A 144,179-nucleotide genomic window follows, 5' to 3' on the forward strand; every position below is an offset into this window, starting at 1 on the left:
TGGGATTTAATTACTAACACCTAACACGGTTTGCATAATTTAAATGTTAGCCACATTAAAAATCAAATTAGCGCGAGACACCCCATATGGAACGTCTCCACACTTCAAGCACAGAGCCAAGAAGCGGTCGTTCGTTTTTGTTGGCCATGAATGTATAATTAATGAAACTGTACAAGAATGAGCGATTTTGTTTCATCAAAAACTCTTTATTAGGCGTTTATGGGATAAAACTAATTTTAAGAGGCAATTTACAATATCGTCAAATCTCGGCAAATTAATTCTACCAAACGGAAATGGAGGAAAGAGAATTCCCGCTCTTGGCCGTATTTTCATATTTTAACTGGCACCATATTCGATAAAACTATCGGAAAACTTATGCAGGCGTGTATAATTACATTTAAGTTTACGAGGGTTTAAATAATGCAGCCTGACTTTCAATGCAAACGAACCAATAGTTCCACCAAAAATTTACAAACGATAAATCTTCAATCAAATTAAAAAAACAGGATTTAAGTTTTGCAAGCTTCTGAAGTTATTGCCGGTTACACTTAGTTGTGATCTCTGTAGTATATAAATTCATTTTCTTCCTATCTGCGTCGTGTTTACTCTTCCAGTAGCTTCTTACAAACGAGTCTCAAAATCCAGTTATAGCGACTTTGAGAACTTGTTATAGAAGTGTTTATCATTTTGCACACATATTTCCCATTTATATGTCAGGCCAGTCGATTCCCCTGGCGCTATTTGATTTCTGCCAACGTCTAACGGTTAATAACTCACCATCTTGCTATCAAAAAGAGAAAAGCTGCTGTCAGATAAGTGGCAAACAAAAGCCACTGATTGCTTTTTAACCTCCTTCTTGGTCGCTTGCGCCCCGGATTCACTCATTGCCATGCTACCTCGCTGCCGCCACATATTGTGATATACGGCGACTGAAGCCTCTGCTAATTTTTATGTTTTCTTCGTTAGACCTGCTAGTTTGAAATTGGATTTGCGCCGAATTAGTTTATTTATGTGGAAATTTGTGTTTCCACAAGTCGCATTTATAGTTTCCCAAAGTTAGAGTGAAAACCAGTTTCATGTCACATCGGTTGTGGGGCGCATTTTCACCTCGCCAGATGGAGCGAACTTGCTGTCAATTATGTGGTATCGCACGTTGCATCTGGATGATGATGTTTTCTTCGTCTGTACTGTTTGTTCAGTTCAAATATGCTCAAAGCTCAAGAGACTGGCACATCTTAAATTAGAACGGCGACATGAAAAGAAAAACTGAAGGCATGGCTACAGTCTAATTGAACAGGGACTTCAGATGAGATCTAGTTGTTTTCAAAGCGACATCGTTTCAAATATTTTATTGCTCATTTTTTTGCTAAATTAATTCGGAAGCAACGTTTTTATATTCCTGAGGTTTGTACGGAACGTCTCCGGAGTCACTTAAATCTTTCACAACTTTTTAAAATGGGGAAGACTTAATTTAATATACCTAAGCTTTCACTAGAAATATTTAGGTAAAAAACCAAATAATGGTTATTGCGGACTTTGAATTAATAAATGATTGTTGCAGTTGCAGACAATTATTACTATTCACCTACTATCGCGCCCTAATTTAATATATTACCAAGTTTGCCCCCTTTTAACAAAGTTTTATTTTATTAGTGATTTAAACATTTCTTAATCACCCGTTAGACTGGCGTCAAATGGTAAAAGTGACGTTTTTATGCTGATTACGGAATATAAAGTTAGCAGGAGAAGACTCTAATCAGTGATTTCTAAGTTCTTCTTATATTAACTTTTCCACTACGTAAGTACTTACCTTTTATTAGACTTCTTTTTTTAGCCATTCAGCAAAACATAACTTTCTGTGAAGCCTGTGGATGTTTATTCACTTTGGATCCTGCTTTATTAGAGAGTTCAATGCCTGGCTGTTGGTGCGTCAGAAGTAGCTGAGCTTGGTCATTTGTGAAACATTTGTGTTCACTTGATACAAAGTCATAAACTAGGCCGAAAAGTTATCGGCGAGTTTGCAGGAAATTGACCGAAATTTTATTTATGCTTGCTAATAAAGACGAAAAAGTGTCCAGTTTATTCAGTTTGATTGCCCTCCGGTAGAACAATGCCGGAGAGGCACACATAACAGAAAGATAATTTAATCTCGTGTATTTTACTGTACAAGTTAACGTATTTAAACATTATTAGCGTTAGTCCCTTCCACTGAGAGTACTTTTAATACGTTCTCTCAAATCTCGGTAGACTTTACAATTTTAAATGAATTGTCCACATTTGCGATGGTGTTTAACTAGGATTACTTAATTTTCCCAATCAGGAGAAAATTATGCTCTTTGTTTAAGTTGTTAGAGCTAGGGACTTGTTAGGAAAAAGCTCCTCTATCGAAATGCGAATAAAAGCATAATTGTTTAAAAACGAAACCATCTGGGATTCAAACAGGAGACGGAAACGTATCTTTTCGTAGTAATCGCGGCGAATCCTGTATTCAAAGAAATCAAAGAAATCATCGAGGATCTATTGAATATTCATTCCTGTGAGAGCTTTTTATTTGCATTGTGGGCCTTTGTTCCGGGCCATAATCGGGTTAGTTTCCTGAAAAAGCCGTAATTAATCGTCTCTGCTTTATTCCTGTAAAGTTGCGGCTAATAGCTCAAACCGTGGCGATTGAAAATATGCGTTACAAGATATTTCAACAGCTCACAGTAACATATCGTCCCCGCAAGAGCTACTATTTACTGTAACGAGAAAAACAGGTAGAAAAGCTCGCGATGTGAAAAACCTTCCGAAAACCCATGGAGGCGACGCATGCGTTACGTGAAGGAAAATCTGCATCGCTCAGTTTCCCAGGCAGTCCCGGACCGACGCCGACGACGTCGACTGTGCTTTCGTGCTCCAAGGCGTCGTGACGTGCTTCTGCATAATAACGGCGGAAAGTCCATGAGGAAACTCGCCGGTTTTTTCTCAATTAGCAGCATTGCTTTACACTCCCTTTCATGTAACACGAACATGCTGGGAAGTTTTCGCTTTTTCAGGTAGGTTGTGAAGATGTTTACATTTTCTTTTCTGTGTGCTTGCTCAAGACGGTGCTTGTTGCACACTCAGCAGGTTTTTATTTCCCGGGGCAAAAACCACAAATTTTGAAAAATTGCTATTGGCCCTTTGAATTTGCAACAACGATCGCTCATTAATCTTTTCTTTTGGTGATCGATACCGGATGGTCACGGTGTTTGGCTATAAACTATCCAAGTCTGATAAGCAAATATTAGGGAACAAATAAACGGTTAACTCGGCCTGAAATTTATATTTATTGTCTGGATGACGTAAACAGGTTAAATGATGAATCTCTCGTTGACCGTGCTCAAAACTTGTCGCTGGTGAGGATTTTCATAAATGACTGTAAAGCACTTCCACGCGCATTTGATCTGTCAAAAGCCGAATAAATTCCGAGGTTTGCATAGAGAGATGATGGAATCAATAGAGGATGCAGTGTCGCGATGAAAGGGTTCAGCCCGAAATAGTGACCGGCACAAAGGGTAATTAGAACGGAAAATTAGTTATTTAAATTTAAATTAGTGGAGAAAGAGCTCGCTAATGATTCCGCTGGTAAGGGAATTAGTGAACAATCAAGGAGATTTGAATTCATTGGGTCAAAAATCTGCACAAAAGCCCACTTAGCTTTGCATAATAGAAACGATCGAGATAAATACCGCGCTGCGATTTCGAGCATTTTTTCTAAAAATAAATGTTTATGTGTCTTGTTAAAATGCAAAGAAATGAGAGTGTTCGGTTCCAAAAGAAACTTCATGCTCGTGTGACTGTGAAAAATCGTCGCATTATGACCGCTGAACTGGAGGTGGAAAATTTAGCCACCTACTATTAGGAAAACTGTTCTAAAACTCCAATAAAGAGAAAAGCCGGGTAATAACATTTAAGTAAACAAATCCCGATTCACAAATCGGCGAAACAAATTTAGAAACTTGGCAGGATATCTGCTCTAGTGTAATTTATTTTTTAAATCTTAATGGGCCAATTCTGCTGACTATATTAACCCGTGACGTTGAGAACTAACGATGCATTCATTACGTAGTCGAATTTTCCCCATACAATGTGCTACCTGCAGCTTCTATTGTAAGTTGAGATATTGTAAGACAGACGTGGAACAAAATGGAATAAGACAGGTGTCACAGGATGTAAAAGTAATAAATATATCCCTGTTTTTCTCGAGCGTTTGCAATGGATATTTTTTAGAAAACAACTATAGAACCCATCCGTGCTGTATAATGATATGAAATCCTTCATGAAGCAAGTGTTTCCGTGATTTATTTCGGCGCGCGATGCCAACCAAATCACACGCTATGCACTTTTCACAAAATTAAAGAATTTATTCGGCTTAAAACGTTCCAGCAGTCTCATAAAAGCAAATTGTCCTCAATAGTCCTGGGTCTTAAAAATTAATTAAGAAATCATTTGTCCAGGCCAAGAAATTAGGAGACATTGAGCTGCTGGTTAGCGTGTTATGTAAGTACGTGTCTGGAATAATTGCAATGAATAAGCTGGAGAATTCCGTTCGGTTAATTCTTTGCACGAAGGTAGTCTTCATAATGCTCAGCCAACGAAAAATTGCAATAACATTTATATTTGTTCGTATTTATGCTTCAATAACATAAAAATGTGGCCGGAAATTCATTTTCTCGGTGGCAAGCCGAATAAATTTCCAAAATATGTGACAACGTGGATAAAATGCAAATATTTGTATCTCTAATAGTATATGTATCTCTTTGTCATCGTAAAACCGAAAGGTCACAAGGGAAATATCTTCGTTTTAAAACATCTATCTCGAATTATTTTACGTTGATACATACATTTGGCGCCGTCCCAAAATTCCTGTTTGAACGTTAAGTAATTGAATGAGTTTCTTCCTCAATACGCGATGAATTTTTGAATCAAGTTAATCTTTACTCCGATAACTGTATCTCTTTAGATGCGAATGAAATTAATTCGCATTCAGTTGGTTTTCAACAAAAGTTTAAATTTAAAAAGTAATTTAAATGCAAGTGAAACAAAAGCTAACCAAAAATATGCAGAGGGATGGAGCAGTATTTAATTAATATCGTGTAAAATTTTACTTCATGAATATTAAAAAGTTTTCAAAAGACGGACTGAACGTAAATCACTGTTTAAATTTTACTTTGGTTTGGGCTCGCATTGGTTTTGGACGTAATTTTGATAAAAGGCCGTGGTTAATGACAGTTGGTAACTCTGTCGTGTTGGAAATCCTGAATGGCTATTTTTCAGCAACTTTTTCATGCATCGCAGGACTCGAAGGAGAGGAGCGCGATATCAAATATTCCGTGTCAAACTGAGCTCTCAGATGAGTGTTCTAGCAGAATAAATTTTAAAGCTTCGCTAATGTGAATTTTTCATTTTGGCTACAACGCCCCTATTATCCGACGGGATTAAGAATGGTAATAAATTTAAATGAGGCGAAATCCACGTGCATTTTTAATGGACCTCTCTTTTGATGCTCCTCATAATGCAGATTGTACTCGATATGGCTGGTCCATTAAAATAACACCATAACATTCCGCATTCCGTGTTTACACGTTTCGGCGTAAACAAACCTCAGTTTTAAACAGAACATCCCGACTTCAATTAGTCTGATAAGCTAGCCTTTGATACTAGCCCAACTGTTTATTTGTTTAACTCCTTCATTACATTTTGTAGAACCTGATTGCCATCACCCGCCACAAAAATGCTCACTCCTGTTAATGAAATAATTGCTATTTCGGAGCGTTGGCAGATAACCAGAAATTTGCAAGTCGTCTTGCTTGATTTTGCATTTTGATTAAATCTGTTTTTTTTGGAAAACAGGTAACTGACAAGAGTCATTTGAAATGGGTCGTTGCGCAACAACACGAATTTAGACAGTTCTAAAATACATTTAGCCCCATTGCACGAAAGCGGGAAAGTTTCGCTACGGTTTTACATACAGATACATATTTAAATATAAACTGCTTGTATTTATGTTCACTCCAGACAAGAGCATTTCAGGAAAATTCGCCGGATAAATGCGCTCAAATTTTACACTCTCAATTTCAACCGAACTGAAAACACTACGTGCACCTAGAGCATTCCGAGCCAGTGCCAATACACAATCATAAATATTGAAGTTTCAAAACATGTAAAAGTCTTGTTTAAAAGTACTTTACTCCAGATTGTTGGGCTTAATGAGCCAAACAATATAAAACACAACGGAAAATCCGATTTTTGCAATTTGTGCACTGTTTTGCATTAAAGCCTGTTGCATTTTTAATTTGGCTGCTTGTAAAGTCATTTACTTTGTAACACTAACATTTTAAATAAGAGTATCAACAAGGATAATAAATAAAGGTCGTTGGTTTTTAAATACTAAGTGGTAATGAATTAATAACTAATAAGATTTGCTACGCAAAAAAATGCTACTGTACGAATAATCAAAATAATAAAATCCCAATAATGTTCGGTTGCATATTTAAAATACCCGATATACCTGATCATTTTTGATGATGGATTTTTGATGTGGAAATGCCATTTTTGTGTTTTTTAAATATGAATATATGGAATTATATTGTGTTTGCAAAAACACATTTGCTCTGATAAAATTAGGTAAAGTGCGTTCATATTTTTTAATTTTTTGTTTAAATGTATGTTTAAATTGGTTTCTTTTTATTCATAACTATATTATTTACATTTATTGGTTTCGTCTAGCGTTTACTCTTCTCACCTAGCATTTATTATTTTCACCTGCCATTTTCTCTATGTGGTTTGTAGACATTTATGGCGTTTAATTTAAGATTTACTTTCATAATCTCACGTTTAGTTTGTTCTTTTTTAAATCTGCCTTTGTTTTATAGCAAAATTTTTACATAATTCGTGTCAGACACACTATATTTATAACGAAGTTTCTTGCGAAATATTAAGAACTTCCACTTATAGAAAAATTCCGCATCTAGAAAATACTCGTAGAGAGGCTATAAACTGTAATTATGTGAGATAAAATTGCAGCTTTAGCTTCGAAAATAGAAAATTAAAGTCTATTGTAAATGCAGTAAATATTTCTTACTTTCCTGCTGAGTCGTACTTTATATACCTTTTAATTTTGGAATTAACTGGGAAGTCCTAGGAAATCATAGAGGTAAGTCAAGGAACGACAAGAGATATTTCGTAAGCGTGATGTTCCTGATTAAAATTGGGCCTTCCTGCAGGATGTAGGCACAAGTTTGTTGGATGTAGCGAAGTCAAAAATGTATTTAAAGTTAGTCTGGATGTTTCCCTTTTCTATCCATTAGCGTGTAACCATCGTATCTATTTAGAGATGTCTAATGTGAGACTCTTGTTCCAGAACCTGAGGCAAACAAGCTCGTTGGACCATGCTGTAAACTACATCCAATAGGGCAAGCACATACATACACCGTCTTCTCTCGAGACAGCCGTCTAATTGTGAAGTTGACACTGGTTTTATTGAGCTGCAGACTGTAAAAACTTGTTGCTAGAACGGTGTCATCAGCAAAATATCGTATCATTTGTCATGTCGTAAAAACTTTACAACCCTTCGTTTCAAAAAGAACAGCAAAGGTGCTTGCCCCTGTTGATTAGGGGCGCGAGTAATTTTTGAGCTGTCACTGTGGAGTGGTCGGGGAGTGAACCTATGGACTGTGATTCTGGTGAGGGAATTATGAAATCAGACGAGGAGATGGGTCGTGACAAGCCGTCTGGTGGAAGCTCCGCCAACCACAATCATTACTCCAGTAAGTAGCACTTCTTGCTTAATTGTCCGTTTGGTCCTTATCAATTCTTTGGGGATAATTTGGCTCTATCTGAACGCGATTTTATTCCGCGGAGCGCGACGGGATTTGGATGTTTGTAGCCCAAGTATCGATTCGCAGTAAAGTTGGTTTATGTCAGGTGTTGGGAGCGATTTGGGGAAAATTTGTCAAAAATCTGCCCCGGCATTCATACATAACACACTCACATAATGCTATTATAGTCACAATAAAAACTGCCATTGAAGATTGAAATAATTGTTACGAGCTTTGGCAGCATCTGCACTGTATAAACCCAAATTTAATTTCGAGATATACATCTTGGATAATAAAATCATGACGGCTGCGTAGGGACGACACGTTTCGTATTAGTTACTATACGGCGCATACAGAGTGGCACAATAAAATTAACATTCTCACGTTACTTCACAGATGGTTACGAAAACATATCTGTGATACAATAGACCTTTGGTGGGTTTTGGAGGCACCCAAGGAGGTACCGACCCTACATGACATTAATCTATACCTTTATTATTTCAGGACCAAGCGGTAATAAATACCACTTAATCGTCATGTTAATTAATTATCTTCCTCCTTGCAATTTATTCCTTTTGCGGTGTACTATAACCCAAATTTCAGCCCCACCAGCAAAACAATGCTATGAAGTATAAAGGGAGAACACTAGTCAGTAATAAATTAAATTCTCGACTTCTAAATTAGTTAGATGCAATAAACATATTTAGGTGTTTATTCATCTAGTTCCCCCACCCATGCAAGATTTATTGTCAATCTACTAGCTGATTTCCGGCCTAGACCTCACTGTTTTTACAGAATTGTCGTCAAACTGTAACTGAATGAAATGTGGCGACAAGTGAAGGAAATTAGGAACATCATTAAACACCCCATAAATTACGAAACAATATTTATTCAGAAATACGCGTTCAGATTTGCTTGAATATTTCATCGAGTTTTGATGGAAGATTATAATTAATCATGTTTGAAAGCAAAGTTGAAAGTTCAGTAAAAATCGATATTGTATTTAATAGTTTAATAACTAAATTTTTCCCCGACACAATTTCAAGATTTTATTAATCAACGATTTGTAAAGCGAGGTAATATTGGTCGGTCGGCGTTATTGGGAAAACACATTTTAATCAACGAGAAACAATTACATTCTGCCTCATTCTTCCAGTTTAAAATTCTTGTCACACTTAAATAATTAAAAAAAAAATTGGGCCAAAATATGTTTTATTTAGGTATTTCTAGTTATTATTATGCATTTAACTGCATAAAAGTTTTATTCATCAGAAAGTTTATTTTGAAACTAGCTCAATTAGCACCTGAAATATTCACAAAACCGCGTCCTATTTTCAGCTTTTGCAAAATTTTATTCATTAAATGCACATTGCAAAAATATTGAAAACACAACCGGAAAATGTTGTCATCAGATTATGAGTAAGCTCTATTAGAATTTGCTTTTGGTGAGTTTAAAATTCATATATAGTAGGTAAAATAAAAAAAACATTTTTATAATTTGGATGTACCACCAGGTCATTAACGTATTCGATACTGAATTGCCCTGATAACTGATATAAGGGGGTGCTCATCGCTTATTAAAAGGCTGGTGTCTCCACCTGCCCCAGATCCGAGTTTCCCGGAAGAAGGAGCGCGACTGCACAGGTGGCAAGGAGTTTTCTAAATTAAAACTGGGATTTGTCTGGGTCAGGCGTGACACCGACGTCGGTTTCAATGGAGTGCCATTTTTAATTCGCCACCAGCTATATTCTTAATGATGAAAAATCGACTGGCTTCTTTGCGTATTCTGCGAACGAAGTCATTTAAGACCGTTTAACCTTTAGCACGAGTTTAAATTCCATCCCATCATTATCGTCAACGATTAACGTTCCTTTTTTCGTCCTGTATAAATGATCGGGAAAAATCGTCGACAAGCTGATTTTTTAATCCTGCTACCTCTACAACTTCATTTCCGTTCTCCCCTTCTCCGAGAGAAATTAAAATTGGGAAATGTACATTCATAATCCTTGCAGGAGTGTGGAATCTGCACGTATCCGACATAAAATTCAGTTTTCTCGCCCGAAGTTAATTGCGGGGTTAAGGTTCTTGGATAATTATTTCCCTCAACATGAGTTATGGGTTTAAAATTGGTCTAATTTAATGCGGTCCTGACAACACGTTTGGCGAATCTGATACTGTTTCAAATGTCCGATCTGATTCTGTCGCTGAACGCAAACATGTGTTCTGTAACGCATATTAATGAGTGCGCTCGAAAATAAATACACTTGCTTCATTTATAAATTTATCTCCCGATGAGAAAACCATTTCCAACAACCAATCAACAAGAGAAAAACTGGTTCTGTTCATAAAATCATCCACACATCGTCTCGGTTCAGTTTTTCTCTGCTGCCGCATGCCATTAAATAATCATAAACACAAAGGCGGCAAACCTCCTCTTGATATGAATTACATACCGCTTTCAAAGAAAAATGTTCTCGCCACCCTCTGACAATAAATTCGTGTTAGGAATCCAAACAAAGGACCACTGCAGTCAGAATGCACTAAAGAAACCCAATAGAAATTTCGAGGGCGGCGATTGTCACAATAACAGTCATTTTATTTCGATCGATGACCAGTAAAAATGAGAAAGACAGCTGAAACAAAACATCCGGAAAGCCTGAAAGCTTTGCTGGGTAAAGTCCACAAGATCATGGTAGGTGTCGATGACGCCAAATAAAAGCAATAAGACGACTCGGTTTCTCACACGGATTTCGGATTCTATTTTACTAGCTTTTTGGCAATTTTTAAACGTGATTTTGTCCAGTTCTGGCTAAAACTTTCAGCCCTGTTTGCTTTTATTGAATTAAGCTGCGGATTATCTTTGATATCAACACTCACGTTAGCATTATCTGTAATGCAACCAATGGATTAGTGGCTCTGAATAAATTATAACTTTCAAAACGGCGTAATCAATATAATGCAAATCAATTAAAACTCCACGCTATGATTATTATTATTATTAAATTACTTGTTGCATAAAACATGTTCGAAAGTTGGGGTGTAATAATTTTAAAACATTTGTGCAGGAAAAAGGTTACAGGCGTACCCTGATGAAAATATCTCGTTCTCCTGCCGCAGGATATTCATTCACTTCATTGATAGCTGAAGTTTTATTCCAAAATTCTTTATCCGGCCTTTGTTATTAGAAAGCTTTGTGTTAAATGTTTTCTTCACGATAGAGTTTAACCAAAATGGAGTGAGTTTTCGGTAGAGCGTTCATTGTAACGAAAGATAACACGCATTATGATGATAATAACAATGCTAATCCACATAAGATTCGAGAGTGACGTTATCAGTTTTGATGATGTGCCTCTTTGATCTTAATAGAATACCGTTTCCGAGTATTTGGTTGGGAACACGTATTATAACAGCATAAAATAATTTTTGGGGTTGTAGGAAGTGCCAACGACTTTGCGGGGTGATTATTAGACCTAGTAATGGGTGGAATTAAATACAGGAGCAAACATAATTAACTTTGTCTTTCTGCGCTGAAATCATATCCTGTTTTTGTTTATAAACGAGCAAAACACATTTATACTCTATCAAGGCTTCCTAGCAAAAATAGAAAGTTAATTAAGCCGATGAAATGCCAGAATAATAGTCCTGAATTAATTTCCGAGCTTTCTGTCGACAAAGGATCATCATTTCTTTATGTACCTATTACGTGTGTAACGGTATAATTTATATCACACTATAATGACGTAGCTATTAATAGGCGAGATGTGTTAATATAAATCAATATTTAAACACGTAGAGTGAAAGATTCATTTTCTTGCTTAAATATTTAACAGTTTCTATGACAAGAAAAGCTTTTCAAACTTTGAGGTAGTTACCAAGGATAATATTTTATAGACTTGACGACTTCGCATACAATTTTTTAAATATGAGGCTCTCTCGCGGAAAACCTTAACGGGCGACATTAAACGAAACCCATGATTGAGAAAAGTTAGAAACCATAAAAATTTATATTAAAACTCGCGCCATATTCCGGCTTAATTTACATTTTTTGATGGAGCAAACACAGCCAACAACACGCATTTATTGAATTTCCGCCCTACTTTTAATATGACAGTTTTTGTTTTTCCGAATTGAGATCGCATGTGATATTGTATTTCGTAATTCTTGTCGTGTGATGTAAGTTTCGGGTTTTATAAACGTCAAGAAGGGAAACAACGGCGTAAAAAGCTCATGTTGTAATTCCATTTTGAATATTTCAGCTTAAATAATCACTTTTGGGAATTACGCGCCATTTCCATTATTCTGTATGGAGCTTTTTTCAAATAAACGTTAAATTGTACCAAGTCAATGTAATAAAATTTTCGCGTTATTCAATTTGGCGCAACTTTTAATGCAATCAGTAACATTAAAGTATTTGGAAACTAGTAACTACACAAATTATTTTGGTTAAGTTTAGTTGCGAAGTTTTAGATAATTCGATCTGAATGAGAAACTATTTTGTGTCGAGTAGGGAGCAAAGTGCAGCAAAGAGTTTGCATTAAGATAATTACAACTTGTCTATGATCAACATTAATTTCCTAATGGATTGATTCACTGTTTCTTATCGTCCAAAAACAAAACTTGTTGCAAACATTTTTTAAAACTAATTTACTTCCCTTATTTTTCATATTCGCTAAACCACCGCTCAACAACACGTCTCCATTATATTAAATGAAACTTTATCACACACTGTTTACAACTTATTCTATTAAAAGGGAACCAATATAACGTAGTGCATTGTAGATGTCGGTAATCTAAATATTTACTTCCAGAAAGTGCAGAAGTGTTGACAAAAAACCGATGACTTATATTTTTCTTTACTAAATTGTTGTTTTATAGTTGTTATGCTTGGATTTTAATTTTCTGCATTGGTTAAAAATGTACATATGATAACTACCTTACTTTGTAACACCGGATTCAATGAAAAGCTTTTTCATGTCAGGAATGGAAAGCTCTTGAAATTACTGATTTTGCACTGCTTCCCGATGGATTTTGCTTATTGCTTGTGCATCCGCCGGAGCAAATAAATTAAATTATTATTTATTACAGCCGCCAAACTAAATATTTATTTAAAGCCGATCCGCGAAACTGCGTATTTTTCTAATCCGTAGTAATTAATTGGAATTATTGAAGAGCTCGAAATCCCTCGGCTCAATCTATTTGTACTTCAGAATCCTCGTTCCTCACTCTTTAAGATAACGAACGTAGGTAATATTTTAATTGTCTCGAGAGCGTAGCAGAACCGCCCTAGCACTCCAGTGGAATAGATCGCCAGGATTGATTACTATTTGCTTGAAATTGATTAACTTTGTTGTATAAGATACGTTTCTCTGGAGTAACTTGACCATGAATGCTTCAGTGGCCACATATAAAATATCTTTGATCTAGCTTCGTGCTCATCCTTGATTGGGGTCTGACCATCTTCAGTCAAAGCCCACCGATAGGTTATGGCCACACCTGCTGTGATTCGTAATCGCTGTCACTAAACATCACAAGGGTTCAGGACGGCTTTCATATGAAACGACAACACATCCTGGCTCATATTACTAAGATGCTGCTCGTTGAGATGATGTGGCTTGGAACAAAGGCGATAAATCGCCTCACTTTGTGGTCTTTTAAGGAAACATTTGGCTAGTTGTTGAGCTAATTTTATTTTCAAATATTTGTCGTAGGCAGCAGAGTGGTCTTAAATTTTCTCCTGCAGGAGGAGCGCTCGGTGATTTACGGGAGGTACTCCATCCTGCATGCTGCAATTCCACGAAAAGAGAATCTAACGAGGACATTAACATAAATACATGTATTTTGCTGTCCATTATTAAAACTTTCAGCCTTTTCAAGAGTTCTTATCCCAGTTTTCAGTTTGCCCTCCAATTTGTTGTTTATTGCTATTTTTGTAGCAAAATTCACTCTCGTTATTGTTTGGCGTCATCTCAGAAAAAATAAAACGGCGTTTTGCAAAAAAACGAGCATTTAACTTTTCACCGAAACACGAATTTTGCATTTGCCAGAAGAAAAGCACCAGCCACAATTGCAGAATAAGTTTAGTCGTATTTTTGATTTTATATTTATAATTGTGTACATGAAAACCCCACCCACGATGATTTGCCAATAAACACCCTCATTATTCATTTCATACTTTTTGTGTTTCGGTTCTTTGATGCTTTATCCTGTTTATGTCTGTGCTTTTTATTAAAGTACAAATAATTCCAATCCGTCAGTAACACTGTTGATTTTTTTCAAAAGCAAAGATCAAACGAAATATTTTTAAATCTTTTTATTTGAATTTAAAGACTGATGCTTTTGTCATTCCGATTTTAATTATTACGTCAAACTAGTTTCGGCTTCTACTAAGCTTCATACTCACACCAGCGTTAATAAAATTAGTCTGTGAGTGACGAAAGGATTTTAATTTGAATGGGTTTCTAAAAAAGAAAACAAAATAGGGCTTTAAAATTTTATTCACACATTTCTCGAATAATTTTTCAGCTTACTGTTTGATATTTTGTCGAATAAAATATCGTTATAGATATTTTAAAACACACATTGTTTGAGCAATTAAATGGGTTTTTATTATTTTATACAAATATGTATTAATCAATGAAAAATTGTAAGGTCAGCTATTTGATCACTAAATTTAGTCACATTTCTAAAATCTAGGTGTACTATTTGTTTTGTAAACTTTTGCATTAACTGTGGATTTTCCACTGTACTTCGTTGTTTATTTTGCATAATTTACACCGACGAACGTTCAATCCCCTCACTCGCTTCATTATGCCTACCTAGCATTGTTGCGAGTCGTAAGTTTAAATTTTTAAATTTAATCCTGCAACTAACCTTACTGGTGCAAATGTATCATCATTTTCGAACGCCACATTATGTATTTTCCCGATTTTTAATAGCGGTTTAAAATGCAAATCTGTAAAAAGTGGTATATTTTTGTTACTGCAAAATGTTGTAGTAAAAATAAATGTTTCTCGCTCTAAACGTGCCTCATGCAAGTCACTTTTCGTTTCATGACGTTTCGAAATCGCTATTTAACTTTATGTTGGCATCATAAAAGTGCACAAAACTTTATTAGGTTTCGGACTGCACATATATTGCACGTTTCTCGTGCTACTAAGTAACAGCAGTCTTGTGATTTGACTGTAATTACGTTACTAGAGCGCAGTATAGTTTACTTCGACAATGAAAGCAGTTTTTCCGAGCTTTTCAGCTCCGGCAACATAACCGCTTCCTCAATTTTGTAATGCCAATGCATGAAATCGTAAAATACGATACGTAGTCTCAGACGCTCCCACAAAATAATAAAAGTAACAATAATTAGACAGATAAATTTCCTCCGGGGTATAAAAATCGCAAATTTACGACTCATCCTTATTTCTGTTTTTATATTCGTTCTTAGAAATTTACGAAATCTCGGATGTAACTATAAATTTTGGGCTATCTGAACGGGGGCTTAAAATAGGTTTGTAATTGGCTATGAAGTTTCAGACGTGGCCGAACGGAGTGAAAATAACTTGCAATCTTTTTGATTTGCGGTCAAACAACTCAATAACATTACATGCTGGCAACCACTTTTGGACCATTTAAAATTCCTACAGGTAAAAACTTGACTGTAACTGAATACTTAATTAGAGGAGGAAAGCTTCGCTGTACAATAATTTCAGCTAAATGCATACTTGTGCTGCAAATGATAGAACTTCTTTGATGAGTGAAGTGTAAAATTTTAATTAATTTAAAATTTCCACCGATGTTTTGACAGTTTATTAAAGTTTAATTTGTCAAATTTACGAAGGCTGCTTCAAAAACGTCTACTTCTAAGACGTCTATATCCTCCTTTATTATTTACTGATCTCCAGTTTTATGCCTTGTCATATCGAAACGAGTTTTTGTTAAAACGCAGCTTGTGGTTTTAGGACTATACCAAAACAATGAGTCGGGGCGTGGAAAATTTTCACTTCGCTAAGTAAAGGGGGCAATGTCAGGATTAATTATAGACCCTCAGAACGATTTACTTTGATGTGAAACTTTAATGCTTAAGGTATATGGAAACATTTATTGTTTACCTGCTGCCGTAACACCCTAATCTGATACGCACAGTAAGTGCTCTTTGAACCGATTTTGTTCCTGAATAATTTATTTCAGTTTAAACAAACAGGAAAAATGGATTCTTATTGCTTCCTGTGGTGAGTCCTGGAAAAGCAATTTTTGAGGAAAATTTTTATATGGGTATTAATTTTCAAAGCAAAGGCTGAAGTGGAATAAAACGCACACTTTTATTGAACTTTCTCCGACATAAAACCTTTATAAAAGAACGGGTTTTATACTTTTTCTTATAATCTTCAATAAAGAAATTAAAAAGCGTTTCTTATTGGCCTTGCCGGAAAATAGAGCAATAATAATAATAATAATAATAATATGTAATTGTCCCTCAAGTCGTCAGTCATGGAGCATGCCATGCACCGTCTTATCGGACTCGTCAATATACGAAATACTACAAATTTGCAGGGAATTTGGAATAATTGAGGTATTCCTCAACACTATAGAAAGCTTTGTCTTGTAGGAATAATGACAGGCGACTGCGAAATATATTAAAAGACTTAGATTCCTTAATTTTTTGTTCCAAGTTGTTGTACAATTTGATTCCAGCATATGTAGGATCATGTTGACCAATAGCCAACCTAGAATGTGGCAGCTCAATGTGGTTTCTTGTCCTTGTACCGTACGCGTGAATATCGCTTCGTTTATTAAGAGTGCTTACATGTTGTCGAATAAACAAAAGTAAGTGAAATATATATAAAGATGGGAGGGTCATAATACCAAGTTTTCGAAAGATAGGACGACAGTGAGCTACTGCCTCCGAACTATCCATACATCTTAGAATACGTTTTTGTACTACAAATAGATTATTCAAAAAGCTGCTGGACCCCCAAAAAATAATTCCATAAGTAAGTACAGACTGGACAAGCCCAAAATATAACATTTTAAGAATGTCACCAGACACAGTGGGCTTTAAATTTCTTATTAAAAAACAAATCCCACTTAACTTATTACACAATTTATTTATATGACTTTCCCATGTTAATTTAGAGTCCACCGTTATTCCAAGAAAATTAATTTCATTTACATTTTTTATTGACATTCCACATAGTTTAATTAGAACACTGTAATCAGGCGTCACATTTTTAGGCAAAAATTTAACCAAATAGGTTTTCTTCAGATTTAATACCAGCCCATTTGTCAAACACCAGTTATTTATAGTTGTAGACACGTAATTTCCACATTCAACCAAGTCTTCATGATTCTTGTTAGTTAATATTGCATTTGTGTCATCTGCATAAATAATTAATTTATTAGATTTTGGATTTGTAACTAACAAAGGTGGTAAATCATTAATAAAAATTAAAAAAAGAATGGGACCCAAAACCGATCCCTGCGGCACACCCAATTCAACATACGCTGGTTCGGACATATGATCATTCAGAGCAACAACCTGTCTTCTTTTATGTAAATAAGTTTTAATCCAATTATTTGAAATTCCACGAATACCACAATGGTGCAGCTTTTCTAACAAAATACCGTGATTCACAGAGTCAAAAGCTTTCATCAGATCATAAAAAAGCCCAACTGTTTGTTGCTTATTATTTAATGAATCATATAACGCAGAAACTGTTTCATTTATAGCAGTTATTGTAGATTTACCTTTTCTAAAACCATGCTGACTAGAAGAGATCAAATTTGTACATTCCAAAAACCTTACCAAGCGATCAGAGAATATTCTTTCAAAGATTTTATGAAATTGATTTTGTACTGCAATTGGTCTATAGCATGAGACGTCACTTTTGGAACCTTTATTTTTATATATTGGGACAACTTTTGAAGTTTTTAAAGCTTCAGGAAAAACACCTTTTGAAAGGGACTCATTGATTAAATGGGATAATGGGGAAGATATTAGATCTCTGACAGCAATTAGTAAGGTCCCAGGTATTTCATCAATGCCAGGTGTTTTTTTGTTACATGTTTTATTTATGATTGTAATCACTTCCTCCGGTGATGAAGGTGCCAAATAGAAACTTTTTACAACAGTTGAAGTAGATTTGGAGTAATTTTGTGATAAAACTGACTCACTTCTTTGGGTATATTGGACACCATCAGCAAAATAATCTTTAAAGAAGTTACAGACATCCAACGGTTCACTGATCACTTTATTGTTTTTATCGACTAATTCAATGTTGTTGGTTTTAAGATTTTTTCGATGGCTGTTAATTATATTCCAGCTTTCACGCACAAGGTTATCTGAATTAGCCAATCGGTTGTCATTATATGTGTACTTTCTACACTTTAAAGACTGAAAATAAATTTGCCTAAGTTCTAAAAATTTTTTATGGTACGCCGGATTGTTAATACTTTTACTTAATTTTGACATGTCACAAAGTTGGTCATGTAATGTTTTCAGAGAATGGGTGTACCATGTTGGTTTGCCTTTTATTTTGCTTTTAATCTTTATCGACTTAATTGGGAAACATTTATCAAAATAACGCAAAAATGTATTGTAAAAGTTATTAAACCCTAAGTTAAAGTCTGAAGCGGCAAATGTATCCTGCCAATCTTCGGTCTGAAGACATTCTTTAAAATGAGAAATACTTACATCGCTAAAAACACGTTTCTTAATCATATATGAACAATTGTCATCACAATTGCCTAAGCCTAGTTTAATACTGTCAAAAACAACTAATTGATATGTATGATCTGAATAGAAAATGTCCCCCACATAAGAAGTTATTGCTGAAAGATTTGAAATTATATTGTCAATACAAGTTGCACAAGTATTTGTAGCTCGCGTGTTTTGCCAAATATGAATTTTTAAACCAAATTCAAGGAACAAATTATTCAAGAGTTGCTGTTCTTTAGAAGAACCTAAAAAATTTACATTAAAATCACCACATAAAATGTAATAGTTTTTTGCATTATATATACGAGATAAAAGATTGTATAATGAATTCAGAAAATTTTGAAACGATGAAATATTATTACACGGACTTCTATATATTCCAATAATATAAACTCTTTCCTTTGTAGTCTGTTAGGTTGGCAACTCTCACGTGGGCGACACGGGAGTTGGAGGGGGGTTTTTTGGCAGAGTGAGTTAGTTAGGTTATGTCGCAAAAGGGGCCTGGACGCACCCTCAATGCTCCGGGATATTAGTCAATAAACAGTTATAAGGTTGAATGGTCTAATTACAACTAACCTAACATGGTGTCAGTGTTTTAAAATCCGAATCCCGCTCGTGTTACAAATTGTGAGTGTAAAAAACCACCACAACTATCACGATGGATGCACTTCAGGCACAAGTGGCCGAGTTGGAGCAAAAATATGCGGATCTCGTGGCACAAGCACAGGCCCGGGCTCAGGCGAGTGACACACCGTCAAAGCAGGCTCCAACGAGTAGCATCGTCTTCAGCAACTCCATTCCGATTCCGGAGAAATTTTCATTCGAAAAAGAAGATTGGCAAGTGTGGATTACACATTATGAACGTTTTAGAACAGCAACAAAACTAGACAAAAGCACACAAGCAGAGCAAATTAATAGTTTATTGTTGCATATGGGGGCGAAAGTTACAAAGTTTATGGAGGCTAAGCAGAAACAGGAAACCGATTTTCCTAGTTACAAAGCGCTGAAAGAATTCTTTGATAACGAGTTCAAAGACACTCCTAATACAATCTACGCACGAGCTAAGTTTAACAGACGTGACCAAAGGGAAGGTGAGGACGCCCAAACGTACATCGCTGACGTCATAAGCTTGGCCAAAACATGCAATTACAGAGATTTGGAGGAGGAACTCATAAGAGATCGATTAGTTGTTGGAATTCGTGATGAAAAATTGTCGGAAAATCTACAAATGAATGACAAATTGACACTTAAAACAGCAATTGACAAAATAACTCAAGTGGAGAGGATTAGAACCGAAAACAGAGAACTAAGAGTGAGAGAGGAAACGGTAAACAGAGTAGCTAGAGACAAAGCCAAGAAATTTAACCATAAATCCGTGAAATATGAAGGAAAACAGCGCAGGAGCAAAGATGGAAAGCAACAAAGTGAACATAAATTTAAAGGTTGTATAAGGTGTGGAAATTCGAACACACACAACAGGATGGAATGCCCAGCCAATGGACAAACGTGCTATAAATGTAACTTTAAAGGCCATTTTGCATCCAGATGTAAAACAAAGAACGTAAACGCAGTGGAATCTGAAACCTCAATATCAGATGATACTGATGATAGCTATGATTCGAGCTATGATTGTAGGGAGATTATCAATATTAATCGAGTAAAGTTGGACAAACCTTGGGAAGCGGTAGCGGAAATTTTTAATACAAACATTGTATTCAAAATAGATACCGGAGCCGATGAAACCATAATATCTAGCAAAGAATTCAAAGATAAACTTCAGGGGAAAGTAAAGTTACAAAGAACAAAAACAACACTGTTGGGACCCGGAAAAGGAAACCAGAGAAAATTGGAAATAAAGGGAGAGATAGTAGTTCCTCTTAAATGGGAAAATAAAATAGAAAATGTTAGATGTTTCGTCGTTGATACACCAGATAACTTACTGGGAAGACCAGCCTTACAAAAACTAGACATGATCAAATGGACTGGCAAAGAACTCGTTGCGAGTGACAGTGTTATTAGACATGTAACTAGCAGAAAAGCTGATGAAAAATTCCAACATAAAATGATGGTGAAATATCCAGAGGTGTTCAAAGGCTTGGGAACTCTTAAGAATTTTGAGTACACAATTGAAGTAAAATCAGACGCACAACCTTGGACCTTAAACACGCCTAGAAGAATTCCACTCCCCATGATGGATGTAGTAAAAAAGGAGCTGGACAAGATGATTCGCGAAGACGTTATAGAAGCCATTAATGAACCTACTGAGTGGTGTGCACCTATGGTTATTGCAGCGAAAAAGAACGGAAAAATTCGCGTGTGTTCAGACTACACCGAGCTAAACAAGTGCGTTAATCGCGAACTGTACCAATTACCGTCGGTCGATGAGACAATTTCGAAACTGAAAGACGCGAAGTGGTTTACCAAGTTAGACTTTTCCAATGGCTTTTGGCAGCTTAAACTTTCACCGCAATCGCGCAAATATACCTGTTTTCTCACACCATTTGGCAGGTATGTCTACAAACGCATTCCATTTGGGATCACCTCAGCACCAGAAGTTTTCCAAAAAACCATCAGCGGCGTAATCGGCAAATTAAAAATGGAACACGTCCATGTTCATGCTGATGACATCCTCATCACAGGCCGCAACGAAGCTGAACATGACACAAACGTGAACAAAGTGTTAACACTCTTATCGGATCACGGCTTGACTTTAAACAAATCCAAATGTGAATTTAAAACGAACAAGACCTTATATTTAGGATACTTAATATCCGAAAATGGTGTTCAAGCCGATCCCAAAAGCGTTGAAGCCATTAATAATTATCCCGCGCCATCGTCGGTAACCGAAGTTAGAACTTTCCTCGGCATGGTTAACTATGTCTCAAAATTTATCGTTAATACTTCGGAAAAAACCCAATCATTACGTGAACTACTGCACAAGGATAAACAGTTTGTATGGACAGATAAACATCAAGCGGATTTTGAAAAACTTAAAAGTGAAATCGCATCATCGCGCGTGTTAGCCAAGTTTAGCACGGACAAAAAATCGCGAGTGTCGGCAGACGCATCGTCTTTTGGTTTAGGTGCCGTTTTAGAACAGTTACAAAGTGACGGAAATTGGAAACCTACTTATTTTTGTTCGCGTACCCTCGAACCATGCGAGCAAGCCTATGCTCAAATTGAAAAGGAAGCTCTCGCCATTACATGGGCGTGTGAAAGACTCGAAAATTTCTTACTGGGCGCTCATTTTGAAATTCATACCGACCATAAACCGTTAACAGTAATTTTGGCCACCAAAGAGCTCAACAAACTATCCAACAGGCTACAAAGATTTCGCATGCGGTTATTGAAATTTAACTATACTATAGAATACGTTCCAGGTAAAACGTTTTTCGTTCCCGATGCATTATCCAGAGCACCAATCCAAGGCAGAATTCGACACCAAGACCCACTTCTAGAAGACGTTCAAAATCTCTACATCAATTTCGTGATGCGTGAGGTCGTTACAGAAATTTGTTCAACGGAAGAAATCAAGTCTTACCAAAACAAGGACCCAACGTACAGCAAACTCAAAGAATACGTCAAAAATGGTTGGCCACAGAAACACAAAAGCGACCCGTTAGTCAGTAAATTCTTCTCTCATCAACAAGACTTAAGCATCGCTCATGACATTGTTTGCTACAAAGACCGAGTCGTCATTCCTGGTCCTCTTCAGAAGAAGTGCCTCTATGTGCTCCATGACGGACACTTCGGTATTAATAAATGTTTGGACCGGGCCAAAGCTACCGTGTGGTGGCCAGGTATCACAAGAGAGCTTAAAGAAGTCGTCGGGAAATGTGAAATTTGCATCAAACTACGCAGACCAACGGTAGATCCCATGTTACCATCCGAAGTTCCATCTAGACCGTGGCAAACAATTGGTGCCGACCTCGCAGAATATCATGAGTCAACTTACTTAGTGGTACAGGACTATTATTCCAAGTATCCTGAAATCAGAAAACTTCGCACCACCAAAGCCAAAGTTGTTATCGAGACCTTCAAAGAAATGTTTGCTAGACATGGTATACCCGAAGTTGTCCGCTCCGACAATGGCAAACAATTTGATTGTCACGAATACAGAACTTTCAGCAGAAAATATGGATTTAAGTTAATTACCAGTAGTCCCCATTACCAACAGCCAAATGGACAAGCCGAAAGTGCTGTGAAGCTGCTCAAAACGATATTGAGGAAAAATGAAGATCCATATCTTGCACTTCTTACCTACCGCAATACACCTACTAAATGTGGATTGTCACCTGCCCAACTGCTCTTTGGCAGAAACCTTCGAGACAGACTGCCAAGGTTACCTTCAGGGTTAAAACCTGCAACTATCGACCATGACACTGTCAGACAAACGTTAATCAACAATCAAGCAGAACAGAAGACCAACTACGACAAACGACACCGAGTAACAAAAGAAGAGAAAAATCTAAAAGAAGGTGATCGCGTATGGATCATAAATATGCAAAAGGAGGGAGAAGTACAACGCAGATGTGAAGAACCAAGGTCATATTTGATCGAGACTGACGGCGGTTGCGTCAGACGAAATCGAAGACATCTTCAGCCCTTACCAGACAGAAATAATGAACCCGAACATGACCCAGAACAACCAGACGAATCAGAGGAACCAAAGAAAAGACCAATCAGAAGACCCAAAAGATACCAAGATTATTATTGTTATTGAAATATGTATATTTTGATACCTCAGGTAGTTAGTTTCATATTTAGCTTAGTTTTGTATTTAAAAGGGGGGATGTTAGGTTGGCAACTCTCACGTGGGCGACACGGGAGTTGGAGGGGGGTTTTTTGGCAGAGTGAGTTAGTTAGGTTATGTCGCAAAAGGGGCCTGGACGCACCCTCAATGCTCCGGGATATTAGTCAATAAACAGTTATAAGGTTGAATGGTCTAATTACAACTAACCTAACATAGTCAAATGAATGACACCCAAAGATACCTCAAAAGTTTTTTCAACATTGTTTTTCCATAGCAGTGGTTTTACATTAAGTGATTTTTTTGCAAACATACATACTCCACCACGTTGGTATGATGTGCGGCAGAAACTAGTTACTAATTCAAAACCATGGAGCTGCACTAAATCCAATGATTAACACTACAGACGTTCTACGATTGGATTATCATAACGCATCCCTAGGCTAGAAATTCAATCTTGTTCTCGTCCGTGCAACAACAGCTTCCCCATATTGTGTATTCTTGGGGTATGAAGGATTACCATTAGTCACAACACTTACGCAACTCAAGTTAGAGCAATTATTGTTCTCTAATGGGCCTTTCCTTCCCGCACCTAATGTACTACAATTTGAATTCTCGAAAACTAACTTTTGTTCTGTTGTCTAATATGAGGGCCCTAAATAATATTAATTCCAAATGTAGGTAAATGTCCCAAATTGAGTTTCAGCATGGACAAACTACATTTGGCTTCCCCACAATTAATCACAAAGTGAAAAAAAGTTAAGTGCATTTTGCTACAGCCGTGAGTATATTAGCGGTTGTGTGACCGGACTTCTTCTGAACCATAAATGCGAGCAGCAGACAAGTCAGAAAGCAATTACAAAGTCGGAGTATTTATTATCTGCAATTCATACTTCAAAACTTTGCGTATAAACACCACGAAAAAGTTCAACGGAAATTTATGGTTTAGCGGATATTTCCGACCGACCACATTATTCGAGTGTTTCCTGCTGCACACTTGCAGTCAAATAAACAAAGTGCTCACTTCTAGATTTAATTAAATTGATTTTGATTTAAGCCCTCTATTAAGTAAGCAAACGCAAGTAAAGTGTAAGTAGTTGGTCTCAAGGAACGATACAATATCTGATAAATATGTGGGTGGTTTTTCTGCATTTGCGACACATTTTATCTCAAGCATTGTTATCTCCTGCAGACAGCAGGTGAAATTTATTTCGCAAAACATTGCTTTTGCGGAAATGATGACCAAAAATGTAACATAATTAAGACTTCATATGTCAAAAGTGTCTTTCTAATTTAGGGCCCTGAATTACCAATTAGTGGCTCTTTTATTAAATTTTTCCTGTGTGAGAATAGCTAGGTACAAACGTTGTTTTCAAAATGACGCGATGTGAACTAAAACTAAATAAAAAATCGTTGCAATATTTCTGCACGTCGTAATAATTCAGCTCTAGTTTCGACTCTAATAGAAATATAACACAATTATATTTCGCGCCTCGTCCTCTAGATCACTATGTAGTATACCCATTTCCGTTAGATGGTAGCACACACTTCAAAGCAAATAAATTTGCGCGCCCTGTCACCTGATACTCCCTCTCGCGGCGCTTTGTCATTACTCATTTGTGTGTCGGATGGTGCACATCGTTTTCGGAAAATGGGTAGTAAAAAACGGAAACGCAGTTCGTCTTCGAGCTCATCGGACTCGTCGGAGGGCTCTGACCTGGTCGTCATTCGCAAACAACTCAAGAAGGCCCTAAAAGACGTCAAACGCCTTACCGGTAAGAAAAGGTTGAAAGAAAATCGCCGCCATTATAGTACACGTAACCAACCACGTGGAAGCGATACCAGCTCAAATCGCTCCTCAAGCAGCAAGGGGGAACGTTCCACATCTCCGGACTCGGAGAAATCAGTGCAGGGTGAGTCTCAGAAATTATTTTGAAGGTTACAGTGCCTGTTGCACGACTTTTCATTACGTAACTCAACGAGTTTTGAGTAACCTACAGAATGGAATCACATCACACTCAACGAGTTTTTGAGTGTTCAATGCGACTGTAAGTTGGACTCAACGAGTTTTGAGTACCCAATGCAATGCAAATAACTCAACGAGTTTTGAGTCTCCAATGCTATGCAATTGTCTCAACGAGACTTGAGTAACTTGCATTGACGCAGACGGGCGGGAGCCTCACTCAACGAGTTTTGAGGAGGGCGCGAATATTACCCAGTCTTGGACTCTTCCGTCCTTGTTTCAAATCCAGTCAACGAGTTTTGATTGGCAACTTGTGCCCAACGAGTGTTTCCTTGGTTTTTCCCGTTATTTTTGCCCTTGGGATAACGAGAGCTAACCTTAAACCTTGTTGTCCTCTTCCAGGGAATGAGGAGGATAAAACCCTCAAGAAATTGCCGCCAGAGATCCGGAAAATGCTGGGATCTCAAAGCCCCCCATCGGAAATGATGGGAAAACCCATTCACGAAGAAGTGGCGCAAGTTTGGGAGCAAACCTTGCAGAAAGGCCTGGACACGGAAGAAATCAAAGATTTGTTACAAAAATATCCTCCAATCGCAAATTGTAAGTTGGTCCAAGCCCCAAAATTGAATGCGGAAGTGAAAAGGGCCATAACGCAGCAGCATTCCGAACGGGACGAGAGACTTGCCCACGTGCAAGCTCAATTGGGCGCCGCAATGGGGGCGGTTGGTACTGCCCTTACTTTCTGTCTTCAAGAAGAAGGAGGGACCACCTCACAGCTAATCGAGTTACTGGGTGACGCGGGGAAACTCCTGGCCTCCGTCCACTTTGCTGAGTCCCAATCCCGTAGAATCCTGGCTTCAGCAGGCATTAATAAAACCTTTAAATCAACACTGACGGAAACACCGGTCGACGGGTGGCTTTTCGGTGATAACCTTAGCGAGCGTATGAAGACGACTCGCGCCCTCGAAAAGACATCCGAGGAATTAAAGATACCTAAAGCAAAGATCAACACCGGAAAGACTCAATATAATTTAAACTCGAAGAGTCTGCCTCGCCAATACTCCCAGAGCCGAGGCAGACACAATCAATCGCGGAGCAAACGACAACCGAAGACGGGGAGAGAAGACCAAACGCGACGCAATCCTTATTATCGGCCTCGAACGTCGAGAACCGAACCTCCGAGGAGGAAACATTAAAGGTAGGGTCGTACTGCGGTCGCTTAAAGTTTTTCACCGATCAATGGCGTCAAATAACTTCGGACCCTACCATTTTATCATGGACACAGGGGTACGCCATACCCTTTCACCAAAAACCGTATCAAGAAAGACCTCCAAAAGAACGCGACTGGTCTTTCAAGGAGAAATCTATCCTTCAAGTTCAGCTAAACAAATTACTAGATTGTGGAGCAATTCGGCAGTGCACGGCCGAGCCAAAGCAGTTTGTATCAAATGTTTTTCTTGTGCCCAAGAAAAACGGTGCTAGTAGGTTAATTCTTAACCTAAAACAGCTCAATCACTTTGTAGAAACCACCCACTTTAAAATAGAAGACCACAAGGTGGTTTGCAAATTGCTTTCTCGAAACTGCTTTATGGCGGTGATAGATCTTAAAGATGCTTATCATCTCATTCCCATCCAAAAGTGCCACAGAAAATATCTTCGCTTTACCTTCCTAGGTAGACTTTATGAATATACCTGTATGCCGTTCGGCCTCAGCACAGCACCGTATGTCTTCACCAAATTAATGAAACCCCTAGTAGCGTATTTAAGATCTCACAATCTTCTGTCGGTCTTATACCTCGACGATTTCTTGCTAATGGATAACTCATATTTGCAAAGCTTACACAACATATCAATGACCTGCAAAATGTTGGAAGGACTGGGTTTTCTTATTAACTATGAAAAGAGTCAATTGACTCCCAATCAGACAGTTCGTTATCTCGGTTTCATCTACGACAGTTCCAATATGACGGTGAGACTTCCGCTAGACAAACAACAATGTATCACTAAGCTTGCAAAGAAGGTTAAAAGACAGTCGCAATGCTCAGTTAGGGAGTTCGCAAAAATGATTGGTACGTTAGTAGCTGCATGTCCGGCTATTAGCTATGGTCAGTTGTATACAAAGTCATTAGAACGAGCTAAATATTTAGCGTTGAAGAACACTCACGGCAATTACAGTCAAATTATGTTCATTCCGCAATATGTTAGGGAGGATCTTAACTGGTGGGAGGTCCATATTTCTTCCCGCAAGTCTCTTTTGCCCCCAAAATTTGTACTAGAAATTTTTAGTGACGCCTCGCTCTCAGGCTGGGGGATCTTTTGTGGAGGGGAGTCCACACATGGTCATTGGAATGAAAAAGAAAGATCAAAACATATTAATTTTCTGGAGCTGTTGGCAGCAAGCTTTGGTCTCAAATGTTTTGCTAAAAACCTATCGGGGTGTTGCGTTCTTCTGCGGATTGACAATACTACAGCAGTCGCCTATATTAACAGAATGGGGGGTGTTAAACACCCACATCTTCATGCGTTGGCCAAAGAAATTTGGCAGTGGTGTGAAGAACGAAAATTGTGGATATTTGCATCCTATATCAAATCCTCTCATAACACCGAAGCCGATTGGGAGTCTCGGCGGTTATCTCCGGAAACAGAATTTGAATTGGCACCATACGCCTTCAGAAAGATTTGCACATTTTTCCAAATTCCCGAAGTCGATTTATTCGCGTCTCGCAATAATACTAAGTGTAGAAGATTCTTTTCCTGGTTCCGAGACCCAGAGGCAGAAGTAGTGGATGCCTTTACGGTCCCCTGGACAGACTTAAAATTTTATGCTTTTCCCCCCTTCTCCTTGGTAGCTCATTGTCTACAAAAAATTGTTTCTGACCGAGCACGAGGCATTCTAGTGGTGCCATACTGGCCAACACAGCCTTGGTTTCCAATTTTTACATCACTTCTCAGAAAAGAGCCAATTTTCTTTGAACCCGATACTAACTTACTCCTTACTTCACACAGAGTACCTCACCCTCTGCATCAGAAGCTTTCCCTGGTGGCAGGACTCTTGTCGAAAAAGGTTTAAGGAAACAAGGCGTCCCTCGCGAAGCTACGAAGGTAACCCTGTCTTCCCTCGCCAAAGGCTCTCTGAAACAATACACCTGCGAGCTAAAAGTTATGGTGGGAGTTCTGCCAAAGGAATGGTCACAACTGCTTGGACTTCACGGTTCAAAACATTTTAACGTTCCTATCCTGTCGTTTTCATCAAGGAGCTTCGTACAATACGCTAAACACGTGCCGCTCTGCACTGGCCTTGCTGTTATCACCCGAAGTGGGGAAGGATCATCGTATAAAGCGTTTTCTGAGAGGGGTCTACAGAATAAAACCCTCGAAACCCAAATATGACGTAACGTGGGACCCCGCAGTGGTCTTAGATTATTTCGAACGCTTGGGGGCCAACCAAGAGTTGAGTTTGGAGCTCATAACACGGAAATTGGCTACTCTTATGGCGCTTGTCACTGCCCACCGAGTACAAACATTGGCTGCTATCAGAATTAATAATATCCTTTTCTCTGCGGAGGGAGTAGAAATTAGAATTCCTGATGTCATTAAAACATCTGGTCCCCACAAATTTCAACCACTGCTAAGACTCCCGAAATTTAAGAAAAAACCGCTGCTCTGTGTCGTTAGTACTCTTTCATGTTATCTCGAAAGAACCGAGCTGCTCCGGTCGTCTGGTGAGACTCGACTGTTTTTGACCCACCGGAAGCCATTTCATCCAGCATCAACGCAGTCTCTGAGTCGATGGATTAAAATGGTGCTAGCAGAAAGTGGAGTGGATACCTCAATATACACGGCGCACAGCACCAGACACGCAGCCACTTCAGCTGCTGCGCGAAAAGGGATAAGCCTCGATTTAATTAGGAAAACAGCCGGGTGGTCAGCAACCTCGAGAGTTTTTGCGACATTTTATAATAAGCCTCTCATTCATAAAGAGATTTTCGCCAATGCAGTTCTCACGTGAACCCTATGAATATTCCTTTACATTTTATACTTAAGGATTGTTCTTTTGTTGTAATGCTACCTTTACCAATCTTGTAATTTCTTGTAACAATATAGAAAATTATTGAGAAAACGAGATGTGCTTGTTGCAACAGCTTTAAACATCTACATAGTGATCTAGAGGACGAGGCGCGAAATATAATTATAAAATTAAACGAACTTACCCAAGTGAAGTTCAATTTTAATTATATGAAGCGCCTCGTCCGAATAGATCACTCCCTCCCGATCTATACAGACCCAATTTTTTCCCGTGATCTATTCAGTGTTGCAACATCACCGACAGCTTTGAAATAATGACAAAGCGCCGCGAGAGGGAGTATCAGGTGACAGGGCGCGCAAATTTATTTGCTTTGAAGTGTGTGCTACCATCTAACGGAAATGGGTATACTACATAGTGATCTATTCGGACGAGGCGCTTCATATAATTAAAATTGAACTTCACTTGGGTAAGTTCGTTTAATTTTATAATTAAAATATCTCACTGGGGACATTTTTGCCTCTTCATGTCACATTTTACGTTGAGATTATGATTAATGTTACAAATGGTTTCTCGGTTGGTTTGCGCTGTTTTAACAGCAGAATCGATTATTTGTTATTGTTGTATTTAAATTAGGCTCTCTGGTAATGGTGGCAATAAATTATACCTAAATGAACTATCAGACGCCGTATTAAATTAATTGAAATAGACATTTATACTAGCTACATTTTGCCTGCATTTACTTAATGGAAGTAATGCAACAAGACGCAAGCTGGAGGTGATAAGTTAAAGTGAAGTTAGTGCAACTTCTCAACTTCCATACATTAGTTGAGGCAACAATAATAGGGGTGCAACACGCTTGCCATTTCAGTAACATTTTATTAAACTCATAAAAGACGCAATCGTAAACTGTGATCACCAGGGGCGAGAACTCTGTTTGTGGGTTGAGTACGTTATCTGTTGACCGATTTGTTCGGAAGCCACTTTGCTTCTTGGGTTCAAAGCCTTTGGTTCTAATGTTCCCAGATAGTGCCGAAGACATTGTTTACAGTTTTGGCCAAAAAATGGGTCAACAACTTTCAATTTCTTCCCCAAAATTGAATTTCCACAAACACAAAATAAGACGTGTGCAACTAATTGATTCAGCAGAAACTACACTTTGTCTAAAAGTGTGGCACTTTTTGTGTTAGGTTCGCCACTAGATTACAGGACCTTCTCACATTGCAATTAAAATAAATTTGCAGCGTCTTTCCGAACCAACTTTTCTTTCTTTGAAAAGTTCTGTCATTAATTTTAATGATAAAGATAACGGTGTATTTTAAATAAAAATATATCCGGGTGCTGTTCAGAACTATCAGACCTGAAAGCCTGCATTCGTGCTAGAACTTGTGAATCGTTCTATGCTGGTGTAATATGAGCATTGTTTCTGCAAACAATTCCGATTCAAATTTTATCGCCTGTTCGACAATCGCTGCGAAATTATTTTATAAATTCTAATAATTTTAATCATGTGTGTGACAGGTAATCACTTCGTACGTATTCATGAAATTCATAATGTCCAGATTAAAATTAATATAAATCGCTTTGTCGCAATAAATAAATTGGAAAAGTCTAGCGACGACTGTAAACGAAATTATTTAATGAAATAGTCGTAATCAATTGTATGCACATTGCACACGTAGCAGGCAATTTTTACTCGCATTGTACCTTAAATGTGCAATTTATGAAATAAATAACTGAGCCGGAAATGAACTTGCTTGAAACATGCGAATTAGAGGAAATTTTACCTTGTTTGCTTGTTAAGCAAAACAATTAGTAGCTCCGGTAATATCAAGCAACCACAGAACGCACTGAACTAATTTCCAAATTTTACGTTATTACGACTTAGAATATTATAAAGAACAGCGTTTAATAATTACAGTCAGAGCTCCACGAGATGAAATTCCTAGATGCACAGAAACTTGTTATCTTGACATCCTTCAGAGCTATTCAAGGTACTGAAAAGCAAAGGAATCATTATTTCAGTCTTCAATGAGTCTTGTATGGGGTTCGGGTAAATTGATTTCTCGATAGTTCCATGCAGAGATGCACTGCCCATCAAACAACTTTGGAAATGATACGAGCTTAGTTGTACGCGTAGGTTTATTATTTATTTAAAAGTGAGCATTACTTCTTGAACATTTGGCTGAATCCAAGAACAATACACAAGTTTGCTTGTAATTTGGAATGATAACCAAAATTTCCATCCGCCTATTGAATAAAACCGTCAAGCCCCACAAGACCTGGACTCATTATTATTTCAGGCTTCGCTCTTTCGTAATTATTTGAAAATTGCGCATCCCTGGAAAAACAATAATTATTACGATTATTACTTCCCTGCCATTAGATATTAAATCAAGGCATTACATTAACGAGGCGTAATTAAATTCCTTTCGTCTAACACAAAAGTGTGCTCATGGATTAAAATAAAAGTCTAATTTCTCTCTAATCATTGTTGACTGTTCTGAACAGATTTTGAATTTTAATGAGTTGAAACAAATGGTATTTGTTGTAAAAATAGGAAAAGTAATGGAAAATATTCACAATTAATCTTTTTCTAAGTGCTCAAATGTTGACAGTTGTGAACTAAACAAATTGCTCACTTTATTATATTTAAAATTCACAAGGCGGTTTTAATTTAATTCGTTCTTATTATAGTTTTGACAGGTAAATACTTTTAGGCGGTAATTACTCAACATGTGTTTGGCAAGGCGTCCAGTACCACCGGAAGTGATAATAAATTATTTCGTCAGTGTGAACATATTTCGTCTCAAGGATGTGTTACTTTTTTTCGTTTTGCTACTGTCGTGTGCTTTACGAGAGCTTTGAGTCTTTAAATTATTACTGCGTTTTTATTTTTAAATTAAAAATTAAATTGCTGATCTGATATTCGCCCAAATTAATGAAAATAACTGTTATTTTTATGGATATTTCGAACATGACATGCTGATCAAGCGCATTAAGAGCAGCCAGTGAATGTCTTTTATTTGTGTTGTCTTTCGGGTAATGCGCTTTCAATGTAGCAAACACGTAATCAATTTGCTAATGTTATTTTATAATTAAATGTTAAAGTAGCCCACTTTGTAGTGGTTGAAGCATTGTTTCGAGACTCCAGGAGGTAGGAAATTGACCAAAAAGTGTCCTAAAATAAACTATCAATAGCAGATGTGATTGTAAAGGCCCCATTATTATAGAAAATCAATGTAACTAATGGGGGAATTTAACCCAAGTAAAGACTGGACGTGCCGAATATTCCGTTATCTCTTAAAGCCGTATCGGCATTAATGGCTGCTGAAGCAACAAGAGCATTAAGAGTAAATCCTCCGTGATCTTCTCGTTTTAATTGTTGATATGCAGCAAAAGCGGGTTTTAATTTTATTTTCTGTTTGGACTAGAAAGTTTTAATTAAAATAATTTCCGATAGGTTATTACGCGTCCGGATTAACAATCGATGACAGGTAATCTTTCGACTCATCTCGTAATGATTAAAGCACGATAACAACTTTCATGACTCGAGCTAATAAAGTGTGAAGTTGTAATGGAAGAAGTATCACGATCCTGCAGCACAATACACAGGTAATCAGGATAACAACAAAAGTTTCCAATAATAAGTTCCATTCAAATTGAAATTCAATTTCTCCCGTGGTTAGGTATAAATTAAAGATAATATAAAAAGTTTGTTATGATACGTGCGCAAGTATTTTGCGATCGAATCTGGAAATTAAGCGGAAAATAAACTTGACGAGATCGCGCAAAAATTATTTAACGGAATAAATTTACATGAGAAGTCAATGTGTAGCAGGTACTAGACGACGTGGAGGGAAACAAAAGTTTCCTCATAAATCACAAAAACACTTAAACATTTATTATGAAAGCGGAATGGCTGTTTTATCATTGTTTCACGTTTCTCTTGTTGTGATTTAACTCATCGCAGGCCAGAAGAGAGACAAAGAAATTTTCTAGCACCTCTTGCATGTCTTAGCTCGAATGGAAGCAGAATCTCTGAGTAAAACCGGGTCAGTATCATTCACTTGTAAATATTCTTGAATTCGGATTTAATACGCAGCTTGAATGTCTGAGAATTATGGACGCGCTTTAAGCAGGAAAAAAACTCGAGGGGCGTCGTTTTTGTTTCTTTAATTTTCGTGCATAGAGGGAAATGAGAAGTTGCAAATAAATTTTCATAATAAATGCCCCATATAAACTGCAGGAAAAAGCTGAGATGAAACGAGCTGCGAAAATGAAGATGTCGCTTAGCTTAGACGTAAATAGGGACCTAATTCGACTGGCACAAAAGGTGGAGATTAGTTCTTATGCCGAGAATGTTGCTCCGGGGGCTATATCCATATCCACGAATGTTGTCAAGACGTGATGCGCTCAGGCGCAGTGTTGGCACAGATTGTTTTGTGTTTTGTTAACAGAAACGAAGTGCTTCCGATGGCTGCTACAGCCGGAATAGAAGCACAACGGCAATCACTTGCTTTAGAAATTTCAAAAAAACAAGGACTTTTATTATACAATTTTTAATATCTCGTCTTTTATCTAATTTGCATGATGCTCTAGATAGAAGTGCAAAGATGTTTTAATCGAGTCAGAATTAAAATGATCATTTATTTTAACGAGCTCCTGATTTCTGGAACAAGAGGAAAGAAAGCTTCTTTGTTCAAGTATTAATTCTGATTTGTTTGATCTTTTTTTAATGAAATTAGACTGCCAGTTAGAAATATCAAAATTTTAAATTAGAATTTAATAAGTTAATGTTGTAATGCGAGGACTTAAATAAAAAGCAAGTCTGGTGTTTCCCTAAACCCCTTTTCTGTTTTACGGAAAGGGTTCATCATAATGTAATCATTGGAAGTTACAACCAAATAAATTATATGTGGACTCCAGATATTAAAATCAAACTAGCTGTTTATTAAATTAATTTTCATCCGGTAATCTTTTATGGCTGTCAGAAACAAGCTTCGTATATCAATTATTATAGATCAAATTAAAATTTTATTACTTTAAAGCGAGCCTGTTGTTTTCCAGTGACAAAATAAATTGCGCATTTGATGAAAATTTCAAAATTTAATAACGTTTTATTGCATCATTTGAGGTAGATTTTGCGTCCGAATTTAAAAGGTTTAGATTTTTGGTTCTTATCACGTCACGCTATTTACTTATTGAAGAGAGCTTACCCTCATCTAACATTTTACCGTGTTAGGGTATCGCATTTTGGTGGAGGCGCCGGGTAGTGTTTATAGAGTTGAAGTCTTCTTAAAATTTTCACGACCTTAGTAATATACAGTTTGCTCATCATTTTTATTATTCTTTCAACCGTAAAGCAAACAAGATAAGATAGCTCAAAGTTCGAGTTTAAGAAAAACAAAGCTCGTTTTTCGAAAATTATTTAAAACAAATATTTAAGATGAATCGAAAGGGCTCGAGCGTATTTTCTAACATCTCGCCTTTGCGTCTCCGATCGTTTATTTTCTTGTATGAGTTATGTTGCTAGGGGAAATTCCCATCACTATCAGTGGCCGGTGAGCGCAGCAGTATCGCAACATAAATACAAGATCATCGAAACCAAACTAGATTTATTTACAGACGTCTCTAATACGGTGCATTGTAGTCTTATCTCCCCTTTTCAACCTATACCCAAATAAAAATGGAGTAGAGAATATTTAATAGCGTTGTCAAAAAAGAAAAATCTTACTCGCACGTGATTTATGACCCTTGGACAGAATTTTAGGAGGTACAAATGGCCTCATAACATTACCAAGACAAATTTTATTGATGGCTTCAATGATCAGCTTATTATTGTGACTGCGGCCAGCAATTTCCAACGCAAAGAGCGGAATGCTCTACAATTTTTCTTTTCGAAATCAAGGATCGCCGCTTACAACAGAGACATTTTCATTTGTGAGTCACGCAGGAATATTACTGGAGCAATCTAGAAAACGACGTTGCATGAATTTGACGTTTCTATTCAGCCGGGCTGGATATGTATTTTTTGAAGAATCTATAAGGTGAAAATGTAAAGCGCATATCAATCAGCCGCTTACTGCTGAATTTTGACGCAGCTTTTTCTATTTTTTCAATTGGCAACTTGTGTTTATTCAGCACACGCTTTCATGCAATTTAATTGTTTTATGGATACAAATATTTTGTTTACCGTTATGCTATTCATTATTTTTTAAACATAAACATCCAATTAAATATCCAATTAAATCTACTATTTGTCTGAAAAACCACTATTTGCATCAAACAATAACACAGTATTTTAGCTACTTTGTTAGTACGACCGAAAACATTTATCGGAGCCGATTTTGTTTTATTAATTGACATACATAATTTGCATGAAACACGAACGAGCATTGGAACAATTTTACGTTATTTTATTTTTGAGAACATCTTTGAAACTTCTGATACAGAATGTTTTTGAACAGGTGACCCACTTTTAGTTGAACAATTTATATGACAGTTAATATTTGTCTCAATGAATCAATCGATATAGCTACTGTGTGCTACCTCTAGTTCAAAATATTTACGAAAACAGAGTCAGAAAGTTTCGACGATAAAAAAACATTCCCACATAGAGACGTTTCTAGATTTTATGGCATCAGTTGGTGAAAAAACATAGGGTAGAAGGTTGTACAAAATATGTGCATAATTTAGAATATTTCCTTCTATTGCATTTCTTAAAGCAGCTGCAAGTGAATAATGCACCTTCTGTAGATACTTCCAGTTTGCAGAGTCACTTTTATAGCTGCACTTTCATAAATTATCGGAATTATACATACGTTATGAACTGTTACTTGCACTTGAAGCTTTTCCAATGATAGAAACATTATTCAGCATTTAGCTAGAACAGTTAAATTATGTCTGTATGTTTTTGTGCTTTTATAAACTCATTTCGTAAATTAATTATTTGTTGATTTTCCTTGATTTAATAAAACTGAAATAAATAATAATTTTAGGAGACCTTTATGTTTTTGTTTAATTTTGTTTTTAATCTATTCTTCTGAAACGCAATTCTCGTAATGTCATTTAAAGAGATGCTTAATTTTATTGTTGCGATGCGCTTGAAAGCTACAATCATTATTATGAATACTGTAATTTAAATTGAAACTTTTGCAGTTTAATTTTGATTTTAAAATAAATATTTCATGTTGTAATTAAACTGTAGATTACAGAGCGCAGGGAATTGAAAATTTTAGGCATATTTGCACGTGAATTTGTACGTGTAATAGACAAACTAATTGAAAATGTCAGCCGTTTATAATTCAGCAGCTTTCTCAGCAACTTTTTGTGTATCGATTGGTTGAAATAATTATTAGCGTTTGAAGTTTGGCAAATCGGGTCAGAACTTGCCAGTGACCTACATCCAAAGTGAAAGTCTGGAAATTAATTAATCGGTTAATTGGAAATACCTTCTTAGGTGTTGTTATGGGGAATTAAAGCTCATCGATCAAAGGTTGTCCGAAAGTTGCTGTTAAGGACAACACATTGGCCTTGCAGCAGTCCCGATGTATCGAATTACACGAGCCATTTGGCAAAAGCGTATTTTTTAGTATGTGCTTGTCTTTATCTTGACAGTTCAATCATATTGAAGACGGGCAAATATAGAGAAATGGAAGCCGTATTATGAGGTTTTCCGTCAGTTTCGGTCACTGCTGGCCGCCCGTTTTTTCCGGGCAAAGTGATAAAGATGATACAGCGATATTACCGATGATTTCTTCGAATTCAATTCAACTTCTTTGCGAACGTGTACTGCTGAACGTAGATTTTCGTTCCGCGGAATCAGAATGGAAAGCGGCTTCGTGGAGAATGCTGGAAACCATGCAGTAAATCCGGGTCCTGCAGGGAATCCGGGATCGAATCCCGACAACTTGAGACTATTGTGTTATGTGAGATAGATAGTCCTAGCCTCATGTTCGGCAGTTACGGTGCACCTCTGCGAAAACAACGAAATTTATCGAGTCTGGCGAATAGAAAGCCGTTACAGTGAATGGCAAAAGTGCGATATTCATAAGTTTTCCTGTTTTTGTTTCAAACTGCGGAACGCTTTAAAATTATTTCGGTGGGACAGGATCTATTGTACGGGGATATAAATGGTCGTGGGTTTTTCGGGCCGTTTCTAATCGAGATGATTTTTCAAGCGGACGCCTCTCAACTAGGGATGAAGTAAATTCAATTTCCCCCAAAATTCGGGCAGGTGGTTAAATAGCATTCTACAATAAATAACTAAAGAAGTACGAGAGCGGATTGTGTAAAGTCAGGTGGGACGAAAGTGCTCGCTTTATATAAATTACTTCCTAAACTAGAAACATAAAATAGCAAGAGCATGAAACTAAATGCAGCTCGGGAAAAACGGCTCAAATTAATTGATCTGCCTGTCATTTTACAAATCTTGCTTTTTCTTTACGGAATTCTTCCAGTAATACAATTGTGGTTCATATTTTCAGCCATTTGTCATCGCCGATTAGTGACGAGGAACAAAAAAGTCTCAAAAATGATTGATGACCCAGTTGTATTTTAATAAAAAGCTGTGGTGGCCAAGAATAACTTTCACTATTATTTTGACGATTGTTCAAGGCGATATTAAAAAAGATAAGTAAATAGAGAGTAGAAGCGGAAAAGCTGCACCTGTTTTCACTTTTAACATGAATAAACAGACGCTGTTTGACGTTTTCGTGCCACAAATAACATGGGCACTTTTGGTGGTACTGGATCTAAATAAAAATAAAAAACGGTGATTGCCTAGCTATTCGCCTATCAATAATCGAATGATCCTGTTTTTTAATGTAGTTTATGTTAATTTAATGCTCCCATATCCGCACTACTAAACTGTAATTTGCAATTATAACAACCACACAGCTGAGGAAATTAATAATTTAATGTCATGCTGCAATAATTGCAGTAATGAGTTGTATAATGTCATTATATTTGCGACAATCAAAGGAAAAATGATAAATTTGTAACTGTAAGTGGGTATTTTTATGCACTTTGTGTCGGGCTTTATTGGCAGAAATTTCTGGCAGCTGCTCTTCATTGTGATGGTTCACAATTTTAGTTTGTCGTCTTTTATAAATAATATAATTTTAGCAGTTTGGCTATTAGATACATGTTTCGGTGAATATATTGCGCTGATGAAAAATTGGATTGTGTAACTTTAGGCAGCGCCAGGTGGCGATTTAATCAAAAATGAGGGCTGGAAATTTTGAAATGAGACAAAAGTTTGTTTCAAGTAAGTCGAGAGCGCTGCATTTCAGCCCTGCTGTATATTCTTCGACAAGCTCATCCGTTGTGAAACATTGATTTTATTAGGGAATCCTTGTAGTGGGCATCTCGTTTCAATAGAGCCGTAAGAAAAGTCAGTCTGTGTAAAAATTGCATGAGAACGATTCACGTACAAGAGTAAATATCTCCCAATACCATACAAGCCTGTAAACTTCTCTCCGAAGCCGTAAATTTAAAAGTGCCAACTGTGAAGCATAAGTGGCTGTAGCGAAGTTTATGGCGTGGCCACACTTCATTTTATAGTCAATCTAGCGTCGCATGCGTTGTAAAATGCTCAGATATATACATCTGCCCAGACCATGGTCGTGGGATATTGAAAATGTCTCGCACCTGCCGCTGTTGCCTATGAATAATGCGGATATGCCAGCATACATATGTAAACACCGTGTTCCGGACGTAGCAGGGAGTCCGGGGACTGATCCGGTGATGGGGCGAAAATAAGCTCCGCCATCGAGACTGGTTTACCGGTAAAATATTTTGCTGCGAGACCGAAATGACCGCTGCTCTCTTATCACACTTCAGGGACCGGTGCGTTTTACATATTACACTCAATTGTGTACAGTGTGTATTTAGAGGACGAGATAAGTTTTCAAAGCGAATCGAAAAAAGGATGCCTTTGGTGACCATTCCGATCGAATTCACGCAACAAACACAGACAATCAAAGATTATTTCAAGCTTAACAGAATCCATAAAAGTGAAAAAGCATCCAGAATGCTCCATCTCTTGAAGAGGTTTATAATGCCAAGAGTCGCCAAAGTGCTCTCTTTAAATTTAGAAAAAACAAACTATAAAAAAAAGATCAAAGATTTTATTCGTAGACGTTCACTGAATGTATAGTTGAGCACATAACCCCTACGGCTATATCTGACAGAAAGGATTTACGAGAGTTGTAACACTGCAGGAGGTGTAAAAAACTAATTGCAGCCAGCATTAGTCTGAAACAATGCTTCTTTTAATATGCATTCTTGTCCCGTGAAAGCAAATTGGTTAATTTTGAGTTTTCAGATTAAAGTCCAACCGATTTTGCTCGAGACACCGGATATTATTGTGCAGTGTTTTAGAATTTATATTTTCAGTTATTTACACCCGATATTTTCTACGAAAAGTTATTGTAACTGCGGGACAAAATTAATTACAATGTTGTTTGCAGCAGTGCAACTGCTGCAGAAAATAGGGGTTACGAAACTTTCTTGGCTGAAAGAGAAATGGAATAACAAAGTCAATTTCAGGAGAAAAGTTTTAACTGTTGATTCAAACCTAGAGTAGTAAGAAAATTAGTTGAGTTGGAACCCTACATTAACATTTTAGGACACGCAAAAAAATAATGGTCATTGTAAAATAGCGTAGCCTGACTTTTAATTTAGTTAACTGCGCTCCTTGATTTAATCTGTATGAAGCTAAATGCAGATGGAAACTATCTCATCTATTTTGGAAATCTGCATTCTTCATTAATTCTTAATCTCTTGTGTCTACTTTACTATTTCAGTTTATGGACACGAATTTGCATATGAAATTGTAGTACCCATTGTGTCGTTTTTCAAACAAAATTTTTAGAATTATTAAAAATGCAGACAAGAAACTGGATACGAGATCATAATTTACAACAAATAAGAGTGTTTTTTAATAAACAACAAACGAGTTTGTACTTAATAACATTAGTTTTAAATATTTAATGATAAAGGCTTAATAATGGACGAAATTTACAATAGATGTTTATTGTCAACCTGTTTGCCCTAATGTTCGCCAATAAGATTTATTGCCTAATTAATTAAACGCATTAAATTCTAATAATTGAATAATGCATTGTAAAGCCACATAATTATGCAGGTTATCAGTGGTGGTTATTTTTTATCGACAGTTATTGGATTATAAAAGTTAATGCCAACTGTTTCACTGTGTAAACATAATGGTACTGGTAGTATTTATTTTGCTACAATACATAAATTAAAATGCGCAAATATTTCCGCGAATTAACTAACATTCGCGGTTTTGGGAGGATTTATGAGGTAGAAAAATTCTAGTGTAAACCAAAAAACTGATCAATAAAAATAGCAGTTGGTACATACAATTTTGGTTATATTGTAAAATGCAACACTTTATGGCCAATAATAATTCAAACATTATAGCCGTTTCAATATTCGCAAAAGCTATTAAAGGCAATCAAAATATGTGGAAAAGCTATGAAAAATATCTATGCATGTCGTTGACTAATTCAAGTGCCATCCTTGCGACTTTATGTGGTGTTTTATTTGATGTTTCTTTTAAACTCTTGCACAAATATAGAAAATGAAATGGTGGAATAAATCATCGTGTGGGAATATAAACGACATGATTTCCTGCAGATGCATAATAAAGCCATTTATTTCCAACTTCTGCTGCTAGAAAAATTAATATTCCATTAATTAAAGTCAACTGCATTCAGTTTTTGAGTAAACATTTAATTTCCAAAGGGAAATAAAACATTTGACGTTGGTTAAATCTGTCAAGTCATTTCTCAAAATTGCAGTTCTTTATTAAATCCTTAAAAAAATTGCATTCGTTATCCACGCAGTCGGAAACTTACCAAGATAAGTTGACATGTAGTAATTAAAAGAGCACAGACTCAGAGAAGAAATTAAGGTTTTTAAACTACTAGCAAACGTTTTAAGTAATTGAACGAGATAAATTCTATGCAGGTTCTTTAAATATTTTCCAAGCTTTTAATTTCCGGAAAGAATATCAAATAAACTACCGCAATTCCAATTTTGTGCTTACAATGGCAAAAATTGCATTTACATAATGCTGTCATTCATAATTTTGGCGGAACGTGCATTTTGCATCGATCCATGAAAGATTAATTACGTGCAAGGATCTGGTTAAATATTACTCCCTCAGGAATCGATGTCAAAATATTTTGGTTTATAAATCTAGACAATCTAAAAATTCAATTAACGAGCAAAATAAACTTCGTTTACCGGTAGGTAATCAGTGTAAATATTCACTTCACTATTTATGCTACATACTCGTATGTGTATGTAGCGGTGGAGGTATTTATTTTGCATGAAGCGTTTCTATCAATAAAACAAGCCTTTTCTGAATTAGAATGTAGATTTTATTATGCAATCTCAGCGGCATCAACCGTTGAAGCCCTTTGTCCATTGGGACACTGTGTATAATTACGCAGACTGAAATTACGTAGGTATCAACTTGATAACAAGAGGTTCAAGTTTGTTTTGGAATTTATTATGGGGCAAAGCAAACATAAAATTTTGCGCTTTATGCCTTGTTGATTTAAGCGAATCTCTCTACTTTATTTCAATAGTAACGAAATGTTTAGCTACATGAAGTATTGAACCTTACTTCTGGAAGAGCAACAGTCAAAGATTTAATTAAAACATGTAACTTTTAAAACCATAATTTAAGTAGTCTAGACGAGACTATCAGATAGACTCATGAAATTAACTCGAGAAAATACGAAACGTTCTCTGCAAAAATATATAGCCCGTTTTTACCGATGCTGGGAGAACATAATATTCGCATATTTTGTGCATTATTTGCCAGAACCATTTTAAATTCCACTTGTAAAACCAAAAATTATATCCCCTTAACCATAAAAATGCCCTCATAAATAACGAGTTAATTTAGAAAGTTCATCTGAATGCGATAATAAATTTGGTGCAGGAGTTCCTTTGAAAGGCTTTTTTCGCGAAAGGTTAATAGACTGCTATACAGCTACAGGAAACATCTTCAGAATGCTGTAGACGAAATGTAGGCAGACGCGATAACAATCCGGAACCCAAGGGCTGTATCGCTACAACGTCCGTGAAACCCCCGATCCATCTTAATTTTGTTCGCAACGACTGCAGGTTGCTGGTAAAAAATGCGTCCCATCGACGTTCATGGCAACCCACAGAAGGGAGATTTGCGGTTATAAATATTGATTTTCTTAATTGCAAATAACGAAACAGTGGCAACAGTAAATTAGTTTGACTAGTGTTGATTCGCCGGTTTGCCAACTTGCCACGTTTTATTTGATTTTCCGTCCTGTTTGATTCGGGGAGCGCTAAACTAATCATTTTCAGCGTAATTGTCTCGATGGTGCGCGTCCACATGGGCCGTACAATAAATAATAAACATTATCCACCCGAATGCACTACGACAGTGCGTAAAAATTCAGCGCTTAATTAAAATGAGACCGTTGCACCGATACGTTGAAAAAACTAATTAGGAGACATACTAAATGTGCTCGCTGAGCACGCTCGGAATTATGCCTTTAATGTCTTTTATAAATTCCACTGTTATAATTATTTTGCTGGCGTTTTATTTTTGTTTGCTCCGGTGCAACCACACATGTACGAGTTTAACAGTTGAAGTAACTCACTGTGATCACATAAAATGAATGGATCTCCGTTAAAACAAACTTTACGACTTGCTCGGAATTTCAGCTTTTTGCAAACTTTTGGCACGCTGATAATTAGAGCGATTGTGAGGTCACACCTCGCATGACTGATTAAAATTAATATCAGTGGCTCTTATTTGGCTAATAAAGGTGGATTCCTAATTTATAGGAATGTAGTCACCTCAAGCTTGTGGGAGTTCCGGTGCTCATGAGCTGCAGCTGAAATAGACGCATTACTAACAAGAAGCAACGAAATCAGCAGGCAGCGAAGAGAGAAAATGTGAAAGCTCACTAGCTGACGGCAGGAGATGGAGTCTCGTTTAACGAGGCGAGAGTCTGTAAGGAAAAGCACGTCTGCATTTATCCCTAAGAGCTAACGGAAGTTACCGAATTATTTCTTACTACCCTTGATAAACGTAACATTATTTCCAAAAAGCCTATTTAGCCGGTTGGAAAAACCCGATCCGTTTGAAAAGCTATCAGTTTAATTTGAGAAAAAAATTCACGTCTTGGGAACAGACACTCCATCCCTCTTGGATGAATCAATACGAAAATAAACGATTTTTTCGCGTCGCTTTGTGGGGGAGATCAAAGAGACATCAGTTTGAAATTGCAAATGAGGTAAAAATATAGTCTGCAGTTTAGCAAAGGGAAGCGCGACTAAGTGATGGCTGCTGTTATTACCAGCAACAATAGGAGCGAATCCATTGCAAGTTATGAAAAATGAGTTTAATGTGTCACAACCTGATGACAACGGTAAACAGAGAAATTGAATAGAGCCATTTACAAATTGATACTCTTCGTACATACGTTATTTACAGACGAGTTTGAAAAATATTACCTCATTTATTCCAGAGTCGGCTCTATAGATTTATTCCAGGAAATGACGTAGTTGTAGAGGCGGAAATCAAACGGAATTAAAAGTGGACTTGTTGAATCGCTATTCGAAATAGCGTTTTCGTTCAAATTTCTGTACAAGCCCAATGGAGCGTTACTACGGCATTAATGGCATATGTAGCAAGAGTTTCCGCTGTAACTACCTTTGCAACATTTACTTAGAGCCGGCTGCAATCGTTGATTGCACATGTTACCAACTTGTTTGCTGAGTGTCCGACAAAGCGTGGGCTTTTGCCAACATTTGTCTTTGGAACTAACAGAAAAATTGATCAGTAATTGTGTTTCATTTGGACAGAATCCCCAATTATTCCACTATCAGAAATGCCAGATGGAAGGGTAAAAGTGTAGTTGCGCCTCGTTTAGTTAATCGAATTACTTGACCCGACAACGCCGCACTATGGGCCTTCATTCCTGGCGAGTTGAAACGAATTTTATTTCATTCGTTTCGTCCCGATCGATACAACCTGGTTCAGATTTTGTTATATCGTCTACGAAAAACCCATGTGACAGTTTTGAGATGTTTAGATATTGTATCATGTCGTTACGCTTCTCTTAAGCTTGAAGCTTAGCAGAGGTAAGCCTCCCATGTCATAAGAGCTATGATAGCAATAAAACCCCAAATGACATAAACCCTGCCAATCATTCCGAGATCTCGCAAGAAAGTGGTAATTCGGGCGACACCAACACCGTATTAATCCAATAAAAATTAAAGCGCGCTCCAGATTCCGATGCAAATTTATGTATTTGATAAAATTAATAACTGACTTAATAAGATTTAATTACTTAAAGTTGAAACAAGGAACAGATGTTCCCTAGTTTTTGTTTTATTTAGCCCTTCACCCGCGCAATTATCCCGCAAAATGAAAAGACTTAAACTTCGGCAAAAGTAAAAGCTCGTTCGTAACCCAAGTTTCTCGTGAAACCGCACAACTTGCTCGCCGGCAAAACAACAGAGGGTCATTTGCTTGACATCGCCCAACTCGCGACTGTTCCACCGACTGCTGCTTGAATGCTCTCCGGAGATTTCACCCAAAGACGCTTATGTTATATTCATTCAGTTGGCTTCTAAGTGCATACGCGATGCCGAGGCGTTGTTTGTCTCATCAGCTCACAATGACCCATTTCTAATTAACACAGCGCGAAACAGCGCAACTTTTAATACGTGGTGGTTTCCACGAGTTGACGTCTCCCACACCGCATACTAATGAAACTAGTTTTGTTCCAACGATCATCAATTTTGAGGAAGCACTTTTGAAATAACTTCCTCTGAATCAACAAAAAATTCTGGCAGAAGCGGAATGCAAAGGAGCTATTTTTTAAGTTTCTAACTTGCCAGTCTATTGAAACTTTTCTACAGCTTTTAATTCCTAGCACCTCTTTCATTAAGCATTACCCTGTGTCAGATTCACTTCAACCACCGACTTAATGATTTAATTGACCAGTCACTATCGATAGATCTGAGCGATGAAAGGGAGCAAACGCCAAAGGCCATAATTGCAGATATTTAAATGCGAGCAACCCCACACATCACCGTTCATTTGAATAATTCATTTACCACTTTTGTCTCCTATTGACTGTGCTTTTTGTAAATTATTGCCGAAAAGACTCACTCCACGATAAAAAGCGATTGTTAATTTGGCAATTAACTGATCGAGTCGTGGTACCGGCTAATCTTTTAACAGATTTTTTAAACTAAAGTTGAATTTTTCATGAACGCTGTTTCGATTTCCACAACAGGTGTTTCAGTTTATTTTTACTTAGATAGATCCTTACACAATGCAGGTGCTGGGTTTTATTACAACCCAATGTCCAAACAAAATAGAAAATTTGCTTCGCTGGGTTTACAAACTAATTTAATCAGATCTTGAATCTTTAATAGAGTAATGACCATCAAATGGCAACAGTTTTTATGGTACAACGGCCGTTTAAGTTAACTGTGAACACTCGTTAAATTTTATTGACATACAATTTCGCAAAACGTGCTGTAAGGAGCCATTTCATTGGATTTTGGATACGTATCTTTTATGGGCCGGAATAATTAGAAATCAAAAAACATTTTACCAAACCCTCCAAACGTTATGTTTACAAAACTACGCGAACTTAAGTGTTTTTTAAGGCCTAGCATCTGTTGCCAATTATGTTTGCGAAATTTACAGATTATGATATTGTGCAATTTGGTTTTATTGTTATGAGCAGAAAAATGAAAATACGTCACTAATATTTTCGAAACAATAAGTACCTACTTTGCTTTAAACAACGCGTTATATTCTGAGCAATTTTGGAGAATATCCAACTTTTGAATTACAATATAATCTCTTATTTGCTGCTTAAACCTTTTCATCAAACTTTAAACCATCTTTTGTCCTTGTAATTAAAAATGTTAAATTTGAAGCCGTTGTTCGGATTGAAGCGTTCGGAAAAATGCGGATATCCTAAAAGTAGAAATTGAATACATTTGAATACAAAGTGGAAACTAATATTTGCATCTACTTCGAAACAATAAGTTATAATTGGATTCGCGTTGGCTAACCCGTATTGCGAAGTTGTTTTTGGCTATTGTTTAAATTTTTCTGGAGTATTTACAAACCAGATGTTGCAGACAGAAAACCAGCTGCCACTTTTTTACAAAGCGGAACAGGTAACTGTTTTGAAAAAGGAAAAAAAGCGAATTTGGAAACAAATTTGTAGAAGCGTATATATTATCGAGGTGTTCTGCGCCTCCCCCGCAAATTTAACTGACAGCAAAGGATATAAATTTCTTCACCACATTCTGCATTCGCTTTTTATCGCCTTCTCTATCAATTTAATTCCGCAGCATAAAAATGATTTCCGAGCGTCATTAAATTGATTCATCAATAATTCAACAAGTTTATAAATGAAACAATAGCTCGATCTAATTGTTACTGACAACTGCCTTAATGCTACGTTGACCTTTCGAGTAGCGATTTTAATTGGAAATTGGATATGTGGCAAAAATTCGTTGAACGAAGTCAACTTTTGACAAGGTCTGGAATACGTTCTTATTGCTTTGACAAAAAGTTCCACACTCGTTTAATGACATATGCAAAATCATTCTCGCAAATGAGGCAGAAGTGGCACCAATGCCAGCTGGAAAGGTCAAAGTGCAAGCCCAGATTCTGGAATAATTCGTTTAAAAATTGCATTGTTTGAACAGGATGCATTTTACGACCTGATTAACAAAATAACGAAATACAGAATAATGCAGGAAACGATTCTCTCTGTAATCGGAAAGCGTCAGTATTAACTAGCAATTAAGCTGAGGGCGCTGGAATAATAACGAATATGGCGTGTATGGGAGGAGCAATAATTGATGGCTGTATGGGGGCATACGCAAAAGCATGATTTACTAATCACAAGGGTGGGATTTTTCTCTCTGCATCCACAATAAGTGAAACACAGTCATTAGGAGATTACGGAATTGTAATTGTTTAGAAAAAAACGCAATACACGTACACTTTTCCAATAAATTTTGTTGGCTAACTGAATTGAAGCTGAAAATTCTTCTGTACTCGTTTGACAAACCGGCGGCCTTTGTGCCCACTTGTTCTATTTAAGCCGTCTCATTAATCATAAATGAAAGAATAAGCAAATTACGCGGTCCATTTTGCGACAGGAAATTATGGTAGTGGTTCTGATCTCGAAACCCTCAAAACGATACAGCCACGCAATATTGTTGGTTTAGGTTGATTTAGCGTACAAATTTAGTGCTGAGCCGTTACAGTCCACTGAATGTGAATTATAAATGCTTCTGGTTACCCCATATTTGTAAGAGAACCCTGTTAAACTAATATTAGAACAAGTCACTCTCTGGTTACACCGCGGGTAACGATTCACTTTTCCTGCTAAATTTATAACAAACTAAAGTTTTCTTGCTCGATTTTAATTAATCAAATCCATTCAAAATTTCCCGAAATATTAGCGCCGGTTTTTAAGCTAGTCATACAATATGAATACAAAGGGTCCGTTCCCGGTCGTGAAAAGGGTCAACATTTTGCGTCGAATAGTTACATTTTATAATCCACTATCCCCGTCCTACGGCTAACATCTCCGATGTCAAATTATATTATTTTGCCTCTGTATATTCCAGGTTGTTAGGCTGGTAAATTATGAATTATGTAGCTAATTTCAGGTTTTAGTTGGTTGTAAGCGTAACTTTCCTTTGTGAAAATTTGTCTAAAGTGTGCTAATGATGTAGCCATTTGGGAAATTAATGGTCGAAAATGATGTGGATGTCAAATGTCGTGCTTGCTGGCTGAAGAAAGTCTCAGATCACATATTAGGGACATAGTAAATGCTGCTCCTGCTCTATTACTTACCGTAAAAATATTTCGGCTAACCGATAGCGACTTTATGCTCGTATTTTTCACAGTTCATTTTAGGGAACACAAAGCCATATAAAATTTATACCTTTTTTATTCAGCATCCGTTTCATTAACTAGACCATCTTATTTTTCAGTTTAGAACCACATTATAGCAACTTGATTCGGAGTTTTGGAAAAATGTTGGATAATAGGCATTGAACATGATCCATTAGCAGTAATAGCAGGTCAATAGTGCAACTCGATAAAATCAAATGTGGCATTAATAATCCCAGTAAAGTTCGACAGTTTCAGCTCGAGGCCTTTAATGCTTGATCATTAATGCTACATTTGCTAAACTGCAAAGTAGGTTGTAAAGAAAAATTGAAACAAGGATTTCCGAGAAGTGTACTCTGCTGCATTAAATCACTTGGCATTTTGAATCGATGCAAATATGCGATTTCTGCTTATGATAATGTTCATGGTTAATCGCGTTTTAAATTTTCGCCCCTTTCGGGGATCGATAAGGCAAGTCACGTACAGATTAACACACTCGTTAAATATTGGCACGTAGAATTATATTTTTCCACGTTCATCAGATTCAGTTCCATTTATTCGGGTTTTATGGCTGTTTGTTCGTTATCAATTTTGTACACAGTGAGAAAAATACGCAAAACCGAAGAGTGGATTTCGTAATTCCAAAATCTCGTTTGATTTATGGAACCGCTCGGCTGTGAAATAAAATTATAAAATCTTGATCGGTTAAGAAATTGAAAATTGCGAGACAATGCGTAGAGCGCATTTGCTACCCTCAAGTAACAGGTTGCAGGGTGTTTGCCTGCTTTAGAGCTTTCTCGAGATCGATCTGATGCAATCATGGAGCAGTCTCAAAGTACTTGTAAAATCGCATTGAGCGCATTTGTTTTGTATTGTTTGTACACTTCGGACGCTTTTAGTCATTAAAGCTAATTTGGAGCTTCATGTGGAGGTTCCTACAAAGTTAGATTAAATTCAGTCCCAAGTGAAAATGCATAATACGATTTACCATAATATAATGCTTCGATTTAATTAAATATGGGAAAAGGGATCAAGTCAAACAACAAGAAATTTCACTGACGGTGAACATAAAAGATCGGTTCTAGTGTCGAGGTTAACTGAGCTTTTAGAATTCGCAGCCGCTTAGAAAGAATTTGATGGAATTGGTGATGTAAATTGGGATTGTTATTCAACCCACCGACTTTGCCTAAAAGATTTACAGTTTGGGTGATTCGTCAAAGAGACTTTGACCAGCTCCGATCTGTTCCGAATTCCTTTCCCAAAAATTGGTTCGCCACAGTGCCAAACATGTTGAGCTCTGAGAGGATTAAAGTGTTATCTTTTAAAAGAAAGAAGGTTTGCAAGTTTTAAGCATAAATGAAGCAGGTAATAAAGCTTTTATTTTCTTCCGTTGCTTTCACGCAAATGCTAGTGCAGACTGCACACCACCTGATGCATCTTTAGTCCCCGTCATGGGTTCACAATCTAAGGGCTTTCCTGTCTTTATGCAAATGCTCTTACGAAGGTTATTTGAATAGATGGCGAATGTAAACCTTGTTTTAGAGGGGTCAATTGAAATTGCTCTTCGAGGATATGTATATACTAAACATAAGATGGGAGATTACCGGAGATAATAATGTCAATACACGCAAATCTTGGGGTTCAGCTGTACATGTTTAGGAAAAACTTAAAACTTTGAGTAAACACGTGTTGGCTTTCGTACAACTGTGTAAGCTTGGGAGTTAGTTGAGCTTGGTTGTTAATGATTCCCAAAAGTGATAGCGCCGAGCAATTTTCGTCAAATTGAATCTCTCATGCATACTAACCCTCCATTTTATAACTAGTCCCAAAAGATAAGAAATTTATTTTCTCTATTCGAATGAGTGTACCGACGAAATACCGGGCCTAAATCTGAACGAACTACAATTCTCAGCTTCTTGTTATTTGTTACCCTTCACAAAGCGCGATCTGATTATGTCTGGGTTTAGTATTTTTTATATTTCAGTCACATATGCATTAATTTAATTTATTCAATGTTTGGAGTGGATGCGCATTTATGAATTATGCATTTATATTACGCACGCAAGTAGTGCAGAATTAAAATTACTGATATTTCAACTAGACGCTGGTTTCATCCAAGTTTTGGAGAATAGACTAGGTACGAGCACTGCTTGTCGGTAACAGAACTGTTTGACATCGATCGTAATCTATTACGCTTACGGGAATAATAATCAAGAGCAGTGCAGCATCAAGTAATTGATTTGAGCAATTTTTGTAGTTGCATTAGTTGAAACGGAGTCTTCAGTTTTTGTGTGACAATTTGTGCCAAATCCTTCTAACCAATTTATTTTTTTCTGTTGCAGAAAGTAAAGGGAGCGAGAGTAGAAGAATGGTAGACATTACGAGAGACAAACCGATAAAAGTGGCAGTCAGGGTAGTTGTGCCTGTACGAGACCATCCTAAAGTAAGTTATAATTACTTCGTTTCTTAATTCTTACTTCGTATTCTCGCCGTAATCGCAGCAATTTAATTTCAATTAAGAAACGAAATCTTATTTCTTTCATCATGAAAGTTTTTCTGTGGTATTGTGGCGGAAACCAGAGGTGTGGGTATTTATTTTCGTGCAATAATAAAATTGTCTTGAGAGCAGTATTCAAAGGCCGAACTAGTACATAAACTGCAATACTGTTTTACTATGTTGGTTCTGTGTAATATTGTAGCCGTGTGTTGAACTTAACTAGGTAAATAAAACTGAACAAATCTTTGGGAGTTTGCTGGTCCCATGTGTACTCACTTTAGACTTACAGGAAGTTATGCGAGGCATTGTTATAGAAAACAAATCCATAGTATCACGAGTTAGACCAGATCGATATCAACGAGAAAACCATTACAAATGTTCCAGCTTTAAAGTTTGAAAATCGCTCGTACCTATAAGTAAAATTTATAAAACTTCTTCCGTCTATTAAAAATTAAAAGGGAGGATGTAGAAAGTTTTAATCGAGGAGTAAGTGCAGCGCTGACCATTAGTTACAGTTAGAAAGTTGAAATAACTTTCTGAGGTCTTCATACTTCAACGGGAAGCTTTATACACGAATTATTCGCTTTGAGCTAGTTTGAAAAAGTTTTACCAAATTAAAAATAAACGTTTTAAATCAAAACACTTGGTATGCAACGTTGAAAGCATCGGAACTCTAACTTTGAGAAGGTACAATAAATTCCCCCAACAAAGGATAATTCCATTTGCTCTTTTTATTTTAAGAGAGTTGTTGGTCACCGAGTTTAAGAAGTCGGTTTTTTGCTTATTAAGGCGTTAACCAAAAGACAGTTTTAATTAATCAAGTTTGGGGAACTCACTATTGAGGGAAAAATGTTGCTAATTATTTGCTCAGTGATTATCTCGTTCTCTAATGAGTTTCAATATGTTGAGTTAATTAAATCAATTTGGTAAGTTTAATTAGTGTGCTTATGGGTTAACAGGGTGATTTCGGAGTTTTACCATAAATCAAGACGTCAGCAATTTATCCCTTGATAACAAATCATTTACTTGATTAAGGCACTAAATGTGGTTTAATTACTCGCGATTTGGGTGATCATCTGTAAAGTCACAACAGATTTTTTTGGTTAACTTTCCAGCGATCAATCACGGGAATGGATAGCTGAAAAAAGTGATTTTCAAACAAACAAATCTATTTATATTCCCTCCGATGATTTATCTTGTTTGTTATCAAACAGAGATGTAGTAATAAATATCTCCCAAGTATAGTTTAATCCTATTAAGTTATTAAGATTCTTCCGGAAGCTGGGACTTTTAACCCAGTTTGTACATACATACAACTTGAATATTTCATCCTGTCAGGGAAACATGCTAAACACTAACACTTGGTCCATATGCCAGCGAAAACTTTGTAAAAATACAACGCATTGTTTCAGAGATAACCTGAATAATTTATAGCTTCGTTTGTACCGAACAACTTCAACTTCCATTCAAAACAGGAAAATCTTCATATATATTACGACGGCAGGCTGTAGATCAATGAATTTTTCCGGGGGTGTCGCAGACACAAGAATTTTTTTCGCAGAGTTACGATTATTTGATAATATAAAATTATAATAACATTTTATGGCGGGAAGGCTAGACCCGGAGCTTAAATATTCCATCCCCATAAAAAGGGAAATACGTCTGGGTTGCACTGGCAATAAAATGTCTTCACTCAGTAGTGACAAGTGCTTAGAATAGGTGGACTAACTTGAAAGAAATTCATTTTTACAGTTCTTCTGTGAGTAAATGAAAGCTATCTGATATTTTCCACCGACAACCTTCTCCAGGGGTGCTCGGTTTTTCTTAAAATATGTGCTTGCCAGGAGTTATTAAATTAACATATCGTGGCGTAAATTGAGGTTGTTTAAAAGCGTTCTCAGCTTATTCATTTTTGAGTTTTTCATAAAGGCTCAAAATTACAGACTCTTTTTTAAGAGGTTTACATTTCATTTTCACTTCTGTGACACCTGATTTCGTACTCTGAATTAATTAGACCAGCTTAAAAAACAAACATGAACATTTAACTGTTCCAAACATGTTAATCACATTCGATTTAACTTTATTACGAGTTTGTGTATTCTGGAAGTTAGCTTAGCAATTTCTGATATGTTTATTTGCTCACACATCTGCGATGCCTCTACTACACCTTTCCAATTTAATGAACGCATATTTACTCACTTCACGATTAATAATGCCGTCAGTTCCAAAATCAACAAGGGTCCTTATTGTTAATTGTCTTTTGTGACATTGCTTATATTAATAATTTGAACCAGAATCAGGGTAAATATCGGATAACAAGCACTATAATCTGGGAATTCGTGCTTGCGCAGCATCTGAGTGAATTATCACTTTTGCATGAAACAAATATATTGAAAGGTAAGGATTATGCGGGATGAAAGTCGCACGTATATATTTTACGAGGGCACACAGGTAGATCTCTGTTAAAAAATTCAGTACACTTTTCATTCGCTGCTCGGATCGCATCATATCAGGACAAATTGTTATTCCATCTTTCCAGAAATCTAGAAGAATTTCTTAGTTGTTTGGAATTTTTGATGATGTGGACTAGAAGAATATTAATTCTTCGTTTCTTTGCATTTTTCTTAAGAGAATTGCATTTGGTACTTTGTTCTACAAATTAGATCAGCTGGTAAAGAAATTGGAAAGCGAATTGCGGTCTGAAACAAATTCTTTTGAATAAGGTGTAGTTATTTTTCCGAGATGTCTTTATAAATTATAACAAAATTTATTCGCAATGGTCTCGGCATTACGTCTTTGTCTAAAAACAAAGCAAACTTTCGTGGATTACTCTTACTTTGTACTGAATTAATTAAGGTATGTTTTCGCTAAGCGCTACTGTTATCCAGATAAAGCAATGAGATGAATGTATGAAACGAAGTTGTCAACTTGCTTGTAATTATTTCTCTTATCTCACCATGAAAGTTAGGTAAATGATTTCTGCCATCGCGTGGATAATTGAAGCCGACATTAACTGCAAAAAATCGTCTCGGCGGAACGCGATTTTTCCTCATTTTTGAAAATTTAATAGCTTCTGAAATTAGATGTGTAATTGCTTGGAACCCGTTAAAAAGGCGGTAGACAGTTAAATTAATTTCGTCGCGTGTCCCATGTACTGATAGAGCGGTTTGCTGTCGACTTCCTCACATTACAATACGATTTTTTATTACAGTTTAATTTTGTTGGTAAACTTCTGGGGCCCAAGGGTAACTCGTTAAAAAGACTCCAAGAAGACACCATGTGCAAGATGGCAGTTCTCGGCAGAGGGTCGATGAAAGACAGGCACAAGGTAAATGAAATTCCGATTCCTCCCCTTTTGCATGAATTGAATTGACTCAAAGCTGTTAAAAATGGAAATTGCATTTATGTAAAAATTATAACAGTGTGAATTTATGGCACATTGTCTCTCGTATCTTTAAAAGCAATTTAAATAACTGATGCGGCTGTGAAACAAACTGACAACTCCATAATATGCTTTGTGTCACATTTTATATCAAAAACCTCAAGTGTGCAAGTCCTGGCTATCATTTCGAATCACTCAGTCTGTTAAATTTAATATTTTAGCACGTAAAGGGCACCATGTTGGTAAATACTGCGGAAACTCCACATGTTGTCTTTACAATTTCACGCCTTGGAGACGCTGGTATTCGTTTTGACGTTTGTTATTCATCCATGGTACATACGACTTATCACTCCCCGGAGTTCGAGAATTCACACCGAATTTGGGTTCAGTGTGTCGACACCATACATATGTATCAACTAATATCCGATGGCTGAAATGAAATGTTATATTCATAAGTAACAGTGCGTGAATCGCTCCTCTTCTGTCAGGCCCGATTGTTACATTTATAATTAAATCCGCTGCTCCCTGGTCCAGACTTGTGTGTTTAGACTTTTTCAGCCGACTTCAGCACTCGATTATTATTTTTTCAGTTGAAGACTAAAGTCATGAATTTTTACCATTTTTACCATTCTTTTCTAAGTCAAACACTAATAATATTTTGCTCTAGTAAAGGCTTCAGTTCAGATAAAGTCAATATTTCTTGGTTCTGTCCAAAAAAGATTGTGAAGCGTAAACGTCACAAGTAAAATTGAATTCCAGTTTGATAAACAAGGAACAGTCCGAGTGGTTTTTCCAGAAATTTGTTGCAACTTTTTGTGTTTTTTACAAATGACTGTTAAAATATTGAAAGGGTGAGAGATTTATCGCTTGTGAATTTTATTATTAATAACATCAAGAGCGAATAAATTTTATAATGCAAGTGTCGACTTTTCATATAAAGTTTTTGGGTAGAGAATACGTAAGTGTGTCCTTAATGGAATTTTTATTAAATATTTTAAAAGAGCACTTTTACAAGCTTTTATGCTTTGACACAAAACTTTCTAAGAAAACTAGTTCTTTAAAGTGACAGAGATTGCTTTCATCTTTTATCGGCTAAATTTTTTCCGAGTACATCTGGAATCATCTCTTCGCTACATTTAAAGGAATCTCTGCATTTTAGTTCCGATGTTAGCAAAGTGGAAAATATTGTAAACATGCGCTTTTATTGGTTATTATTTGCATACTCAAGAAATAGTTCGAGAGAAGCATATAATTATAATTATTGATAATTAACAAGAATATCGTGAACAATAAGTAATTAAAAATTAGCAAAGGAAAGGTAAGCAAAATTCAATTTTCCCACAAAACCAGTTCAGTCGTGATAAACCGCATCCGTAAGTGTACATCGGGGAACACAATTCTTCGGAAAGAATTATTATATAGATTTCACATAAAACACACGTATCAGCAGACGCTTACCCTTACCTGAAACCACAGTTTTTATATACGATACGTGAATTAAGCCGCGATGCAAGCGTATTTTTCGTATTTTCGTAAATCACCTCTCGTTTAGATAAAGTAAAAAGACGAATAGGAGCTTCTTTTAAAATCGCTGTATTTTTTGCAAGACTGCAAATATAAATGTCAAAGTTTACACCCAAGAGAGAATGTGTTTCCAAATTGAAAACTCCTATTAGTGTTACAACACGTTTAGCACGTGTAACATTGTTAAAGCTATTTAAGCTCTGCACTAATTCTGGCCCAAACTTGTTGGAAATGCAGTTGTTTTTTCTTTTGTTCCGTCCTGTTCAGGCAAACATAATCCATCAATAACTCGAACTGAGATTAATTTACTTTATTAAATGTTTGATTTAGTCGGGGAACTATATTGATTATTAGAACCTGGGGGTGTGATCGATTAATTTAGTTAGTGGGAGTCGATGAGTTAAATGAGCCGTTTAAAAAACGTGCATTTGCAGCCATAATGCACCGAAATCAATAATTAACGAATATCTCTGTTTGCCCCAGTCTGTAGTAAATTTCATGACAGCTCTTTTATTTTCATTTCCCCTCGAGAAGTCTTTTATCTAAAGACGGTAGTAACTTTTCTTGTAGGTGTTTTCCTTTTACGTCTATAAAGTAGTGACTTGGCGAAATAGCGTTTTCTAGGCGCTTTTATAATTAAGACTGAATATTATTCCCAGGAAGAAGAACTGCGAGCGAGCGGCGACCCGAAGTTCCAACACCTGAGCGAAGAACTGCATGTAGAAATAAGTGCTTTTGCGACTCCTGCTGAAGCTCACGCCAGGATCGCGTATGCTTTGGCGGAAGTGCGAAGATTTCTTGTTCCGGTAAGTTTGAAAAATGTTCAGCCCGGGTTATCGTTCCGACTAATCTCATAGATGTTTTAATTAAATCTAAATTGCCTGGCACATCCGATGCATGTTTTCTGCACTTGGCGGAATTAAATGAATTATTTATAGGCAACAGTTGTAATTTCGCCTCTCTTTGAAATTAACGTTTTGTTCTATGAGACACTAACGCCGTTACTGGCGCGGCCATTAAAACGCTGTTGCAATATCAAGTTATGATAACTTTTGATGCAAGCTCGTAAAACCAAATGAATTATTTAGGAATACAAACCCATTAAAAATTTTACTACCCTCATCGACCGAATTGACAAAAATTCGCCGATTCGGTTCGGGCTGAGAGCCGGTGGATGCTTTACGATTTTCAATTAATCTCAAACAATTTGATTTTGGGAATAGTGGGAATGTTTTATTTAAGCGATTCCATAGCGAAATGGGATATGGCGATAATGTGCGATATTATATAATAGCGAATGTAATTACCTATTTCGATCATAAAACGAATTATTACACGAGTTAAGTGAGTCAGAACTCGTATATGTCAAATTAAAGCCATGTAATCAAAAATACGACTAATTTTATGATCAATTAAATATTAGAGGGCGACTCGTGGTCGTTGCAAATTACCAGAAGTAATTTATCTCGGCTAATAATGCGCGGCCAACGGAAAAAATAAGATAATTATCTTCGTCAGTAAAACATGAGGAGAAGGGTCTTGTTAATTTATCAATTTTCTTTTACGAGCCGCACTTAAGTAATTGCAACTTAAATAAATAGACACTCTTTCTGACTTTTTGCTCGATATTTTCACGAGCAAAATATTATTTACAGCATCAAATGCTTGAGCAGACGCTTTTAAACTCTCGTTGCAATAAGAGAAATTAAACGAGCAAAACAAAATAGCTGCTCAAATGCAAAGAATCTATTTCTATTTCATGTTGACAGAAATGAGACCTCACAGAAATCACAGCTTAGTGGCAGATGATTGAAGATCAAGACCGTCTGGCACTATTACAAGACGCGACGAAATGTCTAGCACTGGTATTTTTATAATTATTCACTCCAACCTTGCATCGAGTAAATTTTTGAAAAATTGCAAGCACTTTTGTGCATACTCTGGATGCAGATAGTAAAACTACTGGTTCAATTCCACCTTAATAGTACGTAGTACATGCTCAGCGGGATCGTGATCGGAAAATTTGATAGGGTCTGAAACAGCACAACTAGCCAATATCTTCACATTACTACAACCGAGACTAAACAAAATAATGCTGTAATGACACAAAAAACACATATTGTCCGTTTGCGCAACATTTTCATGTCTGGATGTCATTAAGACCCCAGCAAACGTTACAGTTTTCATGCCGTGCACATTCTTTCATTAAAACTGAGAATTATATCAACGTAATCAATTTTTCTGCCAGCTCTGACTGACACGTCTAAATGTTCATCTCAGCTCATCTTTGCGTCTTGTTAAATCATCCATCTTACAGCTCTTTTTGCGCACCTATCGTGATTTTTTCCTCTGTAATATTTTATTTCTAGACTTCAATCAAACTACGAGCTTCAATTCGTGTCACTCAAATTATCTCAATTCCCTCCTCAAATCTCATTTTGTTTCGGGCAAATAACTGAAATTAGTACTGTATGCTTGAACAGTTTTTTTAATTCGCGTTTTTCATTTTTATAACGCTACAAGCCATGAGCAATATCCAAGTGAGATTATCTTCATAAAATATCCTTTTATATACATTGGCTTGATTTCATTGATGTGAACTCAATCAGAAAGACCGATCATCAATATTATTTGCTTTTTATTAACGCTGGGCCGGGTTTATGAGCACAAACGTAACTGTATTTATTAAATTATGTATTTTCGTTGTGATTAGTGTTACACTTTATTGGTGTATGGGCGGAGCTAGCTTCCAACGATGAGGGAAATGGCTTTTCTCGTTCTCAAACACTTTTATTAAATCTTCCTTAACAAGAAATGGGAAGTAAAAGAGCATCAAATAAAAACGTATAAGGGCTTTTTAGGCCTACTTGTATAAATTTCAAAGAAATTGGATTATGTTCAATTGGAATTTGGAAATGTCAGGAGATAATTTGCGTTTGCCGAAATAAAATTTGCAACAAAAAAGTAGAGCCCGAAATGTTGAACTTTTCAACCGCAAATGCAAATTTTTTGCGGTCGATTACACTGCATATTTTGGAAATGGGATATTTGGAACGATATTCCCTAAACAGATTTATTCCGCGAGTTAAGCGTTTTTTGCTGTTTTATTAACTTTGTCAGTGTGGGTACATACGCCAGTTAACCACACTTGAAACGAACTAAGTGCAATTAAAAATGCAACACCTAACAAAAACTACTTAGTAATAATTTGGGTGCGAGTTAAAATGTAAGAAATAACCAAAATTTCGATTTATTCTTTAAAATACGACAAAAAAGATATTTTGTATCAATTTTTACTCCGAATTTTAGCCTGCGACCCCTAAAAATTTGCCTAAACTTGATATTCACCACACGCTTGAGCATATTTGTTTATATTTAGATGAATTATGATTTGGCTTATTATTCCAGTTCGGCGTAGGAGTGAACCTGTCTTAGTTATTAGTATAGTTTACACGTACGTCATCAAATTTCTCGTGTTAGTTTCGGTTGCCTCACATATGGGTGGTTTAGTGCCGGCATAGTGGAGGATCTTTCGTGCCACTCCCTGGAGAGGTGCAGCGATTCTGTCGCTTCCGCTTTCCTGCCTCGATGTCATATCTTTTTGTACTTAATAAATTGTCCTTTCACATAAATTGACACCTAGTTTAAGTGTAAACGACGCGAAAACGGAGTGAAAATATTTGCTCAGGGCAAAGATTGATTTGTAAGTTTTTTGCACAAACCATTGAAAATTATTTTTATTTGGCTACTGCAGTGGTGCTTGCGGCCATTAATATTGTATAAACGAAGCCTTCTGTATCTGCATAATGTATACGTGCTGGGCGGAAGCAGCTCTTTATATTTAACAACTTAAGATTGTTAGCGAAAGCTCCGATCGTAAATCAATGGTATCGGATGGTTACTGCTAACCTTTGCCAATACAAACGGAAGTTAGATTATCTGGCTAACGGCTGAAATGTGCGTTATTTATTCACAAGTTCCGTTTCCACCTAGATTTAACAGCGACTTAATGGCGTAGTTAGTCGAGTATTAATTCCGGGCAAAGTCGTCTGGCCATTTGTCTTTTTATGCGATTATTTCTGTCTTTCATTGCGGATTAGGTGTATTGTAGCGCGGAAAAGAATGGGTAATTTCGCTGCAACGTCTGGTGGCATCCTCTAAGTGCCTAATTAAACCCAAATGCGGGCCCAACAGTAAACAAACAACTTGTACATATAATTAACAATTGTAGCAACCGCAGCACCGAATTGTACTTATCCATTTAAAGGGCTAATTATAGAAGACGCCCTTTCAGTTTCAACTTGGTTAATTGTTCTCGTCTTTGGCGGTTGTTTGTTTTTGATGAGTGACATACTTCGCACTGCACGTCCGCCATTTTAAATGCGAGAGCCACATTATTGTTGCGTAACCGACTCACAACTTGAGCTTAATTACCACCGTCTAACGACACATCCGTCATTACACCATTCGACCAAATTAAGCCAATTCGACGCCTTTCACAGTTTTTAGCTACAAACGCTACACATTTTCCAAATTATTAAAATGTGCAATATTCTGAAACACATTGAATGATTAAAAACAAATTACAGCTTATAATCCCTTTTTATGTCTGTTGTGTCCAATTTTTAGTCCCTTTGTGAATATTTTAATATGGGTGTGAGCCGCATTATTGTTAATAAGGGTGTTTTATTTAAAGGTTAAATGTTTGATGCAGTTTTGGCAAAACATCTGTAAGAGGATGGTTTAAATTACCTCAATTACTTTCAGTGCGCAGACTGCGAGTATGCAAATAAGTTTCTTGTAGTGTCAATTAAGCGTTATTACCTGAAGGTGTAATGTTCTTAAAATAACACGTATTTGCAATTCCGTACCCGCCGCGGAAATAAATATTTCGAATGTAATTTCTCCTATCCCGGCGCCTCCACCATTTTTAAATTGTCTCAAAACTCGCTATGCAGGTTTTTACAACCGCTGTCATTATTCATCAGAATGTCTGGTGGGATGACCGCGTGTGCGCTTGTTGTTAATTAAACTTGATGTTCCGTCTGTCTCATTGCACAGTTATTCTCAACTTGAAATAAAACAGAATGACATGGCGTTTAGTTAAAAACAACACATGGAAAGTTGTTATACTTAGTTGCTTCTTTTCTTCATTAAACTTTATTATAGGTTGCGTTTACCGTAACGATACAATTAACTGGGGTATAGTCGTTAAACAAATTTTGTAAACCGTCGTTTTGATAGGCGAACAAAGACGAAAAATTTTAATTTTGTTTCCGAAACCAGTTTTAAAATTGCCCGAGGTTGTAAAAACGTAGGAAAATAATACCTAGTACATACAACAAAAGAGAAGCAGTTAACGCACTTTTCTAACCCAAGATTAAACTTTTTTACAAGAAAATTCTGTTTAATCATTTATAAAGCTAAAGTAACTCACTCATCAAGTGAATAATTTAAAATGATGAAAATCAATATAAACTGCCGCATAATAAAGCTCCTCGTCATGCAAGTGTCATGATATGGCCATCGCTTGTCAGGTATATACGTCTCTTTAACGTTTCTTTACGTATCAGTTATTTAGACAAAAGTTACGTCGGGTTTCAACTTGAAAAGGGAATACGTTTCAGTTTCCATTACACAATACAAATTTCAGAGCAACATGGATGGGTCGGAGTTTGTGTGTATTATACCCGATAAAATTAAAACAGTTACACATCAATCTGAACTTACAGTCAAGTAGTTAAACTTATATTATTATGATAATGCTTTGCACGGATATTACGAACGGTATTAATCAAGCGGAAAACTGAAGTTATTGTAGTTGTATAAAATTTTACACGGCATAATTACCTTAGTTTTAACAACTTCAACTTAATTTAGCTTTATCAACGTTGCATGTAGTCGGCTCGCTCGGTTAATTTACAACTTGTTTCAACTTTCTTGAATTTGTTATGGTAAATAAACAAATTGTTTTTATTATAACTGTAAACAAAGTAAAAAGTGTGAAAATAACAAAGTGTTTGGTTTTACACGTCGTTAATACGCTGGAAATCCGTCTCAGGATGGGAGGAAATATTACTTTTTAAATTAAATTGTCTTCAAAACAAAACACTTTATAGCATTTTCAGTCAGATTAATGCTGACTGAGAATTGTCCTCTCTTACAAAAATAAATTAATTAAATTATGATAAAAATGCTCCGAGTTTTCAACTCTTGATACTTATTTAAAACTGAAGAAAAGTTTCATCCTGTGGCGTAATAAAAAGTTGAGGCGTCTACTAATACCGCTGTTTCGTTGGCGTTTTTGTCTGCTTTTAGCCGTGATAGAATTAATAATATTAATAATAATATGAAAGTTTACTGGCCAAAAAGTGGGCCATTCAGATTGAAGGTTTGTTTGTTTTAATTTTGAAAATGGTTTCTATATATTTATTTTATTCCGATGAATAGAAAACATTATTCATTAGCATTATGCCCGAGGATAATCTAATAAAATCAGATAGCATATTTGATGTCGCATTGTCTGATTTCTATTCGTGTAATAATAATAATAATAATATCGTAACTTATTTTCATGAAAAATATTGAAAAGTGCAATCTCGACATTTCAGAATATTTTATTGACGAAAAGCCTGTAGATGTTGCGTTTTTGTATCCGGAAAAGGCATATAAGAATAGGCTATGTTAAAATTGCTTTCGTAACTTTGGACAACTTTTCTATTTATTTAGTTATTCTGCAACTTTCAAGAGTGAAAGGAATTTTATTTTCGCCAGTAAGATAAAAATGTAGGTGAAATGACCCGCATGAGCGTTTTGAACGGTCACCTGCAATGCAAACGGCTTTGTTTGCATTCGGGTTTTTGTGAAAGCACATAAATAAAGCTGGGCAGGTAGGTTTGTGAAAGATTTGGAATTGATTTAAATCACTAAAGCGTTCAGTAAACCGTTTATGTTTTCCCGATACAACCTTGCGGTGCGTCGGTGAAATTTTTCATTAAACGTCCAGATTGTGTCATCCTGTTTACCACGTTTTCCTGGAAAAAACATTCGGCGGCAATCACTGCTGTGGCGCCCATTTCGGGCGCTCTTTCACGCTGCAAATTCACTTATCTGATTGACATCACACACGGACTGCATTAGATGGCGATTCGAAACGAGGACAGTAATTATTATGAGCGGATGTTTCATAATGGTTGCCCCTGAAAGACCATCAGGAGCATGTTGTTTCTCTCGAGTGGTGGTGCGTCTCCATGGCGACGCTCACCCTCTTGTGAAATGCTGGACTGTAGTGGATGTCAAAACTAGCTCGCTGTTACACCTGATGCCCACTGTAGCCTTGTTTAAAGAGCATTAGACGGCGTGCGGCTTGATTTATTTGGGTTTCGATTGGTTATCTGCTTTGTGGCCGCAAATTCGATTCGACTTTAAAGGCATTAGAGCTTCTTCGGCTCAGTTTATAAGGGTCTGGCTTTAAATGCCCGAGGCATGCCGCAGGCGCAGGTATGTGTAACGTATAGCGCGAGGAAGTGAACACAATCGAATATAATTTAGCACATCTCGTATTCTCCGCAACCACTCGGATTTCAGGAGAAGTGCCAGCTTCGGGAATCAATCAGAACATTAATTACGGGGGCAACGAAACGCGAATTAAACTGAACACGTTGCCTTTATTAGCTTTGTGTCGACTTGCTTTGCGGATTAACTGGAACATTTGTGGGCTGCTTTGGGTTGGGCAGTGAGGAGAAGAAAATTTGTTTAATAGCTTATTTAATTACAAGCACATCGTCACGCCTAATGAAAGCCCGGAAGTTTGCCTGAACTACCAAATGTGTTATTCAGATGTAAATCTCCTAAAGAAGTAATCTATTTTCAGGACCCACGCAAAGTGTTGCTGTTTACAGGCAAAGCTTCTCAAGCGTTTGAAATGTGACCAGTACAGTAGAACTGACATTTATTGTTACAAATAAGAGCATACTCGCACTCTTAAACAACTCTTTTGGCGGAATAATTTTACAATCGCGTTTCTCAAAACGTGCGTAAATAATTTCCCAAGTATTATTTGTCATACATGAAATTATGGCCACACACGTAAGATTTACAGTCGGCTTTCACAACTTCATGAAAATACTAATAAAACTTTTAGCCGCAATTATTGCTGACTGTTGGCCAAAATATAGCTTTCAGCTTTCGGCTCTAAAACTCATTTTTAATACAACGATGTGTGTGGTAAAGATAAATTATTAGTACCTTCTTTTATGTAGTTCTGACTTAAAGCCAGGTAATCAAAATGTCAACCCCATGTCATGTTGCTTTGATAATGTTTAGATTTATTTAGTTCTACTAATGAAAGTTATATATTAGAGAGTATTTTTACGTTTTCTGCTCTTACAAACAACAAGTCCCATTTATTCCTCTTATGATTTTCTTGTCATACTTGACCTAAAGAATCCTTATCGAACCGAATGCCCACCCCTCAGCTTACCTTTTTACTGACTACTGAATCTGATATAAAACTTTCATTTTCAAATTTTAATCAAGTTTTAATTAAGATTTTGTGATTTAGACAATTATGAGTTTGCTTTGTTTCAATAATGCACTGAGTTTAAACAGTCCACTGCGAGCAGTGCATAATGTCTTCTTTCAACACATTTCGGTAAAACAAAGAAGTTCGATGAAGCCACTTCCTCCACCAAAAATAAAATGGAATGAAACGAAAGCTTTCAGATGTCGGCGCTTAAATGAGTGACATGATAAAGGAAGCCGAGAAACAATTACATTAAAAACCGTAAGAGAATGTTTTTTGTCAGACGTAATAATAAAACCGCATCTGTACCTTATTTACACAAAATTATTCCCCATTTGTAAAAATGTTGCGTTGCGACAGTAGAGTATGATTTATTTCTAGTTACATTCCACAAACATTTTTAAATTGCATTAAAGATTAGAACTGCGCTTTGTTCTTTTATCCTTATGCATTTTTCCCGGAAAGAATGAAAGCATATGGATTATCTTTTTCAAATTGCGAGCACATAACGAGCTAGAGAAAATTACAATTTGAAATCTTCTGATGGAATCCCAGTATTCTGACCTAATCAAAGTGAATTTACGCAAGCTTTCCTTGTAAGTACAAGTACCGAGTCGTCGATACTTTCTTCTTATTTTTCCCTCAAATATGAACCACCTTGAGACCACTTTCGTAAAAACTTTAAAGTTTTAAGTATCACATCCATTACTTGTAATGTATGTTATGTGTATGGGCTGCAAGTATTTTATATTTAGTTCGTTTCTATATCTCCCATGTCGAAAATAGTGGCATTTAATTCATTAGCCAATGATCGTAACCATCAAAATTCAATTTACAGTCATGAGGAGTAACATAAATTATTGTAGGTTTTGTAATGCAGGTTCCAAACGAACAGCGTTTAATATTTAGGTCTGCAATTCCCTTCTAAATTTTATTATAATCATGTCTCCTACCTATCGGAATTATTCGTTTTAAATCCTTCAAAGTAGATTTAAATTAAATTAATCCTAGTGTTGTGTAAATAGTTTTTGTATGAAACAAATTAATTTTTAGTAAATACTTGATTTTTTTCCGCTACGTCAAAGAGAATTTAAAATATTAAAATTGTAATCAAATGACAAGGTTTTGTTAATTAAAAACGTTTTTCCAATTTTAATTACAACGACCAGTGTTTATAAACAAAGTCGGGTGAGTTTTAATTTAAGTCAGCAAACAGAGGTGTAATCAGTTTGTAAGCATGTTATTGTGGGTTCATGTACAGAGATTCCATGAATTGTGTAAATAAATGCAGGTCTTTGAAATTAGTTCATTCTTGTTAATCGATTATATCAAACTTTCTTCTAGGTAAGTAAGTATAGACTAAAGGAATAAAACAAACAGGTGGGCAAATCATTTACAATTAAAGTTTTGATAATTCCCGTACCATAATTAGATAAAACTGGTGATATTCATTTATTTAACCTGCAGCATCCATACTGGTACATGACAACCACAAAATAAAAATAATCTAATATTAAATTAATATAATGTCACGTAAATACTGTTTGAAAATAGTACCTGCATTGATCGATTAATCCTTGTTCATTTTTTTAACAGCGGGTTCTATTTTATCAAAAATATCCTGTATTCTGTAACAATATTATTACTAAAATCCTTTAATCACGATATCACCTTTAATAACCCGATCTGGTTGCTGATATTAATTCGAGTAGTAATAACAGTTAGTGGTAATATAATTGCACTGCTGTAGTGTGTAGGTAATACACACAAAATTGCTTATAGCGATTGATCTTAGCTCTATATTAGAAAATGCTTCAAGGAGTAAGAATTTTAATAAACCATAGATATAAGTATGGGGCAATTAATAATTAATAAAAAAATTTGAGTTTTCCACAAACGAACATCCCAATAAAAGTATTCTATACGTTTCGCACATACTGCTGTTCGAAACAGTTTCTTAATAAAAGAACTACAACCTACAGTGGAAGTATATTTGCTGTGAGCTGGAAATTAAATTCACTGTCCTCAGACACAAAAAAGCATAAGCGAGAGAACATGACAAGACGACAAATTGTAATAAAAACTTTACTTGTTTCCTTGTTTTATAGCCGCGAGTCAATGAATAAAAATATTCTAGCCACTGGATACAGCTGTTTAAAAACTTGTAGAAAGATTAAAACAGAATAACGTTTGTTGCAATTAAAAAGTTTTAAATTAGATCTTTGGCGTTACTACATTATAACTTTACAAGTAGGTGAGATAGCTTTTGCAACAGTAACTTTTCCAAGAAACCCCGGAAAATTGAAACAGCATTGAATGCGCCAACTTGGGCACAATATTCTTTCGAAAGAAAAAGGATCAAAACCTGTCAGTTGCACTGCATAGCAACTTGTGATTGGTTCAGTCGATTTTTTTCGCAAAATTGGCCTCTGAATTTATGTTACTGGCAAAAAATCGAAGAATGGAGCTTAATGATAAACGGAACTTGCCCCGAAGAGGTGATTTAATTTCCTCTATTTTTAAAGTTTAATCTGAGGTTTACTCTATCCATTTACACAGACCTTTATAATGTGGTGATTATTCTTTTACAAGTCACGCTAGCAAGTTGGGGAGTTAACGCTTTCGAGGCAAATCCTAATTTAATGTTGTTTGTCCGATCTTGACAGTTTGCCTTCCAATAAACTTTACGGTTCATTATCATATTTATAGCAGTTTTTCTGGAGAAATAATCACTTTATTGTAGGCTCGGGGAGCGCATCTCAACTTCGAGATGCGACGATTTATAAAATTAAGTGTTTGGGACTTGGAAACCATAATTTGCAATCTCTGCAGTTGGTCCTTTTTGTAGACAAAGCAGCTAGAGGTCTCGCCCACTTGTCGCTTGTGAAGTTGCAAACTGTAATCCGGGCTTTATTGTTTCATAATTTTGCAATCGATTTAAAGTTTACCGTCAGGTGCTGTATTAAAACGCTAGTTGTTTATAATTCCTTGTAGTCAAAAATGTGGCTAATGCCGGAAGTTTTCGACTTCCTTAAAGTACAAAGTTTTGGCCTATCGCCAAATAAATCCCTTCTTACTTTAAACAAGGTGATCTAATGGAATGTGTGTTTGTCGAACACTCGATAAATTCGGCCATCATCCAAACTTATTTTATTGTTTTGTTTTCTTCCCTTCTGCGTTCGGGGTCTCAGGACAATTTCATAAGGCGCAATCGTGAAAAAAATCACACACGTTCCCCCTATTAAATTAAGTTGGCAGCAATGTTCGCTCTGTCCCTCGGCGATAAAATAAAACAAAACAATCTGGACCGTCCTGAGTTCTTTCGGAAACACTTTTACGTCGAATTGTGAAGGAAATTAACTCAGATCTTCTGTTTTATAGCACGGATCGAACAATCCGCAGATTTAAAACAAATTTATACCTTGTTTACAAACATTTTTCTCGATCATCACTTTGTTGAAAAACATGCCAAGTTATTTTACAGCTTTGCAAGTTTTAACTAAAATTATGGTAACGATTTTCATTGCCTTCCATGAAATGTTGCAAGTACATTCAGTCAAGTACTTACATTATATAAAATTCATAAACGTTAGCGTTCTCAGTGCAAGTTTTAATATTTCATGAACAGGTGTTTGAATATATTCATAAATTCATTTTCATTGTTATCCAAGTGGGTATTTTTTTCTGGGTCATACATCATGATCGGTAAGACTATCACAAAACTCAGCCGCGTTTCAATTCCTAACTTAGTTTTAGTTGTGCACATTTGAATATTGTTTGCTGAAAAGTAAGAAAGTAACCTGAAAGAAAATTAGATCTCCAGCGGGTCTATATGAGCAAACACAGATATAAATTTAGGAAAAAACTTGAGAAACTTGCAAATTCTTTGAATCCAAACAATATTTCTATCCAAATGAAGTTAAAATTGTTTCCAAGCCAAACAAAAGTCGGAGGAAACTTTAAATGACTTTTGCTATCTGTAAATTTACACAAATTGGCACCGTTTTGCTGTGTGTCCCCTCCAGAAGGTCTTTTATTTATCGCCCAATTATTTTATTTAATTAAATTGGCCAAAGTTATGTGGTGGGACAATCGTAGGCATATTTTCACAGATTAATGTCGCGAATTCAAAAAACTGAAAGCTTATTTATCCCGGAATTAAATCTAATCGATTTCCTCTAAAAACCTTGAAACTTGCTTTATAACCCATTCTGTTGGTGATCATAAATACAGAACTTTGGAACTATGCGTCTTGAATTTCAATCGAGTTATACCTAGATGCCTCAAAAACATGTCATCCAGGTAGTTATTATAGGAGATGTCGGGAGACAGATAAACAATTTTAATATTTCAAATTGCTCGAGTGCTGCTGAGCAGTTAAATTACTTGGGAGAGACTCCGGAAAAACTTTCGGCGCACAAAAAACGTGTTGCGATGGAAGGATACAAGGAGAACATTTAGAGCAAAAATCGTTACAGAAACGTTGAAGTTTAAACGAAGTTTGATGTTAATATTGATGTACTAATTTTTGAATTTTTTGCTGGTTGAAAAGCTCGCCGGGTTTAGCTAAGTGTTCCGTAAATATAGTCTGCTATATCGGAATTTAAAATGAAGCTGCGTCGTAACAACTTAAAAAAAGTCATGCAATCTTGTTAGTGGATCATCTTGGTGTCCGGCATAGCGCGAATTGAGGATGAGTCGATTTCCTACATTACGTGAGGTCGTGCTGGGATGTTCCAGAAGCCCAATACCTTCTCCTACGTTTAGAGAAATCCAATGTACTGAGACCGGATGAAGCCTCGATAATTTCATTGATTTAAGAGTCAATACATTTTTTACCTTTGACTTTTCCACGGAGAGCTGGAGCAATAAGCATCCAGCTGGGCTTTTCTATCCCTATAAATTGGATTAGCTAGATCCATAGTTGCAAAAACATTAAACTAATAAATCTCATATTTATATTTTCGCTCCACTGCTTTATTTAAAGTTATCAGGTGTTTACAAAATTTATACCTTATTTATGGGGCTTTAACATTAATTTAAATAACAACCTTTTGTTTGGGGCACGTTTACACATTTCTATGTACATCTTTCATGATAAGATTTTATTAATTTCTACTTTTATTATCGAGGACCGCGTTACAAATTTATGAGGGGAATTTATCATCACAATGGCGGTACGGAAACGAATACATTTCCTGATATTCATTGAGTTATAGATAACAGCTTTATTTTTCTTTACGAGAGTTCAGATTTTATAAATTATAAAATACGCTAGACCAACCACAATTTATAAATAATATAATTTTAAAACCGCAGCAACAGATAATTCCTGGACGATTGAATGCAGCTTTGTTTTTTCATAAGATAATATAATCATGAATTTGCAAGATAGGTCCTTCTCAATTTGGGTACGAAAATTTTCTTGGACACTTGAGACAAATTGGGCTGTTGTGTTTATTTTCCACTTCAATGCTTTCACGTCGCCTGTAAGTTGGTTTAAAAATACATCGCAGAAATAGTGCCTCTCGGTAATAAATTTTTAACACAGTTGTAAGCGAAAATTATTTTGAATTATTTTATGGATCTGTGTCACCAAACGGACGCATCATTAGTTTTAATATTTATTAAAATTAATTTTGTAATTGACTAAAAATACAATAATTGTTTTTATTAACATACATATAATTGTTTGCATTAATTTTCTGATAAATATGTAAAAATGAATTCATTAAGTTTTTCCTGATTAAGTTTTGTGGAGCTACTGTTGGGATCTTGGTTGCTTATGAAGACATACAATATATAGTTTAGTATATTAAATTTACTCTGTGCAATAATGCTGGGAGGTATATTTATTTAGTTTAATTAGCTTTCTCTATATAGGATTAGATGTAATATAACTAGGTGTAGATGCAGCCACAATACTTGAGGCTCCGTAGGCTATGTGCCTAAATGTTTGACAACTTACGGCAAGATTAATCCATTAGAGTAAAACCAAGATATAACTCATGTACCTTCCTCGTTCCTATTGTATTCCACAGAAAATTATTCGTTTTTATTAAAAAAATACACTTAATGTTAGAATGTCAACTGCTTGTCTTATTCACTTCAAACACTAATGGCTTGCTAAAAATAATTCGATAGAGCTTTTTACCTGTGCCTATTTTTTTTTACCTACTATACAAGACCAATAATTATTTCAGAATTTAAATTATGTTCGAAGGGGCTCTTACTTTATGAATTCTTGTTTAAGACATTGAGGAACTGATTAAATTCAATCATCTATCTATTCAATACAGGAGTCTCTAATTGCGTACCCAAGTATCAAACTTGAACATCCACAAGCGAGTTCGGCCCAGTAAGTGGTGATTATAAAGTTATACTTTAAACCATTGCCAGCTAAGTTTAAAGTTTAATTGGACAAATGATGGTTTAGCAACATGCAAATCGCGTACTCAACGCTATGATAAAATCCGATGAACCAATAGAGAATTTTCGTTCCATTATTAAATTATTTTAATCACTTTAAACAGTTTGCGTGGTGAGACCGCACAAAAACAAATTCTTTTGCATTTTATTTTCGACAGAATGTTTGTTATACTCCAACCGCCTATTATCTTTTCATATGCAGTTTTCCACTTCGGCTGCAAGCCTGAAAACAAAGTTTAAAACCAAATAAAAACGCCAATTATTATTTTTTGTAACTGCACACTTGTGGACGTTCGAGGATTAAAAACCTCGTGAAAATACGAGGTTTTTGTATATCCACCACATTCTTTGAAGCTTTCCATGAATTTAAATTTTCATCAACGCACACTAATCCGGTTTCATAATGGATATAAAGCTATTTGTGGCCGAAAAGTGCACTCATTAAGTATGTGGTCTGCTGTACACCCGAGAATTAAGAATATTTAATCCGAAATAAAATGGAACGTGAAAACCATTTCCCGCTGACGCGTGCTAGCAAACATTCCTCCGTATTTCCGGGACCGGGATAATTGGACAAGGCTGAAATCTTTCGTTTATTACACAGATTGAAACAGAACAGGGCCTTCCCCACAGTTTAGCAAATGAAAAATCTTGTGACGAATGGCGATGAAATGACGTAACAATCAGTAATCAAAGTTTGTGCTTTAGTGCGAGTAACTGTGTCATGTCAGTTGAAACAAGTTTAAGAATTCTTGTAGTCCCGATCTTGAACAAGTACTCCAAACTCTCGAATCACTTCTTATACGTCCACATTGTTTGAACACGACTAAAAGCTTTAAAAATGTTAAATATTCCGATCAAACATTGCATCAAATGAAAATGCTCGAAGACATTTGATACATCTCTGTTCCAGAAAATAGAATCTTTTGATGCGATCGAAATAAAGTCACAAAAACGCCTCTGACGAAATTAGACATGAAGGCGGATACTCGTACCTATATCACATGACAATAATGTCAAAACCATTTAAAGTATTTCGCTTAATCTTTGACACCGAGAGGGTGCTGGAAACCGCTCAAAGCTCGAAAAACGGGGACAAGAAACCCTGATCGAGAATACACGATGCGAGAAGGATTGACACTTAAGAATTTCCTTTTATTGCAGACGTGCCTGCTAGAGCGTATATAATTCCCAAAATCGACCTGACCAATTTTACAAGGCACAAGAAACTACTCCATTAAATATGCCAAGACAAAACCTCTTATTCTCCCCTATTCGATGTTTTATACCTTAATCTTTCTCCTAGTTTCGCTTCACTACAGTCATTTGAAGAATTTTCCTGAAACATTAGCTGCAGCGAAAGAAAAGCCCCCAGTCTGACAGCGCGGTAATTTTTCATTTCACGTGCTTAAGGAGAAAAAATTTTACCTCTCCCACTAACCAATGCTAAATATTTCATAACTTAGCCAAGTCGCGGATTATTAAAGTGCTTGCTCGGAATAGTTTAATTAACTTTTTCACCAAATGTGGAAATATTTTGTTGCTAAATTTTAGACAAATTGCGTTATTACATTTGTCTGGCTGCCCAGAGTGACAAGTTTGCTGCGACAAGAATTTCACATCTCACACAAGAGATGTGTAAAAACGTAAAATTAAACACTGCCATTCTAGCCAAAATCGTTTCAAGTCCTTGCGAAAATCGCTTGGAGGAATAATAAAAGATAATCATGAAATGCCATATGGTTGAGCCTTTAGGATTCATCTATCACTCGATTCATGACAATACAATTTTATAAGTGAGTGATTGAACGAGTTATACCCATAGTTATGGTTTAAGTGGTTTTCTAAAAGTATAAAGGTGGTTAATCCACTGTTCAAGAAGAGGTTATTGATCAAGGCAAAGCCCAGCAAATTGCGAATAAAGAAAAAAATTATTAGGCAGCATCTGTATTTCTTTGATACATTGATACTATGTACAGCATATATAAATATTTTGTGTTGTATACGTTTTTTTATACTTCTCGATTCGAAACAAAAATTTCATTTTTACATATTGGTATTACTACGAAAATAGGAAACTCAACATATTTAGATTCAAATGCCTTGGCAAAAACATGATTTGTAGCGAAAAATGTTATGAGCTGTATTTATGACAAAGACTGTACTTCTGAAATTTGGAGTTTCATATTAAGTGAGGATTTTTCCAGCTCATGCAACTAAAATGATTTTACAAAATTTTAGGTCGCAAATAAGACCGGTAATTGCATCATAAATTTGGAAACTACCGTTGTTCTTTTCTTTCTCGGAACACAACTAACAAAATAACGGAGAGGTTGTCAAATTCCGAGTAATTTCATCGCATGGTGTCTGAATTTTACGATTGTTTCTGATTCGTCGAATGTGTGCAATAGCTCAAAGATATTATTGGTTATTGCCACGGCTATTTATCACCAATAATAATTATGTGATACTGCAAAGCTTATTCAACAATTATCGCTATCCAAATAAAATACCGAAGCACATTATGTGGTTGCTTTGTATATTTCTATAAATTTAAAAGTACATTTGTGTTGGAGTTCATTGGTAAAGCATCATTATAGATAATCAGTAGTGTTCAGTAATCTGTGGGAGCCTTTGTGCAATTTCATGTTTGTTGTGAAATTTCTTATTTGTTTTTCTATTTCGCGCTTCATGTAATATTAATGGCTTGGTATAAATCAGCCCCAACCTAAGAATTTCAATTACCTGAGACAATTTTGGTTTTGGAGCCTCAGCCCAAAAGCTATCCTCATAGAATATTAAGTAGAAGAAATTATTTCAGGACTACAACGACGACATCCGACAGGAACAAATGTGGGAGATGCAGGTGCTTTCGAGTCAAAGAAACAACAACAAAGGAGACGAAGCGAGTGGTGGCTCGAGTTCGGGGGCGGAGTATGCAGGTGAAGACAGATTGAGCAGTGAAACGGTGGAAGCGGGACCAGAAAGCCCCCAAGATGAGCATCCAGCATTGCGTGGCATTCAGCCAGGTAACTGAGTATGAATAATTAAGCCCGATATCGGCTTTCGTAAACAAGTAGTAATGGCATTTCATTTCGAAATAAAATTACCAAGTACGCTCGTGATTAAATTTCTCTTGGAGATATTAAGAGGAAATAGTCTTTTACGTTCAATTTTCCCATAAGTTTCTCAGTTATGGATGGAATTTAATAGTGCTCGAGTTCGAACATTTTGCTATTTGGGGAGCTATATAACTTATATATGTTGTTTATTGTTCGTTCGTACATTGCTCATCGAAATCATCTCTCCTGAATAGAGTCTTTGCGAACAATAATAAATCGCTGGTATTTAAGATCCCTTTACACGATTACCCCAGTGAGGTGAGGTAAGACGTTGAAATACGAGGGTTTATATCGGCTTAATTATCCTATTTACCTGTCCCGTCGTGGGCCCTTAATAAACAATCAGGACATCGCAATGTTTCCTTGGCCGGAAGATTGCGCGAGCTTCAGGTCAACACTTAAATTCAGCAGGGGTGCATAATGAAGTCGCGTATATCACATTCCGTAAATTCCTCCGCTGTGTTGGGTTAATAACCAAGCAGTTCTTCACCGAAACCGCGTATATTTCGCTCATCTTAAGCACAAATTCTTTTTTCTTTTGCTTACAAATCTTACGATGGCTTTTATTTTGCAACAACACTATTGATTCCAATTGCGAAAGCTTTTGAGAGTCTGATTAAAAATTTATACAAGCGAAAAAGGGAGTTGGGGATGGATTTTTACGAATTAATTATTGAGACGCTGTATTTCCATCACAATTTCACTTTAAGAACACAAATAATGAATTCATTTTATTTTAACACAATATTTTTTAATTTTTGTTTCTGTTTTTTTTTATTATTATTCTTATTGAAAAAATCATTCAGTACATTTAGTTTGATTTAATAATTTTATCTCCTATCATACTAATTTACCTCATTCATTTCATGTGTTCTACAACTCGACTAAATACGAGAGGATAGTTTTCCCTGGCTTTTTTCTTTTTTTTTTGGAATGCGGTTTTAGCTATTTCCTACAATTCTCTTCCCTAGTTTATTTTATTTTCTGTTCCGTGATGATTGTCACTAAGAATGTACAAATTGGACAAAACATGACGAAAAGTTAACTACACATAAGTGTAAACAATCTGAGAATGTATTAACAATTTTATTGATTACGTTTTTAATATTATTAACATCGTTCGTTAAACATCGCTATAAAAGTACAAATCCATTCAATTTCCTTTATAATTAAATTTGTGTATTCATTTATTTTGTTGATTTCACACAAAAGTGCATGTTGCGTTTTTGGTTTTCTGATCTTTTGGAGGGTAGTTGCATTAAAATGTTTGAATCGAACTTTTTGCGATTTCAGTGCATCCACAATCCACTGTTTCAATTACATTTGAAAATAACCTCCAGCACTGCACTTTCAGAGATGAATAACCTATTAAATTCTTAAATGAATTTCCAGTTGGCCTGTTTGTGTTTTGTGAACGCTGGGTACTTTTTGCATTTCCCGATCTATCAGTTTTATTGTAATTCATTCAACGAGTAGTAAAGAATGGAATTGATTCTAGACAGACAGTGGGATGATAAAAATGATCGTCGATCGTCGCCTTGAGCCCCCAGGGGTTATAAAATACCCTTCATTGATTTCTCTCATAGCTGAGAAAGCAATCAGAACGGCAACCGTTTCTAAACCAAAATTAATCATAAGACAAAAGACTCTTTCTCTCAGTGTCTGGAAACATTACACAGATGATATATTACTTTGTGGAATCGAAACAGCCTAGATTTTCCATATCACGGCGGTTTCGCTCGGCTTTGATCAGCTTTGTAAGAAATCGTTGGTTTTGTCAGGAACCCCTTCGTCGACGGAGACGACGGCCAGCGCGACCACGGCCAACGGGAGCCAACTGTCCCCGACCAACGGCATTGGCAACGGGCCAGCCACAGGTGGGGTCCTGGGCGTCGGCGGGCGCAAGAGACCGCTGCTGGCGGGAGGACTGAGGACCTCCATGACCCCAACCAAACGCACGGTCATGAGTCTCCTAGCCAGAGCCAGGGCAGCGCAGGCGAAGCAATTACCTAGCACCTTTCAAAGAGGCACACCGGAGTAAGTTGCCTTATTAATTGCATCGTTTTAATTAATTTTTGCCTTAAACCCGAAAGCACTTAGCGAGGTCTTGCGCACCAAGATCGATAAATTACTCCAATAAGCCCAGAAAGCGACGAGAGACGTATACTTATTCATAAAACCACTCCAACTGCAAGCGAAATTTCTTCTTGTCGCCGACCGTAAATTGATTTTGTTCGAGTTATACGAAAGTAAACGCACCAACTTGTAAAACTAAAGTTTCGCCAAACTGGTTCCAACTAATGGTTAATTTCAGTCACATGTTTCATTACCACGTTGCCCCTTTACTTGAAAATAGAATTGTTTTAAACAAGCGTTGGAGCAACAAAACATTATTCAGAAATTTATATCTCCTCGAGTATCTCTTGAGTTGAGGGCTTTTCAAAGTTTTATAGGCAAAAACCAATGGTATTTAATAAAATGAGTCAAAACGAAATATGTTTAATTTTACACGTAACAATATCCATTATCACACAATTTTTTTTATTAAAATTAATATTATTCACCAGTAAAACACACTTTTTCAAAAAACTGAATTAAAAAATTCACACCCAGTGTCCTTAATTCTCAAGCAAATTTCAAAAACCTATTCAGGACTTGGAATTCCACTTGGATGTAGTAGAAAAATACAATTTAGGAGATTATACTATTTTTAAACGGGGAAAAATTTGGTTATTTCATTAAACGCTAGGGGGGAATAATATATTTTTTTCTAATAATTCGTAGGTAAAAATAGTAAATGTAAGGCAAATGCTATAGACGCTATATGAACACAGTAAGTAACGATTATTTATATTTAAGAAAAAATGTTATCAGTATCATTTAAATATTTAGCTGAACAAATCTTATTTTATCTTAGAGCAAACCTTATTTAAAAATACAATACCACTTAACATTTAAATTATTTTATCTAGCATTACCAAGCAAATCCTAATTTATTACTTAGCATTTATTACCCAGCATTTTACAATATTTTACTTAAAAAGTAACAAGTATTTACCTATCAGCTTACTAGTATTTATTACCACCATACACATATTTATTTTTTCACTAGTATCCTTTTTAAATTTTTAAAAATAATTCTTCAAACCTGGCTTTTTCTAGTGTTCAGCAAAAGTCCAAAAACGTATAATTGGTAGTAACTTCAATATCTATTCATGTAATATTACACTAACCATAATTTAATCACACATTATATACGCCATTTTGTGATAGTGATTACATTATTTCAAGAGGTGATTATTTTTTGGTTGTGGATACATTTTGCTAAAAATTCGCTCCACTGATACAAGCTACAAGTTTGTATTTAACTGAGTTATAAAACCTTGCACCATAAAAATTGTGGATTTATAAAAAATTGCAAATTACCATACTTTCATAAAGAACCCCTCCAGCCCTCGTTTGTTCAACTTTTTTACCCGGTATAAATGCATGAAGTGAAAACTAACGTGCGTTAAACTCTTATCACAATTTGCATTCAAATTCGCAGTGATGTCACGCTTTTACTTAAAGGGTTGGTTTGTTAGATAGCTCCAATTTAATATGTATATTACCATCCTGTGCGGAGATTTTTATTTAGGAAACTTGTTGAATGAATAATTAGTGGCAAACTTCGTTAAACTTGATGGCGAGTCTGACATACCTAGAACTAGTGAAGTTGACAGAAGAGGTGTCATATTGGAAACTATCCTCATAAAAGTTTAAATAGAGGGATTTCGGAAGGGATAAAATTGGATTAGTTGCCAACATGGCGGACCACAAATTTACCATTAATTAAATTATAAATTCAAGAATAAAATTATCAACTTCGAACCTACCACGGAATGTTAATTAGTAAGTTGCTTTCGAAATTTATTATTATAACTTATTAAAACCATCTCACCTAATAAGTTGTCAACTTTTGCCTGGGCTTGAGCTAAGCCCAAAACAGGCAAGTTTCTTTAAATAAATTGTGTACTATTATTAATATTCCTCCTCACGGATTATGCCGTAATGTATGCAAATAATAGTGTCGTTAAAAAAGCACGAGTGCGGAAAAGCCGATTTCCCACACTCTAACGCATTCGGGATTTAAGCCGTTTAAGTTTATTTCTGTTACATGTGTTACAAAAAGAGCTAACACGCAAATATCACTCGTGTTCTGTAAATATTCTCTTTGTTTTTTGGTGGGTCGACCCAGTTACACTTGTTTGAAGTAAACGCGTCGTTGACAACTCTGATTTATAGTTCTTATTATTTCGTCTTTGTCGATATAAGCAGATTAGCATCATCAGCATAAATAACGAGCGCCGAAACAGACAAACAAAACACAACTGGAGATCATTGATAAAGATTAGAACGAACACACAAGTTAATTCTCTAACAGTCTAGCAGCTGTATACATGAATAAATCTGTTCTTTGTCCAACAACCACATAAACTATGATACAGGAGCTTAGAACGTAGACATCCTCGAATTTACTATATTCATCATTATTCGAATTTTTAGAAGGTGTCTCGTATTAAAAGCAATTTAAAATCAGGCTGTACTGGTACTTGCATGGCATCACGTTGATGCAAAACAAGATGCAAAAATTCATAATATGCGATTTTTATTCAGACTCCTTTAGCCTTTAGCATCGAACCTGCTCAACATACAAGATCAGCATTTCCAGCATCAAATTTGCACCTGCATCAAGGAATAAATAGGCATCAGTTTGAATTTACATGGGAGATAAGTTCACAAATGTGTAATTTGAATGTAAAATTATAATTTATCGCCAGACCTGGCTAATGGTGTAAACTGGTACAATACTTTGGTTTTGAAATTTATGTGTTAGAGCAAATTTTAAATTGGATTAGAGACATTATTTCAAAGATAGTGCAGTACTGCTGTATGCTGTGTAGAGCAAAAATTTTACGATATGCAGTAAATATTTATTAACTACATAGTGTTCATCAAAATACGAGTACACCATTAATTATTAATTTATTTTACTGATTGAATTCATTAATGAGCATGGCCATCAACACATTAATTATCCTTGTAAGAGCATCGCCCATAAATTGTTTCAGCAAAGGACGTTCCGTTTTATCGCAGCATATATTTTTATAAAGGGATAATAAATATTTTCACATTTTATTATCCTGGAGTAAAATTAAAGTTGTAGAATTTTCCAGAATTGTTTACGGTTTGCTAAATCCACCGTTTGTAATTTGGTCGAAGCTCCACGGCACGCTCCTGAATTTGATGGTTAAATTTGTGGTTGTAATGTTTCGAAAACGACTAAACTAGATTATCGATTGATAACCTAATTGATGCAAATATTTGCTTAATAGACCCATCCCTGATAAAGATAAAGGGTTACAGCTGAGGGAAATTAAATTAAAAGCAAACGCAAAAATGTTTTTCCCGCAATTAACTGGCCCCGGGTTCGGAAATCTCAAGGAAAACCAACGTCGCAACATTAAACGATTTGTTTTGTTCCAGGCGTACTGCAACATTGGTTCCTCTCTTGAGGGAAGATTACATTACGGGAGCTGTTAACCTTAATTTAATTTAATAATTTGAGCGGGCGGACGTACAATTTATTAGGTTTATTTAATAGTTAATGAGAAAAAGGCGATTGAAAATTGATCAGAGGCGAGAAAATTAATTGGAATTATTGTAGAAAATGATTTATCGGTTCCGGTCCCGGACTAGGCAAACACTGACGACATTATTAATTTATTGGTCCGGAAATTCGAGGCTTACTTTACATACGGGCTTTTTTGCGCTTATTTTCACGATGGGATGATTTTAAGCAGTGACACAGAAATTTGGTCTAATTAATGCTCGTGTTTTTTCTGCAAATTTTCAATCGCTTCGTCAGATGTATAAACAGTTTCTGTTTGGATATTTTCGGTGATGTTGACTGTTATTCATTCTAATGTAATCAATTATTACGCAATGCACGGACCAAATATGAATATTTATAATCAAAACACAAAATAGTAGTGCAATTTTGAAGCGTTAAGTTTACTTTTTGTACAGATTTAGATTTTATCACAACGAATTTAAAGAATAAATTAATATAATAATGTAAAAAGAGGATTTGTTCCTATAATGCATATATGGATGCCGTTGTCTTTTATTTGTATTAGTTTGTTTACGTGTTTGACGTTTTATGGGAGATGTGTACATACATATTAGAGAAATCGCATACAATAGGTTTCATTCGCTTTTCTAGAACATATCGACTAGACTTAAATTGTAAGTGTAAGAGTACCTACCTGGAAAAACACAATTAGTTCAGCTCGAGACAGACGTTAAAGCCGAACTAATCCGTTAAAGTTAGTTGCCAAATTAGTTTTTAAATTAGACATTAATATTTTAGATAATGATTGTAACAGTGGCTTTTAATATTGTATGCGTTGATTACAATGAGTGTAATGAAAAATTTTATAGTCACTGTCATTAAATAATTGATAAGGTAAATGTAAGGAACTAAACCGATAATGTTAACTACCTAACTGTAATTTTTAATATTACATTTTACTGTTAGCATGTTTAAAATGTCACAGTTAAAAAAATTAATGTTAAACATATTGTGCTTGCAATATTCACACATAAAGCACTCGAAATTTCTTTCTTAATGTGTTTATTAAATATAAAAATTATAAAATAATATTTAAACTACGCTCTAATCATATGTATTCTGTAATATGTGTAAAACAAATAAACTCGTAAAGAAGCATGTTGTCTTTTATTTTCCCTTAGAACATTTATTTTTTAAAGCGAAGGTAAATATTGATCCTACTTCCTATAGGATATGCAGCCGCGAACATCTCAAACAAAAAATAAAAACCCAACATAACAAAATCTAATTTCTCACACAGATTTAAAAAAATATAGAAACATAATGGATTTTCTGCACGGAATGGTCCCACCACTCGGGTTCGCTGTTTATTCACACGGACGATCGGCCAATCAACTAACAGAATCATAAGAAAGCAATCAAACTTTGAGCCGATAGTACTGGAAACACAACACCCACACAATCCAGGTCTTGGAGATGGAATCAGGAGAGAATTTCTGCGTAAGCTGTATTATGTTACCTGTCGATTGGGGCTCTTCGTGAAAGTTCATACACATTTATTGAGCAAAATAAACGTTCGTTCTTTTATTATTGTTCACCCAATTTAGCTTCTACTCCATACCATCGACTTGGACTTTTCGATAACAGAATGTTAGGCCAAAACGGCCTAAACCAATGAATAATGCGAATATAATTGTACTGAACAAGATTAGGAACCGGAATTCGGAACACTCGACCCTTCAGTGTTTCCTCGTTCAATTCCGCTGGATCAGATAAATAAAGTGTTCTTTGTGTTCATTATCGGGCATTACAATTTGTTAGATTTAACGAAAACACTCAATAGAAACAATTACTTGAAAAAGAAGTTGAGTTGTTGAGAAACTTTTTGTGCCATTTAAGTAATTGTTGTGTCTTTATATTCCCTATTCAGCTTGTTTTATACAAATACACGTTTCTCTCTGTATGGCAAATCAAGTTATTTGCCATCATTTTAAGCTGTTACTTCATGTGTTGTGGTCCTCGGTTGCAAGTATTTTAAACACTCACTGGAAGTGACGCCTCACCACTCACTGTTACACATTACAACCTTGTCTCCCTAAGTGGAAATTGTTAGCTAGTAAACCTAGTAGGTGTCAATATAACTTCAAGGGTCTTGTAACTGCAACGTTATCCAACACATGCGAATAACATGTCTGAAATAATTTATCTGCAGTTCAATAAATACAAAGAAATACCGTCGAATAATGGAATCCCAAATTCGCTAAAATACGGCTCTAGATGTATTCCTTCCGCTTGTATTTCCTATATTTGGAAATTATGCTTCTGGTATTAAATTACTCGAGGGCTTCAGACAAAATCCGTTATCACGAAAAGAAAGCAAGATAACAAGATACAGTGGAACGAGATGAAATCGCTTTAAAATGGTACTCCTTATTTAAAAGAACATTACCATCATCCAGGTGGCGACGCTGCGACGTCGCGACGCTTATCTAATCAGATTTCAAATGACACGTACAAGCGGAATAGGGTGACCGCTTGTTTTCCTTGTAATAAGGCTGTTGTCTCCACCTTTACTTTGTACTTTGTGATTTAGTGAGAAAAATAATAAAACGCTTCCAAGCAGTTAAATTTTCACACAAGTCGAAAGATCTCACTTCATTATCAAAAAAAGGGAGAAGGTAAGTAACTTATTATTAGAGTTTTTTAAATTCTCAAAAGAAGACAAAAGCTCAAGCTTGTCTAGTTCTGACCACACAAATTGATTTACCTTCAAGATATTTTATTAGGTAAGACTGGGAAGTTGAAATATATTGGACATTAATAAAGACCAAATTGAAGTAACATTCTCCACTTACTCTCCGAGACAAGCAATTGAAAAAAAGGCTCAATCTAATTTTGTATAAAATTAGCCCATTAATCTGAAGGAAGTGTAGGCTTTACTAACCAGAACTGAAACTATGTTTACTATAAATTTTGTAAAACTAGTAAAGTGTTGTATCATTAAATTATGAACTTTTTATAAATCTTGTTATCTTGTCATTTGGTATTTAGAGGCTTTCTTGTCTACAAAAGGTAAATACATTAATTTTAACAGTCATAATGCTCTTTTGAATGTTTTGTTAGAAGACTTTGAAAGAAGCTTAACCGTACTTACGACAAAGCTCAAACTAGTTGCAATGTGTGTAATATGTTTTGCACACTCGAGGCTAATAAATATTTTGCTTAGCAGAAATGTAGGTATAATGCGAAAACTCTACTTCAACTGGTAAAGCCATAAAATTCGCGGCGCTAAACATTAAGTTAAAAGCTTTAACACTGCTTCACATAATCAAGTTAATCGCTTCATTAAGTACCCAATTGATTTAGTAAACCTCCATAGAACTCGAAACTTTTCTGAAGCAATAAGCAGAACTGATATTTCATAATTTCTTCGCACGTTAATTTAACATTGCCGATTATTGTGTCAGCGAGGTTAATGTGGAATAATAACGTAAAATCCCGCTTTAATGCTATAGAAACCGTATTTTACTCAAGGAAGTTGCAATGTATATTGTAGGATTCATTAAAACTTTTGACATAGATTGCTCGCTGATGATTATTAAACTTTTAAGGTTAATACGCCGTAAATTCAACCATATGGGAGGTAATTAGTGTCCGCTTCAGCTTAGTATAAATTTGAATTTCTACCAGGAAATTTAAGCCGGCACTTAAGCCTTTGAAAAAACACCAGCTGAACTTTTAATATCGATTGTTGTCCAGATGCAAACCACCTCTTAATTTGGATGCTGAAATCTCGCAACCGATCATTTCCGGGGGAAATGGATTTTAAAAACTTTCGACACGGCGTCAGTGACAAAAGTTCCATTAAATTTCAAAACAATACACTCGAACAGTTTCAAATTTTTGTTAATTATAAATTGACCTGTTCATCAAAACGCAATAATATTTTCGTTAAAAATTCATCAAACTTGAGCCGGAAGCTCCCACGCAAAACACTCAAGTTCAGATTTCCTAAATAACTTCGTGAAATACCACCCGCTTCAGGATCAAATAAATAGGTCGCAACTTTTACACTACCACCCATATTCACCTAATTTGAGGGTGAAATGACCAATACTACTGAATTTAATTTATAATAAATATTATTTAGTGGACTTTTTTTAACACTGCATCAATAGAGATACAATAATATTAAATATATAGTAGAAATTTGGTAAAAGGCCTCACAATAACGCTCGTTTTTTAGTAAACACCAAGCTACAATAACTAAATTGCGTTTATCCATGTTTTCAAAGGCAAACGTTTCATAATTAAAAACTGTTTAAATCTGAACAAAAGAGAGGAAATTGCTGACAAATTTTGTAATCAAAATCCGTGTTATTTGCACCGAAAATGCGCGGTTTAACCAACATTTTTGATCAATTTTAATGCGTCAGGACAATAATTCTGATCAATTCTGCAATTATTATAGATGTAATATTAATCAGAATCCGTCACTTACATGTAGATATGGCACCTCGTTAAAATTTTTAATTACTAGAAAATGTTGTTGCAAACACGAGCATTTCAGCAAGCAATTCCATATGGAGCCGAGTCTTGTGAGTGCATTTATAGAGTGTTTTATTCAAAATTACATAGAAAATGGTATGGAAATGTGTACGTATAAAGTGAGCAAGTCACTTTACATAACTATATAATGATACTGCTATAGTACAAAAGCTCTGGATTATTCAATTTAGAGGAAGATTGTCCATTACAGTACGAATAATGAATAAATCGGGTTATTGAAGTATGGAACATAAGCACATAAATGTATATAAATATTTTGGAAAGCACAAAAACATCAAATATTTATCCTGCTTTATTTTTATAAAGAGGACCAACAAGTAGCTATTGGTTTTATTTACATCAAACTATGAATCTGCAAAAATAAAGCTATAAAACAAACCTCAACCCTTTCTCATTCCAGAATTCTTTTACCCGGATTTATGCACAGCATCATCTTTAAGAACCCGGATAGAGTCTCTTAGCACTTGTGCATTTAATAAAATTATTGTAATTCAAATTCACCCTTGCGGAAAAGATTGATTGCCTCAGATAGAGCCTTCAGTTATAAAAATAATTAAAAAAGGGGAAAATCTGTGATAAAGATTGCTTCTAATTAATTAAATAAAAACAGCACAAAAGACAGTTACGTTTGCGGCTTTGTGAAAAAATGAAAGTCATTATTTTGTGAAGCGAGAATAATTCCCGACAAAAAGTCAACTTTACAACTCCCCAAAGCTCACGTTCAAACAAACGAATACATTTTCAAGTATAAACATTGAACTCTTTTACTTTTGTTTTATCTTCCTCAAAACGAGCTGCAATTTTAATGAAAATTTTTAAACAACTCGGTACGCCGGGTGTAACTCAATTGTAATAAGAGGATCATAACAATAGAAAATGCCACATCCGAACTACAACTTGATTGAAATAGAGCGAGGAATTGTTATTAAAATAGCCAGGAATTTCATTTTAATGCCACGCTTTGCGATTTCCATGACGCGTAATTAAAATTGCTTCAAAAAATGTAATCACTCTGCTTAAATGCAAATCTGAAACTTAATAATAATAAAATTTGTACGTAGTCAGTTTAGGAGGCAAATTGGCATGTAAAACTACAAACGTTTCGTTGTATCGGAAACTGTCAACCCATCAACACTAAACTCCAATTTTACAGCTTTTTAGCCGAACAGGAGCTATCAAAGTGATCCGTGTTTTATTTAGCCGCCTACATACACCTACACTTTCAGAGGCGGGTTAACTGCAAATTGAATATGCAAAAACACTGAATAAATAAAAATATGAACATTATTTTCGCGAAAGCGTTTTTACTTAAACAAATTTTGTTGAGTTACTTTTTACGGTTTTCTACTTTTGTCTTGAGACGTATGTAGTACTAAAACTGTGAATTGAGAATTTTGATTAAAAGCGAAGCCCCGCATTTTTTTTAATCATAATAGAACGGAAATTAACACATGATCAAATGTTAAATACCAAAACCCATTTTAAACATTGTATTTAAACAATGCTTTGAGCTTTCACTTCCTATGCATTATCGAAAGGGGATTTTGTGTTATGACAATATCTAACCTACTGCTGCTTTGAAAAGCGAGGTAATAAGGGAAGTTGCGAACTATTGTAATAACAAAGGCGAGTCTTTTGTGGTGTGTAGTGGAAAAGACATCTAATTCGAAACAATTTTTGAAAGGCTTTTAGGGCTTTTCCTTTTGATATCGATTTGCCATTTCGCTGATGCACCTAGCTTGACATTAAGTTCAAATATTAAATAAATTTTTTTACATAAATAACGGTTTTATCCACGTCAGACTTGTCGGTTTAAATGTATCAAATTTGCGGAGGTTATAAATTGTGGCCAAACGACGTAAAAAGTAGTTCCGTTTTTGTGCATTACCTTTCAGAATCACGGCCATACTTTATACGAATTTGCATACAATTTGCCAACAAAATGAGGAAATAATTTGCGGCTAATAGTAGTAATAATAGTGCGGGTAATGAAATTTTTCACGTCGTGCCTTTGAGTCAATAAATTGATGATACGTGCGGGTAATTTCCGAGCAGCAAATTGACACTTTGAAAATAAATCAGTGGCGCTTACTTGGCCATAATATATCTCCATTAAAAGGGGTTGAAAAGCCGTGTATTTCAGTCTTTCGAGTAGATATGCGGAATTGTAGGGTCGAAATTGCTCACAAGCATTTAAAATATGGCTCCTGATGGCATTTCAGCGTGAATAATATAAACCCTGAGAAGGCGGCACTGCTCAGTTTTCCGATATTCCGCAAGACATCAATAGCCTACGAAGCATAAACGACGGAGAGTGGAAATTGATAGCTTCATATAAATCTAACAGAGCTTCTGCGGTGACACCTGTACAAAGCCTGTCGATCTCCTTCCGGCGCTCACGAACAGGTGCCAATAGGTCCAAACTTACAATGCAAGAGGTACGCGCGCTTAGAGCCCCACTTGGCGCGAGGGCCCTCAGGGGTGACATTTTTCAATCCAACTTTTAACCGAAACGAAACGCGTTCACTCGGAACGCTATTCCGTCAAACTGCAAAAAATTTATATGTATTAGCGAAAAATAGATTCACCACTAGGATAAATCTCCCGCATATCATTCAATACACCAACTCGTACAGCCATCCCAACAAAAATACCTACCGCCCACAAAAGGATTAACATCCCATCTGGATCAAGTCTGAAATTATATTAGTCAACGCTAAGGGGTATTAAGGAAGCTTTTATGCTGGATCTAGGGTTCAATGTATACCCACACAGAAAATCCTGCTAATAATGTTTAGATTTTTCCCAACATCTTGTCCGGGTATAATAAATTTAATGCAGTTAAAGTTTCCGTAAAATCGGCACTATTATTCAATGCCGGGAATTAATTTCGAAGCGATGTAGTTTCATGAAAATTGACAAGGATTTTAAAATTACAGCTCAGTGAGAAAAGCGCCGAAATTTTCCTCATTACATCATTATGCAAATATTTTATTTACAGAGCCGAACCACGTTCTTGAAATTACTTCGTAATTATTTTATTTCATCATTCATTCAAATTTGAAGGGAAGATTAAAATATCTCAGCCCTTTATCAATTATGCTACATATTTATAAACAGATACTTGAGTAATTGTGTCGTAACTGAAGTAGTTACATCACTGTACCTAAAACGAGCTTAGGTTTTATTGATAATAAACTTATAACAATTTCGCCTACCAACACCATAAATTAATACCGCTAAGAACATCATTAAACTCTCATCAAGATTCATGACTTATTTAGTATGGGCACCTAGAGAATTATAAACTAGTTGTAATTAAAACCTCCTCTTCGTTTTTATGCAAATGTCTCTGCTCCATGAGCAAAATTTAATATATTCAATTCTGCCCAAATATTTACTCGGAATGATCAAAATTTGAAAGCCAATTTTTACAACATTAAATTCAATTTAAAATGCATTTTGCTGTCAATACGTTCCAGATTTCATTTCCGAACAATCATAACGTGGTTTCCATTTCCGTGTCATTATACATAATCATTTTCTCGTCGGCATAACATTTACATTCTTCCTTGTAATGTAAACATGGCACTTTATCAGAAAAAACTGAATTTCAATAATACATGCAGTAATTTAACCAAATGCGGCTCAAATCAATAAAAACCCACCACAGCAGTATTTCAAAAATTCCAGTCATTACTTTAATAATAGTCAGTTTCACATACAGTTTATTGTTGTTCACGGTGGTTCAGTTATGAACTCAGCAGACTTGTAATATTGAATACGGGAAATTTGTCGAGGTAATTTGCTCCCCTAACGAGAAAAGCTCATCAATCAGTAGCTACAAGGCTTGCCATCTACATGTAAAGATTTGGCTACACAATTTGAGGGCTTCATTGCTAGTTTAGTGTGTACTCTAGTTTAATAATTATTGTTTATTTCGGATGCGAACGATTCTTGTTCAGTGCTGCGCAACAGTTATACCTATACGTGTAAAATTACAACAACCTGAACCCTCATAAAATCAAATGGATGCTTAAAACCAGGAAGGTATTCAATACTTCGTTCGAAATGTGCACCCATTTTTATAACCAGTGAATTTGGGTGATTTTTAATATCAGGAAATGAACGCAAAAAACTCAAAAAAGTTCACGTTTGTTAGCATGCTTTGAGAACTTCCCAAACTTCTAAATTATCCGGATGGCAAAGTTTTAAGAAGCATCTGATTATCAGAGGTAGATTCCCGAATTTTAAATACGTAAGAGCTACTTTCCATAACAATATTTGGGTATTTTATCTGTACTAGCAGCTTAAATCTCAACAAGCGTTCTGAAGTTGAAATTAATTGATATTTGATTTAGTATGCTAAGAACTACTTCCACCAAAAATTTGCAAAGTCTTTGTAGCACTGCAAATCGCGAAAGTAAGTGGAAAACGATAAGCTTAGAATGTTAACAAGAACAACTTCCAATTTCGCACACTCAAACACTCTCGCTGGTGCCTAATCAGATTTAGTCCTTTATTAAATAAGTCTTAACAAGAGGAAAAAAATCCAATTATAAAAGTGGCTCTTGAACTGATCTGTACACTCGTCAAAATAAAAACTTGAAAGCAGCCCTCGCCGTACATATTATTAGGCACCTCACGTGAAAAGTTTTGCGTTTCCGTGTTCACCTCGTTTCCGGTTATAATGAGAGCCAATCAAAGGAAGAGTTATTCGTGAGTAGACTAAGGTATTGACGAGGGTCGTTCCGACTCGGTTTATGATTAAACCGAGGAAAATTGAAACCCCAGCTATGTTGCTTAAAAGGAAAACGAAAAACTAGAGATAATTAACTGAAGCCTCAAGTTTTCCGACTTGTTTTGTGAAATTTGTGTTGCTGGTTTTTCTACTCAACGAACGCTCTATTGTTCCTATGCTGGTAAAATATTTGTTTAGCGTATTTTCGGAACGTAAGACTTGGAGTGGTATTACTTAAGTAAATTTGAGTCAGGTAAATTAAACAAGTTGAAATTACCGAAAGTTTGTACACAACAGCTCCTATTAAACACCTTGACAGCTAGCTGGAAAGTGGCGAAGAGTTAAATTTTATTGCGTCAGTAAACGAACAAAACGAGCTAAATCCGATCCAAATGATCAGGCAAAATTCTCAAGGCTTTTTCACGGGCCCAAAGCGGTCGCTTGAAAATTTCCATTGTTTCGTTTAAATCTGGATTCATGAGATTATTTTCAACGTCAATCGTTTCAGCGTTACCTCAACGAGACGGATTAAACTCGAGAAAAAATTAATTAATTCTTTCAGGATTCCAAGCACATGGATCATTTCAAACTTAATTTGCGCTCCGACCAAATCGCCTAATAAGCTTTAATTTGGACCTGAGGTTTATGCGACCGATGTATTCGAGCAGTTTAAACCTTGTTAGTCGGAAGAAATCCGTGTTAATTGATTTCGTTTTGAACTGCTTTAGTAAAAAACCAGCTGAAGATCTTTTCATTAAGCCGTGTAAAGCGAATTTATGTCAAAACAACTTTGTGTTGCCGAAATGTATAGACTTTCTTAACTGTGTAATTAAGAACTGGAGGCCTAAAAGGAAAAGTTAATGTAGACGTTGAAAGAGAAGTGCGGATTGAAGGGTTCGGCCCTAAATTTGACGATCCGACCGTCACCAAAGTTGGCCATTACTAAGCCTTTGCCTCGCCTGTCGTCCTAATTATAATTCGTTTCCTATCGACTTCGAAATTTCCACCTGCTTGTTCTTTATTGCCTCAGCGGTTTCGAGGAAATTTCTGCAAAACTTTATTTACGATTTTTAAAATACGCCAAATCCGGGCTGCCACCAGTGCACTCCGAGCCGGTAACTTATTGCAGGGCCCTTGGTAATGTGAAATTTTAATCTTTACGATGCCATTTATTTATAAACTGGAATCACACAGAGAAGAATAGCGTACATTGGCTTCGAAGCGCACAAAACATTTTGTACAACAAGCAACGTTTGAATAAAGACACCCACCTTGACTAGTAATCAATTTGTGCGCCTATTCAAACGTAAGTGACTCGATTGCGAACAACAGCACTTAAATAACACAACATATACACATGAAATAAATATCAGACTTTGATTTAAACATTTTTCCATTTACGATTTCTCTTTTTCCAATTACCTTTACCGGATAATAGCTGTTAATGTTTAGCAACTATAATGTACAGCTCAATTACTATTACAACATACGCATCCACCTAACAGAAATTTATGTTTTATTATGGAAACGAACAAAATGGTAATAATAAAAAGTTAAAAATTTTACGAGCGCACGGACCAGGACGGCCGTTAAAATGTGTCTATGGATTTTTGTGTTTTTAACACAATCCATCTGTTTTAAGCTCAGAAATGTTGATATTTTTATTACTAATGAAAAGTTCTGCTAAATAAATAATTAGAAAAGTGCTACACCTGCATTAATCAATATTTTTTCTAGAAAGTTTAACACAAAGTAGTTTAATAACGGCTTTTTCAACTTTATTATTATTTTAGAACTGTGACAGGCCATAAAATACGTGCGTTATAGCCCACGCATATTGTATCATCATTCTCCAGTATCTAAAGTAATAAAAATCCTCCTGCAAAGGGATTTATTACAAAGTTAAATAATTTCCAGGCGAATGTTTATGCTGCATGAAAACACTTTCCGCATATTTAATTCCTGTCTAAATACGAAGCTAAATCTTTTCTCTAAATCTACCGGTAACAGTTGGCAGCTAAACCGACTTTGGCAGCTATGCACCCTTTTAAGCGATGTTCCGTTCAATCTTAACTCTTTCTAAAGAGAGCGCCGCTTTAAAACAATTACTTTGTGTATGAAACCCCTTTACACAACATTCTTTGTGCTCTCGAAGTTTATTTTTCAAACGCTTTGGCGTGAATTCTGTGATTGAATTAGCATTTTGTACAAAGTAGTTGAAATTAAACGGGTCTAACACAGCTCTTGGCAATCAAATGGAATTTGGGTGTTTGGAAAAAGGCTTTCGGACCCTACTTTGCCCGATAATCAATGGAGAGTCCTCAAAGCCATAGAAAATTATAATTTCGCCCTAATGTCTGCAACCACCGCTTTGCAGTTATTGATTCAATTAGTGTTGGAGGTTCATAACGGCTTTTCTGTGCACGGAGGAATGTAAGAGGATTACGTCCCGTCATCGTCAGTCCGAGACGAAATAACTGTAATATACCGCGACAAAGGCCGGACTGGAGCAAGGATTTTTGGATAAGGACTACAAGAAATAAGGCACGACTGATTCATGTTGTGTGGGTTTATTGAACTGTGATTGATGTTTTGACGTCACTTCAGATGCCAATAGGCAACTAAAGCGGATAAGGCTGATGAGATGATACTTGCAAACAAAAGGCTTATTATATGTGCTATCTTAGTTGAGTTAAGCATTAGTTACAAATCTGGTGGAAGACACTAGAGGGTTTCTGCTTAGTCACAATATCAGGCCCAAGGACAACAGTTATTATTCACCACTATCCAAAGTTCACGATTATGTGGAGCTCGTCCTTTATAATGCATTGATTTAGATTGCACGACTTGAATTAATGACCTGAGCACAAAACAGGCTTAATTTATAACCAAACGCGGCGGAAGTATTTTTACAGAAGAACGTGACTCCTATTGTCAGTACTTAATTTTTTTATCTAAATAATTAAACGACAATCCCCAAAAATAATGCCTTTGTTTTGTATTTTTGCGTTTGGTTTAATTAAATTATTCTATAATTTAAAAGAGTGTAAGCACTAAACTTAATTCATTGTAAACAATTTAGGATTAATCTCTGTGGGAGGTTAATTCCGGGATCCGGCAACAAGCTGGAAATAAAGTTGTGGGTGGTTAAATTAGAGCGTGGGTTGTAGGTGAAATTTATAAAAATAATCACTGCCCTTAAAAGCCGCAACTTTTTAATAGATATTTCACTTCAATTAGTAATAAAATGTCAATGAACTTAGTGACCCTTACAGAAGTAAGAAAAAATAAGCAATTTCCGTGAATTACTTTAAAGGTAGGTCCAACGAGTCGTGTGATGTTACAATTTATCAATAAATTATGCGCTTGAAAAAGGTTTGGAAATTACATGCTAGAGTACTTTAACAGGAACGTTATTCCTTTTATGGTGAGTGAAACGTACTTTACGAGGCAAACCTTTATGTGAAAGGATGTTTCCATTGAAAAGGTCTAATAAAATAAAATGATCGATTTAGATTAATATATGTATTAATCACTGTTTTACGAAGTAAATCGCGATAAACAGAAACGCTGTTCTCATAAAAGGAACCAAAGCAAATTATTGCAGATATTCCAGCTTCAGCATCAAAAATAAATACAGCCGTAAAATGATGCATAAACGTAAAACCAATGCGCACTTACATATGCCAATTGCCATAAAGTACAATGAACCATAAAAGGGTTTAGATGATGATGCAATAACGGAAGTAATTTGAGAAAACTATTGAAAGCGTAAATGAAAATACCTACTTATTAAAAAATCGGTAAATATGACAATAACCAACTATAACAATAGTTTTTATTTAACGTGTTTCAACCATATAATGAAGCAAAAACCTAATTATCTAAATTGTAAATTGCAATATTAAATTTTCAGTGGTGTGACACATCGCCATTTATAATGAAACGCACTTGTATTAAAAATGATTGTCAATTATTAACAATTAATATTATTGCAACGATAATTACATTACGTCATCAGTTTTCATATAATTCCAATCAAATATAATTTAAGCCTCAACGCAAATAAATCGCCGGATTATGAAAATATGCGATTCCCAACGTGTTTGTGCAGCATAAGGGCGAATTTTCAGCCCACTTTTTACACAAAAGCCGTCTTCAAGTTAATACAATTCAAATTCTCATTTAAAATTTACTAAATCACAACAAACTTCGTCGCTAGTTGGATACAAACATTTTTTGCGATAAAATCGAGTACGACAGCAAATGAACTTTAGTAAAGCTCTCTTTATTGGCTGCTTTGTGTCAAATAAACGAAAATATTTACGCTCCAGAACATTAATTTGGGCAGAATTCAAGAAATTTCAATTTACAACGTCGATAATGAACTTTCACAACAATTTTTAATCTGTTGGGATTTTCACTCCTTGCGTCAACATTTATTTAATAACCCCGCCAGATGCTTTAAAATAGAACCAGCTTTGTGTATAAAATTTAATATATAGCTGATCTAATAAATCCCACATTAAGTACACTTCAATAATCTCCGCAGGGCAAGGGTTTTCATATTTTGGGTTTATCCACGTGATTTTGTGGTTTAATTTTGTAACTAAAATATTCCCGGATTAGTCCGTGCGATTTTAAATTTATTAAGAGGGGGACGAAAGCTCGAAATAGTGGCTCTCTGCAAGCGTCACTCACTTATCTTCATTACAATTTGCTAGACGAGGTTTTTTGTACGAAAAAGACGAGAAATGCAAACGATTCACTTTGACGCTCTAGGTGTAGTCGTGCTCCAGTTACTGCATTATTACCCTTGAAAGGAATTATATGGAAATACTTTAATTTCGCTGTGATTTTGTTGAAGATTTTGGACTCCAGATGCAAATTAATAAAGCAAAATACAAAAATCGTGCTCATCGGACCGCCTTTAATAGAACGAAAATTTTTCGATGAAAAACTGTTTACGCAAAGATTAGTATGCGGACTGTGGCGTTGGGAAGTGGTTTGTAATTAAAACAACCAACCTGAAATTCGATTCCCCTTTTATGCCGTAAAAAACTCTGAATTCCTGTTCCCGCTGCAATATTTTTTAGTTGCAAATAAGAGAAAGAATAATTCATTCGATGGGCCTTTGATCTGGGTTATCAATCGAAAATAAGACAAGATTTCAAATCAGCATATGGAAATGAGTATCGACATTCCTCTCCTGCTAACGACAAACCACTGAAGCAGAATGTTGCCACAGTTGATACAGCGAGTTCCGCATTGCACTTTGAATTACCACAAAACTGTTTCCAATTTGTTGCAGAAATCTCGATGAACCGAAACAAATAAAACTGAAAATCCCGAAACATACCTGCTTTACGCAAGATTTGCCCCGAATAGCATGGTGTTTCACTTTATTAAATTTAGAAACATGCTAAAAGTTGCTAGTAACGGCAGCATAGAAGCGAATTTTCTACACACGTCCAACCCAAATTATTCCTCGCTAATTGCTTTGTTAAATTTAAATTTGTTTGTTGAGTGTTTCTCTGATAACATTTTGAAACTTAACCGCAACTGTTTTTCCCAGCGCCAATTATTTTCAATTTGAAAAATCAAATATTCAGCAACAATTTATGCGGTATTTAATAAACTGGCGTATAAGGGCAACTAAACGTTTGATCCTACTCGATTAATTCGAGTGTTTAATAACTAGTTCCAGCGTTATAGTGAAAATTTTTGTTGTCAACTCTTTTGTTAATAGCAGCTAAAAGGCGTGTAGTAATGGAGAAAATGCAGCGCAGAAAATCAGTTTTGTAAAAATATGATCTCCGATCGGAACGTCGAGACCTTCAGGCGACCCATCTACCAAATTGTTATTTTGTAAATATTTCGCTTCGAATGCATTTTATCACAAAAAATGTACGAGATTTGCGTACATTCTGACTAAAAGAACAACAAATCGGGACCGCACTTTTAGTGAAAACACAATTTAAACACTTAATTCTACAATTTTATCCAGTGGAGCCGTCTTTAAACAAATTAATCCAACTGGACACCTTTCAGGTATCTCGTAGTTCCCTTCTATCCGTCCCTACTCTACTTGATTTGATTATTGCATTACGCCTTCTCGGATACAGATCCACTCAACTTTTTCTGCTCAAAGCGTTAGTAGGTTTCCACATTCCAACTGCTTGCAGCAAAGTTTTCTTGTTTGAAGACAAACACGATGAATTTACATGGATACAGGACAGTTTTTCACCTCTGTATTATTTCAGTTAAACGTTTCTCGGTTTTTAATATTTGAACTCTTACTTCCAGCAATAGAATAGTTACAAAAAAATTAGTGTCTGTAGAGAGAAAACAATCAAATTTTGTTAGGATAAAGAGAAAATTTGTCTTAACTGGGGAAGCTCAAAGAGAAATGTTTGCATCCTTGTGCATAAAATGACCACGTTACTTTCGTCCTTATGAATGTAATATCACAACTCAAAGCTAAATAATCCCATATATTACATTTTATGATCCAAGCGAGTGTAGTTTGTCATACAGTGGAAATGTCGCCTTCTTGACACAAGGCTCTCCACATTCCGCCTTTCTTTTCCGGGAGCTTTTCTAATTTTAACGAGTAAAATGCCTACACGTGTTGTTATTGCACTTTGAAATTTGACCGACCGTTTATGAATGTCTTACAGCCTGCTTGGAGTCTGGCCTGTGTGCTGTGTAAGAGCCTATTGTCTCCAGTGATGAGTATCGCTATTGTTAGTGATGTTTGTTTCCACCTGCTCACATATGCAAGCGGATTGTGCCGTCGACAACAGAGCCTCGCATTATTTGCTGATAATTGTCTGATTATAATTCTTTAATGAGGCTCTCCATCGCCCGAATTAGCTCGCGGTATCCCTTTCTATCCCTCCCGGAACAAAGGCCATTCATCACAGATCAGAATCAATATGTAGCTAATCAGGAGAACCGCCGCGCATTTCTAATAATTCACAGCACAAGAGAACTGCTTCACCTCCATAATTCCGCACGACGTTCAAGAAAAATAGTTTTAATTTTCTCGTCTGTTCTCAAAAACCAAACATAATTTACACTCGCCTCTATTTACATTGTGTTATGATTAACGACCAGCACTTACAACAGTCCTGCATCCACCTAAAATATATCGCCTAATAAAATTTTCTCTATCTATTCTGATTTATCTCGGAGTAGGAGAATCGATACTTATGGCACAAAAACAACTCCCGGTCCACGCGAATCAACCTGGACCGTTTTTTCATTTCACGAGTGGCAATGTAATTATTTTCAATTTAGTTTTTACGCGGACTCTTAAAATGATCTCTCTCAGCGAAATACTATATTCTAATTAGACGCTCTTTAAATGCACTGAGGTGAAAACACGCCAGCTTTAAGCGCTATTAATTACATTTAAGGTGTTGGCTTCGATGTGTAATGAAGCGGTCGGAAAAATGAAAAAAATCCCTTTTAAATTAACTATTTAGACGAATTAATGAGACGTAAAATTCATCTTAATATAGCGCAAGCTCCTGGGCCAATTTATACCAATCGGGGCTCCTAATGGTGCATGAAAATATATCGACTTTAATGTTTCAGGTGCAAAACGTCAACCAGTTTTAGTTGCGCCAAATCTAGATTAAATTTTTAAGTCAAAGAGTCCATCAAACGATATTACAATGTTTATCGGATTATTAATAAATGTGCTATGACAGTTCGCTATATTATGAGCAGATATCTAACTAATCAAATAACAATCTGCGTTATGCGGATTTGCATCATTGTAACCCATACATACCAATTTTCATTATGGAAATTGAGATTAAAATAATTAAAACAAACGCAGTTCGCTCCATTAAAGGTGTTTTTGGCTGGGTTAGTTAAATTTTGCCATTAGTGAAAATCATTTTCATTGATTAAAAAAACACCAAACACGTTGAAACTATTTTAGTTTAATTTGTGAAAGAAGCCACATTTTTATTTTAACAACCTCTCATTCGCAGTTAAATTGAATTAAACCAAAGAATTTACAAGCCATTGGAAAATTGTATTAGCGGGTGAATTTTTCAAACTTTCCGCAGTTTTGTAGAATGAATACACTGGAGTCGACAAGAGATAAGTTGAAATAATTCATCATTCAAATTAGATCGCTATACGCATATTCTACTTGATGAAAGCCAATGTCATAACACAAATATCTTTCATGTTTTATTCCGTCCCACAGTTGAGTGATCATTTTTCGCAAAAACGTTACATTAATTAAAATTCGTGCTTAATATTGTAACCGGAAATGTACCTTCATTTCGATTAACAATTGTTACCATGTCTATGTGTTACATGTTTAACCACTCGTAAGTCTGTGCAAAATAAATAGACTCGCCACTGCCAGTCATATCCGGAAGTAGCCAACTGTTAAAATTAGTGCAAATAACACTTTGACAGATGTTAGTGCTAGTATTACAACTTCCACAACACTCTGGCATGTTATTTTTGTCTCACAGAGTTCCAAGCTGCATAATAAATGTTTACTTGACCAGACAGGAGATGAATGTAAATTGTGTTATCCTGGCACGTTGTTTGACGAAGATTTTTAAGATATTAACTAAAACTTAGCAACTTAAAACTGTTCAAGATTTTTAACTTTTTTTCTCTCCTTTGAGAAAAGAGTACGTTTTATTATGAATTTAGAAAAAACAGTATTTGATATTCTGCAAGTTGATTATTTTGGTTGTTTTAGAATTTTTGAGCGTTAAGTGGTACTTACTTTGTTAGGACTAAATATCGATGCGTCTCATAATACTTTTCCCTCGACAACTGTCGCAATATAATTAATATAATATAAATATAATTAATTGTTCAAATAACAAATTACGCAAAAAAACATTGAAAAAGATTTTATGCATGTTACAGATGAATGGCGCATTTATCAGCTTTAACAGTTTATTAATATACATGAAAACTGACGCCAAAGGAAAAATCATGCCGCAATAATGAAAATTTCAAAACTGATTGCTTTATTTCTCCTGGTAGTAAATTTTTTATTAATAATTCTTATGTATTTTTCACAATTTTTTATTTATGGTCAGTTTAATTTTATTTATTAGTTTGTTGTTTGCCGTTGGCGCAAAAAGACGCCGCATAAACTAGTTAAATAAAATAAAAATCAACATTTTCTACGTACATTACTAGGTGAAGTGAACAGTGCATGTTTTGGAGTTCTCAATAGACATGTAGTCTAATATTAATAAGTATACGATTTTTTATTTTTGTGCAAAACCTCATTTTTAGAAATTACACTAATTTATAAAGTTTTCAATAAAAAAGCTTTAAAAATATAATGAGAATATGTATTTAACGGTTGAAGTGAAAATTAATGTGTTATAAACAAAAAATACTTTTATTTGTAAAGAACAATTGCAGGTTTTGCATTTTTGAAATGAATATATTTATTGTTTTTCTGGTTATCGCCAAAGTAGTGCGTGAATGTGATTTTCAAGAACATTTTTATAACATATTGGATAAGTATTTTAATTATCATTTGCATTGCGAATTAATCCCTTAATTAAAACAAACCTGTTTGAATAAACATTATGTTCAGAATTATTAGTGTTTATATGCGGTAAATTTTTCAGAAAATAAATATTTCGACCAATACCGGTACTAATTAGCGGCAAATTGTTTTTCGTTTTTCTAAACAAACAAATCTCATTCTTTCTAACAAAAAAAATCGATTTGGCATAGTTGAAAACAGCTCCCCACTCCTGCCGGTGAAAGCGGAAAAATTAATCTTAAACAGCCGAATTCCCTCATTTGCTGCAAGTGAAATGTGTCAAGGTTCAACCTTTTATAAAGTTTGCTTCCCAATTTTCCACCCAGAACTTAATAAAACGGTTGAAAGGTTTAATGGAGTGTATAATCTCAAACAAGTGATTAAAAATCCAACACTTTATTAAAAAAAAGTACATTTAATCGATTTTCTTCTTTGGAATGTCCTGCGGCACTTTCGCAAACGCAACGATCCAGAAACACAACCAGTTGGAAATAAAAACACTAGTAACGACGCTAAAGAGCCAATTTCCATAAATCATAGAATCCACTATACTGAAAACGATTGCCTGTTGAGTCGCCGCTACGCCCCTATGAAAATTATCTTCGAATTTTTCACCGGGGAACATGAAAAATGTGTATACTAACACGGTAGCGGTAAGCACGACTAGAGGATGTGCCAGCAACCACACAATTTTTTTGATGGCAGAGCATAGCCTACACCGCGTAATCCCGATAATTAGAGCCAACGGTACATAAATAATGGCGCAAAATAATGCCAGAGAAAAATTATTCATGGAAACGCAAATTAAAGTTGTGCCTAATTCCAAAAGCGATAAAATATTTAACACCGACATACTCTTCTCGCAAGCTTTGAAGGGGATAAAAAGCGGCATTGTTAGCAACACCACAGATATGGCTATAAACCCGTAAAACAAAGACGCATCGGTTGAGTAATTATATTGGCCACCTAGCGTCGTTAATAGCTGAGGGCTGTTCATAATCAATACCCCCAGAACATGAGACATTAGAAATACGCAAAGGATTGAAATAAAGTTAACGGAATCGGGATCTGGAGGGTTGTGAGTTTGAATTTCGGTCTGGAATCGCGTTTCCATTTCTTTCCAATAATTTTTCGAATCGCGCGGTTTCACGCTGCTCTTGACTTGTTTTTTCGTCTCGGGGGTTTTTGTCTTCTCGTCTTCCGTCTCCGCTTGGTTCTCCTGAAGTTGGCACCAATTGGCGCATGCTTTGATGAAGAGAGCCCCCGCAATCAAACAGATAGCAGGCATGTATAGCCCTAAGTTCAGATGTTTATTAGACCCCTTATTTTTGTACAAAGTGATCAAAATTCAATGTGATATCACGTTTACACTAGGGCCAACTAAAAATAACTACTGCCAACACAAACAATTACTTTTGACCACTTTGTATAAAAAAAATTGTGCAAAAAAAGTTATTTACCAATTGAAATAAATCTCTCTGATGAAGGTAACAAGTAGAAGAAAAAGCTTTGATGGAAACGCTCTAAAAGGTTATTCAAGCTACGGAATATCCCTTCAATAATGCGGCCCACAATTGGGAATCCGGCTTTATTGCCCCCTTTTAAGGGGGTGCTTTCAAGAGTCAGGGCTTCTATGCCAAAACGGTGATAAAGGCCATGATTTCCATTTGGTATCTAAAATTTTTTACTTAAAATTTTCTCACACAATAAGTGATGTGTACCCCGGTAGCCTGAGTTGAAATCATGGCTAATAAAGTCTGGAATGAGTAAAACCAGTCGTTTACGGGATCTTTCAAGTGTTTGTTGGGCCTGTTTTTAAAAGTATGCGGTACTCCCTCTTTGAGCAGCATTTTAGCGGCTAAGTTAAACAAATCCAAGTTGGGCAGTTGACCATTTAAACCTTCAATTTTGATATCCACTTGGCTAATTGCCGTTTCGTGCAATTCTAAATTAATAGCGGCTTGTATGGCACCTGCACGTCCCTTAATGTCACCATGGTCTAAAGTACCGTCATTGCCACAGGCTACTCCATGGTAGGCTTCCAGCCAAGCTTGCATTCCTAACTGCTCGTGTTCAGTAATTAAAAATATAATATCCTTGGCCCAATATTTCTCTCCTAGAAGAATATCCTGAAGGACAAATGCATACACAAGTACACAAGTGTCTAGAAAAAAACGCCAAAAATTTGAAGGAGCGATGCCGTAGGAATTCCTAGACTAAGGACTCCCACACATTAATTTATTCATGATACTACATGTACTACATGTAGATTTTCTAAACCAAAAAAAAATAAATAAAAAATAGTACGACAGAGTAAAATTAATCTAAATCTAACTCGTGTCTTAATAGTCATCATTGCAATGCTCGTTGATTTAATTTTAATAATTTTATAAAAATTTAAAACATGGGTACCCATTAGAGATTTTTCCGATATTAATTTAAAAAACCACCCCCTCATAACTTTTGCGTTTTTCCCCGCACCCTGAACAATAAATCGACATACTATTGGCAAACTTGGCAAATGCCAACATTATGGCAATGGAAGGTGCGGTGGTGGCGTGGACGCTCAAAGGGGGTCTATATGGCACACTTAAGACTAAAGCTTCAGTGCTGGAAGCCCGTGCCGCTCGTAAAATACCATAAACGTTTTTACCAACAAATTTCTAAAAAAACATTAAATATTCAACCGCCAAGTTTTGTTAGAAGTAATTACTTGGGGTTTTCCCAGCGGATAATTCAGTGTAAAGTTGTGAGTGTAGGTATCTAATCCAATTTGCTTCATTTTGGCTAAAAGCCAGGGATACGGAATGGAGTCTTCGTATTTCTTCATTTCGTCCAAAAGCTCGCTGTGGTAAGTTTTTGCGATTGCGTCTTCCCGAAACTCTGATTTGACGAGTCCTGGCAAAAGGGCGTTTTCGGAAAAATACGTCCCTGCGTTCATGGGGGTGTACGCAAGGGAACAGAACCAACCGATTCCGCCTATGTATAGCAAGACACATAGTTTTGTGTAATATTTAAGAAGGGCTTTGGTTAGTTTTCCCTGACCGGCACTGGGATCTGTTAGCAAACCCATCGTGACTTAAACTTTATCCAAAAAAGAGCTGGAATTGAAACTTCACAGTCAAAATTAGCCACTAATTACATTACAGGAGCCGTTTAGATAATTTTTGTTTACATTAACATAACCTTAGAGTAGATAACTTGACGTTTGGTTGCTACCAACGCAACTGTCTAAAAAAACACCAGCGGTTTAAAACTGCCCGCCTTTGAAGCCACAAACGAAGTGGCCAAGATAAAGGGGTAATTTTAAAATAAACTCGGATGTGAATATATAAATAATACTATAATTTCATGTATAAAAATAAAATGTACATATTTTAAAATAGACTCATATGAATAATTATATACATTGGTAAAATATATTACTTTTTATAATATACAGTATGTATAAAAAACTATGTTTTAACATCATACAGATAGACTTACAACTATGACTAGCTGATTGTACAGCAATGAATTGTTGCAAAATGAGGTAGATTATTTCATTAGTATCGGAAAATGTAAACTGAAAGAATTAGTGTGTCATTGACTTTTGGCTACGTTGGATATCACACCTGTTTCATAATAAATTAAATTTAATTTAGCCACGAGTCAATGAAATTTCCAATTTTGTACTTGATCGTGTTAAGTGGTGAAAGTACTTTTTACAGATATGCTTGATTGGTAAAATTTAACAATAGAAAATATCTAATAATTCTCATAGCATAACAATAATATACAATAATTGTCAATTGTTTTCAGATGGATTTTAGCACCAGTGGTAAATAACTTTGGAAACAATTTAACAAATAAATATAAATTTACAACACAACATATTAAGTGTTTCTCAGATCAAATTATGCCTAATATCGTTATAACAATTGCACGTAGCATACAATTCAATTATCCCGTTCCACGTAAGTACTCCTTTTCTTCTCAACCGATTATGTGAAACTCTATTGTAACATAATTTTGAGTAAAAGTCAAACAGCTGTGCAATTGTCGAAACAAACGTAAAATAATTTAGCAACATAAACAATATTTTTGTAAAATCTCAATAACGTTATTAATTTTTGGCAATATTCACACGTTAATGAGCTGCCTAAATGAATAAAGAAGACGAGAACAATTTTAGCAAGACTAGAACAATACATGTTTGAATCTGGTTACGTATCCTGGTAACTTTTTTGGAATTGGTGAAAATATTGCCAATCGAAAAAGGTTATAATTTCAGTTGGTAACTTAACATACCATACAATGATAATTTAGCTGTGTGCCACCTATTTTACGAACACAATTATGGTATGCATATCTTGTAGAAAGATATTACGGAGGAGGTGGAGGAGGAGGTTGAAAAGTTTGACTAAACCCGGGCAGAGGTAAATTTTTATCTTCCGACGGTTCTAGCAGTCTTTGTAATTCAGGATTATTTAAAACACTTTGACCTAGTATTTCCTCGTCAGGGTCAGTTAAACTCTCTCCTATCATCGAAGGTTCCCCAATTTCCTCCAAAATCGTGCTTCCCAAGTCTTTTAGTTCTTCCTGTGACTCCGGCGAGGGCAGAAACGTTAAATTCCCCTCCGTGTCCGGCTCCAAAAACCGCGTCAACGGATCGAAAGTCTCCTCTTGCAATATGCTACTCACATCTTCAAACGATAGATCAATTTGTTCGGGATTTGAAAGACTGCTTTCGAAAAATTCGGATTTGATCTCCGGGTCGGTTTTAATCACTAATTCTGGCTTGACGATCGTTTCTGGAATCTCACTTTTAATGGCAGTTTCGAAGTCTTCCGGCGGTACGTTTTTCGAATGTGACTTTTTAATGTGTCTAACTAGATGGTCCTTCCGGCCGAACCTCTGCGGACAGAACTGGCATAAAAAATCGCGCATGCCTGTGTGTACAACTAGGTGTCGTCTGACGTCCTTTTTCGTGAAGAACTTTCGGTCGCAGTGCTCGCAAGTGAACTTCTTTTCGTTCGGATTCTTGACGGTTCGGCTCCCGGCGTGAATCTTCAAATGGTAGAGGATCTCCTCTTTCGTTGAAAACACACTCGAACATATCTGGCACTGTAAGCTGCCCTCTTCGGCCGCGTGGAGCGCGAGGTGTTTTCGGTAGCTCATCAGCGACGTGTACTCCTTTTTGCAATCGGCTTTTTCACAAACGTACACCTTTTTACTGGGACTGTGGACCTTGATGTGGTTCTTAAGGTGGTCTTTCCTGTGAAAAGTCCGTTCACAAACTGTACAACTGAACGGTTTCCGGTCTGAGTGGATCAAGACGTGTCTAACTAACTTAAATTTTGAACTAAACGACTTCTTGCAGTGCTCGCATTTGAACGGCGACGTGCCCGAATGGATCTGTTGGTGCTTTGTTAACTTATCAATGGTGGCGAAATTCTTCTGACAAACGGGACACGAGTGGCCCTTTTTCTGGATCTGCGACGACTTCTTTGTTCTTTTCACGCTCAGTTTCGTCTTCGTTTTTTGCGTTTGCAGCCCTGAAGGTCCCGGTTCGTCTAAGCTGAGGAATGTTTTCGGTTTCGGTGTCATTACCGGATGATATATCGTTTGCAAGTTCTCTGAAACGCTCGGGTAGTGCTTTGTCTGGGTGTAGTAGTCTTCCATGTGGGCTTGGCCTAGCGCCCCCATGGTCGTCGACTGGAAGGTCTCCGGTTTTCCTGCGGTTTGAGACAGTGACGGGTGGATGTTGATGGCAGCGAACGTCTCAAATTGCGGTAATCTACTGATCATCCCCATTGTGGCTGAAGTGCTCGGCTGTGGCAGTGGAGGAATTACTGGACTTTCGGCTGTTGGTGTCGATGTTGAAGCAGTGGCTGCTGTTGTTGTGGGAGAGACGCTTTCTTGATCGGGATCCAGCTGGCTTCCTTGTACTACCTTTCCGATTTTCGCCTTATCGCCTGGTGTTCCCATGGCGATACCAGTATGGGCAACATCATCTACGAAAAAACAAACCTTGCTCACACACTACGTCACCAGCTAAATTTCGAAAATTCTAATCACGCTGAATAATAGAATGCTGATAACATTGATAAAAACCTAATCAATTTTCCTAGAATCAGCCAACTATTAAATAACGATAGTCTTTACTAACTTTAAACTGTTATCCCTATTATTCCCAGGGTGAAATATTACGTTAAACCGTCAAGGTCAGCCCTCGCTTTAACAAATCAAACACGATTTCCACTTTATTACTTTGCGTTAATTTTTATTGCCAAAAACAAACTCCCATCCAATGGAGATTAGCACCAGGATGTTACGACCGTGGAATCGAAGAATTTGGTTTTATTTAACACGACCGCCTCACGTTTTTTTATAACAGGGTACATCTGTTTTGCATGAAAATAAGGTCAAGGAAAGTGTAATAAAAGACTTGCTTTTCCGCGTTTGCTTTCGGTGCAGAGTAATTTTTCCGCTTGTGGGTGTGAAGAAGCCCTTGGTAGTGAGTAATTTAGATTTCTAATTTGGCACAGCTGCCGCTGGACGCTGAAGTTCAGTGTTATCTGAATAAATTTGGGAATGTTTGAGGCGAATGAAATGCCACGAATTGTCGTAACTTTCACTTACAGGCGGTTGAAATTTTGGTTTTTCTCCATATAGGTTCAGGAATCTACTGATCTGAATGTGCTCAATGCAAATAAAGCGACGTCGTCGCTTCTGAAAGTGATAGGTGTTTAATGTTGGTCTGAGTCCAATATGGTAACAGGGAAATGGGCCTGTGAGGCCGCGATGGTTCGTGTATTGGGGAAAAGATAAATTCGGCGGTGTGATAATAAAGCATTATCTCTGTCTGTGGTATTTAGGTCGCAAAAACGGATCTAAACCAAAAATGTACTTTCTATTAAAATGTCAGCTGTCATTGTAGCAACACAAGGAAAAAATTAAATTGGTACTTACAATACTGTGTTATGTACGGCAATCACTATCCAAACACTTTGTAGGACATGAGGAACAGCTTTTTTTACTATGGATATTTAATTTCGACTTACACTGAATAACATTTTTCACAATATTTTATCTTGAATTGCCCTTCGATAATGATTATCATCTGATAAGAGATTGCAACAATTGGTGTCATTAATGCACTTCTGTTTTATTACGAGGAGGATATTGTTTTACTCGCTTTTCTCGAGTTTTTAGACACAGTTTTATTATTACGAATACACGCAATTATGTAAACACAAACGTCACTGTCAAGGAGCCATATTGAATATTTTAGTTATTTTGTCAAGGTGAATGGAGAATCAGATGGTTTTTGGGTTGGCAGCGCGAGCACAGGTAACCCGCTGGAATTCCCCTTATCTTCACCTTTTATCATTATCTTTTTTTGGAGAATATTGCATTTAAATGTACAATTTCTCGTAGAGTCACATTTTCATTGATAAACAACAAGCAACAAATTGTGAAAGTTTACCATAACGTGTCTCTACAAACTTAAATATCCCTAGAAAGTATGAATGAAACTTTTTTCTTTTAACACTTTCCAGAGATAATCCCATGATTATGATTGCCTTAATAGTGATAACGTATATCACTGAGATTATTGCATAACTTTATTCTTGCGTAACGTGATTTTTATGATGACTTAAGTAAAAAAGTGTTATACCGGTTATTCCCATAAAATTTCTCGTATCGCTTTTTTTTCAGTGCCTATTGTTATTTAATTAGTAGGCACGGTATGTGGGTATATTTAATGACATTTTGGATTGTCTAGTAATTTAAATGTGAGATGATTTATGAATAAATTTAACATTTATTTGGCTTTGGTGTCACATTGAAGTCAGTACATATCGTACAAATATAACATTATTAACAATGAGTATGATATAGTTACATATGTTCAGCAACAAAAAATATAATATGTTATACTCACTTTAACGATTAACGATAAAGCTAAGGTTAGGCACATATATACATTTATAATATCGTAAAAAACTGGAATGCGGCAAACTTCAGTTACACTATCTGTCGACGCAAAATGACCGATAAACATATAACAAACAAGGGTATAACTATACAAAATTTCACATTCCAAATGCAGGGAAGATGGACGTTTTCAAGCTTGAAGCACCCAAATTTTGAGTAATTTTTTGTATAAAAAATGTGTTCGATCCAAAGGGTAACCGGTTAATTTTCTGTATAACAATAAGGGGCTGTTGTAACAATTTACTGTATAAAAAAACTTGAATCATCGTTCCAATCATCAATGATGGGCCCGAAAGAATCGTTAAAAAACTGATCGATTTCTTTGTACATATGGATAAGAGATTTTCTGGAAAACTCGTGACCTTCATCGGGATACACCTAAAACTCTCGATCAAAAATGCACCAAAAACAAACTTTAATAATACCAGCTGCTGGAACAGCACCTCTTGCTCGATCAAAGCCCTGGCAAACAGCAACGCGTGTTGTGGGGTTACCGAAGTGTCGGCGGACCCGTGGATGAGCAAAAACCGGCGCTCGTTTAAATTACCGGCCCTCATCGTCAAGTCCGCGTTTTCGTAATCGTGGAGATGTCTTGACGGGATTCCCAAATATTTTTCCGTAAAATAAGAATCTAGAAAACACATTACGTTTGGAAACGTTCGGCTGTAACTTACTGTGGTATCGCCAGTTGGTTATGGGTGAGATGCTGACTGAACAGTTGATAACTTGGTAAAAGTCTTCAAGCAGCATCATTGTTGCGACATATCCGCCGTAGCCTTTCCCAACGGTGCAGATTTTAGTCCTATCGATGAATTTAAACGTGTCTCTTAGATAAGTCAGGACGGCCAGTTGGTCCTGAACTTCGACAGAACCGATTTTGTGTTGAATTTCTCGTCTCATTCGGACCCCTTGAAACCCTGATCCTCTAGCGTCGATTTTTGCGGCTATGTAGTTTCGGGTACTGGCGAGGTACCACGGCCAGGACAACTCCCACTGTTGGGAGACGGTTTGAGAGGAAGGTGAAGCGTCACTGAAATATTTTAATGTGGTTTAGGTAGCAATGAATGATGTGCGACTTACACCAAAAGAATGAGCGGAAAAGTCACTTCTTCGTACTCCCGCAAAATCGGCGGTAGGTACAACCTGACTTGGGCTCTGTACCCGTCCTCTATCTCCACTTGTATCGTTTTGATTTGAGGCGCTGAAAGATTTTTGACCTTCCGTGTGAGTTTCACGCTAGCGTCTAAAACCGCAAGTCTCGTATTTGTGGCAGTTTCTACTAGAAAAACTACAGGAATGTTTGGTCCCAGACACTCTTGAATGTAGTATTTGTAGTTTTTGCTGAAAATGATGTTGTTGAAGTCGCAGGCGTAATTCCCGAGCAAGCTGTTGTTAATCATGGTTTCGTTCATGTTGTCTTGAAAATAGACGTAAGTGACGTTGGGGTCGATTCGCGGCTGACAAGTCATGCAAGTCCATTGTTGTGAGGAGTTTGTATCGCCTATTTTGAACAAGTGCCGAACTCCCGGCGCGTTCTCATTTGTCGCCAGGGCATATCTGGAACGAGATCAGTCACACAACCGGAATAATAAAATCAGCCTTACATTAGGTTCTTCGGCTCGTCCCACGCGAGAATGCGACTTAATTCAAAAGCACCGTGTGTCAAGGGGATCACGTTGTTGTTGAAAAGCAAACAAGCGTGCATATAATGGCCATTATCGCCGTCTTTCACCGGGAGTCTAACCAAAGCCTGATTTCCATTATGCGAGAAAACCGGGTGAAAAATTCGCTCGGACCAGCCGATGTGTTCCCGTTCAATGTGAAACTGGAAAAGCTCCAACGTCGAAGCAGTCATTAATCACCCTTGACTTACATCAGTGCAGTTGTAATTGTTCTGGGGCTTGCATGTTAGTATGACCGAAACGTTCTGATGTCTGTTTAACCAAATTATCGCAACATTCTGCTCCCCGAGGAAGCTGGCGCTAGTTATATAACTTCCAATTTCCACACTGTTTGTTGGCTTTAGCTCCACGGGGAACAGATACTTCGGCCTAGTTAAATTGACCATCCAGACGGTTACGTCAGGATTCGGGGTTTCCACCTATCAAAGCAGCTTTATATTTTGATACTGGAAAGAGCGCTGTCTTACTGTGGGAAACCTGAACGATTTTATTCGCGGATAAGTGACTTTGGGGTTGCCACTGTCGTACCAAGGGTATTTGTACTCTCCCACTTGAGTGTCGTTGAAGGTAATATAGAGCAGATATAAGCTATTTGGCGAGAACCACACGGTGTGGGAAGTTTTGAGTATTTCATTTTCGTACAGCCAATCCGGGACCCCATTATACACGAGGCTGGGCTTTCCGGTGCTGGTTATTCTACAAACTAAATCCTTCTCGACTTTTGGTTTGTAATAAATGTCGTTATCGTGGACAAACACCACGCCTGTGCCATCAGGGGACCACGCGGCGTATTGCAGGAATGGAGCCCTGTCGTCGAGCTCTTTCGGCGACAGGGGCTTTCGTATTCTTGTCTGAATTTCGTAAATGTAATATTTCGCCAACGTGGTGAATTTGTAAATTTTTGTCACTTCGCATATGAGGAGGACGAACCGCAAGTCGCTCGAAATTCTGAAATCGACTGCATCGTATTGTCTCTAAAAATGTTTTGTTTTAACACGTTTTTATGTTTTTTTTTAAACCTACAAAAGTAGAATTTGTCATAATTATTCTCGTAGTTAAGTTGTCGGCGTTGTATAATGTGACTCCCCCGTGTTCATCTTTGTAGACAAACTCGGATTCTGGAAAAGAAGTATTGAATTAATTTCGTTTCCCCAAGCGGCATAATTCAGATATGTCAATTTTATGATTATGCAGGGTTTCAGGAAATTGGCCAAGTTGTTTTCATGCAGGAAAGTTTCTTATTGACTGAATTTCAGCCTGATCAAAACATCTAAAACGAGCTTTATCAAAACAAACTTTGGGTCAGGGTAAATTAACTATTCAGGTTTATGATTTATGAGCGCGCTTATGAAAATTATTTTAGGACGAAAATTTTTCTCCTTTAAACTTTAATTAAGTTTTATTTCTCAAAACTAAAACAGTACAGAGTTTATGGTCGTTTTAATAACACATTTTATTATTATTTATGTTTTTTCTTTCTTGTTATTTTAAATTATTTTAAATTTAGATAGGGAGAAGATAAAAATCAACATAAAAATAATCTGCCGTTTGAGGGCTTCGGGTGAGGGCCAAGTGCCAACATGAAATTGGCGTTTTCCCGCAAAGTTTGAATCAATGTTTGGGAATATTTTTGCAGCTTTCTAACGCTGCAATTAGTAAATATATTCGGCACCAAAGTAAGTACCCGATTTAGATATAATTTTTGAAGTATTTTGTATTGTTTTGCGCACAAAGTACAATTAGTTTCCCGCGGGCGGTTCGCATGCCGCAATGTGGACACAAACAGTTGCAAAAAAAACACCAGCCCCGCTTGTAAAACCACAAAACTAGAATACTGACCCACGCCATGACCACTTTTTGCACTTTTGAATGCTCTGGGAACAATTTCCACCGACTTTTCATCTTTTTTTGTCGGATTTTCCTGAAATGTCAAATGACAAATTGGAAAAGGTTCGCGCGCATGCGCACAATATTGGCAATTCTTTGAGAATTCGTCATTTGAACCTTTTTGACTAATATAAAAGAATTTCAATTCAACATTCCTCGTTTATTTCCTATTATTATCCCAATTTTGGTGTTTTTCATCTAGCAGATCGTCCAAGGGGGGCCTAGGGGGGTAGAAGTCAAAGAAAAACTGGAGATGTGAGACGCTCCAAGAACAAAGATAGACTCATCATTTTATGAATTAACGTATGGCGCGTAATGATTGTTGTAAAAGTTGTAAGAATTTTGATTGGGCCGTTTGAGGTCGGCCATCAAAATTTCGGAGAAAACCAATCACTTTAGTTTTTCTGATTCATTGAAGAATTATATTTCTGGATATGATTGGTCCCTTTGAGGTCGGCCATTAAAATTACGAGGAAAACCAATCACCATAGATTATTTGAAAAATTGTATTTTTGGACATGATTGGTCCATTTAAGGTCGGCCATTAAAATACAGTTAGAAACCAATCACTTTGAATTTTCGGGCTCATTCAATAATTTCATGAGAATGGTCAGTTTAAACATCAATGAATAAACCTCGTTTTTTTAAATGGCCTTCGTAATGCTTCTCTAAGTCAAAATTTTAGAAAAAAATTGGCAGCAGCTCATCTCAATTGCTACAAAATTTGTTTATTTATTGTTTTTGTAAATAAAAATTTCGTTGAAAAAAATTACGTGTTAATGTTGAAGTTTTGCCAAAAAAGCTTTTATTGATTTTTAATGCACCTCTGCCCGTTGAATACCTCAGGTTCCTTATATTATTTCTTGTGTCTAAATTAGCATAGAATTCATTCCCTGCTAAAAGAACAGTGGAAAATAATAAATAATAGTCAAAAAAGGCGTGAAGGATACAACGGACATCTATTATTATAACGATTTATATTTATAGATATTTAAATCTTTTTTAGTTTTCTCTATAGATTTATTTCTTCTTACTTTAAAAAACTAAAGAGTAATTTTCATTTTTTTGAGAAATCTTATTTAAGGGCTCCACAATTTTTAAGCCAGAAGACTCTAGTTAAGTTAACCCGTTTTCAGTATATTGTCATTCTAGAAATCCAATGTTTAGAGAACAAAATGAATTTGCATTTAATACGAATATTTTAATTTAATAAGGAACGATACCACTTAGTTGTGCTTTGTCTTGGGCTGAAAAATGGCCAATTTCCTTTACCACCATAAATCTTTTGCAGAAGAGAATGCACGGACGATCAAATAAATGTACTAAAGAACTTCAATTTTTATTTCTTATTTTTCACAAACCGGAAATTGTTACCTCTGTTATAAAGAAAAGTAAACTTACATAAGCCAACAGTGTAAACAAATTATTCCACCTATAAACGTAATATTACTAAAATTCTTATCAAGTAAATATACACAAGACGTTTATTAATTTTTGTTGAACTTCGGCCTCTAACAAAAATATAACACGAGTTTGTCAAATTGAGGGCAACTTTCGATGAGGATAAGTAAATTTACAACTTTTAAATGTTAGGATTTTAATTGGTTTCAGGATGTGATTCACAATATAATTGACGTAACTAGGTCATAAGCTAATTTCAATTATGGGTGTTGTTTATGAAAAATCTATACAGATTTTAGATAATACGCGGAAGCACAACTAAAAATATCTAGCCGCATACTTGTAGCTTTGTTCTCACTAATGTTATAATTTTTACACGGAATCCAGAAGCAATTTGTGTGTATAATAAATCTCTTTAACCTCATTAACTCAACAAAGCGTTCTGTTTTGTTTCCAAATCCCCATGGTGGGATTTCAATTAACCACACTCTCATAACGCACATTTTAACCAGGCAAAAATTCGAATTTTAGCCCGAAATATACGTAGATCATCCGCTTTATCTTATAAATACAAGAAAGGAAAAACCATGAAGATTCCCAGGCGAAACGTTTCTATAAGTAATCGATAACGTTACTACGGTAACCAGAAACTGTATGTAGGTATTTACATCATCAATCTTTGAACGCGAAAATAAGACGGATGATAAATATGTGTTTTTTCTGTTTAAAAAATATTATTAATGACAGACAGCACTGAAAGAACAGCCTTGCCCCGCAGCTAATCTAAAGGGAATTAATGATCATTGATCCTTGAGTGCCCTATTAGCAAAATTGCTCGTAGACGTCGTAAGAAAAGTGCGTTATCGGGGCAAACGATGCGGTAAAGTGTTCCCACCGATCGGATTTTGCGGTTTACCGAACACACGCACCTGCTTAATATTTGACGAGCACCTTCATCACTTTTAGGACATTTACCTGTGAGCCAGGTCCCGTTGAACCTGGCTGGGGGTGGAAGCTTGATGAAGATGTCTTCTAGGGAAGGTTTGTTGCCTTTGGACCTAGGCCCTTCTTCAGGCGGCGAGACCAGCACAATACTGAAAACAATTAGGCCGAGAACGGCGACTATCACTAGAAGGGCTATGAAGATGCCTCTCCAGTTCCTCTCGTTGGGGGAACTGACGACCAGTTCCTGAAATTATAAGACAATAATAATATTTGCTCGCACGAGATGATTGATTCGGGATGAATTTACCTCGACATAGGCGTACGGGGCGGCAATTTTAACTCGGTTAGAGCCTTTAGAATTACTCTTGGGTGGCTTTTCGTCTGGCTTAGGTTTCGACTCGACAGTCATTGCGTTATTGTCGTAAAAAATTGTGCGTCACATCAATCTCGTATAAAAATATAATTTATTAACACTAGTATTGCTTTCTTTAACACTTGAGGTTTACATTTGTAAAGACGGTTACAAAAAATACGCAGACGTTGCTACAAGTCTAAACATGGCGGTATATTATCAACAATAAGCACACTTATTATAAACATTCAACATTTAAGACACTTATTTGTTTAAAGTATAGTAGGAACGGCATTTATTCGCGGCTACATCAATGTTCGTATACGTTTTATTAACATTGAAAGCACCCTATTTTGATACGCAGTTGCTACAGTTTTGTACAATTATCAAAATATCTTATTTTTTCGATTCATTCGTTCGATTTATCGGCGAAAATAACGTTGCGATGCATACGAAACAACTGAAACACCCAAACTGTACGTTTAATGTAAAGCTCCGGTGGAAAGCCAATAGAAGCCAGATTTACAAAGGCAAAGCAAACTGTTTGCCGCACAAAAACAAGAGATTGTCTTACTGTCCTTGCAAGCTCGCCTCCGAAATCAACAATTTTGCGTTAATTATTGTTCAAATAATTCGGGACTGATAATTACATCAACCTTCTTTAAGAAAATTTGTTGCCTCGGCGGCCGGTAAGTGTTTGTAATTCATTTCATTTTTTTTGGCAAAGTAAACACCTCCCTTTGATAAATTTCTAAGCAATTAAGATTATAATTACAACGGAGCTATTCTCGTCACCTTTCCTTGTGCTTCAAAGCAGAATTATCTGGTTTGAATAATTAAAGCGTTGTTCACATTATGCAAATACCACCGTTTCGGTTTTGGAAAATTAAACATGAAAATAAACGTCGTCGCTTAGTTTCGTATGCAAAGAAAAGCTCATCTCAATTCATGAAATCGTCACCATCAAAATTGACAGGAAGCTGAAATTAAGCCGCTCTCAGCAGGAAAGCTCTGAAACTGAGCTTTTCAATATCGCCCTCTAATGACTGCCGCCAGAACAAACCAGCTTTTGCTTTCGACAAAAGAGGGAGTTCAAGTGCCTGGCTTTAATATTCTGTACTTTTACTGTTGAGGATCAGATGAAACTGATAAAAGATGACGTGATGCACGAACGAATTATCTGCCCGTTGATAAAAAATATAAAATGTAGTTAAATGTAATAAGAGCTTAAAGTTTTCCTAATTACTGCTCTCATCCAGTCTAGCGACTGAATTTTTTAATCACATCGGACTGTAAATGGGATGTACAACATGACAGGCCATGACACGAAATTAAAAACTCTGAAAATTTGACTTTGTGGTTCGTGCTCCGGTATTTGATAGAATTTCATTTCGTTTAATACCAGACAGGGAATTGACGCTTTCAGGATAATGGATTAATTAATTATTTGGCCTATTGATTTGCGTTAAAGTTTCTATTTATTTTTCATTTCAAGCGCTCCGTGTAGTGCAGCTTAAATTTATTTTGTTAGTTTTATAAATAAAATAAAACAATAATTTTATTTTATTTCACCGTTAATGTGACAGTCAATATTGCATTCTATTGCCAAATTCCAGGAAATAATATTTAAATGGAACTGCAATTAAAATTATTGTTATTTTAATTGCAGATAATTAATTGAGTTTATTGGGTGATTTGGGCAAAAATACTTCAAATTTGAAAACTGTTGTACCTGAAAAAGTGGTTTTAGAATTAAATTACACATTAACGAAAGTCAGTGCATTGTTCTAAACCATTATTATTTGGTTTTCGTGGGCTTAAATACCCTGAACTTTGGAAACGTGAACGGGGTTTTCACTTTTTTTCTCATTAGGTGGGAGGATACGGCACTAAAAGATCCTGCAAATGTTTGCGTGAGGAGCAAACACAAATTTAAACCCCATTATCGGGGATGATGCGTATCTCATATTCATTTAAAAAGGGCTGCTTTTAAGAACAGTTACGGAAAATGCGAACTAATACTCTAGCAGAAATATCAAAAGCTGTGTAAATTCTGGATAATACATTAAGGTCTAAACGTATCAGCATAGTAATTGTTATTGTTTAGAACAGTAATGGAAATGGTTTAGTGCGTTATTTAAATATTGACAGAAGCCTTAATATCGTGAATATTGGTTTACATTTTACATCAAACGGAAAACGAAACATTCATATATAAATTTTGAAATTTAAAAGTGTGTTTTAATTAATGGAATTAAATCGTATTGTTAGAAAACGAGTGTTTTTTATTTTTTGTTCATTTCTGCAATTCAAGCTGTTTTGTTTGTGCAACTGATACGTCTGTTTTTGTTTTATAACAGATTGACCTTTTAACAAAATAGAGGCACACGTGTAATTATGATCATACTTCAAAAATTGAAACTAACCCAAGTAAAGGACAAAGTGGAGTAATTGGTTTAGAATATATGCCAGCTAAATCCGATTTATGGAAGTCTTACTAGAGACTGAAGAAGAGAAATTTGGCGATTAACAGGACATGAAAAGTAATTTTCAAACTGATTTTAATCGTGACTGTATCCAGATGGAACAGAGAGCAACATAAAAATTTATATTCAGAGAATGTCGAGATTTTATTGTATATTCTGTTGTGTTCCCATTAAAACAGAGAATATTGGAACGCGTTTCAAAAATCGCATAACTTCAGCAACCGTTATTTAGAAACACATAAATTTGCTGCAATAATAACGCAACGTAGGAGTGAATTTAAATTTTGCTGCAGAAAAATTTCATCGCGCTGTAGCTTCTATGATTTATTTCCTGCAATTATAAATTATAAACAGTAGCTTTGAATTTTTCAAGAGTTTCTCGACAAGTTAGCAGGGCTGTATAATGTCTTCAAGTGGGAAAGGAAGCGGGCATTTGGGCGCTGAATTTATATGAACATTGAACACGAAACGTTTTAATTGGTTCCGTGCCTTAAACGTCCGGCAAGGAATTACGAATCGTTTGCTCTCGGCAAAACTATCCAACCTCGTGGTTTTTCCGCACTAATCCGAAACTCGAATTTACCTCGTTTCTTTGGTCCTTTTTGTTGCAGCCGTGTCCTCCCGTGCCGGTACTTTGCACGGTGTTCATTATTAACTCCGAAAACCATCAAAAGTCGATCTCACTCTTGTCTCTTTACGTCGTCGGTATGGTTCATCACAATTTGAATTATGAAATTAACTCGTCTGGAGGGGTGGAAGTAATGAAATGTAGACACGGCAATACGGTTAACGGCGTTTTAATATGTATAAAGCGGAGGGTGCGAATAAAAAATGAGATTTATTCAAAACATGACACTTGCGTGCGGCAGGACTGTTTCCCGCACTTAACTTATTCCGGAAAATAATTTGGGTTGGGGCAAGACATAAGACATTTATCTTGTTTTTCTTGAACAATGCGCTCCGGAGACCTGAGCAAAGTTGCGAGTATTTGCTTTAATTAAACCGGGACTCGAAAGAAGTTTCAAAGTTGGGGACCTGCATTAAATTAAAGGATGTGTGATTGGCAACGTTAGAATTTCGAGAATTGCCCCAGGCAGGAATTCCACATTGACAAAAGGTAAACGTTTCAGCAACGCGAAATACTTCAAGGACTCGCCCTTATTTGCTTGGAAATTATGCGAGTGTGATCAAGTCTTCTTAATTGCGGTGACGCTTTGTGGAAACGACAGCTTTCCGCTTAAACGACTTGTGTTTATTGCGTCTTGTTTCTTAATATTCCCAATTAATTTGGCAAAAGCAGTTTAAAGCTGAAATGAAGGTATAAAAGTTTAAAGTGCACGGTGCGACTTGCAGTAAATTCCCCGTTTCTGCTGCAGAAATTTATTTTGTGTTTTGTGGCGCTTGCAGAAAAGAGCATGATATTGCCGGTTTTTATCTTTTGCATTCAAGTATTTATTGTGTGGCAAAAAATAAATAATTCATGGTGTGCAGTTACGAAACTGGAATTATTAATACATTTAAAACGCGCCGAAGAAGGGAGTTAGTGTCATAGACGTGTTTGTCTTCTTTTATGCAGACACTTAATATGATTGATAGTAGGAGAATAATCAATCAATCAAAGGATATTTTAGCGAAAAGATTCAGAAATAGAGATAAATTTAGCGAGCGTTCAATTCTCGACCTAAAGAACAAAATTGTCTGAAAATAACACCGGGGATGGAAGATTTTCTCTATTTAATTTTCCAAAGTAACTGAAATGTTTTGTCTTGTAATTAGACGCTTTATAAGGGAATCATTGCTTCCGGCACACGAACAATCTAAATTCTTTCCTGACATTGAACTAAAACGTAAAACAAAAACCCAGCAAAATATCGCTGAAAATCTGCTCACGAAATTAACGAAGCGCGAATAATTTGAGTAATCACCTGGTGTTGTCTATGTCTTAATTAACGTTTTAGATTCTAGATTTAATATAAAACAGACAAAAACAAATTTAATTGTGAAAATGTGAATTGCAGGAGGCAACAAAACATTCCTACATAAAAATCGCAAAATTTCTGTTTTCTAATCCCTTGACAATTCCACGTTTCTTTGTGGGTAATTTATAGAGACTTGGGATTTCCTTGCTTCACATAAAGAAATTTCTTTAGTTCACGTCCGTAATTTTTACGAGTGTATTATAATAGGATACTTATTAGCCTCCAGTAGGTTTTAAATAGATCTATTGCGAGAAAATTTATGTAAAGTAGTGCAAATTTATAAGCGTCCTGTATAGAGGAATTTTATGTCAATTAATTCTAATTGACATTGTAACGTTACGTATTATGAATTTTGACGTTTAATTTGCTCAAACTGATGAAAGTCCTTAGTGTGATTACTGATTAGTCAGATTTTGATGTCATAATTAATTATTTTTGCCCTACTCTATACCAAAACTAATAAACTTTTATTTCAGGTTTTATGGTGATGTTATTATTATTTTGCTTACGTAGATGATTCAGAAATATAAATACAGTTTAATGATAACCCTAGAATAACTTTTTTATAGATGATGACAATCTGTTTTGGTTTCTCCATTTTTTTCATAATAAAATCTATAAGTGGACCTGGATGTGTCTATTCCTGATTTTATGTTTTGTAAAATGTAAATAAGTTACCAGTTTATTCACTTTTGCCACTTTTAAGGTATGCTTTTTAATTTTTGTAAAATTAGATTGAAAGCGACCAATTTGTTCTGGAGTTTAATGAATTAATTAACTAATGCCTTAAACTGGTCGAATTAATTCCGCTCCTCATTTAACATCAAAAGGAGTAAAATTTAAGACTAGTATTAATTTTCTTGTTAATGAAATAAAATCCTTACTGAAGGGATTCTAACGAAACCCCAATTTAAAGTTATAATTAACGCCTTAACCAACATAAATACCAATTATCTTGGATGAAATATTAAAACACTACAAAAGTATTCATTTTGTGGTTGAATGAAATTTTGCAAAATTTATGTCTGTGTCTAATCTTGCCTCATTCCAAAACTGGAGCTTTGTTATCTCTCGCAACGTTTGTTAATTAAAGCAAATAAAAGTACATCGAGTCTTGTTTATTTTTGATCGTCATCGTTGCTGAATTTCGTCATTTTTCCAATTCCGATTAACTGCAATCCAGAGCAGCGAGCAAGTAATTAGTGCTCCCGAATTTCCGCGTGCTTAACAGTGAAATGGTGGATGCGACGGGAAATTATGACACTCCATCAATACGAACGACATGGTCTCCGTAAATTTAGCTTATTAGCGACAATATCGATGCTATCGTTTTTGGCAACGCCAGAATCAGATGGCAGTGCTTTAGAAATGTGTAAAGCGAAAATCCAGTTCGTTCCTTGGCTCCGTGCCACAAGAAAAAATACGGCGACTCCTTGCAACACACAAAAAGCAGCCGTTTGTTTAAAAAACTAGATCAAACATAAATTATAACGAGAAAATTGAATTCCGTGTTTGCGGCTTTCGAATGTAACTGCTGCAAACTCGTGACCAAAAGTGCCGTGTAATTGAGCAAACACCTTTATACGTGATGTAATTTGCGCCGGTATCATCATTCAGCAGCGATTCGCGAATTTATATTTACTCTAAAAGCAGAGCCGCAGTTTCCGCTTTAGTATATGTGTGCATACAAAAATATCGGACAGGGATAAATGCTCGGAATGACAACAGGAACTTGAATTCGGCACAAAAGAAAAAGGCGAATTTTCGTGAACCATACCAACGGGGATTTTACATGCTTTGCACAATCACATCGTTTACAACACCGTTGCACTTTAGGACACTAGCGCAAATCCCGGGTGAAGAGCGTGCGAGAAAAGCGGCGGCGAAAGCTCGTGCACTGCGCGAGCTTTCTGAAGCTGCAACGAACACTGCGGTCTGCTGTTGCTGCTGCTACTGCTGCTGTAGGCGTGGTGGCGGTGCTTCGTCTACATTGCGGTACATGCGAACTAACAGACCTTAGAGACTCCCAAATCCTTTGATTTGAATTAGAGGATTGGAAGAATCAGCGGTATTTAAAAACCCAGCTGAATTAGCATAAACGTGCGGCACTTGCGGCGGCAACTTAATTTCAAAGCGAGCTGGGGCCTAATTTAAGGACACTCAACGTGCGTAATTTGTTGCAACTTTTGTAATTATTTTAATAGCCAGCAACCACTTGCTTTGAACAATGGAGCCGTAATCGGATTAAATCCCAAGCAATTATTGCAGTAAATATTTGTTTTGTTTGTGATTTCGGAAAGGGTTCGATGCCTGAATGAGTACACAATGTAGTAGTTAGATAGCTTTTCTTTGGCAATTTGCCAAATTTCTTATAAAGTTGTTAATTTCATTTTGGATCTAATTATGTCACAGTCACGCCAAGGCTTAATTTTAGATCATGATGTAAATGGGTCGGCTAATTATTTTTTGTGTCATTTTATTTGCGAGCTGCATTTTATGCTTCCTACATAAAATTATATGACCCTCTTAGCCCTAAGCCACGGTTACACTTTTACAACTTTTAAATTGTAATAACTTCTAAAGGACTTGGGAGTAAAAGTTTAAGTAAATAGTCGCCTGAATTAAAATTATTAAACTTAAGGTAATACAAAGACGTGTGTGTGATTAGTTTGCTAGCAGTAAATAAGATGATGCATCACAGCGTCAAGGATTTGAATTAAACTGTGTCGGAAATTAGCTACATCTCCCACATAACACCTATGTTGAGTATCCTAGAACACAAATCATGTCGCACATTCAAAATTAATTAATACTTAGTGTTGAAGCTAACACAATGAATTAGGGTAAAGGGTTTTTGTAAATAAGCACAAATTTAATTACTTGTGACCATACTAGTTTTTGTGGACTTTGGCTTTATTTATTATTTCCATAAACAATGTCACGTCAAACCGGTAATTAAGTCCTGTAAGTAATTATTTTACAAAATATTTGTACTTCGTATGGTAGGTAATTCACACAGTGTTTCATTATTTTTTTCAATTTGTGTACAAAAAATTGTTGTTAATCGTTGTCTAGAAACCTTTGAAACTGGAGCACGTTAAATTTTATTTTATTTTTGTTAAATAAAGTAACTAAATAATTACGTGCAAGTCTCGGATGCTTTTAACAAATAAAAAACAAAGCAGCGACTTCAAAGAAAAATGTGATGGATATTGGATTGGATTTTTAGGTCTTTGATCTTCCAAATAATCCAAAAGTTGCAAATACTCTGTTAATTAACTTGTTCCTTTATTAAATATGTACATGTTGAGCGTATTCGCCTTTCAGACAATATTCAAACTAACTGTTTATTCAGAGTTTTCAGAAACACTCGAGTAGGTACTTTAAGACGTTGTGTCCAATTCCATCGGAATATGTTAGTAGTTTTACTAAGAATTGTGCTTATATAACCGCTTTCGCCCCATTTTATAAAACACATTTTGGCATAATATATTATTATGCAAATGTTGTTTACGTATGGTAATATATTCCCAGTTATTGAACCAATTTGGGGGAATTTGAATTAATTTAAAGCCCAAGTTCAATCATAAAAGTAAATGCTGATAGATTTTGTAATCATTATTTGTTTATTTGTATGGATTTCCAATTACTGAAACATCTTCTATTTGCTCACTAAACATTTCATACATAACAGCTCTCTGAAACAAAATACACAATATAACTTGTTAGAACTTTGTAAAAGTGGAGTCGGGATGTTTATATTTTATTTGAGCTTATTTACATTTTTCTTTGTGATTATTATTGTTGTCAGACGAAACAAATAAAAGTCTCTACGTGCAGTTTTTGCGTAACTTGTTTGCGATCAAAACATAAATGAATGTTATTTGTCTCTCGTAAAGACAATATATGGTTTATTTTGCTAATAACGATCTGTTTCGGGTTTCGTCTCTACAATGGCGAATTTAAAGACTTTTTCCAACTTTGCTAGAAGTATCTATTGTTTCGAACTCAGAGCGTCTAGACGATGGTGAAAGACTCACGTAAAAATAATATTTGTGTCTACGGTATAGATCCTGAAAACCACAATCAACTTTGGGAAGATAAATGCATGTTAACTTGTTCTTATCTGTTCATACAGCCAGTTTAATGACTCTGCATTTTGTATTAAAGTTAAAAGAGACATGTAGGTGTATTAATTACAAGATAAATTAATTAATGCAGGGTGAAAATAAATATACTCGCTTGGGAAACAAAGCTTTGAACGCTCTACATTAATTCATTAGAATGAGTTATCGCGTTAAATATCCTTAAAGAAAATAAATACTATTTAAGTATTCTATTACGTGAAAACTAAGGGTTTGTAGTTAATTAACATTTCATTATGAGTTATGAAGGTGATAAAACAAACCTATAATAGCAAATCATTTGAATTACAAATGCGAGTTGGATTCTGAAAATGAAATTCAGGATATTTCAGTTACGTTTCTCACATATTTTCGTTACATTTTTGGAGAGATTAGATTTTTGAATTTGATCGCATACTACGTAACTGTTTGAACAATATTGTTTCTATCTACTTTATTTAGTTTGTCTTTTATTTCCCCCATTTCCCGCAGTCGGTTTATTACAAAAATTAAAAATTCATCCCTTTGATGAAAAAACCCTGTTGCAGTTACAATATATTTCTTTCATTTATTAATAATGTTTCAGTTAGCTTTAACAATGAGAATGTGAAAACTAGTATTTACTCTCTAGAGTAAATGATCCAATTAAAATGAAAAATGGTGCTTTTCTTGCATCATTCTCTACTAAAGCTAATAAATGTTTCACGTATCTTTGCCAATTTCAAATTGTATAGTATATAATTTCACGCTTTACGATTGTCTTGCGGTTTGACATTTTTCTCCATTTTAGGTTATAAGAGATTGGGATTCTGACACAACACATTGCTCATTTAGCAGACAAAATAATCGATATTCTAGTCACATTTCGAAAAACCTTTGCCGTTAATCACTCCAATTTTCTTTTCTTTGAACTGAAAACGAGATAATATGTTTGAGTGATTGGATTACTGTTTTATTTTAGCTCGGGATTTGATCATTTCGAGCTCTCAGGGATTTCAGGACTTTGCTCCTGAATCCTGGAAGAACATTTTTCAGGCTGCTGTATTAGTAACTGGACTTTTATTATTTATAATGGACTCGTATATCTCGCGGATGCTGTAACAAATATTCGAACATTCACTACAGCACATAAGTAGCAAAGGAAACACAACATAAGTAATAATGTTATAAGTCATAATATATTCATTTTAAAGGGGTTGGAAGCATTATCGTATCTGAAAAAGTTGACTAATGTTGGAGTCGTTAAAAATCTAAAAGGAAGTGATGAATATCATTAACAAGAGCGAACTTTATACTGAATATTCATGTTATAAATGAGGAGAAAATGTCATTTGACAGTGTTTTTAACTTATTTTAAATGCATTTGATAGGTAAAAAACCTTTAACATTGTGGGATGTTTGGTCAACAGTTGTTACCAATAATAAACCTAAACCAATGATTGTTTTAAATCAGAAAGTGTAATTGTGGCAGTAAAATGATTTAGAACGATACATTTTTTTTGTAAATGCGTGCAAATTTCAAATGTCTTTAACCACAGTTTCTCGTTTTTTGTCGATTCCACTGGTGATTTATTTTTGATTTACGAACGAAGGGCGGCAATGATTTGTAGTGTTTGAAATGACAAAAGCATGCAATTTTTTCCACTCATATTTTTGAACAAAACTCATACTTTGCTTGTGTAATTATTTCAGACATGGTAAAATAAAATTTTATACAAGGCTTCGTGTAAAGGTTTCCACCTTAGGCACTTGCCAAGCCCATTTCGTGTTATACCTCCCTTTTATAGACGCCGTCGTTTTTATTATTACATATTTCCACCACAGCATTATTGGAAGCCTGTTGATTTGTTACATGCGCACTGGAATAGAGATTCTGCGGCACGGTTTCTATGGCGATGGCGTCAAGGGGGCGTACCGACGCCACATGCTTCAGGCGTCGTGACGCCATTGGCGAGCGACCTCTGATGCCAAGAAGCCGTACTTTCGAGAAAGCTTTGCAAAAGCTTTCTGCTACCTCACTAAGTATCGCGTTTGAATAATTGAATGTAAGTTTTCTTCTTGTAAAAATTTGTACCAGTTAGCAGAATAATGAATTAAATTTGCATCAATATTTACATTCTGCTTTTTCACAATTTTGACGAATAAAACGTTAGGCAAATCGAAGAAAAATTAAATTAAATTTGAACAGAACTTTCTTCGAGTTATGGACGAATTAGGGAAAAGCTATGAAACATAAATATAAACTTAGGACGAGTTTTAATTAACTTTTAGTGCTCAAAAGGTAAAGAATATTTCAATTATTGCGAACAAATGAGCTTTGAAACCGCAATTTCAACTGATTGGAAATTTTCCTCCTGACATTAAAATTAGTTTCTGTACTTTGTATCCACGTCTAAATACTAAATACCGCACATTCTCTTAATGGAAAATAACAAAGTGTTTAATTACACAATGTATGATTCCAGGCCACTTTTGCTTGCTTTTTGGCCTTTTTGTCAGCATTTTTTCCTATTCTTATCGGCAATTGATTGAACCGAGTGTGACACAATTGATTTGAGCTCCATTTATCAAAGACAGTTTTATGCTGATGCATGATGCTGATGCGCCATCATTGCGGTTTGCTCAACGAGAGCACTATAGATCGTGATTTAATTTTGCTGAAAATTTGCACAAATGAGGCGAAAACGCGTAATTGGAAACATTAAAATAATAATTAACAGCATGTGATGCAATAAGTGTTTCGTGTGGTAATAAACAGTTCAATCAAACACAGATGTAGTGTTTGTGCAATATTATTTTAATTGATTGTTTCCAACTTTTTGCCAACAATTTGCCTTTAAAATATTTACTTAATATTTCGAAATAAAAACATAATTCTGATTTTATTTGAACACGTATGAAATGCAAATATTGATTGTGACATTTAGCTCTTGCGGATTGAATTACTATACATTTAGTGCATGCAGATTGAATATTAATAAACATACACGTATGCAGCTGTTATTAACTCTAAACGGATTATTTTTTCAAAATTGCTTTTTCAGCGATATTATTATTTATAAATGAACTTTATTTCATGCCATAAGCCTTAAACCATATTCATATTACTTTACTAATGGATTGTTTTTTTTTTAATTTGTAACTGAGTTTGCAATTTTTTTGTCGCTTGAGTTTCTGTGTTGCCTCAAACGTGCAAACTCCATATTTTGTGTAAATATACACGTTTTTTACGGATTTGTTGTTGCAACTACCCAAATAAAAATATTTACTTTTTGAAGCAAATTGTTGATTAATACCGAAACCGTGACTTCTTCTGTTAACATCAATTTGTAGCTTTGTAGCGGAGATAAATTATACTCAGCTGCCACATGTGGATTTGTGGAATGATAAATGGGCCGAATCTGACGTTTCACCTTTAGAAATTGATTTTTCATATTCACGTACGTAAAATAAGAGGATTTGATTTTTATCGGTTTGTAAACTTTATAGAGCGTCTTTACGTATCTCCGTGATTTGCAATTGTAGCTTTGCACGCTATCTGTGAAGCTGTCAATCTAAATCTTGTTTATTTTTTTAAGAACGCTGGAGTTTCACTGACAATATCTCCGACAATAAACTTTAGTGTAGTTCCAGAAAAGATTTCGAGCGTTCTTAATTAAGTTATTTGTTTAGCGCAGTCGGGAAACTTTTTCAAAAGCTTAGATCCACATAAAAATCATTCAAATCGAGTTTGAAGCATATCATCTCTCGTAGTTGTTTGCACACTGTTTAATTAAATTTAGGTACGTACACTTAAGGGAATAATACATTTAACAGCAAAAGTTACAATTAATTAAAGGGGAAAACAGTAATCGCAGGAGTTTTAAGCATGAAGGCGAGTCAAGAGTGGAAATTAAGATTGTTATCACTCTAAGCAGAGTTTTGTATGGTGGTAAATGAGCGTTTTACAACAAAACTACATTTCACGATTTTAGCTCTTGCACACGTTAATTCACCATTCAAGAGTCTTGAAGTGGAAAAGCTTTCATCATCCGAAATTCGCTCATCAAGCGGAACGTGATCCTTTTCCCCAAATACATGTATTCCGCCACAACCAAAAAATTTCAACAGTATTAATAAACTTCCAACTAGGAAGCATGTAACCAAGCATGAAATAATAAATTCTCTCTTAGATTATATTCGGGGAATCTGGGATTTACTGCTTTTATTCGCTCGTTCGCCACATGTTTTTGTTGCCTTTCATCTCAGGAATTTCCACGCTCTTGGCCAGAGTATTTCTAAATTTATCTTAAACGTTAAGTGGGTATGAGGAGAAATTCTTTCTTAAAAATTGTTTCTGTTTCGTTAAGAGTTCAGAAACCGGTGGATTCGGAAAAGTCAATTCAAGTCAAGGAAATGCTCAACTGACGTTAAAGACATTCATTTCGCCCACTAACCCATCGACCCATGTTTAGGTTCCCACCTACAACTTAATCAAATTACCACACGCTTCTGGAAAGAAGGGAAGGTGTAAATAATACCGTCGTTTACTGGAAAATATAACCGAGGGAGACGTCGCACTTGCCGTTAATAAATCTTCGAAATTTTCCGTTAATTTAAGCTCCACCACCATAGTAACAACATTTTTATTAGCGGTGTTTGCAATACAATTTGATTGCTGTTTTTTACCCATTTTAATTAAACAGTCTAACAGCAGTCGTGAAATTTTCATTGTTTACTTGATACATATACTCTTATTATTACTCCCTTGAAGGAATTTTTATATTAAAACATGGCTCACCATTCTCTCAAGAACCACATTTTATGAAACGATGTTAGTAGCACCTATTGTTTTATTTTGTTTAAATTTTCATTTTGTTCGTATCTACTGTTAATTAATTTATTGATCACAGATGGAAAACGGGTATTTTACAATACTGTTTCTGATTTGAGCTTGACGCAAATTACTCATGTGTTGCCAACGGGTTAATAAAAGCAGTTTTATTTCAGGAAAAAATTAACTTTATTTGAGGTCCCTATTTGTTTATTTTAAAAACCTGAATAGAAACATTTCACACAATGCTTTATTCTTTTTCCATAAATCTTATGACTGAACTTTGTTGTATTGAGGTTTTAGTGCGACGTAAAAAAGCTATAACTAAAGTTTGTTTCCGCAAAACGGGAGTTTTGAAAACATTATTCTCGCAGTTACTGCTTAAAATGAAAAGCTGATTCCGATTCTCGCTGCATTTTTGTACGCTGCAAATGGAAATGTGCACAGAGAGGCTCAATCAGTAATCAACAGATCAAAATCTGGTTCGTCAATACCGCGCTTCGAAAAATTCGGAGATGGGTATTATGGAAACATGAGCTGGTTTTACTCTAATTACAACGCTTTTTTAACTAGATGTTTAGGTGCTTATTTCCTTTGCATCAATATTTGTTGATAAAGACGCTTGTTATCGCCGAAGGCTGTGCTTTTGTATTCTTATTTTGCTCAAATAATAGCTTAGTGTGTGACTTTAATTTCAAGAGAGAAAATGAAAAAATTGATGTTTTTACTGCGAGTAAACAGGAAATTGGAATTGTATGTTTCTTGTCGACAAACACATTTTGTGTAAACCTTACCAAAGTTTCATCGGAAAATTGTGTTTATTAAATGTACTAAAACCGTTATTCAACATTTTTCAGATATTTAAAAAGGAAATGAGACTAATTAACTTTTTTAGGGCAGATTTTAATGAGTCTATAAAGCTTAATTTGAAAGAACTGAATATTAACAAGCGATATACTTGATTGAGAAAGGAGAACTTTTATTATTTTATGCTTCTAATATATTCTAACAACAATTTTCAAAACGATTTGTTTTCGCGAGAAATCTAAAGGCTAAAATAATAGGATAAAATAAACATGCATTCAACTGCATAATAAAGCAACTTTTTATGCGGAAACATTGTAGCAGCAAAGTTAAATGTTCAAATAACATTACATATTTTATGTTATTTCTTTTGGATGTACAAGTTTAATAATCTTTTATGCATCCTTTTGATCTCAGAATCCAGATTTCAGATAAATTTTAGTAGAAAATGATTAAAATTTTCCTACGCATATTTTCTTACATTCGAGCAAATATCGGGGTTTAGATAACACTTTACAAATGTGACATTTGGTTATAGAAATTCCACTAGGTAACAAAGAACAATGTTAGTGGGATTGCAGATAAGAAGAATCACAATCCGTTTTCTACCCCAATAAATTCAAGGGGATTTAATTGACGCAGTTACCACACGTCCAAGCTTTACGATATCCTTTCTACTTTGTTGAATATCATTTAAGCTTCAAGGTGACAACAAAGATGATTGATATTTTATGATAATGTGAGACTTGGGTTTATTAATATATTTTATAGCGTCGTATAGAGCTTTAGCTGAGCTCAAACCTAGAAAAAAAGATGAAGTATATTTCGAAAGAAACAATTCCCACGGGGATTCTGTAACGTCAAGTACCGGAACACTCTTTTATCTTTTGCTTTCGGTGAAGTCCAGCTAATGCATATTTTAACAGTGTAGGATTTTTTGTCATTTGCTGGAAATGCACTTTGTCTAGGTCGCATTTCAATATTTTATTTATAGGAATTTATGCCGAGGAACTTGCAATTATCGGGAAACAGAATTCTGATTTATTCCGAAGCACTAAAGATAAATTAAATTACTTTTCAACTAATAATCCTTCGGAAGCGGAACCGATTTTATATTCGTTAAACATTTTCCGTCCAAATTGGAACATGATAAGACTATAAATCGATTTTTACTACGTAAGATAAGACTCCGGATTATTTGCGATGTTGTAATTCAGATACTGTCAGCTGGAAGCAAGCAGATGTCGGCTCTTATTGGCATAAGGATCTCACCGAATTTTCACTTGTCTACACTGATACTTGGTGCTGCAGAGAGTGAATCAAATCAGGGGGAGTAAAATTGGCAGTTCCTCTTTTCACTAAAACCCGTAATTGTCTATTGAACGAAAAAGCTCTGACGGATCTAATTTACCGCCGTTGGAGTCATTTTGTTTTGACGGGGATATGAACCCCGCGTTTCCTAAACCGCAGGATTATAAAAATATAATCTCAGTTCGGCGAATTTATTTATAAAATGAGCTTTTCTTCAGCCAGAGCTTCATGAGTAAATTAATTCCGCGCCATTATCGGCGAGTTACTCCTATTTCTAGGTACAGCAACGTCAATGTTTACACAAGCACCCCACATTAATTTAGCTTTAACAAGCGATAAAAACTACCTCTTTGGGAAATTAGTTTCGCTGACTGATGACTTTTTCTGAAAAAATCCCGCTTGTGCAATTAACTTATCGGGAAATTGACAGGGAATCAAATTAAAAAGCCCCTCTTGTGCAAAAGGCAGTGACAAGGATCCGTTATTTAAAAATTTAGAGCGGCACTCAAACGATCTCCTCCGGGCTATTTTAAGAATTCGAGGGAAATTAAGGAACACGAAAATAAAATCATCCGATTGGGAGCCGTCGAGGGATTATTATCGTATGTGTTTCAGGTCGCGAAATTGGCCGTCTTGAATTTTCATCCAATTTCCTCGCCATCGATTTATTTGGCTCACGTTTTTTATCATCTGTACTCACTTCGGCCCCGTTAAGGGAATAATAGTTTCGTTTCAATTCCACGAAGCGAGCGCTTTGCGGTTTATTGTCTTTATAAATATTTTTACGAGATAAGTTTTTACACTTACCCGAGTTCTGCCAAGCAAAAGTGCGTCCATTTCCGATTCCGGAGCCGCGTGTATCGTACTTACAGTCGCAATCACAGGTTTTACGTCAGGCACAGTACTAGCCATAATATAAGTCGGTAACTTAGCACTTGTACGTTTACGAACGGGTATTTAGACATTTAGTTTAGTTACATTTATGAATTGTTACATTTACTTACACGTAGGTACATTTAGGGTTGACATTTAGGAGTTTTTTACGCTTTGTGTCGGAGAAACTTTACGGGAAGTTTTAAAAGAGTTGTATTAGAAGTTCAAGAGAATTTATTGGTTCAATATTTTTTAACTTTAGAATGGCACTGGGGGAATAAACCTCTCTTACAAAAAATAGAGTATAAAAATTGGCAACTTTGAGTGATTTCTGTTGTGTTCGGATATCTTTACAATATTTGGCACTAGGATAAATTTAGGTTAATTGGTACTATGTGCGAGTGGCCCCGTTAAGTCGTGTGTAAACATTCATTAAAATACTTTGGATATGCAACATTTAATTCTAATTGAGCACATTTATCACTAACAACTAGAATTAATAGGAAACAACAATTTTCTAACACTTAACTCTAGAATCTAACGCTAATATTTATATAAAATGGTCCCAAAATAACAATATCAAAAATACTACAGTGTATACTCTCCTTTTTCAAATATTTTTTGGCGATTCATCAGAACGTTGTTTACTGATATGTTTTACAAATCGTTTATAATTCGTTACATGTGTTTAGTGATTTAACTTTTAATTTATTTAAGCACAGCGATCTTTTAACTGTCGGATTTAAGGAAGTGTTTAACATGTGTTCGTTCGAAAGCTCGAGAGCAAGTGTTTTCAGTAGACGATGTTTTCAGCTTTTCATTGAAACGTTGCAAGTCCGACTGGAGCGCCCTCATCCGCACAAACGTACACCAAACTGAATATTGATCTTTTGTTTGTGCCTTATTAGTCCCTTTCTGAGTTTTAAACTTAACTTAATTTTTGCAGGCCTCGAACTTAAATCAATTAAGCCTAGCATTTGCCGTTTTAGTTAAAAGCACGACGCTTTTTTGAGCAAATTTTACGGTAGAAATTTGTTTTTTTAACAAATTTAAAACTAAAACACTTAAGTTTTGATCACATGATATTAAAAACCGGTTGAGGAAATTTGATTAAAAAATCGTAAGCAATGTTTTCTGTAACTTATCAGGGCAAGAACTGGCACGGAATCTGTAGAAGCGGCGTTATATCGAGCTTTCAGCGAGCTTTTCTACTGCGCATTTGGTTTGAATCCTTGCTGTGACACTGATCTGTAAAGCTGTGCGTGCTTGAACTTGATATTTTTTTTCCTACAGATGGAGTTTTTTAACTCTAGTTGATTTCATTAGACATCATCCATTATCCGAAATGTAGTTTTACAAATTTTGCGGCAATTTATCTTTCTGGGTAGCATACGTATTTTTTGAGTGTAATACAAAGCTGGGCTTAATAAAGAATGATAAAATAAGTAATAAGATTATGTTTCAAGTTTGATAAATAACTACGCCTTGTCTTGTAAGAAAAGGAATCATTCTGCCGAAGTTTTACAAAGTTATTTGTCTGAGGCATGTGTAGAACAAACTTAGGGAGAATTGTAAATGTACCTGCCTCAAGTGGTTTTGATAAGTATCAAGTTGTTTTCTCTCGAGCAAAATACTTAAGAACGAGCCGAGAACAGAGGCGTGAAACGTTGGTCGAATAGTGGTAAACATTAAAAGAGGCACTTACGGCACTAAAGACCAAGGACACGTCGTAAAACTAATACGCAAAATATTAACAAGAGAAATGGAACTACGCTTCATTTAATCTTGCGCTACCTACTTAAAAATAATAGAAGCAGAGAAAAAATGGCAAACATGCAGCTGACTTAATAAATGTTAATGATTTGAAAGTTTTTTATTTCCTTCACGAGAATTTACATATCTGGGTCATGCTGTTCGATCAGTTTTGGTGACTCTTTGTTTGGAGCGTTTAGAAAATTGGATTCACCTACAAATTATTCATCTCATGTAAAATACATTTTTATATTTTGTTATCACTGTGTGCAAAATTTGCCACGATTGCGCTAAATTTGTCCAAAAGAAATTCAATAAAATTTATGGAATATGCCAAGTTCGCTGCGAGCGGACGTTACCAACTAAACGAAATGACTTTGTTGTTTTGATGCAAAAACTGAAATTGAACATATAGGTATGACGCATATGGCATTTTGTAAAACTTTGTGCAATCACAGCAAAGACAAACTTTTAGTTTTCATTCTGGGAAATAAATTACGATTATCCCGGCGCATCCACCATTTTTGCAAATCACCACAAATGGTGTTTAACAATTTGACCGCTTTTAAACTAATTATGTGTGTAATTTATGGCAAACAAATTTTCCAAATTTAAAGCTTTCAACTGTCGGAAAAGTTAAACCGATTGTTGTATCCAATTTGTCTCCTAGATAAATCGAGCACGGTGGAATTTAATATTTCACTCCGCGGTCACGAATATTGTTTATCAGAAGTGAAACTTAAATTCAAATTTATTATTAGTTTATTCATGCACGCGAAATCGTTCTTTTGAAAACACTTAAGTGAAATGTGCTGTTTCTATAAATAAATAAAAAATAATCTAGCCAAATTAAGAATAGTTTACCTTTACTTATTATCAGGAGTTAATTAATCTTAGAAGAGAGGTGAAAATAAAAAGCATTTGCTTGAAAACAAGTGCTAATTAAAGCATTAAAAATAATTGCAATAATTATAAAGTTTCATTACATTTTTTAGTAATGCAGCTTCTCGTTAGTTTGCGAAATTCATTTTTGTAGTTTTAATGAGTTCGTAATTATTTTCCCAGCAGTTTATCTCTTATTATTGCTGTACCTCAAATTTTATGTGCTTCGTTCCTTGTTAATGCCAAGAACACACTTCTTATTAATTTTACTTTTGTTTTTAATTCAATTATTTTCAGCTTTTGTTTTAGGAAGAATAGATGTTATTCCCGAAAGAGCTTGTCTGTTTTCGGGAGAATAGAGAATAGTACATCTCATATTTTTTGTGAGCTTTGGTTGGCTGGTTTTAGTAATTACGGCGTAGCCACTGCGTCTTGCAAATAGTTTTTATAGATTTCCTTTATAAGTAAATTAAGCTACAAGCGATATTAGGCTGTTTACGACCATTAGCATATTTTTTATGACCGGTGGAATTATGCAGTTTTATTCTAAAATTAACTCGGTGGTCTACCTGGTCGATGTTATTCGGTTTTAGATAATTTTCTTGAAAATGTTAAAACGATCGTTTATTTATTTTGGCATGTGGAGGAAAAAATGGAACTGTATAAGAGGTAAAACAGCTCCCATTTAAAATGATTTATTCACTCCCAGCGCTGCGGTTTTAATGCTCTTATTGTAACATCTTTATTTTTTTGTAGGTATGGTTATTAGAGTGGGCAGCTTTAAATATATGTTAACTTTAGTACCACATTTAAATTCAACGTGAATTCTACATTTTAATAAATTTGTTTTAAAACCAAACACGTAGGATTCGCTAAATTGTTTACCTTTGTTGTAAATGAAGCAATTAACTGTATTGTAACATTATCCAAATTAGCATCTCCGGGATTATAGTACTGTTATTAATAAATTTGCATACATGTGTCACTGTCAGGCATATTTGGTCAGTCATTTGCATAGAAATGAAAAGGAATAGGACCGTCAGATAGGTGTTATATCATTTGATATAGGTGACTGTGCAGGTGAGAAAAAATATTTATCTTTGTAGTGTATCAATCTTTGACTTTTCTAAATGTTCCTATAAATATATCCTGTCTACATTTATGTAAGCAAGCAAAATAGGAAACGCATTCTTTCAGTAGTATTGTGTCGACAATACTGCTGTCAAGAGAAGCAGTTATGTGTTAAAGAAAAATTCTTGTATCGATGCTGACACTGGCTTTCATCTGGAAACTCTCTATTCTATTCATGTCGTCGGGTGACTTAGAAATTAACAAGTGCGGAAGTCTGGTTTGAGTACAATGTGTCAGAACCGTGCAGAGGATAAGAGTTTCAATTCTTTTAAACCTGACTCAAACTTACTCCGTAAAAGAATTCTTTATTTTTTCATCGCTGTAATGTAGGCATACATATTTATGCTTTGTTTACTCTAGATTCATCCTCTGACAAAGGGAAAACAGTTTTTTAACCAATTAGACTCGAATACAACACGCAACACTTAACAGAGCTTTGAAGTTGGGAGCAGCGTTTTCATACTTTTTGATTACAGAATTCTGTTCATAAGAATTGAACCAAGTAGCCACAAAAAGAATCCTATTAGCCTCAGCAAAGACATTAAAGTACGTGAAAAGAGAATATTAAAACGAAACATCTTTACCCAGCCAATTCGAATTACTATCCTTGAAAGCTGTTTTAAACTGTCTGAAGTTACAGCTTTATATCGCATATCAGAGCCAATTGATCGAAATACCGAAGCTAGTCATCCAATAAAAGAATTCTGGAATTCGAAGAGCAAGTGTTGATTCTTTTTCGAACATCTATCAAATAAAAGAAAAGTTTACTTGCTGCGATAAATAAAAGTCCTAATTATATTAAACCTTTAAACTTTATTAAACTACTTTAAACTTTGGATCGGTTTCGTATTTCCAGACAGCTAAATAGTTGTTGCGCGAAAGTTTTGAAATTTATGTTGACACTTTAGTGGTTGCTACCACTTAATTATTCTTGCTGTTAATAAGACCGTTTAATGGAATCTTGTAATAATTAGTTAAAGTTTTTGTAACTGCACGAAAGAATGTACTATAAACTTTCATTGTGTTTATGAGATAACCGTCCAGTGAGCAGTTCCGGCTAATTTGATCAATTTCCGCTCCAGCGGCTTAAGGTCGATAATTATTACTGGACACGAAAATTGAAGAAATGACTTAAATCATACAAGTGATCTCATTTTTTCAACTATACTGCCATTTCTCGACGCAACAAATGGCGTATCAAATTTTTACCACCAACTAAAGAAACATGTCGTGTCTAATTTCAGTTGCCCTACAAGTTAATCTTCAGATTTATACGATACGATCGTTCGGTTAATTACACTTTAACTTGCACGACGTATCGAGATTAAATTTACCCAGGATGTTTGCCTAGTCAGAGTTTTTCCACTCCCTGTTATTAAGCATCAAAAAGTAATGCTTCGTTTATGTGTGTATCAAGAAAATTATGACCGACATTTACAGAATTTCAATAACAAAACAAGAATGTAAAATTTTTTTCTGATAACATTACCGCATGTTTTTGCTTTGCTAATGTCATAATGAATTTTCATTTTCAACCCTCCATAAAACTAATATTCTATGACCCTTGTCTAAATTATCCGCTGTTGGCTTTCTGAGTTCGTGCTCTAGGGACGTTATTTAATTTTCCAAAACAAACTACCATTTCCTAAAGTAATAGTAATGTATTAATGATTTAGAACCTAATTTGTTATACAAAAAATTAGCAACTAAAGGACGTCTCTAGTTTTTTGCTCACTTTGCGGTCTTCGTAAGTAACTTAGCTTGGAGATAAGAATTGGATCTTCGCGAACGTTAACACTCAGACTTTGCGCAGCGCGATTTTAGAATGATAATGCCATTTTCACCGAGACTACAAGTCGGTAAAAAGATGATTTCGTCCCAGGAATAGCAAACTAATTTAGCTCCAAGTAAAAAATTCCAAACTCATTCACCCTGCCCAAGATTCAGGTGCATTACGTTTGGATAAGCGATAGGCCATAGGCTAGGTCTTTGTCAGAAAGTATTTATGAATCGCCGAACGTGCTGGATTTCGCCGGCAATAAAAATGATTTATACGTTTTGTTTAGATGACGTTTTTAACAGTTTTCATCGACGTGTCATGAATACATCCAATATCTGTTCAAACACAGCTAGAAACCGTCTGGCTCAAGTTTGCCATAAACGCCGTGTTGATCAATCCTTTCAACTGAGCGTGTCCTCGGAATATTCACTTCTGCATAAGGACGGTTGTGGCGACTGCCAATACCAAACCTGCATTTAGATTAATGACCGCGGCGGTCTGGAGGAGGTTTAGTAATAGGCTTATGTTTTCTTCAGAGGACGATTTATTCGTGCTGCAAAATCACTAATTGCCCAACGGAAAATTGCATTAAGCCCCAATCTAATATTCAACAACAAAAAGCTGGGTTCGATTTTAGTGACCCGAAGAAATTCGCTCTAAATTTTCCACTCATGGAAGCTTTGGAGAGGAATTATTTTTAGTCTGGTCAGTCAGAAACGTGCTGAGGCAAGAATTAATAAAATTAAGTTAAAAGCATTTTTAATTCTCTTGTTTACACCATATTTATTTCGTCTCGTCTCTTTGACGTAACGAGAGGCTAATTCGGACTGTTTTAAACAACATTTTTTGCTTCACGTTTCGGTGGGGTATTTCCATTTAGATAATTAGTTCAGACCGGGGAAAACCAATTTGTGGCTAAGAATGAGCAGCTAAACTGCCCCAACATTTAAACTCTACGATTATTGCAGCATATGCTCCCATCCTAACATTTTTCCCACAATTTACAATAATTGATCAAATGATTAAAAGTGGGTATTTCGCTTCAGTATTATTAAATTTATTTGTGTGGCGGTGACAAACCACTTTTTTGTTGCTTCTAGCTGTTTCATTGTCTGTACAACCTGTCTCATTGATTCGCTTTTCTCGGTTGCTTTTCACGCTTTCAACATCTGTCCAATTCTCATAAGATATTAAAAATTTTAGAGACAAATCCAATGTGGAGAACAAATAATACCCTGAAAAGACATTTCAGTGTTTTTCATGGGCAATTTTAATTGGATTTCCAGCTTCTGAAGGAAGGAACATTTTAACATTGGGAGGATTACAAGTTTCAAAGTTACTAAACTGGAGTAATATTGGACATTAATAATAAATGATTAAATGTGCAGCTTCTAATTTGATTTCGCCTGTACCGCAAATATCCCAGGTTGACTTATTCACGAGTAAACGACGAACTAATGGTGTTTTGAAGCTTCGCTAGTTTACATCAACATTTGATATATTTGAATCAGATGCAGAGTGCTTGACTACAAATCATATTTGTCGTTTTTGTTACAAACTAAAATGTATCACAGGCAAAAGTCGCTTCTTGCAGTCTGGTCTTTTATTGAAATAAATAAACAAATATCACAACAACTGAGTAGTTTCATGTCTTGAGCAAATTGAACTCACTTTTATAATTATAATGCAAAAGAGTGAAGTTCCAGATTAAATCTGAATAATGTAATAGTGCGCTGTACCTCTAATTACTAAATTTGAGGACCCTTGAATAAAAAATTAGGTAAATTTGATTCCGTTAATTTAGGGCTGCTGAGCAATTTTTTATTCCATACACGTATGTACGTGCGTAATTTACGAGTTATGGAAATTCGCCATCACCTTTGTTCCTCTATTAACCATAAATCGCGGCTTTATGTCGAGAGATACAATATTGTCGTGCATACATTTCCCTATCGTTGAGGATTTACGCAAACATTATAATTTTTTTCAAGGATATTTAAAACAATTTTTTGTGCTTGGTGGCAAAGTAGCTTCCCTATCCGTTTCAGGATTCCATTTTTAACGAAAATCCGCTTATATTTCGGAGCTCAAGGATTAAAAAAGCGGTCTTCGGGAGCGCACTTTTTATGTTCGACATAAAACTCGTTGCTTTGATTGAAACTCTATTTCCGTTTATTGGAAGATGAGCTCGTGGCTTGTGGTTTTGGGCAATTCGTTTCGGTGTGAAACTGATTAAACTTAAGCAACCAATACGATGAATTTCGGTCGTGGATGTGCCAGTGGTTTCACACACACAGAGCTGGCGTTTAATTGTAATAATTTCAAGGGAGAGTTCGTGCTATTATAAAGTCGTTTGGGAATTGCAGATATTACATTAGATAATTAAGTTTGAAATATACGTGTTACTTCGCTCGACAATACGTTTGAATTGTTATATTTTGTCCCGGCTATCGTTGTGGACAATAAATCGTCCTGTTATTCAACAACCGGCTCTCTCTAATTCAATTATATCGTGCAATTAAATACTTAGTAATATCAACTGTCGCCATATTTTATGTGCTCAGCAATAATACAAACGTTATTTATTGTTTACCCAACATTTTAATTTTGCTGTCTGGCAATATGATTGAAAAAGCAATAAACGATTTTTTCACAGCAGATTTTAGTCGGGATTTTCTGTATTATTCGGGTCAGAATAACACAACATACAAAAAAACAAGCAAGCTTTGTCGTTTCAGCTGTACATCAAGTTTTGTTTAATTAAACCTACTGGAAACAAATAAAGTGGTACAAATTAACACCGGCTTCAGGCCCTCACTCAAAAATTTTATTTCACGAAAGATTTGTTAAAGAATGTGAAAGTAATATATAATTTTTTATCAAAGTCTACTCAAGTAATTTTGCCATATTATCTTAAGTCTAGGCTGAATTATTTGGTACATTTTACAAACGCATTAATTTATGTTACATGGAGTTTTACTTCTGTTTATTTTTTAGTTGGTGCTGTTTGTATGTAAACATTGCAAAAATTATTTAATACCAATATATTTCGAATATGAAGCATCATAAATGGGATGAAATAAAATGTTGGAAATATTTTTGTAAATACATTAAATCAGCAAACGTGAGTGTTAATTCACCTGAATTTATAACACATAAAGCTTATTGTGGAATTGGTCAAATTTAAATTGCAGTGTAATTAACTGCTATATTTCGTGTAACGTGCATTTAATTTTTTTAAATGGAAATAAGGTGTTAAAAACATGACCGGTCTCATTGTCATTGAGTGAAGTTTCTCCATATTTTAATTTATGTGATAGTGTTGGTTTTAGCTTAGTTTGTAGTTTATACACTTGCTGAAATAGTGTTTGCACAAACAATAGTTGTTAATTTAGTGCAGGATCTTACAAATAATACCTGAGATCATTAACAGAGATAATTATTTTGTCAGCCAGATACAAGGGAAATCCCTTTATTGATTAACAAACTTATCTATTCTCTTTGAGACAATGATAGATGAGAAGTAGCAGTAATCATAGGAGCTTAGTCAGTACATTAACCATAAACTGGTTCCAAACCAGCTGCAGGGAAATTACTATTGATTAAAATGTGTTATAATTTAATAAAAAAATTAGGTGAAATGCTAGTAGTAAGATAGTTTTATTACTTACAAAATAGATAGAGACAGATATGACGCTACTATAAACGACACAAAGCCGCAATCTTTCAAATCACAATTGGCAAGTCTCTACAATTGGCCAATTTCGTTCCGAAATTCTAGGGCACGTTTTCGAGGATAATTCTTTACTGTTCGCAAGGAAATAACAAAGTCGTGATGCGCAAAAAGTTTATTTGTATCAGAATGGATCGCAGCAAGCACGAAGAAGGTTAATTTTAGAACTAGTTACATCAAGATATCAGCCAAATTTATTACATAAAATTATTTCCTGTGAGAGATCCTTCATAATATTTTTTGTAATAACACACACAAAAACTGCAATATCTGCACCACCAAGTTTTTAGCTGAAAATATTATTGGAGCTTTTCTGTAAACATCTGTGCTTTCGGATTAGTGCAAGAAAAAGTACGCCATTTATTTTAAAATTTTTAAGGAAATCTGATTTTCCGATAAATTAACTCAACTCGAGTTTTTTCGTCCTGCACTGGAGAGTTTCAAACTCACACTTTAATTAAGCTGGAGTGCATGCACTCATTTGCGTTAATTATACAAGCTTTTCAAAGTAACAGAATTTTTTGAAATCTTAATTGTATAGAGAATGTCTTAATTAATTCGTCCTGACCCAGTTCTTCTGAACTGAAGCGAAAATATTATTGTTTACACGTTGCTTGCGATTTGGGAGAATTTTTTATTTTTCATAAACTATCTCTGTTTCTTGTCACAAGACAAAGGCAACTAATTTATCTTGAAAACACGGTGGAGGGAGGAAGTGACGCAAATTAGGATTTACTTTTGTCTCATGAATAAATAATAATATCAGTCGAAATAAAAAGAATTTAAAGGTTACCAGCTGAAATGTATTATTCAACTTTTATTAAAAGTTGGCAATTGCTAATAATAACCATTTTTAGACGGATAAAAATATACGTTTTAATAATATGAATAAGTAAACTATTGCTGTAGTAAAGTCTAAATTAAATTTTTCGAGCACTTATTGCGCTCTAGAAAAGAATTTGGGTTAATCGAGACAATAAGCAATGCGCGTTTTTAGAAATTAATGTTTCAATTAGTCATCATTTCCGTCCAAGGGAGAAAAATGGCTGAAAATTTGGCGCGTGTTGGAGACAAGGCCGTAAATCAAAAATATGTGATTTCGGAAAATGAGATAAAACAAAGGGGACGTTTAGTGTAACTTATTTCTTTTTTATGAAGTTTCGCACGACTTAATACATCTTATCACGAGTAACGCGGCATCACACGCTCTCGATATATTAGGGGCATATTCATGTTGCAACCCTTCGTAACTAAATTAGAATGCAAATTTTCCACAGCAATTTAAAAGGATTTGCCAGTCTATTTATGCGGTAATTAGTGAGAACTACGCCTCACTACATTCGCGCTGCTTCAATTTGAAGTCCGAGCAAAGGAGATTGCTCACTAAATTCTTAACGCAGGTTTTCTCACCATATTTGGTGACGAGAAAAACTGCTCAATATAAATTACCAGCATAAAAGTTTGAATTTCAAAGTCGTAAAAGGTCAGACTCCATCAACAGGCTGATTTTTATGAAAGTTTGAAAATTGGGTTATTTACGTGCAAAAGTTGACTGAAAAGTTCGAATATACAAATCTGTTTGTCACTGTCAGCCGTGAAATGTAATCGAAAGCCGCCTCTGAAGTTAATTAACAAGAATTGAAGATGCTGGAAAATCAGCTACCTTGAAATTGTTTCGTTTACTCGCCTCTTAACCGATTTAATGAAAACTTTTATGGCGCAAAAAGTCGATAGGTTAATATAAAATGAATGGAACTTGTTACTAGTTTTTTCTATTAGAGTGTGAACGAATATTGAGTCGTATTTATAATTCAGGACACGAAAAAAATGTGATCAAAACTCATTCGCCCTGGAGTCTCCAGATTACAAGGCTTCTCGATTTCTTTGAATATGAGGGGTTCTGTCCTAAAATTAAAACGACAATCGATTGTAATCGTTTTGTGTTTATCGATCATTTATTTTAGCCACGCTCTTGAATATATTAACATATTTTATGTGAGCCATTGTTCTAATTTTCTAGCTCCATCAACTCTTTACAATTTCTTGAGTCACTTGCTAGACAAAACCCATTATTTTGATGTGTTTTGTATGGATAGAGCACTTTCATGTAAATTTCTAATAGCGCCACATTTATGTTACTATTTATCGCCTCCACATAACGCGGCTTGAACCCAAGTCAACACGAGGCGTCCAATTAGCAACTCGCAAACTTGAGCGCGCTTCGCAAACTCTCAAATAAGAAAGGCCACTTACTTCAATCGTCCGCTGCTGGCCCTTGATGCGGTGCTCCGGTGAGGGCCCCAAGTTTTTGGTGTCGATATGCACGTTGGTCTGCATGACTGCTCACCTCGTGTAACAGGTTAAAAACCGTACTATCGGACCACTATTCCCGGCATCGTTTCCGAAAGCTTTCATCTACACTACTGAAAGTAAAGCTCCGCGAGATGTGCGCAGGTCGGCGCTTTTCGTAAAGTTCCGTGTCCTGTTGTTCCGTGATAACAAGCAGTTTACTTTTTCATTGAGGATTAAACTCGTTTTAGCTTACACAAATTCTGCTTAATAACAATGCGGAAGCTCAGTGTTGCTTTTGTGGCCGAGAACTGACCGGAAATGCCTTCAAAACGAGCTAATTTATGCCAAGCGCGTCGCTAAGAACGCGATAAGCTGATAACGTGCTGCAGTCGTAAAGTTTAAATTCAAACAGCCACGTATAAATCACGGTATTTGCCGTTAGCCCGGCGCATCCACCATTTTTGACAGGACTTAAATTTAAAATTGATACTGTGATCATTGGGTAAAAGATGACACGACAAAAAAATTGCACAAAACCCTATATTTAGCACAAATTGTTATCAAACAAGTGGTTTGGAGGTAGCATGAGAGAGCTTTCGAGCATCCACAAGATCGCTATCCGGAGATTGCATTACAAGCATGTCGTTGCTAGGGAGACGCAGCCACAAAAGTCATCATCATGCCTATGAAAATTGCGCTGCGTTTTTGTTAATAAAGCCCCCTATTACTCTATTACTTTGGAGGAGTTTTGAAAAATAGGGTGCGTGACTGCACTGGGGTTGCTTATTTATTGGTTAAGTGGTAAGCTCGAAGCTCGGTTTACCGTTTTATCCTGACAGGCTTCTAGAGAAAACATGTTAATTTGAATAAACTTTCGTTTGGATGACGTTTATTTGGTTTATTTATGATTTCATGGTGGTGGACTCATGAATATTTATTTTATATGCAAAGTTACTCTATAGAGTGGCTCTTTGTAATGCATCTGCCTGATAGTTTTGAAAAATAAACTCACTTTTGTGGATAAATATCTAAGTTCAATTATTATGACTAAAACAAACTTGGAGATTTTAAAGTCGGATTCTAATCTTGATCTATAATAAGTTTGAATTTCAGTTATATTGCCTTTTGAAATAAATGAAATGAAAACAACAGAATGATTCTTATGCATATTAGGCTCCCCAGATGCTGGTATTTCATAAAAATGTTAATAAAATTTTATGTAACTGGATATTTGATTTTACAACCCGCTTACTTACCCTACTTTTTTACCTGAAATTTCTTTTCGAAATAAATACATGAAAATTTTATTACATGAACATCTTGCTTTATGTAATTTGAAGCGTCTGTAGGGACTAATTAACATTGCGTATCCTACGTGTTTTTAATTATATCAGAAATGTAAAGTATGCCTTACTGCTAACTTTAAATTTTAATACTATAAAAGACCAACGAATTTTTATGTTTGGTATAAACAACGTTGTTGGGAAAAATGATTCCGACTATTAATCATCTCCAGGGCTTTTGAATTAAATTAAATTAGGTTTTATGTAAAAGCACTAATTGTTTTACAGTTTAATGACGACGCTCTCGACATAAAATCATTAATGTTAATAAAAGAGAAGAACAAAAGGAAATTATTGCTTCAATACAGAATTATATTTACGTGTTTTTCCGAATTTTATTAACAATATCGACTAGTGGTAAGAATGATTTTCTAATTAATTTAAGACTGGTAAATTTTTGTGCGTATTGAAGCGATAACTAGTACGTTTTGTACTTATTTAATTTTTCTTTATTTTTTAAGTGGTATTAAACACAATATGTAGTTTAAAATGGGTTTATGAATTATTATTCGAAGTAGTTGTAGAGATATTTGAAATTTGATCAAAATTGATTGGAATTATTGGAATCACTGGAATCATTTGTGAATTGCTAATTAGATAATTTTTAATTAATGACATTTACACAAAATAAGGTATGCAACATTAATTTTGCCGATAACTGCGGTGAACTCGTTGTAAAAAGTTTTGTAATGCTCTTGGCTAATCATTCTTTATTTATTATTTAATGGCAATGGCATATAAAATTAGCCATATTCCGAGCCACGCTTCATAAATTTTCATTTTATGTTGCCGTGTTTGGTTATGGCTTTCCCAGCCCATTGTAATTTGCCTCGGATTCGAATTTTTGTATACTTCAGAAGCCCTGTGCAAAATCTCAACAATATACGTTGATATCTCGTTCGATTTTATTTCCCCAACCTCTTGTATTTATTTCCATATAGGGACGTAGGTTGAAATTCTATACGTTTTCGCTCTTTGATCGAATCGAAGCCCGCGGCGGAAGCGTTAAGAAAGAAAAGGGTGAGTGAACAAATGATATATGTATTTTGAGGCATTTCATTCAAAAAAGCCATTTGAGATAAAATTGTGTTAACTACTAAGAGAACGAAGAGATTTCTATTCGGTGAAAGGATATCTGGTTGTGACGGAACATATTCATCAATTTCATTGCCCATTATAGTTTCACATCAGAACTGTCATCTTGTTCAGGAACCGTGAAACACAACAGGGCTAAGCGTGTTTGCCCGAAAACATCCATAAAGTACTGTCAATAACATAAAGTCAACAATTTATCAGTAAAGTACTTATTTTCTTATTTATTGTGCGTTTTCGGATTGATTTATTTACGCAGTCAGAAATTCTGGACTTAATTATAACGACTGTCTTATTTATTTATGGACCTCGAAGTCGAAGCTCTTCAGATCGATTAGATGTGGAATTTTTTACGTGATTTCTCCAAAGTGTATAACATTTTCGTTGCCACACTCGATTTTTTCTGCATAAACTTGCAGCTCCACGTTATTTGTCTCTAGAGTCATTCCTAATTGCCTCGTCTTCTTTTTTATTCTCAAGGGAGGAACTTTTATTCTGAAAGAAAAATGTGTCGAGGTTTACGCTCGGTAGTCATCATCAACTTGAAGCTCGTCTTAGAAAAAATAGAATCATGAATTTGTGAACAAAATTTACAAGTTAATAAACTCGCAGCAGGGGAGAACAAAAAGGCTTAAATATTTGCCGTAACATAATCTCATTAAAAAATTCCTGCCGTTGTTACGAATGTCGCATTTTTTAACAAAGTTCCAAGGCTTATAATTTGCTGGAAAGGCAGACGCTCCCCGGAAACACTTATTGTCGAATCCGGGTGAAACTAGAGTTCTCTTATCACGTCACGTAAAACACGTTACTCGGGCCCTTCAGGGACGCAAGTTAACATCTATACACTGGATTTTCTCGAAGCCTGCCTAAAATAAAGTCCAAGTTTGATTGAGTAATAGTTGGTAGTAGGAACGGCGGAATACAGACGCGCCAGTAATTTATAAAACGAGTTAAAGGTAGAAACTGCAAACATTTCGACGGAAATTATTATGAATTGGTCGATTTCTAGGTCTGGTGTGACTCAGGGAAACCGACGTCAGTCGCCGAGACCTTTATTTTAAGATATTCTCGATTCGGAAGTAAATTAAATATGAATAGCTGAGGACATTGATTTTGCACTCGGCGGGTAAGATGTTTAAAGCAGAAGCTTTATCGAATTTCTGGGAGTTGTGGAACCACGAAAAAGTGCGATTGAACTTGACAGGGAAGATTGAGACGAAAATGCAAATATTTGATATTTGTTGTTACTGGTTTTTTGTTTGTGGGTAAATAAGACAAACATGTTTCAGCTTTTATTGTTTTCAGCTTGCTTTC

The 144,179-nt window shown here is 35.6% G+C and overlaps 5 protein-coding genes and 2 long non-coding RNA genes across 16 annotated transcripts; 4 read left to right on the forward strand and 3 right to left on the reverse strand.

Annotated features, from left to right (window-relative positions):
* Nucleotides 1-2,838: 2,838 nt before the first annotated feature.
* Nucleotides 2,839-80,512, forward strand: LOC664151 (KH domain-containing, RNA-binding, signal transduction-associated protein 2). Its single transcript, XM_970165.5, has 8 exons — nucleotides 2,839-3,035; nucleotides 7,385-7,790; nucleotides 50,605-50,705; nucleotides 53,971-54,087; nucleotides 56,325-56,471; nucleotides 73,440-73,647; nucleotides 75,522-75,777; nucleotides 79,267-80,512. Exons 2-8 carry the CDS (start codon nucleotides 7,691-7,693, stop codon nucleotides 79,337-79,339), a joined length of 1,002 nt encoding a protein of 333 aa, XP_975258.3. The 5' UTR covers nucleotides 2,839-3,035; nucleotides 7,385-7,690; the 3' UTR covers nucleotides 79,340-80,512.
* On the forward strand, nucleotides 24,841-28,830 carry LOC135265682 (uncharacterized). Of its 2 annotated transcripts, XM_064355644.1 has the most exons (3): nucleotides 24,843-25,212; nucleotides 25,665-26,460; nucleotides 28,269-28,830. In XM_064355644.1, exons 1-2 carry the CDS (start codon nucleotides 24,951-24,953, stop codon nucleotides 26,456-26,458), a joined length of 1,056 nt encoding a protein of 351 aa, XP_064211714.1. In that variant the 5' UTR covers nucleotides 24,843-24,950; the 3' UTR covers nucleotides 26,459-26,460; nucleotides 28,269-28,830. The 2 variants fall into 2 exon arrangements, with proteins under 2 accessions (XP_064211715.1, XP_064211714.1); XM_064355645.1 differs by having other exon boundaries at nucleotides 24,841-25,212; nucleotides 25,665-28,830.
* Nucleotides 54,222-54,676, forward strand: LOC135265648 (uncharacterized). The gene is made up of 2 exons (XR_010333391.1): nucleotides 54,222-54,304; nucleotides 54,363-54,676. It is a non-coding gene; the product is annotated as an uncharacterized LOC135265648 (long non-coding RNA).
* Nucleotides 80,513-98,597: 18,085 nt separating the features above from the next.
* Nucleotides 98,598-101,446, reverse strand: GAA1 (Glycosylphosphatidylinositol anchor attachment 1). The gene is made up of 5 exons (XM_970172.5): nucleotides 100,931-101,446; nucleotides 100,721-100,880; nucleotides 99,939-100,333; nucleotides 99,678-99,891; nucleotides 98,598-99,513 (listed from the first exon to the last, which is right to left on the reverse strand). The coding sequence occupies exons 1-5, from the start codon at nucleotides 101,288-101,290 to the stop codon at nucleotides 98,633-98,635; spliced, it is 2,010 nt and encodes a 669-aa protein (XP_975265.1). The 5' UTR covers nucleotides 101,291-101,446; the 3' UTR covers nucleotides 98,598-98,632.
* A 95-nt stretch (nucleotides 101,447-101,541) lies between these two features.
* Nucleotides 101,542-105,671, reverse strand: LOC664166 (zinc finger protein PLAG1). Of its 4 annotated transcripts, none has more exons than XM_015982053.2 (3): nucleotides 105,172-105,512; nucleotides 104,842-105,092; nucleotides 101,542-104,213 (listed from the first exon to the last, which is right to left on the reverse strand). In XM_015982053.2, the coding sequence occupies exon 3, from the start codon at nucleotides 104,185-104,187 to the stop codon at nucleotides 102,583-102,585; it is 1,605 nt and encodes a 534-aa protein (XP_015837539.1). In that variant the 5' UTR covers nucleotides 104,188-104,213; nucleotides 104,842-105,092; nucleotides 105,172-105,512; the 3' UTR covers nucleotides 101,542-102,582. The 4 variants fall into 4 exon arrangements, 3 of the variants coding, with proteins under 3 accessions (XP_015837539.1, XP_064212022.1, XP_975272.1); XR_010333632.1 differs by lacking the exon at nucleotides 101,542-104,213 and adding an exon at nucleotides 104,225-104,777 and having other exon boundaries at nucleotides 105,172-105,671; XM_064355952.1 differs by lacking the exon at nucleotides 104,842-105,092 and having other exon boundaries at nucleotides 105,264-105,512.
* A 336-nt stretch (nucleotides 105,672-106,007) lies between these two features.
* Nucleotides 106,008-140,562, reverse strand: LOC664176 (uncharacterized protein). Of its 6 annotated transcripts, none has more exons than XM_015982140.2 (11): nucleotides 118,710-118,876; nucleotides 115,537-115,645; nucleotides 112,146-112,359; nucleotides 108,906-109,000; nucleotides 108,350-108,856; nucleotides 108,074-108,301; nucleotides 107,805-108,025; nucleotides 107,281-107,757; nucleotides 106,875-107,230; nucleotides 106,626-106,831; nucleotides 106,008-106,578 (listed from the first exon to the last, which is right to left on the reverse strand). In XM_015982140.2, the coding sequence occupies exons 2-11, from the start codon at nucleotides 115,600-115,602 to the stop codon at nucleotides 106,441-106,443; spliced, it is 2,508 nt and encodes an 835-aa protein (XP_015837626.1). In that variant the 5' UTR covers nucleotides 115,603-115,645; nucleotides 118,710-118,876; the 3' UTR covers nucleotides 106,008-106,440. The 6 variants fall into 6 exon arrangements, with proteins under 6 accessions (XP_015837626.1, XP_015837625.1, XP_015837624.1 ...); XM_015982139.2 differs by having other exon boundaries at nucleotides 115,537-115,697; XM_015982138.2 differs by lacking the exons at nucleotides 115,537-115,645; nucleotides 118,710-118,876 and adding an exon at nucleotides 140,389-140,562.
* Nucleotides 132,470-135,714, forward strand: LOC107398343 (uncharacterized). Its single transcript, XR_001575221.2, has 3 exons — nucleotides 132,470-132,571; nucleotides 132,692-132,914; nucleotides 135,606-135,714. It is a non-coding gene; the product is annotated as an uncharacterized LOC107398343 (long non-coding RNA).
* Nucleotides 140,563-144,179: the final 3,617 nt, after the last annotated feature.

The sequence above is a fragment of the Tribolium castaneum genome, chromosome 3, assembly GCF_031307605.1.
Source record: "Tribolium castaneum strain GA2 chromosome 3, icTriCast1.1, whole genome shotgun sequence".
Lineage (NCBI taxonomy): Eukaryota > Metazoa > Arthropoda > Insecta > Coleoptera > Tenebrionidae > Tribolium > Tribolium castaneum.

Coding starts and splice junctions, on each gene's coding strand:
- LOC664176 (XM_015982137.2), bottom strand. CDS start 128,896: ATGGCTAGTACTGTGCCTGACGTAAAACCTGTGATTGCGACTGTAAGT. Junction 112,360..128,791: donor TTTTGCTTGGCAGAACTCGG/GTAAGTGTAAAA, acceptor TTATAATTTCAG/GAACTGGTCGTCAGTTCCCC. Junction 108,026..108,073: donor ACAATTACAACTGCACTGAT/GTAAGTCAAGGG, acceptor GAGCTTTTCCAG/TTTCACATTGAACGGGAACA.
- LOC664151 (XM_970165.5), top strand. CDS start 7,691: ATGGACTGTGATTCTGGTGAGGGAATTATGAAATCAGACGAGGAGATG. Junction 7,791..50,604: donor CAACCACAATCATTACTCCA/GTAAGTAGCACT, acceptor TTTCTGTTGCAG/AAAGTAAAGGGAGCGAGAGT. Junction 54,088..56,324: donor CGATGAAAGACAGGCACAAG/GTAAATGAAATT, acceptor TATTATTCCCAG/GAAGAAGAACTGCGAGCGAG.
- LOC664166 (XM_064355952.1), bottom strand. CDS start 104,187: ATGGGAACACCAGGCGATAAGGCGAAAATCGGAAAGGTAGTACAAGGA.
- GAA1 (XM_970172.5), bottom strand. CDS start 101,290: ATGGGTTTGCTAACAGATCCCAGTGCCGGTCAGGGAAAACTAACCAAA. Junction 100,334..100,720: donor ATTTGCCAAGTTTGCCAATA/GTATGTCGATTT, acceptor ATATTCTTCTAG/GAGAGAAATATTGGGCCAAG. Junction 99,514..99,677: donor AGAGAGATTTATTTCAATTG/GTAAATAACTTT, acceptor ATCTGAACTTAG/GGCTATACATGCCTGCTATC.
- LOC135265682 (XM_064355645.1), top strand. CDS start 24,951: ATGGGTAGTAAAAAACGGAAACGCAGTTCGTCTTCGAGCTCATCGGAC. Junction 25,213..25,664: donor CTCGGAGAAATCAGTGCAGG/GTGAGTCTCAGA, acceptor GTCCTCTTCCAG/GGAATGAGGAGGATAAAACC.